Source organism: Anoplopoma fimbria, chromosome 21 (genome assembly GCF_027596085.1).
Source record: "Anoplopoma fimbria isolate UVic2021 breed Golden Eagle Sablefish chromosome 21, Afim_UVic_2022, whole genome shotgun sequence".
Classification (NCBI taxonomy): Eukaryota; Metazoa; Chordata; class Actinopteri; order Perciformes; family Anoplopomatidae; genus Anoplopoma; species Anoplopoma fimbria.
Window position 1 is genome coordinate 11827165 of NC_072469.1, and position 142819 is coordinate 11969983.

Here is a 142819-nt window from a genome sequence, read left to right on the forward strand (position 1 = left end):
TCCCTGGTAGGAGAAAAGTGTCCTGATTATATACCTTGACCTGTCTTAACTATAAAATATACGAAATACCCACAGACATGAACTGAAACTGGCTGCAGTGTCTGCTTTAGGCTCCGTCCTGTTGAACCCAGTTCAGTTAACAGGGACGAAAGTCATCTTCCAACAAAGCCCCTACAGCAAATCTCCATTTGGTGACCTTTGGCATACAGCCACTCCCCTCTGCCTCTGCGGCCAGCTCTGTACTTCCTAGCTGTTTCCTCTCATAGGCCATGTTTACTGCATCCCACTGTGTACCTGATCACAACACAAGATCCTGTATTAGATTAGTGATAGCTATCTCCTGAGGAGCTACATGGACATGGAGAGGTCACCCATCGGTTTGTGGACTATCGTTTTGAAGCCTCAAGTTCAGTATTTCAGCTGTCGCCATCTTGTTTTTGTTTTTTTTGCAATAGGTTGAGCTAAATTCTGCATGAAAATGTAATTTTAACATTTAAGTTAAGGTTCTTTTGCACTTGGTGTTATAGGGATTTTATAGAGAGAGTTGTAGTGAATACACAAGAGGCCAGAGGAGGATTTTTCAGTCCTCAAAGCATTCAGGCGGACACATATATATTTGTTATTCTAGTTCCATGAGTCTAATCTCACTTACTTTTCTATTTATTTTATTTTATCTTTATTTTTTTCAATATTATATATATATTTTTTCAAACTGGATATTCCTGTAACACTGCTATAAAATCGTTACATTTTATTTAGTGTATTGATTTTGCTGGGTGATCGCTCTGTTTTACCGCACTTCACTCATCACTCGAAGGCCGCATTCACCTCAGCCCACCACAGGCTGACCTGAGCCGCGCATGCGTCTTAGCATGCGAAACCCCCGTTCATGCACTCCACCGGGGATCCGGTAATTAAAAACAACGAAGATGCGGAAAAAAGTGTGAAGAGATAAGCAGGAAGCTACCGGTGCCGGTAGTACCCGGATGATGGTGTTGCTGCTAGAACGTTAAACCGGAGCCTTTTTTGTCGCTGTAGTTTAGCTGTGACTCCAGAGAGCCTGCACGAACTCCTGGAGCTGTCCAAGGTAGGAAGCTCTCCCCCGGGTGTCCTTCAGCTGTGTAGCCGCTCGTATCCTTCGGCTCGCGCGAGCAGGAAGTGCAGCAGTGTGTCTATGAAACAGTGTCAAAGAGTTTTAGTAAACCGCTGTCTGCACCAGGTTGGCGATGGAATTAAAAATAACAAGATACAAAAACCACTTATTGATTATCGCAGGGTAATGAACTCACTTTCTACAACTACAGTGAACTGACATTGCAGGTGGCGTTCACGTACAGCACATATGTGCTTACTCAGCAGTAGTTTCGAACCTAGCTCCATCCGGAAGTTGGTTATCCCTGCGGTCAGTGTGTTATCTTGATGCCAGTCACAGAAAAGAGTCGAATATTGCTTTTATTTGTCACATCAGGGTCAGTTAACTCGCCATGAACAGTAGGCCACTGTTCAGCCTGTGAAAACAGTTGTATCATGTCTTCTGGTGTCTCTGGATGTCATGAAGATACACTATAAGTTTCACAAAATTTTCCAAAGTACTCCTTTTAAAAATAAAGATGACGAATGCAGACACGAAATATCAAGTGGCTGTCCGGTCTGATACATATTTTTGAGCTGTGTTACATTAAAGGACATTAAATGATACTGTTAAATACTAATAAATGACACTGTTATTGTCTCACAAGAGCAGAACCTTAAAAAAACCAATGGAGTTTGACTACATGACAGTCTCTTCTGTCCAAGAGTTAGCTGTTACAATATGAGAGTATTGACCTGTCAGTATGGCGGCAGGATGTGTCAGTGGGTAAAGATACTTGTTTATTATAACAGATAATAGGCCTTGGCTATGTGATGTTTACGTCTTGGCAGAAAGTATTTGGCACTTTGGGGCTATAGCAAGATAACCCATCCCCCATTGAGTGAAAGATAACGAGGATGAATCTGCAAAGATTGGGTGGAGACAGGGAGGTGGAGGAGCGATCGTTACAGCAGCATGAACGTACTGAAGGTAGAGAGACAGTCATATTTAAAAAGAGACAGCAGCAAGATGATAGGCTTACGAGGTAATTGTGTCGCTGTGCTATTGGATAGAGGAGACCAGCTGATCAGAACAGCTGATATCATGATTGACACCCCCAAACAATGACAGCGAGGAAATTATGAGTGAGCATGCATGAGGAGAGTGAATGTCAGGAGGAATGTGAAATAAACTGCAGGCCTAATCGTGCTAAAGTGAAGTTATTCTGACTGACCTGCCCGAGCAGGCCTTATCATAAAATATGATACAACTTCTGCACATTAGATCATTGGTGGACAGCTCATTTTCAACACCACCAACAACCTGTGTGGAATATCCATGGCTAGCATTACCTGTTGCCGTACCTGGAAAAAAAGAGTAGACAAAGGAACTGATGGTTGTTGGATGCGGTCCTGATCAGGAGTAAAACTACAAAACCCACCTCCTCTGCCGAGTATACTGCGAGCAGATGACTAGTCACTGGGCATTACACATTATTCCTTTAACTGCAACATTATGGTTGTCATGGAAACTTGGGGAATTCACCGTCAGCATGGTGGAATGGTACATGTTACGGGACAACACATACATAGACATGGTCATTGGCTACGTCGGCAAATGAGTGCTAACGCTGGCTTATCACAAATTATTAACTTTATGCTACCTAATAGTTTAAATCTAAGTTTAACTCCAGGCCTGCTGCTTTAGGTTCACATCATGGTAACTATGGTAACGTGGTAGCTTTGGATATCCAGCAACAGTCACCACAAAAAGGCCCTCCTCACAATTCGTCCGACTGGACCAAGGGAAACTTACGAAGGCCCGCTTTGCTGCTCAGAGTTTAAGTTTTTCAACTTCAGGCGTTCAGGGTGCTCCTGCAAGAACACAAGGCGCTCAGAGCTGAAAAACGAGAGGCGCTCAGAGCCAAAAAACCTGAGGCGCTCAGCAATGCAAAAGCAGCAAGCAAAACAACTCACTCTTATTGTAAACAATTACAAAAAGCCGCCCCAGGCTGCTTATAAAAAGCGCTCACTCTGATCCTGAGCCTAAGGCCTCCACTTTACTACTACCTCTCTGGTTCTACTGTACATTTATAAAGTCAAGTGTTTTTTTTTTTGGTAGAACACAGGTTGCTGACAGGACAGCTGGTTCTTAGGCTAGTGAGCAGTCAGTACTTTCTTAACGCTGCTGACGTCTTACATCTGGTGTGGATTTTAGGGTTAGGGGTTCAGCCTGCTTGAAACATAGTTCAAACATCTTCTGACCACATCTAAAGTCAAAGTGTTTCTACTTGTTGTGCATGGCTACACTCAAAAGGCCTCCTCCAGCCTCCCTCTCTGGGTCTATTGTGTGTCTTTGATGTCTCAGCGCAGTGACTCATTTAAACGGGGCAATGGTACCCACTCTCAGATAGTCTCCTCTTGGAAGAATTCACACATCTGCAACATTATTCACTTGGCTCATCAGAGAGGAAATTTGGCATTTCAAGGAAAGCTCCGGTTGTAAACACTGGTTGTGGCGCTTGAGCTAACTTTCTCGATTTTGTTCCGTGGTCTGACTGCTGATACAACTAATGCATTAAATTAAATTAAGACTGCATCTAAAATTAGGGAGTTTGGTTTAAAACAGAGCTGGTTCACGGAAGTACATCTATTTTGGCTGCCCTACTCATTTTAACATACATTAATTTACTTTATGGCTGTCTTTTTAATCATTTATTTAATTTTGTGATTATTTAATATCTTTAGATTATTTGAATTCTGAATTGAAAACCTCTCACACATTAAGCTAGTTAGCTTATAGCTTTTATCTTCATTGACAATATATCTCTCAATATCATGCTCAGTATTACTTTCTGTTTTCACTTTATTTATTTACCTTACTGCTATTTGTTACTGTATTCTAGTTTGCAATGGTGTCAGTATTAATTCCTCTACACTTAATAATTGTTATTCTATTTGTTCATTTATGTTTATATTTTAATTTTATTTTGCTGTTCTTCTGTTGGGGCTGCACGGTGGTGTAGTGGTTAGCACTGTCGCCTCACAGCAAGAGGGGCCGGGGTTCAATTCCCGGGCTGGACAACCTTCTGTGTGGAGTTTGCATGTTCTCCCCGTGTCAGCGTGGGTTCTCTCCGGGTTCTCCGGCTTCCTCCCACAGTCCAAAGACATGCAGCTTAGGTTAATCGATGACTCTAAATTGCCCGTAGGTGTGGATGTGAGTGTGAGTGGTTGTCTGTCTCTATGTGTCAGCCCTGTGATAGGCTGGCGACCTGTCCAGGGTGTACCCTGCCTTCGCCCATTGACAGCTGGGATCGGCTCCAGCACCCCCGCGACCCTTAACTGGATAAGCGGTTACGGAAGATGGATGGATGGATGTTCTTCTGTTGTAATCTTTGTATTCTAATACTTAGGCACAAGAATTTCCTTCAGGATTAATAAAGTTTTATCTCATCTTATCTTTACTTTCATACCTCCACACACCTGACCAGTTACTGAGTGATTGTTGGATTGTGTGTTTCAGAGAGTTGCTAACATTGTAATATGTAGTTGCAGCTGTTGAATGCCTCTGTTTATAAATTCACCCAGAAGATGACCTCTTAAAAAAAAGGCTTGGAGCAGTCAGGTTTGCCACCAGCATCGGCCCACACTGCGTACGATAAATGTTAAAATAATGTTGATGGCGTCGGTCTGGAATAACAGTTTCCCCGAGCTGGGTTTGCTCTCAGTGATTTGCTGTGGTTGGTGCTGTTAATGAAGGCTGGCAGACTGCTGCTCAGCTTGATAAATGTCACCAGAGTTCAAGCTGGGCGTGCATGCTGTGCTGTGCTGTAAATGCACTGTGTGTGTGTGTGTGTGTGTGTGTGTGTGTGTGTGTGTGTGTGTGTGTGTGTGTGTGTGTGTGTGTGTGTGTGTGTGTGTGTGTGGATAGTCTGGGTGATTTGCAGGACTATGAATGTTGTCTTTACTTCTCCTGGGTATCCAGTGGGGCTTGACCTGAATATTTGACTATTCAGATATTTGTTGGTTTGTTAGTTTATGGTTTTGGGATTTGAGTAAATATCATATTTTCTTTTCCTTTCCCAGATGGAGAGAGAAAAAGGGAAAGAGAGAGAGAGACAGACAAAGAGAGAGAGATAGAGTGGCTGATGGAGGACATCATGTTATTTATTACCTTATTTTCCTCTCCAATACAGTGAAACAGGTCATAATTCCATCTCTCTATCAAACATTTCCTTCAAACAACTGTGTTTATTCAAGTTTCTAAAAAAACAACAGTTTATAAGATATTATTTGAACACATCAGGATAATGTTATAATTCACCTTCACCCAATATTCATTTTTACTGGGAAGAGCTTGAACACATCATAAGAAAACTCAATGCAACCTAAACGTTAGCGTGTTAACGTTAGCTGTTAGCTCCTCTATTTAGCCAAGCAGAAGACAAGACAAGACAAGACAATCCTTCATAAATCCCACAGCGGGGAAATCTGCAGGATTACAGCAGCAAAGTGGATAGAGCAAGAATCAGAATAACACAAAACAAAAAAAAGTACAATAAATTATTAAACAGTAATTGACAATAAATAAGTTAACCATGAAAAATAAAAGGTATAAATACAATATAGTTGGATCGAGTGGTTGGAAACAGGTTATTGCACATATGAGGGAGGAAATATGAAGTGTTTATATTGCACATACTTACATTGATATTGATACTGATATTGCACATAAATTAATGAATGAGTAATTTGACATTTTCTTTTAATTGTACAGTGGATATAAAAAGTCTACACACCCCTGTTAAAATGCCAGGTTTTTGTGATGTAAAAAAATGAGACAAAGATAAATCATGTCTGAACTTTTTCCACCTTTAATGTGACCTATAACGTGAACAATTCAATTGAAAAACAAACTGAAATCTTTTAAGGAAAAAAAATAAATAAATATGCACACCCTTAAACTAATACTTTGTTGAAGCAACTTTTGATTTTATTACAGCACTCAGTCTTTTTGGGTAGGAGTCTATCTTGACTTGGCAATATTTGCCAAAGCGCTCCAAATCTGTCAGATTGCGAGGGCATCTCCTGTGCACAGCCCTCTCTGCAGATCACCCCACAGATGTTCAGTTGGATTCAGGTCTGGGCTCTGGCTGGGCCATTCCAAAACTTTAATCTTCTTCTGGCGAAGCCATGCTTTTGTTGATTAGGGTGTATGCTTTGGGTCGTTGTCGTGCTGAAAGGTGAAATTCCTCTTCATCTTCAGCTTTCTAACGGAAGCCTGAAGGTTTTGTGCCAAAATTGACTGGTATTTGGAACTGTTCATAATTCCCTCCACCCTGACTAAGACCCCGGTTCCAGCTGAAGAAAAACAGCCCCAAAGCATGATGCTGCCACCACCATGCTTCACTGTGGGAATGGCTTCACAGTGCCAAACATACCTTTTGGAATTATGGCCAAAAAGTTCAACCTTGGTTTCATCAGACCATAGCACATTTTCCCACATGCTTTTGGGAGACTTCATGTATGTTTTTGCAAAATTTAGCCGGGCTTGGATGTTTTTCTTGGTAAGAAAAGGCTTCCGTCTTGCCACCCTTCCCCATAGCCCAAACATATGAAGAATACGGGAGATTGTTGTCACATGTAGTACACAGCCAGTACTTGCCAAAAATTCCTGCAGCTCCTTTAATGTTGCTGTAGGCCTCTTGGAAGCCTCCCTGACCAGTTTTCTTCTCGTCTTTTCATCAATTTTGGAGGGACGTCCAGTTCTTGGTAATGTCACTGTTGTGCCATATTTTCTCCACTTGATGATGACTGTCTTCACTGTGTTCCATGGTATATCTAATGCCTTGGAAATTCTTTTGTACCCTTCTCCTGACTGATACCTTTCAACAATGAGATCCCTCTGATGCTTTGGAAGCTCTCTGCGGACCATGGCTTTTGCTGTAAGATGCAACTAAGAAAATGTCAGGAAACTCCTAGTAGAACAGCTGAACTTTATTTGGGATTAATCACTTTAAATTATGGCATGTGTGTACTGACTACTATTTAACATGAGTTTGAATGTGATTGGTTAATTCTGAACACATCCACATCCCCAGTTATAAGAGGGTGTGCACACTTATGCAACCACATTATTTAATTTTTTTATTTTTTATTTTCCCCCCCTAAAAGATTTCGGTTTGTTTTTCAATTGAATTGTTCACGTTATAGGTCACATTAATGGTGGAAAAAGTTCTGACATGATTTACCTTGGTGTCATTTTTTTTACATCACACAAAAACCTGGCATTTTAACAGGGGTGTGTAGACTTTTTATATCCACTGTATGTGCGGTCTATTGGGAGCAGCGTTGGTTGTGCAGTCTGACTGTGTCAGCTTGATGAAGCTCACCTGGACCTTTGTGACTATAAAGCTGGTCCACGTCTCTCTCCCTCCCTACGGCTGACATCCACCCTACACCACCTTCTTTTGGTTTTGCACATGCCACACATACATGCCCTGCTTTCCATCACTGACTTAGCTGATCTGCACTCTACTTTCCATTGTTGGTTTTTCTGTTAACCTTACTTTAATAATTGATGTTTGGTTTGAAGTACAACCTTGCGTGGACTCCCTCCTTGTCACATTCCCCTGAGCCAATTTGTGACAAAGAGCAGCTGTTTTAATGAGTTTTCAGTGTCTTCATGTCGATCATCCCCGTCCGTCACACGCTCTGTCTATTCTTACTCCTCTGTTTTCTTCTTTTTCAGTTCATGCTATCAAGAAAAGGAAGTCAACATGCCTCCAAAACCACTCAGCAGAAAAGAGCGGAGGAGATTGTACACCTCACTGGCAGGCGAGGTAAGATATGATTCATAAAGACGGATAAAAAAAGATGGATGCCCTCATCCTAATCCTTTATTCTGAAGCTTAAGATGCTGCTAAGAAAAGTTCACCACAGTTTTTACAAGATAAAACACTGCACTACAAAGCACCAGGTAAACGAAAACCATATCAGCATAGTTCCTGTGTGTAACCAGTCAATGAACTACGGACGTAGTGCTTTTATTTCACATTTTTAACACAAAACATATGTACATGAATAACAAACATCACAATCTATTTACAGATGACTAAAAGAATAAAATGAATACTAATAAAAGAACAATGAAAGAAATTATTCAAATTTAAAAAGAAAAAAACAAATGTCTTAAAGCGTTGGCAGGTTTTCAGTATTATTATTAGTAGAATGCCAGGTTTTCCAGGGAAAACATTCCAAGTAATGCCTATTGTGCTACCAACATAAGCAGAGTTTTAAAGTCACAATTGTCCTCAGAAATGTCTGTTATACGTCTGTGTACCTGCTTCCAAAAGTCCTGGATCAGCAGGGACTCCCACAGCCTGTGAAATAAAGGGCCCTCTGAGTCTGAGGCCTGACACCTCCAGCACTCCGCTGAGAACAAAGTGCTTTAAACAAAAGTAGCACTCTGCCACCACCTAGTGGAGAGGTGACTGAATCACACGTCTCTGAGATGCAGTTCCTTCACCATATTCCCGAGGCTTTTGAGAAGTGTTTCTCACGGGACCCTTTATCGCTGGGACTTCAAGTGAATTGGAGGAGCTTCCTTGAAATAGGTCTACACTGGAAATGACTCACTTGAGACTCAACTTGAACTGGAATGGAATTATTCCAGTGGAGTAAACCACAACAATGAAAGCATTTGTTTGCTTTAAAATATAAGCTATAATCTTAAATATAAATATGTTTCTATAAATCAGTGCCACTCATTTATTATTATTCTTTTATTTGTCACAGTAAAGCTTCAAAGGAATGGATTGCACGGTATGAAGGGCGTGCCACTTAACAAATATAGATCATCTCACAGAGAATGCTGTCATATTACCTCATAGCGGTCATTACCCTTTCTTACCCACAGTCAACCTATATCTGAGATATTACATTTTATTCAAGCTGTTTGTGTAACGTCAAATCATAATAGAAGTTATCTCAGGGACTTTTCACATTGAGCAGGTCGAGACGTTCCTCCATAATGTACAGATGACTACAGCAAGAAAAAACTCCCTTTACAGATACATACAGACGAATGAGCTCGGTTCCAAAGGCTCATGTTTTGAAGGCATTGACAAATGACCTAGTCGTAGTATAACTTGTACCCATGACATGTATGAGTTGGCTCATTTAAAGTGTAATTGCATCTTGAGGGCAGTGCAGTCCATAAGCGATATGCTCCTGCATATCTGTAACTGACCCCTGGAAGAGGACTTTAGGCTGCATGTTTGCTACTGCTTTGTTGGAGTTAGTAAATGAACAAGCTAGAAAAAAGCTTGGAGAGAAGCATTTCTCTTCAAAATTATAACCAGACTAAAAAACAAAAAACATCATACAACATTTAGATGCTGAATTCAGATTGTAGATTTAAGTGATGCCATAAAAGTATGTGCTTAAATTCTTCCAGAAGTAAGTTTGCAAACGCTGACATTGAGAAAATGAAAGGGAAAGCCTGTGTTTTGAGGACAGCAAATATTGAACTGATACTCTGACTCACCTTTTATTAAAATTCCTCATGTCACCCTGCTTTTTTAAGAGTAAGTAATGCTCTAGAACAGGGGTGTCAAACTCAAATACACAGTGGGCCGAAATAAAGAAATTGATACATAAGTCAAGGGCCAGATGGGTTCAACGTTTATTGAAAACTTATTGAAAGAACCTTAGTGCACATATTGAACCTGGAACTAACAAGGCCTATAGAGTATTGCCTATAACAACATTAATTATGAAATAAATGAAATAAAAATGATAAATAATACATAAATAAATAAAAATAAAAGTAATAAAATCAGTTTCATTAATTGCTTATGGCTCTATCTGCAGTTTTTCCAGAGTAATTTCAAGTGAAAACATTTTCTACAGGCAAACAACAGCCAAAAATAATTTACTTCAAAGAAAAATCAAATGTCCTGTAGTAGCAAGAGAAAGAAAATGCAAAAATGAAACTACATTAAAAACTGAAAATGCGTCAAAGCACCGTTTGCTGCTCTGTGATGCTCACTGGTCTGAGCCAGACACTTGGTGTCTCATCTTGGATACAAGTTCATCAATGTCTGGGGTCAGGCTCTGAGCTGAGGAAATCCTCAGGGTTGAGTGAAGGTGCTCATCAGTAAGACGAGTCCTGTGTGAAGTTTTGTTTATCTTCATCAAAGAGAACAGTTGTTCACAGTATGTGTTGCCAAACATAGAGAGCGTCTGAGCAGCCTGGGAGCGCAGCTGGGGCATTGTGTCGGGGATGAAACGTGGAAACTCTGCAGCGCCCACAGACTCATATTTTGCCTTCAGTGTGTCACTAGTTTGGAGCTCAATCAGCTCCATTTGGAGGTTTGATGGTGCGTTTTCCACGTCAGCTGCAAATGGATTACTGAGCAGTTCAAACCTGCTTTTTTGGGCTTCAAAATCGGCAAATCGCCGTGTGAAGTCAGCACCAAGTATGCCGAGTTTTTCAGCAAACTGTGATGTTGGGAAGGCAGCGACCTGCTCTTTCATTGTTTGGCAGTGCGGAAAATGGCTCAAGTTTTCCTGCAGCATCTGCGTCTCCCACAGGCGCAGCTTGGTTTTAAAAGCCCTCACTGTAGCGTACATGTCAGTGATGACACGGCCCCGCCCCTGAAGCTGCAGGTTGAGCGCATTCAGGTGGCTTGTGATGTCACACAGAAACGCCACTTCACACAGAAACATTTTATTTCGGAGCTCTGTTGTGCCTTTCCCTTTGCTTTCCATGAACTCACAGATCTCCTCACGCAACTGGAAAAATCTTTCCAGCACCTTTCCCTGGCTTAGCCATCGCACCTCTGTGTGATAGGGCAAGTCACCATATTCTGTACTTAACTCCTCCAGAAAAGACTTGAACTGGTGGTGATTTAAACCTTTGGCTCTGATAAAGTTAACCGCTAATGTTATGATGCTCATCACATGTTCCATTTTCAAGGCTTTGCCACACAACGACTCCTGGTGTATGATGCAGTGATAAGCTGTCAACTCACTTGTGACGTTTTCCTCCTTCATCTTTTCTCGGATCCTCCCCACCAATCCACTCTTCTGACCGCACATCGCAGGCGCTCCATCTGTTGTCAGTCCCACAAGTTTATCCCACGGCAGCCCCGTTTTATCTACACATCTGGACACCTCTTCAAAGAGATCTTTCCCCGTAGTTCTGCCATGCATTGGGTGTAATCCCAACAACTCTTCTGTTACGCACAGGCTTGAGTCCACTCCACGGATGAAAATTGACAGCTGGGCAGTATCAGAAGTGTCGGTGCTCTCATCCGCAGCAAGGGAGTATGCGATGAAATCTTTTCCCTTTCCCACAAGCTGTTGTTGGAGATTGGCAGCAAGGTGACGCACACGGTCAGCAATGGTGTTTCGGCTTAGGCTCACATTTAAAAATGCTTGCCTTTTTTCTGGGCACACGGCGTCGCAAACTTTAATCATGCAGTTTTTGACAAATTCCCCCTCGGTAAAGGGCCGGGTTGATTTTGCAATCTCTGCTGCCACAATAAAACTGGCCTTAACAGCAGCCTCGCTTTGTGATGTGGCTTTAGTGACACCAGACTTCTCTTTAACTCCTCTACCTTCTGGAGCCTTTGTGTCGTGTCCAGATGCTTGTATCTGTCTTGGTGCTTCGTTTCATAGTGTCTTCTTATGTTGTATTCTTTCATTACAGCCACACTGTCTCCGCACAGAAGACACACAGCTTTGCCCTTTACATCCGCAAACATATACTGTGCCTCCCACCTGTCTTGAAAACTCCTGTTTTCAAATTCCACCTTTCGTTTAGCCATTTTTTGGGGAGAGGGATAGTTGAAAGTTGACACAAGTGGTATGTAATACAGACTGTGACTGTGAGGGCGCGTTCGCGGGCCCGCGATTGACGTGCCGACACACGGATAGTGCATTGTGGGATTTGTAGTATTTTGGTGGTGCGTGCGATATACCGGCGGGCCAGCTCTAATAGTAAATAGATTTTATCATGCGGGCCAAAGATAATTCATTCATGGGCCGGATGTGGCCCGCGGGCCTTGAGTTTGACACATGTGCTCTAGAATATCATTTTTCCTTTTTTGTTTCTACTTTTGAACACAGCTCATTATTAATGTATATTGCCCAAGACGTGAACTGCTCGGTATTTAAAGAAAACGACATTTAGACAGCAGAGAAAGTCACAGACGAGTACACCCAGTGAGACAAACAGCATCAAATGAAAAGTATTGAGCCAGTAATTAAGAACACGGCCTGTTTCTCAGCTAGTTCCAAGCCCGAGCCAATCAGACTCCATTATCTGCACAAAGGACGTCATCACTCTAATCTTTCTAAATAATCCACAATTGTCCGCACAACAGTGGAAAACAAAAAGTCAGCAATGCAGCCTCTCGCTCTGCAGAAAGTGTCTGAACTCCAGTAACATTGAGTGAATGCTAATGGATCGTGGAGCGAAGGACCTGTTAACAAGCAGCAAAGGGAATATGCAAGGATTATTGCGATTTATAATTATTTTTAATTTATGCTTTAATTTATGTATTGATTTTCTTTAGGAAAAGAATGTTTGGTGTTAGCATCCGGATTTAAACTAACTCTGATGTCAACCAATCAGTGTCAGACATTCTTCGCAGATGACGTAGAATAAAGAATGAAAAGTCATCTTAAAAAGGAGTTAGGGGTGGATGGCTGGGTCAAACAAACGCAGAACTTTCACCCAGGATAATTCTGTTCATGTTCCGCTGTTGACTTTATTTACCCTGACGGACGTACTTATTTTACCCCAAACCATGATCTTTTCCTGAGCCTAACCAAGTACTTCTGTTGCCTCAACCGCACCAAAAAAACTAAGTAAACCTACATTGGAAGTTTAGTTTAAAAATAGCGGAAACTTCCCGTTTCCTGTGAACACAGGACTTTAGTTTGAACAGACACTATACATATAAAGAAGGGAAACTGACACACTGTCCCTGAAGCGTCCAAAACTGAAACTACAAGGGAACCTAGAGCGTCCCAGTTTGAAACGAGGGGTCACTGACCAAGCGTCGATTTTTAATGAGTTTGGGAGAGGGAATGTGTTGTGCGTGCCAACCATAGACTGTTTTAAGAAGAAGAAGTGCTTACCCAAAAGAACAATGTCCCATCTCTGTATTTTTTACTTCCCCTAGCCCATTGGTTCCTCCTGAGGATCTTGTCATTGTGAGCCCTGCTCGATGCATGGCTCTATTGATGACAGTGTCCATCAGTCCACCACTTTGGTACATACTGAATCACTTTTATTTATTGTATGTACACCTCTTATAGTTTTGCGCAGGGAAAAGGGCTTTAAAGTAGTGTGTCCAACTGGTTGACATGTTTCAATCCCTGCCGATCAGAGCAGGAACCGACACAACGTGATCTCAGAGAAGAGCGTGAAATGGCAATGACCTCTTAAAGACACGTAACATGGTGGGGAGGCAGACGATGTGTAAAATTCTGTGCCGCCACTGCGGACACAATTTAGCATTAGGTCGAGGCAGAAATGATAGGTTTATTGAATTGTTGGAGTCATTTCAGATGATGAAGGTTAAAAACTGAAGCCAGTTTTAGCCGCACGGATGTTAAAAACCTACTGCTGCATCATAAAGGGACTTAATGGGGATGTGATGGTGAATCTTTCTCCCGGCCTGTAACTAGACTGACATCACCATACCAAGCATGTACTCGTTCCATGAAGGCACATGTTGCATGTAGGGTGTATATCCTGATGCTGCAGCAGGTTTATTATTCTGTGTTATTAATTGCAGTCAGTTGCATCATTGTGAGAAGCGAGTACAGATGTGGGTGTTCACCAGGATGAATGATTGAAATCCTGCTGCTTGGACATTTTTCCTCGTCTCATTTTCCACCAAAGAAAAACTGTGTTATCTGAAAGAAAGGAAAACGCTCAGGGTTAATTGCGGCATCAGCATGAGAGATTAGTGAGCAATGATCATTGGCGGCCGTCATCACTCAGCTCGTGACATTTGGTAAAGTGATTTCAAGCTTCTGTCTGGATTATATACGACCAGCTGCGAGGGCGAGGGTGAATAATTGTGTTGTCCATTGTGTCTCATTTATTATCACGGATAATATCATCTGGCAAAAGGCCATTTAGAAAACAGATTTGAATTTCATATTTTATTGGGGACTTCCATAAACAGTGTGTCTGTTGTCATGTTTATTGTGTGAGATACTGATTTGGTTACAATGGGACGGAGCTCTTGTTGTTCAGGGAGTCACCACTGGAGGGCCCAGCCTGTACACCCAGTGGAGAGCTGGGAACGAGGGTTCTACACATACAGACCGGTATAGGCCCTCTGCTAAGACTGATACATAATGCTTACACTGAACTACACTATGATAGGTCTAGTAAACTGAATTATTATACAATATGATCTGAAGTGGACTCATTGTAAAAATCCAGGTAAGTTATTTTGACCCCGGAACAAAAAATGTATCACGCCTTTTCAGCTCCCTCGGGAACAAACCCTACTTTAACAGGATGTAAATTATGCAGTAACCTTTTTCAAAAACTGAATTAGTCCAATAATCTCATGCATCCCAAAGTTAAAAAAGAGATACAACCACATCAACACTTTGTACAAAACAAAACAAAAAGTCGATGGAGTGCCCCTTTAACAATGTATATCAGCACACCTGAAACAGTCTTGTAGGTTTATTCACCCTTTAAGGCCTACCTGTACATTAGGCAGCAAGTATCCATAGCAACAATACTACTGCTGCACTTGTTGATGGTTACCTCCATCAATAAGAGCAGCGGGGATTCATGAAGTCAACGCCTCCTGCTCTGTCTCTGCCAGATTAAGTTGATTTCTCAAATGCAAATCTGCACACTGATCCTTCTCTATAAATATACAAATATGTATCAATGTCCAAGGTTGGAGAACAGCCGGGGAAGTTTGCCTCGTTTACTGTCATTTCTCTACCGTCAACTCACCTCCAACCACCTTGGATGAAAGGAAACGTGTTTTTAGCCTCTGTTTGGCTTCAAAGAGATCAACCAGAGGATCTGTTCATGACATTTACTCATTATCAATCAGCATTAATAATGAACAGATGATGTAAATGTTTCTCTTGATGTAAATGTTTCTAAAATTTCTGAAAAAGTGCATCAAATCTATGATTTACACTGAAGTGGTACTGTTCTTTAGTTGACCAATATACAGAGTAAATCAACTCTGTTCCCATACTGTGTCTTTTATTTAGACTTTGTATGTTATGCACAGCCCATCCTGCTCCTGGGATGCTAGTACCTGTATCTAGCATCTGAACCTCACTGTCTGTATGTCCGACTTTCTTGTTTGCTTCATTTGTCCACAAGTAACTTGACATTAAAGCTACTGGGAGAATCAAAGAGATATGTTGACCTATAGGAAGTATACAAGAAGTGGACGTAGTCACCGTGACATCACCCATTGGTTTGCAGACTTCCTTCTTTAGGCCTTGAGTTCGTCATTTTGGCTGTCGATCTTAGTTTTCCCCCATGCCATGACACTCGAGGGTGGAGCTTAGTACTACCAAACACTGAATAAGACGTTTTAAGGCAAATAAAAATATTACAATTAACTTTCATGAACTGAAAACACAATGTGAAAGAGTTTAAGTTGCAAGAAAAAAAACCCTACAACTTCAAGGCCGGACAACAACGTGGTAGAGACATGTCAATCACAAAGTAGCCCCACCCTAAAGAATACTCTGCTTTAAGGTCTATTTGACTCTAAATGGACCATAATTTACTAAATGAACATCCTGCTGTATTGAAGAAGACTTGAAACTAGAGATTAAGACCATAAACTCATGTTTACAATGTTTACTGAGGGAATAAATCAAGAGAGAAGTAGAGTCATTTTCTCATAGACTTCTATACATTCAGAGGAGTCGCCCCCTGATGGACATTAGAGAGAATGCAAGTTTAAGAATGTAAGCAAGCCTGTAGGTGCACAAGCAGATGAAGGAGATGTATCAGTCCACTGAGCAAAGTTGTGTGTGCACAATTATTGATAAATATAAATTGTTTGTAAGGACAGGTCCTAAACAAACTCTTTTAAGTTTATACATGTGCTTCGATAAATAAGTCACCAGGTGGTCTTTTATATGCATCAAGTCAGCAGCAACAACACACTTCATGTAGCAATCCAGTTATTATTTTTTCATGACTTGAAATTAGAGGGATGACAGGATGACAGATAGATGGAGGATGATGTGGAGCAAACATCCCCGGACGGTCTCCGCGCAAAACAAATTTGGATATTTATAGAGAAGGATCAGCGTGCAGATTTGCATGTGAGGAATGAAGTTGATATGAGCTGTGATGGTGCCTGGCAAAGACAGAGCAGGAGGTGTTGACTTCAGAATCTCTGCTGCTCTGATATCACAGTCAAATCCATCACCTCTTCTTCTTCTCTCTGTCTGTTTATGTGTCTGTATTTGTGTACGTCTTTTTCTATAGTTACACTTAAAAGTGAAAGTGCACATTTAAAACATGTTTTGAAGCTGTAAACTGTTATGATTGTAAACATCATTGATACTGCTAATATTGACATTTCTTACCAAATTTATAAAAATTGGCATTGCATGTTTGAAAGTGGCTAAAAACACCATCTAGCTAGCTAGCTAATTCTTGTCTCATCTGTGGTCTGATAAACAGTAAATTGATCAGATTCAGTGCCCAATGCCATATCACTATTTATCCAGCTACAATAGCTGTTATGTAGTTCTTAGTTAATATGAGTATCTTTGCTGTGCCCCAACGGCTAGCTAATAGACGCTGCTCTGTTCTGCTCTCATACGGCGGTAACCGCTGACAACGCCATCTAGACCCACACTGTGCTAATTCTTGTCTCATCTGTGGTCTGATAAACAGTAAATTGATCAGATTCAGTGCCCAATGCCATATCACTGTTATCCAGTGTTGTATCAGAAGGGTAGCCCCAAACCCTCCGGTTCCAACACAGAGCTAACACGGTTAGCCGTTGTTTGCACTGTTTGTGTTGTTTGCACTGTTTGTGTTGTTTGCACCATTAGCTGCTAGCCGCCGGCTCAGCTGTCTCCATGTTGAGAGCCGTGTAGAGCCCGTAGATATTAACTGATTTCTGTTTAAAGAACCTTTAAAAGATAGATTGGAGAGAGTGTGAGAGCATTTATATTTGTGGTTGTTGGGTAGAAGAGACAGAATTGAATAATTTAATTTCCAAACAAATTATGTATGCACCACCCATTCTCCCCAAAATCACCTCAGTCTCCTCAAATACAAAGTGAGGTATGCTTATGTGAGAATGGACTGCACAACACCCCTCCTGTATTATCCACCCCTCCCCCTCCTCCCCATCGTATCCTGTGGGGCCTGTTGGATCCGGTGAATGTGCAACGATCGACTTGTTATTAACAAATGGCTTTGTTTTTTCCTGAGAGGGGCTAGGAATCAATTAGTTTGGATTAGAGAGCTAATGCTTTGATTACATGACAGAGGACAGAGCAAGCTGCCACCTCCTTTCCAGGGAAGGAAAAGCAGACACTCATATGAAGATGTTTGATTCTGTGCTTACATGGTGGATATTTTGACTATATAAGCAAATTGTGGTCATTACAATATCGGGGTATAGTGCCTCTTTTTTGCCAAATGTTAGAGGGGCCATGTGTAATGAAGAGCTCCAGGTTACGAGGATACCTTTTTGGTGAATGTATTTATTTTGAATATTAGATACAATTACAAAGTTACTGAGATCAATTATGAGCATGCAGAGCAAAAATAGAATTACCTGGCAATGAAATGTGCGATATTCATTTTAATAACAGACAGCGTGGACATCTCTTCCCCTCATAAAGGAGGTTTGCTCTTGAATTGATAGAGCATTGCATGCACAACGTGTGATGCCCAATTGTTCCCAAAATAAATATAATTATTAAAAACAAATTGATTTAATTCACCCTGTTCATAAAGGGGAATCCCTGCAGTGAGTGAGTGAAATCCTCAGCCCTAGGCCTATCCAGGGTCGAGATAAGCAGTATGGAAACACCCTACATGAATGGATAGATGACGATGATGGGATTTGGAAAAAATGTATGAGGTGTGGTGATTTTTCTTGCCAGGACAAATAGAAAACCAAATTTCAAATTACATCTCAAAAAAAATCAACCCACCAGGCCGCCCAGAAGTTTCAGATTATGTGTTGAATTCTTAAAGGCCAACAGTTTTCTCTAGCTTCTAACAATTTTCCAGAGATCATTTGCATTTCTGACACGTGAGGGTGGAGCTCAGTACAAACAAGCTCGGAATAGACTTTTCCGGGTAAAACAAAAATGTTACAATTGACTTTCATGAACTGAAAACACAATGTGAAATGGTTAAAGTTCTTAGACGAAAACCCAGACCTCACCCAAACTGGACTATGATAGAGATCTGTAAATCACAGTGTAGCTTCGCCCTAAAACATGACCTTCTTTATCGTCTTCATCCTCAGTGCCCCTCGACGTCTGATACCGATGCACCAAGGCACCCATTAGTCATATGTATGAGTATGAGATGCACAGGGCTTCCAACTAACCCCACTGTGAACCTATTTGCGTCAGTATTAGACATATAAAGAAGACATGTCCAAAACACTCCACTGGAACAAGAAGTACTACCCTGAGCCTTCCTCGTAGCACTTATTGTATTCGTATCAGTTCGCTGCACTTATTGAATTCGTATTCGTTTACTGCACTTATCCTATTCGTAGTAGTTTGTAGCACTTATTATATTCGTATTAGTCTGTTGCAATTATTGTTTTCATAGTAATTTGCCTCTGCACTATACTTTTGCTCTGGTTTATGCTTTTAGATGCTTGTTTAAGAAAGGAGATGCACTTATGACTTCTGGTGACTAGTAGTTCTCTTGAATACCTATGTTGAATACACTTCCTGTAAGTCGCTTTGGATAAAAGCGTCTGCTAAATGACTGTAATGTAATGTAATGTAATGGAACAGACTGTATGGTTCCTGGTATTGAGTGCAGACAGTGAGAACAGTGCATCTGTGTGATAGTGTGAGGAGGTAAACAACTTAGTAGGGCCAGGAGGCATATAGGCTTTATTGGTATGTATCATTGATTGAAACACTAACAGCCCTAGAGAGAGTCTTTGTCTACTTTGTAATTATCTACTCACCAAACGCCAGGAAAGAGGATCCTCCAGTGAGAGGCAAAGAGCCAAGACGTACTATATGAGGTCTTAGATTTGTATGTATTGTTCTCTTTTTCAATTGAGAAGAAAAAAGTTAAAACAAACAGTGTTTACAGCGAACAAACAGTCTCCTATCCATGTCACGTGGCACACACCCTAACCGAGCCTGTAGCTTCTGGGATGAATGGATATCTGAATCGGCCTACCGGACACAGGCTCGGGCCCCCAAACTGTCAGAACCCCCCCTGGCCTTCACCTATAATCACTTCCCCCATGATTACATTACATACATTATTACCTGCTGTCTTGACAAATCCAGGATAGTATCCATGTGCCTACTGCATGATCACAAGTCATACTCACCACTGTGCAGAGGTTCAAATACTGTAATTCTTCACAAACTAGCAGTCGTTCATCTTTGACTTTCTTTATCACTGTCAAGCGACACTTATATAAAGTTATACTGCAAACGTGATTGTTTTATAACTCACCTGTTTAAAGTTCGGCATTATTGGGGGGGGGGTTGTTTTTGTTTGACAGGTGGGTGTGGTCTCGCAGGTTGCAAGCTGCTAGCTGTCTGCTCTGCTTCATCACCTGGGCCCACTGCAGCTCCACTTCTTTGCCTTTTTGTAGAGTTGGACTGTGCTGTCACTGCCAAGATGGCAACGGCCCCCCCTCGTTGGCCCCCCACAGCAGCTCCTCAGAAACCGATAGGTAACTGCTAGGGTCCATATTTTATACAGTCAATGGGTATGACATGACTCTGTTGTTGTTCTTATGGTACTAGTTCTGTGGAGGTGTTGATTATAATGAATTTATTATAAAAGCAATTATAGTACAGGTCATTCCACCATATGTTTTTTGCTCGGCTTTTACCAATATTGGCCCTCTATTCTTTTCTGCTGTAGCTGAGAACAAATAAAGGCTTCCCACCTCTTGAAGGATTAAAACAGTTAACTTGACCTTTTGCAGCTAGAGTCAGAAGGGAGCCATAGCAGTTACAGGGGATTCCAACAGTGACCCTGATTCAAAGATAGAAAGAGAATAAAATAGGCCATTGCAATTTTTAAACAAACAAGAAATTTCCTTTTTGCCAGTTTTTGGGTATAAGCTCTTACCACGTCAAATCCAGTGTTCTGAGCAGGCCTGACTTACCAAAGGACAGTGAGGTTCTACCGGGCCTCCTTTTTCCCCTCCAGCTCGTCAAAATTGGTCACCTCTTGTTCCAAAAAAAACCAAGATGGCGATGACCAAAATTCCAAACTTGATGCTTCAAAAGATAGTTCACAAACCAATGGCAGACACCACTGTGTAATTAATGGTGTTCTGTGTTTTGTTTTATTTTTTCAGATTTGCTCTAACAGGTCAGTAGCGAGTGACATGTCTGTCCTATCCATACCATTTTGAATTGAAGCTGTAGAAATGGTTGTGGGCGTCTTACTTGATATTTTTCATGTTAATGGAAGAAATATACTGATTGAAGGGATATCATTTCTATAGGTTGAATCACAAAAACCATTACAGTTGCGATAATCTCAGCCACACTAGTTTAAATTATTCTGGCTATTTTCCTGTTTATTGCACAAGAATGAAGACGTTATCCCCTTTTCTAATCTCACCTATAAAGCTTTGTTTTGCTCGTTTGTATTAACAACCAGCAGCCACCAATGAGCACACCCACATGTTTTTTGAAAAGGCATGGAACCATGGTAACAAATTTGGTGCACTAGTGAGTATTTGTGGCAACAGGATGGTGAATGTGGGGTTGAGTCAAATAATATACAGTGTGTGTGTTATTGGTGACAAAGGAACATGTCACCCAGTGCTACAGTGTGGCTGCTAGATGTGTCTATAATATTTGTAGGACAACAATGGGGCTCTATGACAAAGAGGAAGAAGATACATAATACTATGATACACACACAAAACTAGTAGATACAATTATTTTCTGGTTAGGTCCGCACATGGGATTGAAAACAAATTAGTTGTCCTTGTGCTTTAATTGTTGTGGAAAAAATGATAGTTAAGCGGTTTATTAATTCAGGGAGTAAAGATTTAGGCTTTTTCAGCCTTTCCCATATTTCCCAACTGTGTACATTTTGAAATTAAATGCATCAATCTGGATCACTTTGGAGAAAAAGTTACTTTATACTCCTAGTCCACTACATCTCGGAGGGAAATATTGTACTTTTAACTTCATATTTGACAATATGAGTAACTGGTTAGGCTATGTTTTATAAAGTAGTTTATATCTTTTAAATATATTAAGTAGTTAAAAATGAGCTCCGTCTTCACAAGCAGCAGCAAAATTGAGTTTGTGAGTTACACGAAAGATAACTGAAAATTAAAATGAAGGACTAAATGCAGTATATTATTTTTGTTCCTTGATGTGACCTGGTGACTCAAGTGTGGAGACCACAGAGCTGAACTGGCTGACCCTGTTCTGCAGAGCTGCCCCAGCCCTCAATCTCAACTTCCTCCCATGCCTGCCACATTTATTTTCATTCAAGAACATGGGCCTGCAGGATCCGTCTTCAAATCGACGGGTCGCGTGAAAGACACTGCATGAATATCTTATGAAGTGTGACATGCCAGATAAGCCTTGGCTGCTTGAAGCATGCTACTTTGAAGTTTCCTCCTCTGCCGCTTTGCCTTTTTATTAAGAGCTGTTTATTCACACACGATGAAATAAATCTTGTGTGCTACACTTGACTTGCATGCTGAATTGGCCCCCCACGTCATTTCACGTCATGTTCCTTGCGTAGCTGCTGCTTGATTATGTGTAAAAAAGTGTCTAAGTGTTCATTTGTTTGGATGGAGAGAGAGATCAATATGCATTTCAAAGTGATGTGCCCGCCTGTTAGCTAAGGTACTCCTGCATGCCTTGTTCTGTGATGTATTGACTGTATCTGGGTCGCACTGCTGCCTGTGGCATAATGGTGTAATAAAACACAATGTAAGCATTCCTCATATCTCAACCAAAACAAGCCTATTAATAGATTCTCAGTCAGTCAGAGTGATGTCGTCTTGGCAGCATATCTGTTTCTCCTGATGCCAGTCTCGTACCCAAGCTGAGGGTATTGATCAGATACTAGAATGGAAATATATTTGGTATTTATGTTGAGTTATGTTTAATTGAAATACATTTAAATAAATACTTTCATTCTGCTTGGTGAGAAAAGAGGCAGTTAGATCAAGCAGCAAGGCTGAGATGTTAGATGGAGTGTGTTTTTGATCCACCGATTCACCAATCCATCCATCATCCATCCAACAATCAATCAATCAATCAATCAATCAATCAATCAATCAATCAATCAATCCATCCATCCATCCAACAAGCAATCCATCCATCCAACAATCAATCCATCCATCCATCCATCCGTCGAACCATCGACCCAAAATTCCTCTATCCGTCCATCCAATCCATCTAACAATCTCTCCATCCATCCGTCCATCCATCGACCCAACATTCATCCATCTGTCCATCCATCCATCCATCTGTTCATCCATCAACCCAAAATTCATCCATCCGTCCAACTATCCATTCATCTATCCATCTAACAATCTCTCCATACATCCATCCATCCGAAAATCCCTCCACTCAACTATCCATTCATCTGTCCATCTAACCATCCATCCATCTTGCCATCCATCCATCCAATCAACACAGGATGCTTCCACTCAAATCTAAGGATGAACTGATTAGATTGTTTTTGCATCAAAAATAAAACGTGGTTGGTTGCATGGTTGCTGTCTGAATGTAGAGACTGTTAAAAGATCATTAAGTGTTACAGCTTTGGTTTTGTTCATCAGTCCTCTCAGTTATAATAACAGTGTACTCTCCCAAGTTAATTGTTAAAATCTGGGGACATAGTGACATCAGCAAAAATGTGCTGTCAGATGATCCCAGTTGGAAACAAATCTTTAGGTTAGTCAAGAAAGTTAAGTTTTGCAGTAAAATTACAACCCGAGCTGCCCATCACAGTTTACAGACCCACTTTGTTAACGTTTCTGATCTTCTAACCCCTTGTTTTCTTTCCCTGTCAGACTTTTTGGGTGCAATGTTGCTGTGTTCCCATAGCTTAGCTATTCAATACGTGATCTCAACAGTATCATAACTGACAGAGAAGCTACAAGAACAACACCAAAACTGTATGAACTATAATAAAACCACTGATCTTACCTCACTTTCTCCCTGTGACTTTGTCAGTTTTAACAGTAAGGAGGTGTTTTTTAAGTTTTTAAAATCTAATTTGCATGCTGTTAACACTCTGATATCGTTACTTGCCCTGGTGTTACTGTGAGATGACACCATTAACACAGGGTACCATGGTAACATTTATTATAGTTGATGCTTAAAGATAGCACATTTATCACACCCACATGATGCTGGAATTATATACTTCTATTCAAGTAGGAAGAGGTATTCAAAGCCTTTTTTTCTGCAGACAATTAACATCCCTTTGTAGTGTACAGTTTAGACAGAGACAATCAAAATATAGCTTTGTTCTGGCTTCAACTAGTTGTAGTCTAAAAGGTGTTCGGTTGTGCTTTATTGTTCTCAACAACTTTGTGTTTTGTGTGTGTGTGTGTGTGTGTGTGTGTGTGTGTGTGTGTGTGTGTGTGTGTGTGTGTGTGTGTGTGTGTGTGTGTGTGTGTGTGTGTGTGTGTGTGTGTGTGTGTGTGTGTGTGTGTGTGTTTGTCAGGCTCTCTCAGAGTCTTTTCATGCTTTAATGCTGCTGCTGTGCAGTGCGACACCTGTATTCCCCAGACAACAAAGCTCATTAGTCACTCCTCAGGGAGGAGAGAGAAGAAGACAAAGAAAAAATGCCTGTCATACTTTGCTCTGATATCATATTTACCTTGGCATCTTTTTGAATCGTATCACGTTGTTTTACTGTGTGTAAGGAAATCTTTAATTCAGTTTCAATTCAATTCAGTTTATTTTGTATAGCCCAGAATCACAAATTATAAATTTGCCTCAGAGGGCTTTACAATCTGTACACATGCGACATCCTCTGTCCTTCCCTCACATCGGCACAGGAAAAACTCCCCTAAAAAACCCCTTTAACAGGGAGAAAAAAGGAAGAATGGAGGGATCCTTCTTCCTCCCAGGATGGACAGAGTGAACAGCATAGCAGAGATACAACACATTCAATGTATATGACATAAATTCATATAATAAGACTACTTATAATAACAGCAGCAATTATTATAGTAGAATTATAATTATGAAAATAGGGATAGTAACTGGCTGGTAACATAATATTATAATGTTATAAGATTGCAATTACCTTTTTCCGCCAGGAGATTATGTATACGATCATATGTATGAATGTGTGCAAGAGTGTGTGTGCAGCTCTGTGTCTGTCCTCGCCTAATCTTGCCTACTATTGGACCTATCAGCCTGATATTTTTTGTGCTCATAAATGACTGTATGCTCAAGGTCCTTTTTCGGGTTGCAGAGAGAACATGGTGTGAAAGCTCCAACAAATGTCCAACAAAATAGGCCGGACATTAGACTCTCCCTAGCACAGTCGGAGTTAAGGCAAGATTTTTGGCGAGAAACTTGAATAAATACAGATGTTTTCACAGTGATATATAATACATATAAAGAGTGAATTATAATCTGTTTAACTTCCTAACACAAGCTCTAAGCAGTTTAGAATACATCATTAAAACTAAAAAAAATTTGTCAAAGCAAGAATTTGAATAAAAACACAATAATGTATTTCCTAATAGTTTGAATTGCATGTTTCCTGCAAATAAACACTATAGATGACTAAAAAAAATTTGTCAAAGCAAGAATTTGAATAAAAACACAATAATGTATTTCCTAATAGTTTGAATTGCATGTTTCCTGCAAATAAACACTATAGATGACAATGTAATAGGATGACATTTAGCGTTTTTAATGATTGACACTGACTGGATTGGTTGGTATTATTTTCGGGACGGTGGTGAAAAAAGCCTTCCTGTCAATTATAGTTCTTAGTAGTAAAATTGGAATTGGCAGGTCAGAACTTTGAAAAAATGAAATTGTAATCCTCAAAGAAAATTACAAGCAGTGCTTATATTGTATGTATGCATGTATTTATTAATGTTTGCGCTGTAAATTATCTATAATGTAATTTAGCAACTGAAATAACGCAGACTACAACGGAGTGCGTCTTATTGCCATTATAGGAGGGGAGCTAGTTAGCTGTTAGCATTCGGTTGGCAGCAGAGTCCTGCCGTTTGATCGGCTAAAGGAGCTAACAGCTAGTGGAACTAAACACACAGCAGGACTCAAAGTTTCTGTTCTGAGGATGGATTAAACAGGCAACATGACGCCTCAGCAGTAGAGCAGTGACTGTGGTTGTCCTCGTAGGCTGAGTGCTAAAGTGACAGATGGACACATAGGTCTACAGAGGGCTGCACTGTGTTCACACACTCACCACTGCTCGCATGAACTGGCCTCTGATTGGCTGGATCCGGAGCCTCCTTTCTGCATGATTGGTCCCGTGTGTGTGTGCGTGAAAATTCTATGTGTGGAAAGTATGTGTGGGCTTGCTGCTATTCACCTTTTGAGTGAATCTATGAATATCATAGAAATGTTATCACCTTTGGTTGCACCCTTACAAAGAAATTAATATATTACATGTTTTCTTTCACATTAAACATAACGTTTGACTCGTGGAAATGTCCAGTAAATGTCATATGCTTGTAGATCAGTGTTCCCACACGTCCAGGAAAAACTGTTTGTCTTTGGAACTTTGCAGCCATAGAAATGATAAATTTGCCCCAAATATCCTAGAAACAATGAGCTGTCGTAGAACCCTGTTCAGTCTGCAGAATGATTACATCAGACTGATGTATGAAGTGTCACAGGCTGCATATGTCTTTTTGTCCAGCTGACTTTAAAGCTCTGTTCAGCAACATTACCACTGAAATTATTTGATTGGCAATGTTAATTTTTTACATATATGACAATAAATAAATAACGATTACAAACTGAAAACAATCTATTTTCTTCGTCTGATCTAAGTTTTTGTGTTCTGTGTTTGTGACTTGAGAACAGGTTAAAAAAAAGCTTTTGCCAGAATTATCTTTATAATTTCCATAATTTTGTTTTCATCTGTGAAAACGGGTGAATTATTATGATGTCTTGTAATACTAATTTTGACCACAAGAGGCTGATTTGCACCACTACCACATGTACGAAATAGGACTAAAAGCATTCATGTTTATCCTCCAGTTAAGTTTTAATTCCTCCATATACTCTGAACACACGGTAACATGACTATCATGCCTTTCTTTTGGCTAGAAATATATTTGAATCAGCGCTAATCTGCTGTTAAAGAAAACATGAGTGCTTTACGTCCTATATAAATCATGGGGAAGTGGAGCACTTCAGCCTCCTGTGGCCAAAATAAGTATCACAAAATCAACATTGCTCGAAACTTACCACACAGAAAGAACTATTGGATGGTTTGGCATTGAAATTCGCTTCTTAAATTCATGTTCCTCTCAGGTAGGGTTGTTACAAAATGTGAATTTGTCCAATACTTTGGTTGAGAACCAAATTCTTGCAGCACCAATGTCAGCTTCTGGTATTAGCATAGTGGTATAGAATGGAAACACATCTAAATTAGCTTTTTCTTTTGCCAATTTTTGTAAATTTGTGCTACATTTGAATGGAAACGTAGCTGCTTTGGACATGTTAGCATGTTTATGTTAGCACTTAAAGAACACACAGTTATGACAACAATGATCCCAGCAAATCTGCAACTAAGAAATGTAGTTATGTGGATCAGTAGACCATTTGTTACTCACTCAATCCCCTGGTGAATACTTATTGAAAGCCCAGTTCATAATGAGCTGTCAGTCTGGTAAGACTGAATTCATAATGTATGCATACAGTGGGTACGGAAAGTATTCAGACCCCTTTAAATTTTTCACCCTTTGTTTCATTGCAGCCATTTGCTAAAATCGAAAAAGTTCATTTTTTTTCGCATTAATGTACACTCAGCAACCCATCTTGACAGAAAAAAACAGAAATGTAGAAATTTTTGCAAATTTATTAAAAAAGAAAAACTGAAATATCACATGGTCAACTTTTTCGATTTTAGCAAATGGCTGCAATGAAACAAAGAGTGAAAAATTTAAAGGGGTCTGAATACTTTCCGTACCCACTGTACTATAGTTATCCACGTTTTAATGATGTTTTATGTAGGAAAATGTAACATTAAACGTCTCTGTGGTGTGTATTTGAGCATGAAGCCAGAAGTATACAGATTTGGCCTATTTAGTATTAAAATGGGGAGCGATGACAGAGTGACACGGTAATGGCAGCCATTACTCAGAGCTGTCAGCTCGTACCCACCTCACTCCATTCACCCTCTGCATCTCCGTCTACATCTCTGTCTTTCTCTCCGTCTCCATCCGTCTCTCCGTGTCCTCCGACAGCCCTCACTTATGGATTTCAGCTTGTCAGTGAAGCACATAAATGCATCTCCAGTGTTGGAGGAAAAGACAGACAGAGTGCGGCGTATGAAATGAGATGAGGCTCCAGTGATCCATGTGGGGAAATGGGGTCGCTGCAGCAACAGAAGAGAAATAGATGAAGAAAAATAGAATATAAACCACTACAGAGCCAGCAGTTGTTATTGAACATAACACAACCATTCCAGCTTGTCAGGAAGCAGAAATGTATGAGGAGTTATGAAAGAGTTATGAAGGAGTGCAAACAGCAGGAGAACACAGTAAGATAAAACCATAGTACTGTTTGAATGTATGGCAAAAAGGTGTATTTTTGATATTGAATGTGGGAAGAATTACAAATATTACTTTTTCCTTAAGTTATTCTAGGGGCTAACAGAGAGCATATAAAATGGTCTCTGTTTGCTCTTCTCTGAAACTCTTTGGCAAGAATATTATTCACAACACCTGCAATTTGTGGGGCAGAGACAGTGCAGGAAAAAATGTTGGTATTGTACATTTCTGCAAAACCAGGATACTTTAAAGGTGGACGCATTTGCATCTGGTCACAGCAAGTGACTTATAACAATGAGTGAAGCACAGAGCAAGTGATCCAGGATCATGTATCACAGTATTGAAAGTTAAATAGATAATAACAAGCCAGAAAGTCTGCTAAAGATGGATGGGAGGAGTGGTCGATTAGTCAGACACACATATAACTTTCACCCAGGAGACCATTGTTTGTGTCCTGTATGAGACCAAAAGCTACGTAAGCTGTTACGCTAAACTGTTACGCTAAACTGTTATGCTAAGCTGTTACGCTTCGTTGATATGCTAATGTTACCCTACTTTGTTACGCTACTTTGTTACGCTACTTTGTTACGCTACTTTGTTACGCTACGTTGTTACGCTACGTTGGTACGCTACGTTGGTATGCTACGTTGTGACGATCAGAAGGTAGAGTGGGCATATTTCAATCAGAAGATTGGCGGTTCAGTCCCGACTCCTCCAGTCCTCCTGAGTTCTTTGGCAAAACACTTAACACCAGCACCCGAAGGCTGTGCCATCGGTGTGTGAATTGATGTGAATGCTTAGATAGTCCTGATGGGCAGGTGGCACTTTGCATGGTAGCCCATGTCAGTGTGTGAATGGGTGAAAAAAGAGGATACAAGTATAGTCCATTTACCATTTACGTTGTTAAGCTGCTCGGTTAAGCTGCTCTGTTAAGCTGCTCTGTTAAACTGCGTTGTAACACTATGTTTTTGAGCTTAGCTTTTACACTTCATTTTTAAACTTCATTTTTACACTTCAATGTAATGCCATATGCTTACACTACATTGTTATATTATTTTAACACATAGCCTAACCTTTTTTTCTGACCTAACCAGCTATATTTGTTGCCTAAACCTGACCATTAAACAATGCTGACCACATGGCATTATGTTCCTGCAAGCGTAACATGATATGAAACTGATATGTGTCAAATTTGGTTCAGAAATGTCGACATTCAATGTTTTCTCCGTGGTTTGCAGGAACAGACAATACAGAAATGTTTTGGGGTGATTGGGATTTGAAGACATCCTCCAGTCTCTCATTCGTCCAGTCTCAAATATGAGGTACTATTGTAGAGCTGTGGGTGTCACGGAAATACAATCATTTCTTCCTCTTCCCTGAGAATCTCAATGATGATAGGCTTTCGCACAAGTTCTGTGTATTTGTGTCGCCCAGCGAGCTGATGTGTCTATTTGAGTCTTTGCATTGATTTTTTTATACAATCATGCTCGCACGGAAAGTTAGCTTCCCGTTTGATGTGAACACACCATGGGTGTTTTAAGGATAATAATAATAAGTAACAAGGATTATAGCCACAACTTAAGTATTCTTACATTGCTGTAAAAGCCATTTTGACTTATGAGTATCTGAGCACTTCACCTCACTGCCTAGGAGCAATAAATTGCAACCTGTTACTCATGCACACCGTGCAGAGCCTTGCTCCACCTTCGTCAGGTTTCTACTTAAATCCAAATCGATGGATGTGACATCACGCCGCTTCTGCCCATTCACTTTTATGTATCGTCTCATTTCTCTGATGAAATATGGGCTGAATTTAGAGCAGAGAGTTTCAGCCTCTGCCGGTGTCGGAGACGCATGTGACGTCACTCCCTCCTCTTCCTCCTCCACTTGTTCATCTCCTTTCATTCCCTCCTGCTGCTTTTTTCTCCGCTCTGCTCCTGAAATTGGTTGAACATGCATGCCTTGGTTCTGTGTCCAGTTGGCACACAAAGATGGAGGAAGCTGTCAATCCTCCCATTTGCTCACCCGTTCCTCTAATCTGTCTCTCTCTCTCTCTCTCTCACTCTCTCGATCTCTAACACTAACACACACACACACACACACACACACACACACACACACACACACACACACACACACACACACACACACACGACACACACAGGGAGGGGGGGGGTTAGCCAAGCCTCTTCATCTCTTTCATGCTTGCACACCCTCACACACCCGCTGGCTCTCCCTCCCTCCCTCCCTCCCGCTCTCTCTCTCTCTCTCTCTCTCTCTCTCTCTCTCTCACACACACACACACACACACACACACACACACACAGTCTGTAGTTGCAGAAGCAGCGAGCGGAGGAAGCCAGGGTGAACGAGCCTCCGCCACGATCACAGAGAGCGGCTCATATCGCGTGCAGCCGAGCCGTCATGAGCGGGTCAACGGGAGTCGGCAGCACCGGGGAGGAAGAGGAGGCTGGGTAGGGGGGGAGAGAGAGGGGAGGGGGAGAGAGAGAGAGAGAGAGAGAGAGAGAGAGAGAGAGAAAGGCTTTCTGTTCTAATTAAATGTCTCTCGCTCTCTGTCTGCATCATGCTGTACTTCCAGCTGGTGATCATGGCCGGGACCGTCATGCTGGCCTACTACTTCGAGTACACCGACACCTTCAGCGTGCACGTGCAGGGCTTTTTCTGCTACGACACGGCGTACACCAAGCCCTACCTGGGACCGGAGGACAGCAGCGCCGTGCCGCCCGTCCTGCTCTACGCCCTGGTGGCCGGGCTGCCCACGCTGCTGGTGAGTGCACTCCTCCATCAGACAACTTCATCCAGTCAGACAGAGGCTGCAGGTTACACCGACGGACCAACATGCATCTCATTTCAATCATAGATGGGGGGGGGGAGAAATGAATTCTGCTATTTTCTTCATCCCTTGTCTTTTATCACATAATGATCATAGTGCTCAGTTGATTTAGTCGATATGTCAAACAGTTTGAATAACTGATTCATTTGTAAGGTCATCGTCATGACATTCTCTGGGTGCAGTGTCTCCAATGCTCTCTCTCTCTCTCTCTCTCTCTCTCTGCTTGATAAACTGTAGACTGAAGATCTTTTGCTTGTGGACTGTTATATATTTATAGATCTCACGTTGGCTTCTGGGATCTCGTGATGACACATTTTTACAATGCTCTGACTTTTGTACAAACCAATTCATTAGCAAAAAATATTAAATATTTGTCAGGTACTACTCAGGATTATAGTATTAATAAAATAAACTCAAACCTGTTTTTCCTCAGGGCACAGACTGCTGACTTTAACTTGATGTCCGCTCCTCAATATCATGCAGCTGTCAAGAACCTAAAATGTCACATAATGTCTTATGTGAAACCTGCCTGAGTTATTTACTGTCATCAGACTAAATATTACCCTGAGTTCTTCTGATATATATTTTCTTCTCATTAGGATAGCATCTTATTTTGGATTTAAAAAAATGACAAGATGAAATTTAAACGGCATATACTTACAGGCAGGCTTCCATTAGAGAAGTGCACGAGATGAAATGTGAAAGCTTCTGTGTGTCTATATTTATTCAAACTCTTCAAAATGCTCCAACAGGGATGATGAATGCTCAATCTGATGACCTATTAGCAGTTTTCTCTGGGGGAATGTTGTACTGAGTAACTCTGCCATGATTCAGCCTCCATACATGTAGATGAGTTGTGACTTTGGTGTCAGTTTTGCCACGTGGTATATTTGCCATTGGTCAGCAGACAGTAACTACCTGTAGCTGCTGTCTCTGAAGGAATATTGATCCTGATTGATTACTGTCATGATGGTTTACATTACATTCATTGATTTTGTTGGCCACTTGGGGGCGTAACAAGCTGTAAAGGTTAACAGGGCTTCCAGACTAACTTTTTCCTATTTCTCAGCCGGTCTCAGCTTTGTTGCACCCTTTTTTTCTTTTTTTTTTTACAGTCCAGAATGGTATTAATCAGTGACACTGGCTCAGTCGGTCTCTCGCTGCCTGCACTTTCATCTTCAGTGGCGTTCGGAATGTTTTATCATCTCTCCCTCCCTCTTCTCTCCTCAATTTGTTTTTTTAAATAATCAGCTATAGAATGTAGTATTAGCTAAACGCATTGTTTGTACAGTGCTACGCTGCTACGAACACGAGAATGACGTTTAATTAATCTCAAATGCTGTGCACGTAAAACCCAGGCACTTGCACGTTATATGAGTCCGTTAATAATGAACCTCATGCACTACTTGAAATTCAATCACTATAAAAAAAAAATCATCACAAATGCAACCATTTTTGTAGCAGTCAGGAGCCGTGGTTTCAAGGTTTCTATATTTGCACCCAATGCTAATGTAAATGTGTTAAACACAACATTAACATGCTAGAAGCCCATTGGTCAAGTTGATGTGGTGAATGCAAACAGTTGCCAATTTATACATGCAGCAGACATGGAGCAACATCAGCATTCAATTGTAGTTGTGTTTGCGTCACCTGATGAATGTTAGTCCGGTATTCACTCTCTTTAAGCTCTGTTTTTGGTCTCCACCACCTCCTGGAGAAGGTGGTGGTGGCTGCTGATGCTCCGCTGTGTTGAGCAGCTAGTCTCTAACTTAGAACAGTGTGCAGTGTCTTTGTCGGAGCTGACTGCTGCTGCTAGAAAATAATGACGATGAGAGCCGAGTCTGAAGCTTAAAGATGAGCCACATCTTTCACAGTTTCCACTCATTCAAGCTTTTTAAAAAATATATAAATGTCGACTAGTGCAGCTCTAAGACAGCGCTTTCCCGTAGATCAAAGCTCACCTTTGCATCATGTTCCATGATGTGTTTCTCAGATCACATTTAAATGGCATAGAGATTTACTTTGCAGTGTCATAGCTCAGTATAAAAAAGATCAAATGTGAAAGCTTTGTCAGTATTGATTTGATCTCTTTAAAGCGGAGCAATCCAACATGACTTGTTTTGAATACTCCCTGATGTGATTGCATAAATATTCCTTTTATTGACCTTTGCATTCTAATCGCAAAACGACAGGTTCAGATTTAACACTTCATCATAAAAACTCCTCGCTGAATTACGATCCTTACGAGATTGTGGGATGAACTTTAAAAAATCCAGTGCACCTTGAATGTTACGAGCAGTGATTTCTCCTGCAGTGGCTGGTCTGAAGCCCGACAGTGCAGGCTGAGCGTTCACACGCAGTGACCCTGCTCCTCTGTGCATGTAGGACTGTCTGTACGCCTCTGTGTCTGGTTCAGCTGCTCGCATGGCTGCCTGTCTACACACACACACACACACACACACACACACACACACACACACACACACACACACACACACACACACACACACACACACACACACAGCACCCTGGCAAGTCTCACTGCACACAGTCTCAAAGCATGCAATATTCCATTTAAGCAGATTTAGCAGCATAAGTTTGCTTCTGTCTCCTCTGCTGCCCCGGGAGTTTCTCTTTGACGGCATTCTGCATTTACACTGCGAACGACTTTTTGATGTAATTAAGTCAAGATGTTCTCATTCAGACTGACAGGGTCTTGGAGCGGCTTCCGTGCAAGCATTAGAGACACCTTTTCTTTTGTTTTCCAGAGAAAAATCAGAAGAAGATAACAGAACATTGTTACATCTTGTTAAAATGTTGTGTCTAATCAGACTGTGTGGATGTCTCTCTGCTGTTTTGGCTCATGCATGTGCACCAGCGTAGAGAGCTAAATTGCCGGCTGAAGTAGAATATAAATCAAAGGACATGCTAATTAATAATTGCCCTGAAACAGCTGAGTACAGGGAAGTATGACAACAACAGCTTGACGCTTCTTCAGGAAATCATATTTGCTGTTTGAATGGTGAAATTGGTGCAGAGCGGCCTGGCATGAACACAGAGCTGCAAAACTGCAGCCAGAGGCAGATGTTTTCTTTATTTCATTTATACAATGATAATGAAAATAAACAATGAGAAATTTTGATGAGCAGTTTACGAGATATAACGGCAGTTTAAAGGTCGAATCATACTGTAAAATGTGACCCAACGTTTCAAGAATAAAACAGGAAATGCCATTTGGTTCGAAAGAAAGTTGTTGAACGCCTTGGTAGCCGAGTGTTTACAGCGCATAACTGGAAATTACCCTGATGGTTTCTGGCCTCAGGGCATTTGTTGTATGTCATATATCCACCTCCCATCCACCTCTCATCCTACTCATTTGTTCTGTGACTGACAGTTGATTGCATTGGAACTCTTCCGGTTGAACAACTGGTTCTTTGATAAAGCCTGTATTCAAACGAACAATAAGGAAGACGTTAACTCTCCGGTCAGCAAGCAATTCTGGGGATTTATTTTGCTCCTGTCACATTTAGCTATCTGTGGCCTTGATTTTCACTGCAATATTGAAGTCCTGCACCTCTATAGAAACAGCACAACCATGGCTAGATAGAGAGAACTCAATCAATGCCATAAATAATAAAAAGGAAAAAAACTGCAAGTTGAATTTCTTTGATAACTTATTTTACAAAAACTAGAAAAAAAAAGTATACTGTTGATCTCAGCCGAGTCAATCATGGCTTCCTAGTTGAACTGAGGAGCTCAGAACTTAACGTTTTTTTAACAGAATCTGGTTATTTCAAATGGTTTATTCGGGGCGAGATTTTCAATGAGACATGTAGGATTAAATGTTTTTGATGAAATATCACAATTTTAAGCTTAGTTTCTGTTACCTTTTCTGAAGGTCACGCATAACGTGTTCAAAGACTAAAGAAGAAAATCTGAAGATTATTATGATTATTATTTCCCCAGCTTCTGGCTATGATAAATGGTGTAGTTTTGGTGATTGTTAGAGGAGACATGCTTTTCCATCCCGCTGGCGGGTTTTGGCATTCAGAGGGTTAACTAAAACTCTCAAGCTACATTTTGGCAAGAAATATCCAATGACCGGTGATTTGCTCCGCTTATGGCGGGTGGTACAGTGTTAAGAAAACAGCTTTGACATTTGTAGTTGGATTCAGTTTTGTGAAACCGTGTTTTGTTCTCATCAATAAATAGCAAAAATGTCCCAGTTCCCTGGTATAAGCCACAGACCTCACTGTCGACAGGTTTCAGTGGGACAGTTCTCTACTAAAGCCATGTGTCTGTCTGTGAACAGAAGGCCCTTGAAAACTCTGGTAGCACTTGTTGTTCTGTCATTCACACCAAGACATCAATTCAATAAGAATGTGATTTGTTGAATTAGCACTGTTGGCCTCTTGGACGGCTCTGTGCCTCTCTCATGGTTTTAGAGACAGTTTTCATGCAGACTCTTGCAGCAGAAACTTACCGGTCTTAAAATGATTTTTCCCAACGATATCCACCAATATTGTCTCCTGATGTCATCAATCCAACTTTATAGCTGTAATCTCTGCTATTTAACAAGCAATGCAGTTCAATTCCGTCTATCTATTGTCTTTCCCAGTAGCCCGAGGAATTACATCTGTATTGGCAATTTCAGTCCTTGTTTAGTGCCAATGCTGGAGGTAGTGTGCCTTTTATGTAGTGAATGGGACTTTCATGCACGTGACGGCAGTTGTCACAGAATGGCTCACTACTTTTTTCTCACTACGATCTTTTTTCAGTCTTTCAAACAGGTCTGTCTGTCAGTGTTGCTGTTTTGGTAACTTTCTAGTTAGATTAAGCAACCTTTGGAGTGAGTGTCACTAGTTACTTTCATTGGAAAAGAGTCGACAACATTGGGCTTCTTATATCTTTTGGAACTGTTTTTTTTACCATGAGTACTTTCACACAGAATGTGAATGTTACGCAGAGAAAAAGCCATTGAATTCTTTCCGAACATTGTCAATTTTCCAGAGCTTTCGCACCGCGAATAAAGGCATCAACCAATCAAGTCGTGTGGAAGGGACATATTCGAACTGCACACTAATCGTACAACAACGGGCAGGCTCCATGGTCCGAACCAAGACGGTTCCGGACCCTGCTCTGGGTCAGCACGGTCCTGGTAGTTGGTCCTCTGGCTGTGCGACTCTATTGGAACCTTTTATTGAAAAAGTGTTGCAACTGTCACAAATTCACATCACTAATAGCTTTGATGCAAAATTCTGAGCCGAGTACAAAACCTGACAAGCCACCTGGTGCAGCAACGATATCTTTTATATGCATCCTCAGATTTTGTACTGTTTCACTACAACTTCACTCTCAACATGGATGTCACCATTTTAGCCCCAAGTGTCATTACAAGCCTTTTTTTTTTTTTTAGAGTTGACTCTTCTTTGTTGCTGCATGTTCCCCTTGGCTCAGAAGGCCCTTATCAGTCTGCGTATTTGCTTTCAGAATCCACATGTAAATGAGTGATACACATGATCGGCAGCTTGAAAATCATTAAATATTCTATGTAAGCAGTAGCATTCCCAACTGAGGTCGAGCTACTTTAGAGAGAAGACATGAAACGACACATTGTGAAGGTTGAGTGGGAAACCCAGTCGACTTGTTAGGAGTCACTCGGCAGTTGTCCTAGCACAGACTGGTTGATTAATTTAAACGTCTGCTGTTTGAAGTCAGGCCAGTCAGTTTATATGGAAGGGTTTCTCCAAGAGAGAATAGAACATTTTGGTTAACACTGCTGTGTGTGATGTAACATGCTCCTGCTTCAAGAGAAATTTTGTTCTGATGACTCGCTCTACACAACATCTCTCCACAACATCTCTGGGTTCTGTTATTCGCTCGCATGACTTCTCTTACCATTGTTATGCCGATGACACCCAGCTGGTCTTGTCATTTCCTCCCGGTGACACCCAAGTGGAGGCACGCATTGCTGCGTGCTTGGCTGACATCTCGAAGTGGATGGCGACACACCACCTGAAGCTCAACCTGGACAAAACCGAGCTACTGTTCCTCCCGGGGAAGGGCTGCCCGCACCGAGACCTGTCCATCACCATTGATGATGCCGTAGTGACGCCAACTCGGACTGTGAGGAATCTGGGTGTGACCCTGGACGACCAACTGTCGTTCTCAGCAAACATTGCATCGGTCACACGCTCCTGCAGATTCCTCCTCTACAACATCAGGAGGATTCGCCCCTTCCTCACTGACGAGACGGCGCAGGTGCTCATCCAGGCTCTGGTCATCTCCCGCCTGGACTACTGCAACTCACTACTTGCAGTCCCATTGAACCTGGGGAGCTTGTCATATCGGAGCCCGGCGTCGGCCATCAGACCCCTGGAGCTTGTCCAGAAAGCTGCAGCACGTCTGGTGTTCAATCGCCCCAAGTTCTCTCACACAACTTCCCTTCTCCGTTCTCTACACTGGCTCCCTGTAAGAGCTCGCATCCAGTTTAAGACTCTGGTGCTAGCCTACAGGGCAGTGAAAGGAACAGCTCCTTCCTATCTCCAGGCCTTGGTCAAGCCCTACACCCCCGCCCGACCACTTCGCTCTGCTGCCTCGGGGCGATTGGTTGCCCCGTCGCTCAGAGGTCCCTGCGGCCGATCCACCCGGTCACAGCTTTTTTCTGTCCTGGCCCCTCAGTGGTGGAATGAACTCCCCACCGACGTCAGGACAGCAGAGTCGCTGCCCATCTTTAGGCGCAGGCTGAAAACTCACCTCTTCAAGAAGTACTACCCTGAGCCTTCCTCGTAGCACTTATTGCATTCGTATTAGTTGTTGCACTTACTGTATTCGTATCAGTTCGCTGCACTTATTGAATTCGTATTTGTTTACTGCACTTATCCTATTCGTAGTAGTTTGTAGCACTTATTATATTCGTATTAGTCTGTTGCAATTATTGTTTTCGTAGTAATTTGCCTCTGCACTATACTTTTGCTCTGGCTTATGCTTTAGGATGCTTGTTTAAGAAAGGAGATGCACTTATGACTTCTGGTGACTAGTAGTTCTCTTGAATACCTATGTTGAATACACTTCCTGTAAGTCGCTTTGGATAAAAGCGTCTGCTAAATGAATGTAATGTAATGTAATGTAATGACTGATGGACTCAACCAGACTTAGTCACACATAAATCATGTCCAGGGTTCTCCAGGATGGGTTTTGTGCTGTAGATAGACTCTTCTCCCTTCCTCCTAGTCTACATAAGACTTTAATGTAAATGTGAATCATTCTTTAGTTTCCAGGAGTTAGTTTCATCCACTATTTTTTAACTCCATACCTATACGCTCTGTTTTCAGAAATAGGGTACAGATGCAAACATAAGCAAAATCTCCAGGCACAAACACAAATTGGCATGACCAGCAAATCTAACTTTAAAGCCAAGAATCTGGCTTCCTTGCTTTATTCCAATTGGCCCCGTTCCAAAAGGCCACGCCCCCTGAAAACACTGCAAGCAGCAATACTGGGAGCTGAGCAATCAACCACAAGTTCCCAACAGTTACGCCCAAAGACAACGCTTTAGGCAGCAATACCAGGAGCCAAGCATGCGGCCAATTCCAAACGACAATACTGCAAACAGCAATACCGGGGACCAAGCAATTACCTTGTTCCAACAGCCTGTGCTCTAAATAGGCGACCTCAAGACAATGCTGTAAGCAGCATACCAGGAGACCCCCATTTAGCCAATTCTGGGCAGCAATCCGCACGCACTCCCAACGGCCGCGCCTTGAAAGGGGCACTGCACTAGCTATTTCAATTTCAGTTACCACAAGCGTTGGAGCAAACCAGGTGCAACTAGGCATCGCTGGGCGCAACATGTAAGTACAGTAGGAGAAACATAGAATCAGCAGGTGGAGTCAAGTTTAACTTCCGGTTAAGACAATGTTACAGGAGGTCATGTGACATTTGCCACCACACCAACCATCGGATTAAAAAGACCCACAGTGTGATTTAGTTTAAGGCTAGTTTACTATGCATTTCAGCAGCTGTTTCCATGGTTTCCAACTTTAGAGAGCCCTGATGCTTATAAATTATGAGCGGGTATTTAAGTTGTTGAAATCATTTACATTCTTCACAAATAATCACTAGATCTGCTGATCTTTGCTGTCAGTCTGGAATATGATTGATCAAAATACATTTTAACACAGCTTTTCACTCAACTGTAGGCCTATAATTTTCTATTCATAATAACATTTGGAATAATCAGCTTGCTATAAAATAATAAACACGTCATAGAAAAATGCTTAATAGCTATATAATAATAAAAGAGCCAGTGCTGCTGGTTTTTTGCCCGTGGCCAGGTTAGGAACAAGCACATTTATGATTAAAACAGGCATCCTGCAGGACGGCTCACAGTTAAAAGATGTAAATAAATGGCGCTCACCTCCGGTGTACTTCACTCTAGCAAATTGTAACATGCATTATTCCCCTGGTGCTCTTAATAACTGAGTCAGCAGCTTCCAGGAAAAATGAGGTAATAAGAGACAAACAAACCGATCCATAAATTCCCAATTACCCGCATCATCCAAGGTGTGAGTGGTGTAGAGGACTACAGGGTGTCCGTATAGTTCCTCAGCTCCACTCTGTGAAGACCAAAAAGCAAAGATTGAAGTGTGCCACAGAACATTGGCTCTCACTGTTCTCACTAAACTATTTTCTTTATAACAATAAAAGTGCCATGAAGATGGATGTGTATCTGCACAACAGAGAGTTTGGCAGAAAGCCTCAGCCTGCTGCATCCAGCTACTGAGAGCTACACCTCTCTGAAAACTCATGATATGGTTTAAAAACACAACCATTGACCGTATAGAGAGACTGAGACAATACGCCTCATACAAGAACCATCATATGAATGTTTCTTTGTACGAGTGATTTAAGAGCACTTGGGTGGTCGTACCTTTCTCCAAATAGCAGGGAAAACTCTTGCATGACTTCAGAATCATAAAGTCTTTATCTGAATGAGTCAAAATATAAGACTGCAATTGTCAAAAAATTCAATAAATAATTGGGATCAGATCATCGTCATCATGGCTGCCAATTTACGAATGTTTTTTATATATATATATTTTTTAATTGGCATATTTTGGCAAAGCAACTAAAACAGTTGAGTATTAACTAGGATAGTTCTCAGGTCTCTTTCCAGGATCATCCTCTGTACCTTTGGTAGGCTTTAATATACTCTGGTCTAATATCTCCTAGGCTGTTACATCCTATTGACCACCTCTCATATATGTCATCAGGCATGTGATTGGCAAAGGTCCAAAAAAAGAAGCAAACACTCTACCTCTCTAGCACCACACATAAGATAAGATAAGATAAAATAAGATTAGATAAGATAATCCTTTATTAGTCATGCAGCGGGGAAATTTACAGGATTTACAGCAGCATAGGGTATAGTACAAACAAGAGACAAACAAAACAAGTATTATAAATAAGCAAATAAGCAATAAAAAACAGTAAAGAATCGACAATAACTGAAATATTATATATACAAACAGAATAACTATTATAACTATAGGGCTCAATAATGGGCTTGTCCATGTTTGTGAAGGGTAACTTTGAGCCCTCCAAACATCTCTTGCGGATCTCTAGTCTTCTTGCCCTCTTTGGACCTCTTTCTCGAGTTGCTACTGTCTCTCTCGTTGAAGTGCCCTGTGTCTTTGCCTACAAATCTTTATGTTGCAATAGTAAAAAGAAATACAAACCCGTCCCACATGCGCAACGCATCCAGGTCAACATCGAACACAGAGAGCCATCTGTGTCACATGTAGCACTCTTGGCCAAGAAAGGTGTTCCGAGGCCCTCGCTCATATCTGCCTACCATTTGTGGTCAGTGTACAGCGAAAACAGCAGATCACGACTCAAAGGGGCAACACAATTACTTGCTGTTATTGTGAAGACCCTCCTTATATCATGGTCCTTTCAGTAGTTTATTTGGTTTCGTTGATGACATTCTGTGTGCTGAGATCGAGAGCCTGACGGATACATCGGCCGCTACGTTGTTGCTGTGTGCGTCAGAAGGTCACCTACACTGCATCTTCACCGCCAAGATAGAATAACTCTGGTTGCTTACTTGTCAAGTTAACAGGTGGGAGCATGACAAAAGAGACAAAATGAAAAAGGACAAGCAGTCAGTTCAACATGTCCAACGTTTGTACAGAAAATGTGTAAAAAAGTGTAAGTTCATCAACTGAATTCAATGCAACAATGCAATTTTCAGTGTTTAATAAATCAGACACTAATGGCACAGCACTGTGTATTACATCTTTTTTTCAACCTAAAATGCTTTGCGCTGGTTAGGGGGTACTTGGCTGAAAACATATTTCACAGGGGGTACATCACTGAAAAGAGGTTGAGAACCACTGCTCTAAACCATCTGTGATACACCTCAGCTTTTGGTGTTAGTCTTTCAGAAAAGAGGCCGACATGAAACAACTAGACAGGAGTAATGTTTAGTAGAAGAGGCAGAGATACTCACCTCTCCACCCACAGATACTGGAATTGCCAAGAATTGAAGGCAGCTGTGAGACAGGTCATGTTGTGACTAAGTGTTTAAGGTCACTGACGAACGCAAAGGAAATCACCCGCTGCAGTATAAATAGACAGGCAAGGCGAGAGAAACCATAAAGCAGAGACAGAGCAAGACTGATTCACACTGCATGGAAATGCACTGAATAAAATCGAATAAAGTCTTTGAGTGGATTTGTTTTTAAACTTCAGATGAAATAGCTGTCTACTATTGGATTGACTATATAATAAATAAATAAAGAAACTCACTTGGAAAGCTTTAACTGAATTGGGACAGTACTCTCCATAATGAGTTGGCTGAATTGATTTGAAAGTGTTTACAGAAGAATATTCCCTTAATAAATAGGCAATTATCACAGCAGATAATATCCCTTGTCCTGAAAAAAACACACAAAAAAACCACTGAGGCCTTATTATGGTATCAGTCACTTGATTACAGTCTGAAATATCTTGTTATTTAATCTGCTGCCTGTGGATTTAGGAACACACAGTTTGCTTTTTGAAGGGTAAAACAGAGAATAAAAGAAATAAGTTTTTACAATTGTTTTACCAAATTAGTTTATTGGTGATTTGTCAGAGTTGCATTAATGTCTCTGGCTGTAATGACAAAAATGAGTTTGAGAAGTGGAAAACCTTGACCCTGGGATTATGAAACAAAGTTTTCGTAACTAAATGAAAAAATACAGTTTGTAACACAACCGAAGGAGAATGGGCATTTACATTGCCTCTCAACGGCTCTCACCATGGCGGCAGCTGAGCTGGTAGCTAGCACTAACATTCAAAGAGCTATGTCTACAAAGCAAGGAGAAGCTCTGATCAGAACACACACATAGAGAGAGCATCCTCATTCTCTGCTCAGCTAGTCATTACTTTAATTCACTATTACTTACAGGTTAAGGCGTAAAAAAGGCTTTGTTAGGTTTAGGGAAAGTTCAGGTTTGGGTTAAAAAAGCACTTATTGTAAAAGTTAGGGGAACTGTATCTGACGCGTTTATCCAAAACAACTTAAATGAGTGCATTCAACCATCTGTGTTAAAAATGTCTAGAGTTTTGCTGTCCTGATATCAAGGGGCAGTCAAGACTTTGTAGAGCAGCAACTTGGTCCTCTAAGTATTGAGGAAGTAGCATTCAGGGCGGCAGTGGTAGAGCAAAGTGGACGCGCTGGGCTGTGGCGTAGTGGAGAGCAAGGTAGTTCTCCAATCAGAGGATTGGTGGTTCGATACCCGGCTTCGGCAGTCGATGTGTCCTTGGGCAAGACACTTAACCCCAAGTTGCTCCCGAAGGCTTGCCATCGGTGTGGACTGGATGTTGCATGAATGTTAGTTAGAGTCTGATGGTGGCACCTTGCATGGTAGCCTGTCATCAGTGTGTGAATGGATGAATGATATGTAATATACTACTGATTGTAAGTCGCTTTGGATAAAAGCGTCTGCTAAATGACTGTAATGTAATGTAATGTAATGTAATGTCTACGGTTTGTCCATGTCCTGGATGAAGAATGGGCCTGAGCCATTCACAGCATGATAGGCAAGTACAAGTCTCTTATATCAGATTTGAGCGACCACTGGGAGCCGGTGCAGAAGAGCAGGGTATTGTGGGAGAACTTTGGTAGGTTGAAGACCAGCCAGGATGCTGCATTCTGAATGAGCTGCAGAGATCGGATTAAAGAGAAAGAGAAAGGGAAAGAGGTTTTTATTGTCATTGTAGTGATACAACGAAATTCCGTTTGGTAGCCCTCAGCCAGCCAGCAGCAGCGAACAACTTGCACGTTCTGGCACACCAGCCAGGAGGAAGATCCAATAACGTAGGCGCGAAGAGCCAACAGCCGGGACCAGAACCAGCACCGCCTCCTGAAAGAGAAACGGACTTACCCTCCTGATGTTATGAAGATGAATCTGTAGTAGCAGGTTGTCGCAGCGATGTTCGCAGCGAATCCTGCGCACACCTAGGGGGCTTGCAGTCTGAGTCGGGGACACCGCAGACTTCAGTGGTGATGGAGGGGAGGGGACCCAGAACCAAATCCTGATGGACCCCAGTGGTGAGGCTATAAGGTTTAGACATAGATCCTCTCCAAGTGACCCATGCAGTCCTTGAGGTTGGCTGTAAACAGGGAGCGTGCAGAACCATGAACATGCTTGGTCAGAGAAAAAAGGAACCAACGGGGTTGGCACAGGGCAAACAAACTTTGTTAAAGTTTGATGTTTTGTTATGGGGGTCAGGGGAAGTGTCTTACTTTGGTTTCAGTTGAGCTACCCTTTAAATAACTTTGATCTGTGGGAGGAAACCAACACTGACAAGGAGAGAAAATGTTTGAAAGAAATTCACTCTTGATAATGACTTGGTCTCGGCTTAGGTGGTCTAAAATACAACACTGTTAGTTCTACCTGTCAGGTTGCAGCCCCAAAAATCAGAGCGGTCGAGCAGCCTTTATTTGATCTGAGACAAACCTTGGAAAAAACTTGGTCCTTTTTTATTACACTCCATGGTATGGACACATTTTGGTTTGTCCTCAAACAGTATCACAGTTTGAGTTACAAATTGCAATTGAAGAAAGAGGATTAAGACATTCTAAGCCAGTATTTCAGGAAACCAGTTCCCTAAGAAGTGTGTCATTGCGTTAAGTCATGACATTCTACAGTCAAAGTTCCTGATTTAAAATGTGTATACCCAGGCCATTTGATGACTATTTGAAACATGGCTTAGACTACCATACCACTTAACTTAAAATGATCTGTCATGGCACATTTGATTAGCATAGCATTCTCGCAATGCTCTCCCATCGGCCCAGATGTGGGGCTGTGGTCAAGTCTTCTGAGCCTTCAATTCCAACTGCCTTTGTTAATTTAAGACCTCACATATTTGAACTGCCCCCTCTCTGTTCACCACTGTAATTAGCAGTCCAGTCCACACATTAGCTGTAGGGGGTTCTACAATACTGCTGCATGGTGCTGTGCTTAAAAAAGCAATGAGGGGTAGAGTGGGAGGCAAGGGGGAGAGATAAATGCTTAGCTGAGAGCTAAGAGAGGCACACGCCACTCTAACATCTGCATTATAATCACGCACTCCGCACATTATCCTCCTTATTTGTAAAAGGCCAGTGAACCTCTCTTAAGAATCCAGCCATGGATCTCAATATGGCAGAGGAGATAGTGGAACATACTAATTAACTTTCCCTCATGACATATTGAGTTGCTTTTGTTCAGGGCAGGTTTAGATGAAGCAACAAGGCATACAACCAAATGTAGTTGAATTTTCCCTATCAATCTAGCAAAAGCATATTATGGAATTAGCCATCAGGCTTTCCAAATAGTCTATTATTATTGTAGAAACTGCATCTTAAGGCACTTTAGACATCGGCTAAACCTTCAACTGTGGTGGTTGCTGCTTGGTTTGCGTTGCTGGTTCATAGCTTTTCCAAAATGACTGTCATGTATCACTTTTGACTGTGGAGAGGTGCTTTCATTCATGGAAATGAAATACTCTGCTCCCCTCCGTCCCCAGAGTCTCTTTGTATCAGCCTGTTTAAAGGTCTCTTCTGCCTTTCAGATGTAAGTCCATGTCTCACTTTCCTTTTGAATCTTGTTGCCACTGCAGGTCCAATTAACTTGTAAATGGAGACATATCGACACAATGAGCGTCAGCGTGAAAACGGCATCTAGAGGCGGGCAATCTCACCGGCAAAGCCTTGCTCAAATATTGGTTCAATGTCAGTGTCTTTTCCTGTTGGCTGCGCTCCGCCTTGCAATGCTGATGGTGATAGATTAGTGTCCTTACATAGATTGGTGTGAAATTAAATTAATAAGAGTCTCGGGAAGAGGGATGGAGTTAGAGGATGAGAGGACCCCTCACCCCTGACCAGAGGAACAGTTGAGTAAATAAGCAGCACGGGTCACCCTGACTGTCATTTTGACTTAGCCACCGGGGAATAGCTACACAATGAGGTAGAGAGAGAGAGAGAGAGAGAGAGAGAGAGAGAGAGAGCTAGTTAAAGGACTAAACAAGCAGCACATTGTCACCATGGCCCTGTCAGCTTGTGTTATAGTCGATGAGAAAGTGGGACGAATGGCCCGTGGCTGTCACAGTGCTGCTCATGCCTTTTGGAAATCAGATGGCCCTTCCGCCATTTTTTGCCATTCTCATTGTCATCACAGGCAATGCTTTGTGGCTTTTAAAGTGCATGACAAACACTAGTATCTGAGGCCAATAATAAAAGCACAGACTAGCATTATCCTATTCTTAGGATAATGGTAACTTTACAGGAACTGCTGTGACCTCAAGTGGCATTTAAATGATGATGGCATATGGAATTTCCCCTTCATTTCCCAAGATTTTCCTGAGATACTTGCTTTACAAATTGCTTTAATTTGTTGTTACTTTTGTGATAAAAGCATTGAAATGTCTCACAGTATGGCATTAATACAGGACGCACAAGAACAACAAGGTGCTGTCAACCTGTGAAGTCAACCTGTAAATGGTAAATGGACTGTACTTGTATAGCGCTTTTCTAGTCTTCCGACCACTCAAAGCGCTTTTACATTACTAATCATTCACCCATTCACACCCATTCATACACCGATGGCACAGCCTTCGGGAGCAACTCAGGGTTAAGTGTCTTGCCCAAGGACACATCGACATGGACTGCCGGAGCCAGGGATCGAACCGCCGATCCTCTGATTGGAGGACGACCCTGCTCTCCACTGAGCCACAGCCGCCCAACTAACCCCCAACTCGCCAAATGTTGACGCCTGGTCAGTGGCCCTTGGCGTCTGATACCGATGCACAGAGATGCGCTTTAGCTTCTCTCTGAGACACAGCAGGCTTCAACTAACTCCAATATAAACTCAGCCGAGTTATTATCAGAAGGTCAGGGCAAATGATGTTGTATTTAGAGAAAGTATGGATAGGAGGTGGAGGTTGGATGGTTCAAATAAACACGGGACTTTCACCCAGGAGACAGCTGTTCGTGTCCTGTGTGAAGTCAACGTTGACTGATTTACCTTACTTTTGTTAAAGTACTTTGCTAATGCCAGTTATTAGTTATTCTAACAAGTGTGCAAAATACCCATGGCAATCCAGGGGTCCACCCAAACTGGTACGTTGGATCAAATTTGTCCAATGGGGTCCGTTAAGGCCCACAAACAGAAGTGAAGACTCTCTTTGCATGTCGTCCCTCTCTCTCTGCCCCTTCCAGTCCATCTATCCTCTCTATACTAAAGGATTTATGGCCAATAAAATAATAGTAAAAGAAGAAAAAAAAGAAATAAAGACCGCCCTTTTCCTAAACCTAACCAAGTACTTTTGTTGCGCAAGTAAACCCCAAAAGAAGATATATTCAATTAACAAGCACAGTACTTTCCTGCATAACCATATAACAGTGTTATCATAGATGTTTCATTTTAGCATTAAATCAAAGGATGAACTAAAAAAATCTATGTGATGACCATGAACTGTAAAAAAATAATTATTCTAAGTGCTCTTGGAAGTATAGATGATATATATATGTCCATGCAAGATCATTTGGTTGCTATGACAACACGTGCACATTGACTCGGGGGAGTTTTTGCCTGATACATTTGAGAGTGGAAAGCAGTAAAAACGGAGATGTGTTGAGCTTGTGTCCTCCTCCGTGTGTTTTATCGATTCCTCATTAAAAAAGAAAGTGAGGGTAACCATAGCAACCACACAGTAAGTTTCCCTTAATATAAAAGCAGAAGATGCCTCTTTTGTTACTTTTCCACCAGTTGTCACTCTTTGTATACAAGGTCTCATTGCAGCCTTGACAAATAATGATCATAAGATCATAAGTTGGAAGAGAAGAAATATAAACACATCAGGCAACCTGAACAGTCAGGAATTGGAATTCCCTCTGCAGCTCCATGTGGCAATGATGATGTCCCTTGACCTGTAGAAGTGTTGTGTGTTTAATTAATATAATAAAGTTGAAGTGATTCAACTGCGTTACCACTTAATTAAACCTTCACTTACATTTAGTCAGTACATTTAAACATTAACTTTAATTAGAAAAAAATAAATAATATAATTTCATTTTTCACTGTAAAAACTTTTACAGCATATACTAAATGTAAAAAATAAGGAAATAGATTATTTTAATTGATATTTATTATTAGAATAATAAATTGTACACCAGGAAATTCTAAATAAAATGTTTTCAATGCAACAGGAAATGGGTCAAACCTTAAACAGGAATTGAAATTCCTGTATGTAATGTATATAGTAGATAAACATGATATCAGATTTCAGTATCGGTAACGGAGCATCCGTAAACCAAGCACAGTCAAAGTCTTTCTTGGGGAAGTTGGCCCCAGACACCAAATATTGTGTGAGCATCTTTGGTTATGATCCTTCATATTTTATGACTGAACCTTTACATCAGAGGAGAATGCTAAAAAAACTCTAACAGATAGAAACCAGATTGCATGTCTACACATACTCACACAGTGCAGAGAGATGATGGACTGCAAGCACCTTGTCATGGCATCACTTTATCACACTGAAGAGACTCAGAGAGGCTGTTCTGGTTTAGAGCTGGCGATCTAGAGCCCTGTTAATATCTAACATCCACATACTTCATGTCCTGATCAGGTCTGTTTATAGCTCAGCTGAATGACAGTTTCAGCTTCCAGTAGCAAGATCTCTGCTGTCTGCATTTAAGGGCAACTGCTTTCTCTCGCTGGCGTAATGCACATCACGTACTCTCCAAATATTAACTACTGTCAGAAATATGCCAAGTGTTGGGGAAATCATGATTCATTGTGCAATTTTATGTAAAAAAACACGAGTGGATGTAGTCTGCACGAGAAGCAGGTAGTTTAAAACAGCCGCTGTCAGTGCCGACAGGTTTGTCAGGCTGAACTGCCAACAGACTTGATCACTTCAGATCACCTGTGTTTTCAAAAAAGATCTCGATTTATTTATTGCTTTTTATCCGGCAAGACGGTTTGTCAAATAGATCCATCTGAGAAGAGGTCTTCGAAAACTGTCCTGATTTCTTGACCAATCAGAGGCTGTGTTTCTGACTGTGTGGCAGCTCCAATCCCAAACACATTGGCCCATTGTACAGAAGCTACCTCACCGTTGTGTTTCAGTCCTTAAAAATGAAACTACAGACCTTTGGAATAACATGAGAATAAAAAAATGACCTGATGCGGTAATAATCTGGAATATTGCAACCGATTAATAGTCTGTCAGACCATTTTTGCAGTCTTAAAGTTAGGTCACCATAAACTAGTTACTGATAACTAACAGTTGCAAACACAGGAAACAGTAAGTGGGTGAAGTGGGGGACTTTCTAGGAAATGAATCTGTCCCTTGATGCCGGGATCTCTAAAGGGCTAATCCATGCAAAAACTACTAAACAAACAAAAAAAACTACTAAACAAACAAAAAAAACTTTGCGAAAACTTTCGTTCTCATGTCTCAGTGTGTCATGTGATGATATAAATGCTGTTGTTCAGACTTTCCTTCAAAAATACACACCCTTTTGGAGGATTCCCCTAAATTGATGCATTTTCTCAACATGAAATTAAAGATATTTGCAAAAAGAAGTAGAAAAAAAACCTGTTTATTTGCAAGTTCAGTCCAGTTTTTTTTGGTTTCAGTTTTCCTCTCCTCTACCTCGTCCGCCCCCCTCACCAGTCGACCCAAATAAATCACCATGGCAGCGTCTGAGTGCGTGGCAGCTCTGTGGGTTTCAGCTCGGGGGGCCTCAGTGCCCATCATCTCCACACACACACAAACACACTGAGTGGCGTGTGTGCACAGTCGCACACAAGACTCAACCCGCTGTACTCAATAACATGACCTCATGCGTCTTGGTGTTCAACCAGGCGGAAACATTCAGACAGGGCAAGGTCAGGAGGTTGTTGGTCCAAATCCCAGTGAGGGCAAACCTGTGAATGAAAGATTAATCCATCAGCGAGTGTGAAATCGGCCAAGCGCTGGAAGCACAACTGTGGGCTCAGGAGACATGTGGGGGGGAGACAAGCAGCCACAGTAGTGTTTATGGTGTCCTATTGTGGGCCTCTGGTCATGGCGGCTTACTGAGAACACCATGAGCTTCAGCCAGCAGTGTCAACCCAGCCCCACAGTCCGGCCATCGCTGCCTCACCGCTGTGAAGAAGGCCTGTGTGGCTCCGCCTCTGCAGAGAGCTGTTAGGAAACGGCCCGCTGACACAGCTTCACTGGGATTATCAACTCTCCCCATGAGCTGATGATATGCTGTCTAACCCTTTATTTCCAAGGCTTGGTAAATGCACCACACCTGCCATTTCATGAGAAAAAAACCCCCCCCCAATGTTTTCAACATGAATGCATATCCTACACACTGGACCAATGACAACTCAAAATTAGACCGTGGTTATGGCACCTAAAGAATTAGTTTGTACTCGCGCTTGGTGCCGTAGCGTTACTGTTCCAACTGCCCATTCTCATTCTTTTACAAAAGTTTAGCCTTTTCCAGTTTAGCATCTTTTTTCTTACTGCATGCCTGTTATTTTGCCTTTGTTTTCTTTCCCACTTATGTAACCATGTTCCAATTTATCTTGGGCACACCAGCGTGTTACATAAGTGAGGATGTTATTATTAAGTTATGTTATTTCATCACTGTCGGAGTGGCAGAAGCTCTGCACACGTGAGGTTGATGCAGCCTCATCCGGCTGCAGTGTGTTTGTCCTCAGAATCAACCCAGACCTCTTTTTAATATTATTTTTTGATTCGGGGCCGCTCTGCTGCTTCAACCCTGCCCCCTCTCGGCACGGTGGCGAAACAAGACCGAAAAAAACAAACAGTCATTCACTCTCGCTGTTCCCCGTCAGTTTATAGATTTTCATTTAGTTTGAAATGAGGCCGTCTGCAGGCCTGCTGCGTTAAGTGCAAATAATATTTGAAGGTTGCTTTCTGTTGGCATTCCAAGGAGTTTTTCTTTTTCTTCTTCTTCCTTTAATGTTGTGCTGCTCTCTCAGCATGTGTGAAAGTCCTCGTTTTCGCTATATGTAATGCAATATTCAGTTGGAACAAATCAGGGTTCCCTGTGGTTGTGCAGTTCCTGGATGGATGTAGTTGTGTTCAGGGATATTCAGTCTGATTCCCTCTTTCAGAAAGTCATTGAATATCAGGTGATTTTATCAAATGGTTCACTCTGCAGGAATACAGTAGAACGTTTTTGGCACTTGTTTTGTGCATTCACCTTATGACATTGTATTAGATTTCACCTTTAAGAAATGGGATTGAATTACAGCATTAACAAATATAGCCAGGATCCAGACCTCAGTGATTTGAGGGAAACAAAAAACAACCAAGCCAATCAGAGCTTGGTTAGCAGAATTTAAAACTTTATAGTGTGTTTTATTTTTTTTGCACACACAAATCACATCAGAGTAGTCTTTAAGTCTATTGAGGTTCTTTTTGTTCGTTTCTTTGTTTTTTGTTTTTTACTGAAGGGAAAAAAATCTTTTTTAGCTAAATTAGAAGATTATATATTAAACACAAAAAAAGTTATATTTAACTCAACTGAAATAATAAATAGCAAAATAATAAACAGCTTCAAGCAGGAATTAGCAGCAACGGATTAATCCATTGGCTCTTCAGGTCCTCAGATGATGGGACTACATGAAGACTTTTCTCTTGGTTCTGGCAGCCAACAACAGAACAAGTAGCGTTCGTTGTCAGCCATAGTGAGGATACAGCAGTAGTGGAAAGCGAGATTGACCCTGCAGTAACTGTGGACGGGGAAGGTCACCTAGCACGAGGTGGTTCTAATGATCCACCCCAGAACCTGTATATGTGGCATACATCCCTGAATTGACTTCAGAGCAGCTTGTTTTTACACATGGTTTCTGATTGTATGACCACCATCATTTTAAATTACTCAAACCAAAGGGTGTTGCATTTGAGGGAGCTAAATTGTATAGCTAGCAGTTTGTTTGGGACATTGACTTTATGTAAGAATGGGAAGTAGTAGTCGTGATGTCACCCATTTGATCGTGGACCACAGTTTAGTAACATCGAGTTCGGTATCTTGGACGACGTCATCTTGGTTTTTTGCAACCAGTGAACAGGAAGTGAACAAATTTTGACTGTGGAGGAGTGATGTAGCATCCTTTTCACTCACAGTGAGCCGCCCTAAAGCATACTCTGCTTTATGGTCTGTTTGACTCTAAATTAACCATAATTTACTAAATGAACATCATGCTGTATTGGAGAAGACTTATTGCGATGATATGGTTGGGAGGCTTAAAGAGGACATTTGTAATTTCCATACGTTTTTTTATTTTGCTTCTCATGTATGTGAACAGTTTATTTCTAAAATGCGTTAACTTTTAGATTTGAGACACTACAGTTGTTTCCTTTTATAACATTGTTTAATATAATTAGGACTAACTTTTTATTAATGTAACATGCACACATATGTAATCCCAGGGCTGCTCCATATAAATATTATAGGTAGTCACTTTGATGAAGGGAACATGTGTGAGTGTTGGTGGCTGTTCTGGAGACACAGGACTTTGGCTGATGTCATGCAGTTTAAATGTACTGGTTGCTATCATGTCTGAGGTCACTGGTGGCTGCAGTGTGATGGAGAACTGTGGCTGGTGCGATGAGGCTGGCAAGCTGTGGAGCTGTTGGCAACAAAGTGCAGCAGCTGTCACATATTGACATTGCAGCGATTTTGGGTACCACAGATGCATACAAAAGATGGTGTAAAAGCTTACACAGATAATAATTCTACTGGACTGAACATGGACATTTGCCAAAGTTTATTTTGCAGAATTTATTCCAACGTAAACTTTAACTTTATAAGTGTTGCACCACGGTAGCAGTTTGGCCAGAAAGACAAAAAAAGAGAAGGGATTGAGTTCTACAGTCATGTGAGACTGTCCTCCAAAGGAACTGTCATAAGTTATTTGTTAAAATGCTTTACCAATGCTTAAACAGTCCATTTCTGTTCCTGTTCAACCGTTCTCTAACCTTTACTGAGTTGTTTCACTGTTGCACTCGGTGAAATGATCCTTCATCACCAAGAAATCAAACACTGTAGTTTACTTTGACTCCACCACATACACACACACTGTCCTGCTGCCAGAAAGCACCTAAAAAAAATAGTCCCCGACAACTGCACACTTTCCACCTGTTTGGTAACTGTTTAAGGATATTGGGTGTGCACGTGAGACCAGATTTATCCTTGAACCAAAGCCCTGATAAACCAGGAAACGGTTTTATTAATTTATTAACTGTGATTTATGATGGCTGTGGCACTTGTTCAAAAAATAAGTTTTACAATATATATGGTCATTTAGTTTACATTACTTGCAAAAATTGTGGACTCTTCTAAATGATGAAGTGTCTTGTCACTTTAAAAAAAAAAAATGCATGTGCAACTCTGTTTTAATTTTTTGGGGTTATTGGCTCATTACATCTTTCCAGCACCAAACACAATCCTTTGTGTGTCAGTTCTAAATCTAGGATAATAACAAAATTAAGAAATAATATCATTGTAAAACATAAATAAAATCCACCACTTGCATCAACTGTACAGTTGCTCTATTGTTTATCAGAATACATGGAACTGCCGACCAGATCCCATTTGAATAAAAAACGTCTGTGTACACCCCCCCCCCCCCCCCCCCCCACACAAACACACTCACACAAACACACCTCTGCTCCTTCTCTCACAGCACTGTGAGCTCACCTCCTCTCTCCCATATGTCCCTGTGTCTTCCACAGCTGTGTCTGTACAGATGGAGCCCACTGAGAGAAAACAGAGTGTGAGGAAACGGCTCTGCCAATGACGGCGACTGTGACTCAGATCAACCTGTTACACGGCTCACCTTAATTATCATTCCTGTCTCTCTCTCTCTCTCTCTCTCTCTCTCTCTCTCTCTCTGTCTCTCTGGCCTTCTTCTCTACCAGATCACAGTAACGGAGACGGTGCTGTTCCTGGTCCAGTACACGTCCAAAGAGTTCGACCGCTCAGAGAAGACAGTGGCCACGGGGGACTGCTGTTACCTCAACCCGCTGGTGCGCAGGACCTTCCGCTTCCTCGGTGAGCCTCCTGCTAATGCAGCTCTTAATTACTCCAAACCTGTGTGGTGTTTTTACCGCCCTGATGCATTTTTGTGATAACTGTGGTGGAGGAAACTGATCCACCTCTCCAAAACTGAAAGGGAGGTGGACTATTTTTCTGTTCTTTTCCGCCTGCAGTGCAGAGAGCCTCTCTAAATGAGCTACAGGCTTTCTTTGTCAGTATGTATCCCGTCCCTTGAATAGAGAAGTATTTACCTCCTGTGTTTCAGCAGAAAAGAAGTGCTCCAACTAGGGATGCCCTGATCAAGTTGATTTACATAGATCGAGCTGCACAGTGCACACTTTAAGCACATTGAAGTTATTAAAACCAATCCGATGTATATAGTTAACAATTCAATAACTCAGCATTGTGTTAAGAAAAAGAATAGCCAGCGTCCAGGCTGTTCCTTTATGAATGTGTATAAAATATAAAACACTTTCTTTAGTCTTATTGGCCTTGTCGCTGTCTCAGGGGAATTGTTCTCTCCCTTTAGAGTTGTTCTTCAGTGTTTGTTGCTTAGGTGCAGTATTTTCCTGAGTTCTCTATAAACAGATTCTGCATGGATATACAGAACCTTTAGGCAGCCGGACAAAATTTGGGTATTTGAGAGTGTTCTGGTATGAGTTGTTTTACTGACAAATCACGTTCGAGCTCGCTGTGGTTGACTCACAGACTGTATATAGGAAGTGGATGTAGTCATCATGATGTCACCCATTGGTTTGTGGACTGTCGTAATGAAGCCTCAAGTTCTGCAGTTAGGCCGACGCCATCTTTGAATAAGGCCGTCGCCATGTTGTTTTCTAGCAGCCAATGAACAGAAGTTACCATCTTTGGAGTGCGGAGGAGTGACGTAGAGATAAAGTATACGTATCTGGTAGAGACCTGTCAATCACAGTAGCCCCGCCCTAAAGCATACTTCACTTCATGGTCTATTTGACTCTAAATTGATCATAATTTACTAAATGAACATCATGCTGTATTTAATAAGACTTGAAACTAGAGATGGAGAACATAAACTCATAGTCACTGTAGACAGTGAGAGCGTCCGAAAAAGGAAGTCTTGTTCCTGACATCCGTCAGCCACACCGGAGGCCCAGAAATAAAGCCAGAGTTACCTGAACAAGCTGTCTTCCATTGAGTATTTACGCACGGATCCATGAATAAAATACTCTTATTGGCTTTTTGCCCACAGGGCACTGGCACTAGTGATGTGGTGAGTGTGGTTGTCTGTCTGTGCTGTCCGCAGTGAAACACCTGCACCGAAGGTGAAAGCAAAACACAAGAGACTCTCCCACCGAGCTGACTGTGTCACATAACTTAGGTAAATAACATTAATAAACATTCTTATACTGGGTTTTGCAGAAGTTTATGGCATGTGGTGTATGGTCAGACAGATTTTATTTCTAGTATCTGAGCAGTCTTATCATCTGACTTGAACGCCTGAAGGAGCAGGAGGATGATTAGAAACGCTCTTTGGCAGAAGTCTGACAAACATCAACCGCTGTTTGGATCAGTCCTCCCACACAGCACCAGGATCTACATGTCATCTTTTTGGTATGGTAGTCATGGTGACTGTGGGTTTTATAACAACAATATGATATCATAAGAGGTTTTCTGAGTGGCCTTTAAAGAGCCACAGTGGAAACTCATGTGGTTAGTTTAGCAGTTACACTCCTTCAACATATTCCATGAGATGGGCATATTAACAATATGATAATATATTATCAAGAACATATGTATCATGTTACATAGTTAAATAAAACGATGTTTTAATTGATGTTGATCCAGACCAACAAAGCATCAATGGTTCTTTGTGTAGTCTGTATTATTTTAAGTGAAACATCAGAGGTCTTAAACGTTTTCAGCTATGGGAACGGCTACTGCAACACAAAGTAATCTAGTGTCAAGCTATCTAGTTTGGAGCTGGAAAAGTTATTTCCACTCATAGACTGTAGAGTGGATTGTTAAAGGGACAGTTCATTCCAAAATCAAAACGACATCCTTTTCCTCTCCCCTAAAGTCCTATTTATCAATCTAGATAGTTTGTAGCACCTTTAGAAATATATTTACTGAGAAAAATGGTGACGTGTTCAATACTTATTTTACCCGCTGTAGTAGGTGTGAGCTGCTGAACGTGTTCCTTCTATCAATATAATGGAACTAGATGGCACTCAAGTTGTGATGCTCAAAGCGCCAAAATAAACTACATTTGAAAAACCCAATGACCCGTTTACTCAAGAAAATACACAGACCTTTGGGGGAGCAGTGTCATGTAGGAACTACGGTTGAAATAAAATAGTTCCCATATAAAATGAGAGACACAAGCTGAGTGGCACCAAGTGCCATTATGTTGGAGAAAGGCAGACATCTCTACGGCCGATATCTTCAACACTCAGCAACACACACCAAAACAATGGAGACTGATGAAAGGCACTACAGGTAAATACAGTGGGGCAAAAAAGTATTTAGTCAGCCACCAATTGTGCAAGTTCTCCCACTTAAAAAGATGAGAGACGCCTGTAATTTTCATCATAGGTACACTTCAACTATGAGAGACAGAATGGGGGGAAAGAATCCAGGAAATCAAAAATAGAATTTTTAATGAATTAATTGGTAAAAACGGTAAGCATGGGGGTGGAAATAAGTATTTGGTGAAAGCCTCCTTCTTGTAGGATTTTTTAATGAATTAATTGGTAAATTCCATCTGTGGAGGGAGTTGAAAGTCCGTGTTGCCCAGCGATAACAGCCCCAAAACATCACTGCTCTAGAGGAGATCTGCATGGAGGAATGGGCCAAAATACCAGCAACAGTGTGTGAAAAGCTTGTGAAGACTTACAGAAAACGTTTGACCTCTGTCATTGCCAACAAAGGGTATATAACAAAGTATTGAGATTAACTTTTGCATTATTGACCAAATACTTATTTTCCACCATAATTTGCAAATATATTCTTTAAAAATCAGACAATGTGATTTTCAGATGAACTTTTTTTTTCTTATTTTCATTTTGTCTCTCATTGTTGAAGTGTACCTATGATGATTACAGGCCTCTCTCATCTTTTTAAGTGGGAGAACTTGCACAATTGGTGGCTGACTAAATACTTTTTTTCCCCACTGTATGTAGGTTTGATTTTGGGATTAACTGTGTCCATAAGGCCTTTAGTCCATTTCAGATCATTTTGCAAGATCCTCAAATCTGTCATTATTTGTTACATTTACATCACATTTATTTATTCTTTCATATTGGATTTACTGAATTCTTTACTTATTACTGCGTCCTGCAACACAAAGGGCATCATGCAAGAACCACTCCCACCAACACTTGTCTTCTTCAATGGCGTTTACCAGGGATAGAAGCCTCACATTCAACATTTTTCTTGTAGCTAGTACGTCCTCATAGTGATGAAGTAAAAACAACGGTCACATTCTTTTGACTACCTCGTGTTGCAGCCGCGGAGCGCTTCATTCCTCTTTGTCTCTGTCATAGTTCAGATCTGTAATGTCTCAGTGTTGACAGCTGTAGTAATATTTTTCTCCTGTTTCCTAATATCACTGCTGTCGCTGTACAATGTTTGATGTTTTCATCTACGGATTTCTAAAGACGATTTTCGTGAAGGAAACCTGCCCACAGATTTACAACAAGTAGCCTTATGAAGATCTTTAGTACCATGTATTATGCTTATGATGCAATCTCACCAATGCACTCATGCACAGGTGGTATTTATCAAGATGACTGATGCTGAAACAAGTGAACTATGACAGCACAATGTGCAGTTCAGAGAAGCTACTGAATAAAACTTGTAAGAGCAAACCCTTTGGGGAAAAAAAGAAAGAGGTTTCAGATAAGAATTTGAATGTTTGGTATCTGAATTTCTTCTGATTTCTTACTTTTACTGTGCTAATTCATGGCAACAATGTGCACTTGTGCACAAGTGTTTATACCGTCGTATCTGCGTTGGTAAGCGTGCAAGTTCCACACAAATTCTACTTAAAGATGCATGCAGACACACACATAAATGTTGGAAGATAAATCTTGACACTTGAAACACACATTCTCTCATTTGCACAAACATGCTTTAAAACTTGCAAACATGCACATAATCGTATAGGTCCATCCATCCATCCATCCATCCATCCATTTCATCCGCTTATCCGGGGCCGGGTCGCGGGGCAGCAAGCTAAGGAGGGTCCTCCAGACGTCCTTCTCCCCAGCAACACTTTCCAGCTCCTCCTGGGGAACCCCGAGGCGTTCCCAGGCCAGACGAGATATATAATCTCTCCAGCGTGTTCTGGGTCTACCCCGGGGCCTCTTACCAGTTGGCCTCAAGGAAGTTCTGGCAAACCGTGAGACGACTCAGAAAGGGGAAATAGGGCTTTTCTCAGGCTGTGCTCAGCAGGGGGGGAGAACTGCAGACCCGGACTGGGGATATTGTCGAGCGGTGGAAAGAACACTTTGAGGAACTCCTGAACCCGACCAACACGTCCTCTGTGGAAGAGGCAGAGTCTGAAGACTCAGGGGAAGACTCGTCCATATGCCTGGCGGAGGTCGTTGAGGTAGTTAAAAAGCTCTTCAGCGGCAAAGCGCCAGGAGTGGATGAGATTCGACCGGAGATGCTAAAGGCTCTGGACATTGTTGGGCTGTCTTGGTTGACACGTCTCTTCACTGTTGCGTGGAAGTCGGGTACAGTGCCTGTGGAGTGGCAGACCGGGGTGGTGGTTCCCATTTTCAAAAAGGGGGACCGGAGAGTGTGCTCCAATTATAGGGGCATCACACTGCTCAGCCTCCCCGGGAAAGTTTACTCCAGGGTGCTGGAAAGGAGGCTCCGTCTGATTGTCGAACCTCGGATTCAGGAGGAGCAATGCGGATTCCGTCCTGGACGTGGAACAGCGGACCAACTCTTTACCCTTGCAGGTCTGTTGTAGGGTGCATGGGAGTTTGCTCATCCAGTCTACATGTGTTTTGTGGACTTGGAGAAGGCCTTCGACCGTGTCCCTCGGGGAGTCCTGTGGGGGGTACTGCGGGAATATGGGGTACCTGGTTCGTTACTACGAGCCATTCGGTCCTTGTATGACCAAAGTGAGAGCTGTGTCCGGATACTCGGCACAAAGTCGAGCTTGTTCCCAGTGCGTGTTGGCCTCCGCCAGGGCTGCCCATTGTCACCAATCCTGTTTGTGATTTTCATGGACAGGATTTCAAGGCGCAGCCGGGGGGAGGAGAGTTTCCGGTTTGAGGACCTCAGAATCACATCCCTGCTTTTTGCAGATGATGTGGTTCTGTTGGCTTCTTCAGAACGTGACCTTCAGCACGCACTGGGGCGGTTCACAGCCGAGTGTGAAGCGGTCAGGATGAGAGTCAGTACCTCCAAGTCTGAGGCCATGGTTCTCTTCCGGAAAACGGTGGATTGCACCCTCTGGGTTGGGAGTGAGTCACTGCCCCAAGCGAGGGAGTTCAAGTATCTCGGGATCTTATTCACGAGTGAGGGTAAAATGGAGCGGGAGATGGACAGGCGGTTCGGTGCAGCGTCAGCAGTGATGCGGGCGTTGTACCGGACCGTTTTGGTGAAGAAGGAGCTGAGCCGTAAAGGAAAAGCTCTCGATTTACCAGTCCATCTACGTTCCAACCCTCACCTTTTCCTGTGCCGATGTGAGGGAAGGACAGAGGATGTCGCATGTGCACAGATTGTAAAGCCCTCTGAGGCAAATTTGTAATTTGTGATTCTGGGCTATACAAAATAAACTGAATTGAATTGAAAATTGAACCTATGGTCATGAGCTTTGGGTAGTGACCGAAAGAATGAGATTGCGAATACAAGCGGCCGAAATGAGCTTCCTTCGTAGGGTGGCTGGGCTCAGCCTTAGAGATAGGGTGAGGAGCTCAGACATCCGGAGGGAGCTCGGAGTAGAGCCGCTGCTCCTTCGCGTCGAAAGGGGCCAGCTGAGGTGGTTCGGGCATCTGATCAGGATGCCTCCTGGACGCCTCCCTTTAGATGTTTTCCAGGCACGTCCAACTGGTAAGAGGCCCCGGGGTATAATCGTATAGGTAAAACAGCTAAATATCCAAGAGACAGCTTCTCTGATGAAACACACACAACACACACACACACACACACACACACACACACACACACACACACACACACACACACACACACACACACACACACACACACACTTTCAGCACAGCATTGGCCTCTCCTTGCCCTCCCTCTATGCTTAAGTGAGAGCAGGAGATAAGGCTGCCGAAGAGGATTATTACCTAGATCCCCGAGGGGGGAATCCACTTTGTGGCCCGGCTTTACCCTCGCACTTACACATCCAGCATGCCATTCACCCTACTCGTTCATGTTAACAGGCCTCTTCTTCCATGGCTAAAGCTCCTTTTTATCCCCGAGAGACTCATTGGAATTAGTTGTCATATATTATACATTGGTACAGTGTTGTATCTGAATACGGCTTATGTCTTAGTGTTAATTGATGCCAGTTTTAAAGAGCGCTGTGCCGTGTACTGTCCCTGCACAGAAGAGAGAGGAAGATTAAGTGCTTCAGCTGCTGATGTCCTCTTTGTATCTTTGCGTTTCGTCAGCAGCAGTGGAGCACCACAGTAAAATCCCACAGTCCCTGCCGGAGGAAGCATTCATTAAAGAAATATATGCTAATCTAGTCTCACTTTACGCTACAACACAAACAGGAACAGGTGTGAAACAGAGAATTATATGGCCACAATGGCCATACTTAAATGCCTTTGATCAGTAATGAAGATGAAATGAGTGTACATTCTCGAAGATGTTTTTATGTAAATATCTGAGAAGTTCGGTTAGTTCTTCTGACTGTTGGAAAGTACTAGGACACTGTTAGATGCTCCGGCAAGCACTTCAGTTGGATCATACTTAGATCCATAGAGACAGGATAAATCACTTAGGGGTAGAATACATGGCTGATATTGGCATCTGATGTGGATGTCTCATGGACGCTCCAGGCACGTCCATATGGAGGGAGATCCTCGGGCAGACTAGGGCTGTCAAAATGATCCAAAAACAACGTTGTTAACAAACACATTCGATCAGTTTGAATAACTACTCTTGCGCACTATGTCACCATGTCCTACTTGCTGTTTGCTATAATGTATTTGGGGTTTCCAGTAAATATCACAATACAAAACATATGTTTTTTTTTTAATAAGTACAAACGTCGGTACATAGCAAGTATAACTAACCCATCTTTGAATTGGTCACATCTCCCACTTGATTGCGAGCGCACAGCTGATGGGTTCATGGTTTCTTTACATGTCGTAGCGTAGGACTTGCTGTTCTGACACGGTGTCAATCTGTCTGTGGCCGAGTTCTCTAACATCAATGCAGTTGTTGTTCATTTGTTCAGCTTCATACCTTCTGTGGCATTGGAATGTCTTAGGATCCCCCATGAAGAACTGGAGGACATATTGAGGAAGAATGACATCTGGGCCACCTTACTAAATACCAGGTCAGACCAGGCATAGAGAAGTTCATCCACTAGTCCTTGGTGGTGCTAAAAGCTTGGTGAACTGTTGCAGCTGGCTTGCTGATTTCCCACGTTTTATTCAGCCAGGAGCGTGCTAGTGTTATTACGTTATAATTGGTATTTACACAGTTTATTCAGGAGACTTAGAGGGATATATATGCAACTGATTCCTGTCTCTCAACTGAGTGTTTGTTTATTCTCTGGCAGAGGAAGGTAAAGTAAAGGAGGGATGATGCACCACTGCTGTTATGTGGTCACGAGGTTTGTGTCATAGAACCTTAGGCCAATGTGACACCCAACATTTACAGAATGTAGACGCCCATAACTTTCTTGGGCAATGAGGGATTATTAGCAACATTTGATGTGGGCTGACTTTCACTTTGACCTCAAAATAAAGTGGTTTCCATAACAATCAGATAAACAACCAGTAGGTTTGTAACCTGTCTGATCATTTGTCTGCTAGTGGTTCTTGACATCTTGAATTTTGTTGTAGTGAGCAATTTATTTGTGGAGCAAAATGTGAAATGGACAAAACTACAAAAATAAGATGCAAGCTTTAAAATTGAAACTTACTTAATAAGTATTTTTAGAGGAAGACGCTGAAGACATGCTGCATCTTTACCATAACTGGCCCTTCAACTCAGAGAAATTGTAGTGAATGCGCTGTTTGAGAGAAGGAGGCGATTGTCTTTTAATGTTATGGTGAGAGGTGCAGAGAAGTTCCTCTGTCCTTTAACTTAATGCTTACGGCTCACTGAAGCAAACTGCATAATAGCTGCAGCACAAAAGCTTCACTTTACCAACATCAACTAATGGGTCTGCAGCGAGGCTGTCAGTGCCTCTTTACAGAAACATTAGCAACAGCAGTTATCCCAAATTACAAAGCATAATTTAGCATACACAATCTGGAAATCCCATTACATATAGCATGTCTGCCCGTGAGTTTTATGGTGCATTTGATCCATGGCTATTGATAACTACTTTTGGCAGGCTTGTTGGCACAGCGACAGAGCACAAATAAATGAATCCAGCAGAGACTCGGCTGCGCTGTGTTGAGCCATTCGGTCTCCCTGCGCTGCCGAGCTCCCGTGTGAGGCTGAGCGCTGACGCTCGCCAGAGTCTCTCTAAGCCTTGGAGGCAAAGGCCTCCTGAGTTGATTAGACTTAAATGTGGAGGGATTTGACCGTAGGAGATCAGGGGCATTAGATTTTAGAGCTGGAGGATGGTACAGTAGCTGGCCAGGCCTGCAGGGCTCAACCTGCACCTGCTGGTAGAGCAACACTGAAGCTGAGTGCTCCTCCTTCACAGCAGACGATTGATAGGCTGAGGCTGTAATCTGTAAACAACTGGGAACCTGCTGTTTGTTTCTTTGGGGATAATCTAAAGATAATAATAAAGTAAGGAATTAAAACCACATATTGCAAAATGATTATGAAAATGAATACTGAGCACCTAAATATGTAGCATAACCACATGAATTGGTTCAAAATTTCAAGTAAATTCAGTTTTATACTGAGTAAAATAATTGAACTTGTACAAATTCACCTCGGGCGCAATCCTTTGAAAAGGGGAATGATAGCCAATTAATGAATTCAGTCTCAATCAGTCTCAACCGTTGATTCCTAAACAGTGACCGTAATACTTCACATACAGGCAAGACTTTAACAACTTCTATTAAAGGTTTAATGAACTATTAACTACACACACAATGACCAACAAAGGAAAATACCAGTGAATTAATAAATGCAATGATGAATGAATCCATGATCACACTGTTTGGCCACCATGAAGATGAAATCTTCAACATCTTTGTCCCGCTCACTCTTATTCTATGCATTAACCCAAATAGCACAGGAAAAAGTAAAGATTCCCCTTGTTTTTTAGGTGGCCAGGGGTACAATTTTGCTTTAGGGTAGGGGAAAGGGGGCTGATCCATGCCAAATCTTCCATGGACCACTCCTTGGACTGCTCAACTTTTCTCAGTTGCGATCGGTCAAAAAGACGGCTTGGACTGAGCTCATCGCTCACTTTTGTAGTGTTTGAACCAGCTGAGTTCCAGGCGAGCAGGAGACAAAGCATGAGAATGAGGGAAGAACAAAAAGTCTTTGGGGCTCCCCTGTTTTTAAAGTCTCTGTAAATGGGGCAGTGTCTGATGCCAATAGTGCAAAACTTACTACACCTTTTTTATTATTTTGGTTTACCAGATGCAAGCTTCATGAATACCATTCAGAGAGATTGGTGGCTACTCAGGAATATATGAAGCAGATCTGTATCTGTCTGAAGTCATGGAGCTTTAGGGTTGCAGTCTCCTGCTGAGGAGGTGTTTATTCTCTTCTTGAAGGCATGAACACTACTTGATGGGATATCTCTGACATCAGCAGGGGTAGGGCGGTTCCATGGTGTTACAGCAGAGTGGAGAAAGCGCCTATCAAGGCGTTAGTTGTTAGGCCTGTGGTGGTCACCACCAGGAGGATACAATTGCTATCAGATCTGCTGGATATGTGGGAGTATACATTTTGAAAAGAACAGTTGTTGCACAATCGCTTGGCTAAATGTTGGTACAATCCTTTAGGACATACCACACCTTTTTCTGGATAAATATCATAAGAGAAGTTTGTGAGATATTCATCCAGGCAAGTTCACTGTAGTTTTCTGTAAATGCATAGGTTTAGAACTCCCATCTGGTCACTGAGCTGGATCTTAGTGATAGTTGCCTAAGAGTAGTTTAGGGCAAGATGCATTTCTCTTTCTTGATAGGATCATTAACTCCAGGCATCCGCCCACATCCCATTTGCTTCCACATTGTTCCACAACATAATCTATGAAGATGGAGAATAATAATGGGCTAAGAATGGATCACTGAGGTACTGATGCATTGATGGGGCATGGTGATGAAGTGTGACTAGAGAGCACAACTATGGATTTTCCTTGGAGGTATTTCTGTAGCCCTACTTGAAGTATCCCATTTTTGTCATTTGACATAAGTTTTACCCAAAGGCCATTGTGCCAGACCTGGTTGATTGGCACTTAAGCGAGCAATGCACGCTTAACCGCCTTTGATAAGGATGTTGTTCCACGCCTGGGACAAAACTGTGAAATTCTCTCTTTCTAAAAGAATGTCGGTTTACCACACGTCTAATTCTGCCATGTTATTGAGCCACAGTCGCCCCAGTCACCTGCCAATGTTGCTGTTTGGAGTGAAATGTCTCAACAACTTGGCTCAGCTGTGCCTTGTGTTTAGGGATAATGAGCAAATATTAGCAGGCAAATACACTTTATTGAACTACCAACATCCCAATAAAAAAAAAAATCAGGACACAGACACGTTTCCACACTTTTCAATGTGATGCATTTTTTTTTTTTACTTTGGACCCTTCTGACCTCCACAACACATATGCTAAAGGGTGTTTTGCCAAAAAAAGGAACAGAATGACAAATAGTGGAAAAAGATATCTACTTGCTAGGATGCATTTAGTGGGAAACTCCAAGTGAAGATGACACATCACATCCAAACAGATGTGATGTGTCAGGCAGATGTGGAAAACAAACAGCTGTGTTGTGCCATCAGTGCCCATCTCAAGCCGAAAGGAGGCCTTTACTCACGAGACATATCCTAACCCTGACCTATGGATGTGATTACTTGATGCCTTTCTTATTATGTGCAATCAAGATTCAAGACTCAATGATTTATTATTCACATTCTCATATAACTCAATATGCGCAGTGAAATGTGCTGTTGCTACTTTTTTAGAGGTGAGTGTGCTGTAATGTTGACAATATAAACTATGACCAGATCATCCCATTGTCACTATACTGGAACGGACTTACAAGACAAATACTTTAGGAACCACCGATTTAATCTATAACAATGCTGCAGGGTTTTTATTAAGCTTATCCTGTTTGTTTTTTTGCATTTCATTTCAAAATCTTAACCTGGAGAGTAACCAGTAAAAACAACTGTCAAATAAATGTAGTGCAGTAATATATACAATGTCCTTCTGCAATGTCATTGAAAGTAGAAGTCTGAAGTAGCATCAGCATTAATGCGAAGCCATTACTTTTCCGCCCAGAATGCTTTGCTGTGTCCTACAGCTGTCATGCAGAAGCTGAATTCTTTCAGCCTAGCTGCTTCCCAGAACCCTCTCTTTGGTGTTTATCTTGCCTCTCTTTGCTAATGTCAAAGTGTGCCAGTGTTCACATGTGACACGTTCCATGTGCATGCCTGGGCTGCGTGTATGCGTTTCTGTGTGTGTGTGTGTGTGTGTGCGCCCAAGTGTGTGCATTCATGCGCATCATGTACTGCATGCTTGCACATGCTCGTTTCCAGCGTTTACATCTGTTGGATGGCAGCGCGGTATCGTGTGAGCCCGACCATCTCGCAGCACTCACAGCTCACTCCCCTTTTCACTCCGGCCTGGCTTTGCTTTGCATAATGACTCACAGGGGCTGCGCTGTTTGGGGAAGATTAAATTTAGAACACAGCCGAGGGTCGTGGCGCTCCCTCACACTCTGTGTGTTTCTCTATTTATTTTTCATGCATTTTAAGGCTTTTTGAACTTTAGATTCAGGAACTTCATACAGAGCCATCTATTCCAGTGGCATTATGTAAAAGAGTCCACATAACATAAATGTTAAAAAAGATGCGAGGCTAGCCCTTTGGGAACACAAAGCACAGTTGGTTTACCCCTTTGTAAAATGTACCAGTACTATTGTTTTGATAAAGAATACCCTCTGTATACGTCTTTATAAAAGTAATTCCCAAGCATTCTGAAGCTACGCATTTTGAAAAAAAACACCCGTTTGGAACGGAATAGTGTAAATTAACACTCAGGGGCAAATTTACAAAAGGATTTTGTGGCACTGCACGAATAAGACAAAAATAAATGATGTGACTCTCAAAGCACCCCTAACGGCTCTGCCAAGCACACAGCGTCTCTGTGCTCCTTTGTTATTTGCACCTATTTAAATGAGGTAATATTTAGTCATTTGTTGCAAAATCAGCAGTCCACAGATCAGCGCTAAAAGCCAAACGCAGTTATAGAAAAATATTTATTTCTTTTGGGATGGAAAATTATTTTAATAAAGCTTTCCTACATGTCAATTTTGAAAAATACATGAGAAAAAAACAACAACAACAAGAATTGAATAATCAATGAGGTCACAGTGCTGTGCCTCATGTGAAAGTAATTCTCATTGGGAGGACACACTTATGGTTTCTGCTAGGATGAGATTGCTGCACTTAAATAATAATCTCAATAAAAAGTCTCAAATGTCTCAAAAGACTCTCATGCTGGAATGGACCCTCACAACCCATGCATTACTTACTTTGCCATATGGATCATTGCAATTGGACACAAAAAAGGGCAAATTGCATTCAGCTGCAAACTTAATGTGGGTGTTATGCTGTAACATCACCAGCGAAATATCTTTGTGAATCAGAAGAATTGAGACGGGGCAGATAATGGATGCACAGTTCAATGCATTCTTTGTGGATTCACCACTCAGACTTTAGTCATTTGAGATGGATTGATCAATAATAATAGAGTCGTGAATTCTTATAGACTTTGCTGAGAGTTACTGACTAAACATTGGACCCCAACCAAGCACAGCTCTCATGACGTAGCAACCAACTCTACTGCTCCTCCTGAAAACATCAGGTTTTCTGAACAACAGAAAAAAAACAGAGCAATTTTGTTTGTAGATTTTCAAGTGCAGTTGTGGTGACCATGGATTGGTAGGTTTTACGAGGATGCCAACGCCATCTCAAATCTTAATTTACATATGAATCACCAGAAGCCCATGTTGTTTGTACGCACAACTTTTTTGTGACAGCAGTTAATTTCACCGCGCTGTCCTCCATAATCAACGGCCAACAGTCCCGCAGAACTGCCCTGCCTCCATCTCCACCTCTCAGCATTAACGTTTAATAATCCATGTCACACTCCTCTGCCAGTAAGAGCAGCGTCTCCAGAGACTGTGGTGTTCAAAGTGTTTATGGTTGCTGAGCGCGGCACAGCTCTGCTCTGACAGAAACATCCCTCCAATGTTCCTCCGGTTGGGTTTGACCTCAACTCCTATGGTTGCTCTGCTCCATGAGCACTCTGTGAACATGTTCTAAACGCTGTCTCTCAGAGTGGGAGTCTTCCATGCTGCACGGTTAGTTGCTGCTGCTGATGTGTTTTTGCATTTAAACTCCAACCATGAGTTTTTCCCTCTCATGTGTTCATCTGCATCTCGCTTCAATTTGTTCCAAACAACTAGACACATTCATCACTTCCTGTGTTACAGCTGCACATTAAAATGTGTTTTGTGAACTTCAAGTTTGAATAGATCCAAGTGTTCAGAAAAGTAATGAATTGATATTATTGCACTTTTTAAAGCTTTTTACAATCAATCATGCTGATGCTCTTTCATCTCTTGTTGTAATTCATCTTCTCTCTTTTTTTTTCTTGTGCTCAACAGCTTGTGTTTTTTCCCAAAATATTTTTAAGTGTTTGTATGTGTTGCTTCATTTGCAGTTGGATGTCCAGAATGTTATTTTGCAGTTATTCATTAGCTGATAGAGACAACTAGGCTAATCCTTGTTCTAATCTAAGGGTTCTTTTAAACATGTAGTTGAGTTTATTTGGTCCAAACATGAAGTTCTACAGACTGATGGGTAACAGTTGTCATCCTGCATCATCAGGACCCACGTTGGGAGATCGTGTTTGCGGCACTATAATACTTCTGATGTGTATATTTATGTTATTTGATTAATAACTGATTATAAGCGTTATTGGTATTATTACACTTCAAATCAAATGCATGTTATGAGGAATAACGGTAGAGACAGGAATGTACAAAAGCACCTTTGAGCGCTTCCAGATGACTGCCGAGAAACCTCAGGCAGAGAACTGACACGTGAATGAGGCTTATTACTGTGTGATCACTGTCACAAGCTTTTTAATGGACCTAATGAACTGACAAAGCACAGAGTTGGATACAAGCACAGCAGTGTTAACAGCTTTTGACCGCTTTATATCCGGGCTGACATGCTCACATACATGGCCTTAAATACATATCAATAGTGTTGCAGGTTTATCAGTGGTTCTTTTGAAATCATGCTTAAATCAAATTTCTGCTATCATAAAATCCTGTGGTTGGTTCGGTTGCTTTCACACCACAAACAAAAAATTTCAGGCGGTCTCACTTCGGTTGTTGCTCACCAGGGGTTTAACTGAACCACCAGCCCAAAAGGATCCGTACTAACCGAGAAAGGAGACCTGAGTTAATTTGAACAGACAATAGCAAGCTATGAAAGCACCCTTATGTTTAAGTGATTGAATTAACACAAATGCAAATCCAGAAGTATTTTCTTTATTCCGTCTTTTGTGAATGAGCCCAGGTCCAAGGCTTCACCGATGGGCTAGGCGGCGGGTTAAAGGAAACGGTAGTCTGTTCATCTAGGGGCCCATATATGTGGTAGATCGTCAGTAGATCCACTTCTCTTTACACATCCATGGGCCGGTGGGGTTCAAGCTCTAAACCCAATGTATCTGTAACTTTTGGTTACATGCAGTGTGTGTCTTTCACCCTCCACACCTCCAGTGTCTTTTCTGTCTGACCCTGGCAAACCAGTAAGGTTTCACTTGAACACTGAAATAATATGAATGACTTCTAATAACTGATTTTATGTGTTTTTAATGCTGACTGAGACATGTTCATCTGATACTGATACTGATGCTTTGTCTGTTCAGTGAGTGGCATATACTTTTTGTTGCCAGTGCAAAAGAATCCTGCTCTGATTCATTCTCATCACTACTGGAAGGCCAACCGCTGCACTGATGCCCAATGGCCAAGCTTATCAGCAGTCTGAATTGTAAAGGGTAAGATGTATGGTCTCACAATGATTGTCAACAGTCAATAAAGAAGAGCCTAAGAACCTTGGAGAGATTTTCGATTGGTGTGCTTTGATTCACAGCTGAGCAAAATATATTTCAACAGGTTATATACTGATTCAAATATGTGTATAATCTGATAATAACTGCAGATGGTATTACTGTGGATTAGAAATACAGACAACAAAGAAACATGGCTCTCTGGCAAGAAACATACTCCGACCTGACCAGACAGCTGCATCACATGGTAATTATGAACATTGTGCCCAAAGCCTCAAATGTTCCTCTTCTACAAAACATAACAAGATACTTTTCTAAAACATATTACTATGGTTTAACCATCCCTTCTTTAGGACTGGCTAGCTGTTAGCACGCATATCTCTGTAACACAGTACACAGACATCTTTTACATAATGTCAGATCTGTGACCTGTCACATTCTGGTAATATTATTAGTACATTTTTTGAATGTTTTAAACAAAAAAACAAATATACCAGATCTTACACATTGCACTGTTAAGTAAAATATCATCTATTATTGTCCATTTAGCCATCATTCTCCTGTCTCCCACCACTTCCACTGGATCTAGTGGACATCCCAGGACACAGCTGGCCTTCCTGACCAGTCTGTTTAGTCTCTTCCCGTCTGCAGTTGATATGCTTCTGCCCCAGCAGACCACTCCATAAAAGTCAAAGAGTCAAAAAAGGTCCTCAGGAGTGCTCCCCTGCACTCCAAAGGACCTCAGTCTCCTCAGCAGATAGATTCTGCTCTGACCCTTTTTATAAAGTGCATTTGTGTGATTAGTCCAGACAAAAACATTTAACAAGACCTGGAAAATCCTGACCAGTCTGTTTAGTCTCTTCCCGTCGCAGTTGACATTGCCCCAGTCCAGTTTATTGTTCAGGTGAACACCCAGATACTTATAAGATCTCACAATCTCAATGTCCTTTCCCTGGATGTTCACTGGTTCCGGAGGAGAGTGTTTACCCCTGAGTAAGTACACCGCCAGCTATTTGGTTTTACCAGAGTTGATCTGGAGGCGGTTCCACCGGCACCATCCTATGAAGTCCTGGTTCAGGTCCTCTGTATTCCCTGTCATCACCGGCCGAAATGAGGCCGACGATTGCAGAGTCATCAGAGAACTTTTGCAGGTGGCAGTTAGCAGAGGTGTGTGTGAAGTCTGAGGTGTAGAAGATGAAGAGGAAGGGAAGCTAGAACGGTTCCTTGTGGGACCCCGTGCTGCAGGACACCAGGTCGGTGTCACTGAAATACGAATACACTCTTTATTTATTTCATCGTGTCTGTGACATTGAGCTTAGTCATGTCTTCATAGTAACCACATGTGTTGTCTCCACCTGTGACTTGTGTGTGTGTGTGTGTGTGTGTGTGTGTGTGTGTGTGTGTGTGTGTGTGTGTGTGTGTGTGTGTGTGTGTGTGTGTGTGTGTGTGTGTGTGTGTGTGTGTGTGTGTGTGTGTTTTGATCACACAGACAGTCTGAGAAACTTTGATAACTTAAAGACTGACTGGGCCGTGCATCACACTGCAGCACTGTGGAGACACTGGCACCGGACCAAAGAAGAGGTGCATTGCCTCAACCCTGATCACCCTTTAAGACACACACACACACACACACACACACACACACACACACACACACACACACACACCCACACCCACACCCCAAGACAGGAGGATGAAATACATCCAACAAGCACGCGAGGCTGCCCTTCTACAGAGCAGCTCTGCAGCAGATCATGGCATGTTTGAAGCAGGCAAACTCGATTAGATTTATGCTCTAATAAGCAAATTTGGTCATCCCTCTCTGTGTTCCTAAAGCCAGACAGGATGGAGGGAGGGCGGTTAGCTAGCGAGTGGAAGTAGCCTGAAATGTGTGAGTGCCCCACGTTCGTGTTGCAGAAAGTGGGACAGCGGTGGAACCGTGCACCGTGCGGCGAGCGAGTTACACCACGCCTAGACAAAACCTATTTGATGCTTGTTAGGAAAATGGACCTGTCAGCATCTGGAGCTTCATCCCCATCCTCCCTTTGGCTGATGAGGAGCCAGCGAGGAGGCCACGACTTAATACAATGACATTAAAAAAACAAGTAAGTCTTGCGAAACAGAAGACGGAAGCTGTGGCGCTTTGCCACCCCGAGTGTCTCCCGGCTTAAAGGCGCTTCAAAGCTCGGGTTAAATTAGTTTGCAGCAGCACAAACACTTGACAGTGATTCGAAAAAGCTGCTTTTGTTGGCCCAGCACAAAATACAGCCTGGAAGCCTATGTGTGTGTGTGTTTGTGGTGAACACCTCTCTCAGTGTGTGTGTGGGTGTTTCTCTGTCTGTGTGTGTGTGTGTGTGTGTGTGTGTGTGTGTGTGTGTGTGTGTGTGTGTGTGTGTGTGTGTGTGTGTGTGTGTGTGTGTGTGTGTGTGTGTGTGTGTGTGTGTGTGAGAGAGTTGTCTGACTAAGCGCCCGTTTGGTAATTTAGTGTGACAGAGGGCCAGGCTCTCGTAGGAGGGAAGCAATTATTCCTGTTAAAGCCCTTCAATCACTGAGATGTGAGGCCTGGTTGGTTTGGTTCAGAGCAGGAAGAATGGACACTGGCACCTGGGTGACTGTGTGTGTGTGTGTGTGTGTGTGTGTGTGTGTGTGTGTGTGTGTGTGTGTGTGTGTGTGTGTGTGAGAGTGTTTGGTATGGGTGAGGAGCAGGGATTGAGTTCCCGGTACCTGTCAGGTTTAAGGATAAAGAGGTCTCCGCTGTGGAATGAACAGGTTTTGTCTGGTGCTGGAGGGAATCGTTTACACTGAAAAGACAAGTCGGTTGAATGATTTATGTCCCGTCCTTGATGTTTTTATGAAGCACTTTGCCAGTGTCTCGACACGATGTGTCTTTTTTGGAGGCTGGGGAGAGGAGGGACGGCATAGTTGTGGACAGAGGATGCACTGACTCCTCTGAATAGTTTTTGTCAGCATAGGAAATGTCATAGAAAACTGACCACAGGGTGTTTTATACAAAGGAAGATGAAGATTCTCAGCCTGTCTAGTTGGATGACTATGGAATAATATCAAAAAAATATAGTAGCTCAACCTAGAAAATAGGCAGCAAGCGAGTTTTGGGCTTTACAAAGATGAGCAAAACCACCTCTGTTGGTTTTAATTCTGTCAATAGAAAGAATTAGATGAATCACACCCTTCAGTGACTAAGTCCATGGTAAATGGAATTGTACCACCACTCAAAGGGCTTTAACACTACATTTCAATCACCATTCACACCGATTCACCTCCATTCACACAATGATGCCCGGGAATCGAACAGCTGATCTTCCTGTTGCAGGATCCCAGCTCTACCTCTGATTGACAGCCACAACATGGAAATGATTGATACTGGTGGAGCCAAGGATGAAGTAGTTTCAGAACAGCTTTACAAATGTGGTTTAACATTATCATAAACATATCCTGCAAGTTTTAACTTTGAAGTGTCGTTTTTATTATAACTTTCAGTCTTTCAAAACCTTTTTTAGACTTTGAATCTGTATTCTTTTATCTCACTTTAGAGACAATCGTACTTGTTTGAAGAATGTTGTAGTCATATAGAGCCGACAACTGCAATACTTTGCAGGAGCTTTTGCAGAATTATATTAAGATAATCGAATAAAAGGTTTCTCTAGCAGCACTATTTTGTTCAGGTAAATTAACATAAGAATAAGGGAAGTCCTTGCCAATACTATATCACAATATGTTAATTATAGAAAGATTAAGCTGTAATATAATGTAACATGTATTTTGTAAAAAAACTTGTTTTGTTTATTTTTATTAGAATTCCAAGAGATTTGGTAACGTGTTTGCAGACAATATCAACCTGAATTGTCAAAAAGAATCCTAGCAGAATAATTAGGAAACATGTTGATGAAACTTAGATTATTTCTTCCTTGTGAATATGGAGTTTGATTTGCTCAATGCAAATGTCTTCATTTAATTGAAACCATATTAAATTATTTTGGAGATCACGATTTAGTTCCCTAAAGAGAGTTTTAATTCCCAAAGAGCAATTTGAACATGAGGAACACCACATTTTATTATATTTCTTTTTCACCCAGGGCCATTAATAAAAACATATTGATTTATTTTAAGAACATAGTTTCTGAGCCCCTTATGAACATTAACTTGGAAATTAACATGGATCATTTTCAATTAAATTAAATTCAGTTTATTTTGTATAGCCCAGAATCACAACTTACAAATTTGCCTCAGAGGGCTTTACAATCTGTACACATGCGACATCCTCTGTCCTTCCCTCACATCGGCACAGGAAAAACTCCCCTAAAAAAAACCTTTAACAGGGAGAAAAAAGGAAGAAACCTATGGGAGAACGACAGAGGAGGGATCCTTCTCCCAGGATGGACAGAATGCAATAGATGTCATGTGTACAGAATGAACAGCATAACAGAGATACAACACATTCAATGTATATGATATAAATTATTCATATAATAAGACTACTTATAATAACAGCAGCAATTATTATAGTAGAATTATAATTATGAAAATAGGGATAGTAATGTGATTAATAATAATAATCGAAGTAGCAGTGGGTGTCAGTCGGCTCACAGCAGGAGGCACGACTACGGTCCAGGTACCACAACGATTCATGGAAACCTGCAGAGCGAGAAAGCAAAAAGGGCTTCAGGGTGGAAGTAAAGCTAAAATGCTTAATGGTACAGGTAATAGTAATAGTAATGTGACTAGTAATAATAATGGTCGGTGTCAGCAGGGCCATAGCAGGATGCACGACCACGGTCCAGGTACAGCCACGATTTATAGAAGCCTGCGAAGCGAGAAAGCACAAAGACTCCAGGGTAGAAGCAAGTCAATAAGCGTAATAGTACAGGCAATAATAATAGTAATGTGACTAATAATGATAGTGGTAGTAGTAGTGGGTGTCAGCAGGGCCTCAGCAGGTGGCAGGATGACAGTCCAAATATAACCCCGATTCCTGGGAACCTGCGAGGCGAGAAAGCACAAGAACTCCGGGGAAGAAGCAAAATCAGTAATGTGCATAAATAGGAGATTAATACATCCTAGGTAGTCCCCCGGCTGTCTAGGCATATAGCAGCATATCTAGGGGCTGGGCCAAGGCGAACCTGAGCCAGCCCTAACTATAAGCGCTATCAAAAAGGAAGGTCTTAAGCCTGCTCTTAAAAGTGGTGAGTGTGTCTGCCCCCCAGACTGAAACTGGAACCTGGTTCCACAGAAGAGGAGCCTGATAACTAAAGGCTCTGGCTCCCATCCTACTTTTATATACTCTAGGAACCACAAGTAACCCTGCATTGATTGAGCGCAGCTTTCTAGTTGGGTAATATGGAACTATAAGTTCCTTAAGATAAGACGGTGCCTGGCCAGTTTTTGTAGGTAAGGTAATTCTATTCTTGATTTAACAGGGAGCCAGTGCAGAGAAGCTAATACTGGAGTAATATGATCTCTTGCTGCAGCATTCTGGATCAACTGTAAAGATTTAAGAGACTTATTAGAGCAGCCTGATAATAAGGAGTTACAGTAATCTAGTCTAGAGGTAACAAATGCATGAACTAGTTTTTCTGCATCTCTTTGAGACAGGATTTGCCTGATTTTCGCAATGTTACGTAAATGAAAAAAGGCTGTCCTTGAGATCTGTTTTATATAAGAGTTAAAAGACAGATCCTGATCAAAGATAACTCCAAGGTTCTTAACGGTAGTGCTGGATGCTAGAGCAATGCCATCTAGAGAAACTATATCGTTAGATAATTGATTTCGAAGGTGATCTGGGCCTAGTAGGATAACTTCTGTTTTTTCGGAGTTTAACATTAAGAAGTTACAGGTCATCCAGGTTTTTATGTCCGTAAGACATGCTTGAAGTTTAGAGAACTGGTTAGTTTCGTCTGGCTTAATTGATAAATATAACTGGGTATCATCTGCATAACAATGAAAGTTTACTGAGTGTTTTCTGATAATATTCCCCAAGGGAAGCATATATAAGGTAAATAAAATAGGTCCAAGAACAGACCCCTGTGGAACTCCGTGACTGACCCTGGTTTTCATCGAGCTTTCATTGTTTACATATACAAACTGAGATCGGTCTGATAAATACGACTTAAACCAGCTAAGTGCGGTTCCTTTAATGCCTATTAGATGCTCCAATCTCTGTAATAGGATTTGATGATCAATAGTATCAAATGCAGCACTAAGGTCTAGCAATACAAGTACAGAGACAAGTCCTTTGTCTGAAGCTATTAGAAGGTCATTGGTAATTTTCACCAGTGCCGTCTCTGTGCTATGATTCACTCTAAAACCTCTGGATCAAGAGTAGGTTTCTTAATAGATAAGAGTGTCAAATGCTTTCAAAAGGTCTAAACTAAAAGTGACATATAAGTGAAATGAATCAATGCTGATGATTAAAGAGAACAATGTATGTGTCTAGGTGTTCTAGGATTGTTTTATATGCTAGTTTTAACCAAGTTTTTGTGTGGGATTAGAAGCAAATTGTTGCTTCGGCATTATTGTTAATGAGCATTAGCATTATTAATCCTATAACTTTTCAAAAATAAACAGAATAAAACAGTATGGCAATAAGAGTTAACTGGCGGAAATGGACGGTAACACCACAGTGATTGCACTAAGTGAAGGGATTCTGATGTGGGTGTGGTGGGGATGTCATACCTACTCTAACAACCCGTTCTCACTTCCAACTCGTCAAACCAATCCCTGGTCAGTGACCCTTAGCATCTCCATCAAATCAGGCTTTCAACTGACTTCAATGTGAACCCATCTACTCATTATTAGACGGTCTGAGTTACTGACGTAGTATAAAGAATGAAATAGTCCACTTAGGGAGGAAGTCAGAGCAGATGGTTGGGTCAAACAAACACAGGACTTTCACCCAGAAGACCGTTGTTCTTGTCATGTGTGAATCCAAGTTAAGGTTGACTTATTTTAATCTTACTTTTGTTCCGTAACTTACAACGTAATATAAGAAAAAGACACTAGGCATGTAAAGATTGGAATCTGAAAAGTCGTCCCTGACACGTCCAAATCTGACACTAGAGGGGTAACTAGAGCATCACAGTTAGAAACGTTGGGCCACCCACCAGTTACTGACCTGTATTTCGGAGGGAGAATGAGTTGACACGTCTTGGTTATAAGAAGCAGCTCTGGGATGCACAGACATGTAGTCTCTATAAAGGTTTGTCAGACACTGAGTGGTAGCTGCATCTGCCTTCAATGTCCCCTTTAAACATGACGGCAGGTGTGGCACTGAGGTCAGAGGCAGCAGCAGGCAGAGAGAGAGAGAGAGAGAGAGGATGGCTGCCGCTCTCATTAACGTCCACGGCTATCTTGACAGCGCTGTCTAAGATGATTATGACTCACCGTGTAACAATGGTAGCCATAGCAACCACAGCAGGAAAACAACTCATGAGCTGATTTTACTGGTATCTGAGTTCACTGGAAGAAACATGTTTTCATCTGCAGAAAACAAAAACGATCAATTATCAAAGAAGCCTTGGAGCAACATCAGCTTCAAAGTTTGATTATCCGGTTAGAACCAATAGTGTTGTTAATTATGATGTTAGTTATATAACCATTCCCTGTGCTTGAAGATTCCATTAAAGTAGGACGATTGCATCAACCTGTTACCCCTTGCTGTCTGAAAGTATCTTAATATGACATCATATCAAAAAAAAGAAATCATTTTGGTACCAAATTTTGGTTTCATTTTAGTCTTTTGACCCCAAAATGTTTTATTTTGTTTCATTTCATTTGATTACGATTAGTTTTTTAACAAATGGGGATTTATTAACTTTTATCATGCATTTTATGTCTTCTAAGTATTTTGAGGCTATGGCTCTGGCCATATTTGTTGTGTTCAGTTACTGGGATACCAAGATCTTGGAGATAGTAAAATAGTGGCGCTGAATTAGTGTTTACTGTCTGAGTTTAGCTTGAGAGGAGAAGCTTAGACCATAGGTAGAGTAGTGATATTTCTTTAGTGAATTTCATGAGGAAGATTTTGAGGTTTTAGAAGATTCTTATTGCTGGAAAAACACGACCAGGAGATGCATAATTATGTACACTGGAATGAAATGCAATAATAATCTTATTCAGGCTAATATCTTCCTTTAGGCTGACGGATCTCAGTAGAGAACTGAAATTTGACGGATATACTTTTGCATGTTCATGATACCTTTAGCTGAGACGGTTGGTGGAGTGACAACCCACGTAGCTCAGTATATTTATTTAGCCCCCCACCATTTCAGTCTTGATATCACAAACGTGGCTGCTTACACTAGCTCCATCCGTCCCATGCGTCCCTCTTAACATCTTTTTTCTTTCCAGGGGTCTACACCTTCGGCCTTTTCACCGTTGACATCTTTGTCAATGCGGGCCAGGTGGTGACAGGAAACCTGGCGCCCTACTTCCTAACGGTCTGTAAGCCCAACTACACGGCACTGGGCTGCCAGCAGGCCCTGCGCTACATCAGCCACCAGGAGGCCTGCACAGGAAACCAGGACGACATCCTGCGTGCACGCAAGACCTTCCCATCCAAGGAGGCTGCCCTCAGTGTCTACGCTGCACTCTACCTGGCTGTGAGTTCCTCTGCTCCTTATGTCTGATTCAAAACACACTCATGCATGGCTAATTACTGAGATCTGGGAAAGTGATGACATCAGGAATCATCTGGGTCAGCTGATCAGACGGCGCGGCCAAATTTCTTTGGAAGAGACAGGGGTTCAGTAAAACTATGACCCAAACTGTCCATTGTAAACATCACAGTTTACAGAACCACTGTCTGCCTCATCGGTTCCAGTTTTTATGCTAAGCTAAGTTGATTGTCTCCTGGGTTTAGCTCCATATTTTGATATGAGTGATATCAACTTGAACATTTCCCTTTCAGAAAAATAAGAGAATAAGTATATTTCACAAAAATGTGGAACTATTCCTTTCAATTGTCGCTAAAAAGGATGGGTATTTTGGGTGAAGCTAAGCTAACATACGTTACGAATGTGACTGTAGATGAATATGTAGACTGTGGATGAATATGTCTCCTCATGCTCAGGTGGCAAACTCTGAAAAGTGAAGCCAATGTTGAAGTGCCTGAAACTTGCATTTTTTTCTAATGACATCAGGGGGCGACTCCTCTGGTTGTATAGAAGTCTATGAGAAAATGACTCTACTTCTCTCGTGATTTATTCCCTCAGTAAACATTGTAAACATGAGTTTATGGTCTCAATCTCTAGTTTCAAGTCTTCTTCAATACAGCATGATGTTCATTTAGTAAATGATGGTCCATTTAGAGTCAAATAGACCATAAATCAGGCAATGCTTTATGACAGATTAGCAGTTCGCTAACAAGGCGGCCAGTTTGGGTAATCTCAATGTTCTCGTTTAAAAAAACGTGAACCCTTTCACAGTGTGTTTTAACTTAAGAAAAAAGTCGTATATAGCGTTTGGTTGTTCTTAGCTCCACCCATTCGTGTCAGTTCTGGTTACAAAAAAATATATGGTAAAGGCCAAAATGCAGGCTTCAAAACAGCAGTGCACAAACCAATGGATGAGGTCCTTGTGACAAGGGCCACTTTTTTACTGCCACTGGCATTCAGAAGGAACTAAAGAAAAACAGAAACTCTTTTTTAAAAAAAGATTGGATTAATGCGAAGAGGAGCAAATTCACAGTATTGAAGGAGTGATAGGGTTAATGTTATTGCTGATGTCACTCAGATAATGGCTTGAGAGATGAGTAAAACAATCCCATCTTGAAGTTATTCTATTTTCTAGTTATTGCATGGCTGCCACAACAGATTATACAGAAATTCAGACCAAGAGAGTTTTGCATTTCCAGTGCTCTCTCCCAAAAGTCTCTTTCCTCTAAGTTTAAGCATGTTAGTGGTTTATTTATGCAAATAATATTCAGCTCATTCTGCTTTTGCACACAGAATGCTGCAGCATCAGTTTTAAAAGCAGCTGGTTCAGCTGTTGACCCTACAGCTACAGATACAGTTATATAGTCATATTAAAGCAGGTAGAATCCCAGGACTCTCAGCTTCTACTCAGTTTTCACTTTATTATCAGTGAGTGTTGCTTTAATAACAATTAAGCCTTTATTAGTCCCACAATGGGGAAATTATTTCTCTGCATTTAACCCATCCTGGAGGAGCAGTGGGCTGCAATGAAGCGCCCGGGGAGCAACTTGGGGTTAGGTGTCTTGCTCAAGGACACCTCGGCATGTTGCCGGTAGAGGGGTTTGAACCACCAACCTTGTGGTTACGGGACAAGCGCTCTACCTCATGTGCCACAGCCGCCCCAAAATTCAAATTTCAAAATCTGCTTAAAAATCTAAGAGGGAGTTAGTAGATGTGTGACTGTATGCATTTCACTGGTAGAAACCAAACCTTGATCTACAGTAGAGTTAGACGTTGGAGTTTTCTGCTATGAGGTATTGCCAAATCGTTCATTTGTTATACATAGATAGAGATGGATCAGCACCCCAAGCAGCTCCTGTTAGGATTGTTTTTGCTGAGTTGCGTTTCGTGCACCAGGTTCTTCCTCTCCATTGAACTATGTCATGTCAAAGTGTTTGCACTGTTCTGTTCCATTAGTGACCTCAGTTTGTGTGACTTTGCATCTAATCTCTCTGATGTCTAATAAGATTATCGCAGTTAACTCCCCGATTCATCTCCCACTCAATTGTCTTACGTAAGGCCCAGTTATAGATCACAGAGAGTGTCATGGCGACAGAGACGCCTCCCAGAATTCATTTAAGGGGAGGACTGTCTCCATAACAGATATCAGATTTGAGTTTATGGAGGAATCTGTCCCGGACCGATGCCTGCTGTCCCCTTACTGAGCTTGAAGACTGATCCAAAAGGTCCTGATATTCTAGTCAGATGTTCCATACTCATATATTTATATTTTATTCCAGACTAGCAGCATCATCTTAAGTATGAATATAAACAATTAAAAAGGCTTTGGATTCATAACTTTTGAAAGACACCCATTTCAGAAATACAACAAAAAAACTGTGTCAACTTATATAACATTCTCCCATTTCCTGTGAAATCAAAACAAGTTGCAGTGACAAGTTTCAGGGAAGTAGGATCTTTGAAAGAAGCTCCATATAGGTCATCTTCACCCAAACTCTCACAGAAGACGTGACATTGAAATGTCGCTTCATTCAATGGACACATGTTAAAGCTGATACAAGCAAGAAAACATTCAGACTGGACGTGCAAATACAAACACAAATGGCTATGTTTTATAATCTTCCCTTCTTTCTAATCAAATTCGTGTAATGTGTTTATGGAGTAGCTATAACTCGACAGGAGTGAATTGGTCAACCAGAGTGGACATAGATCAAAGTCATCTAGTGGCGAGGTAAACCATTGTCATGCAATATATTTCAGTTATTGACACATTCTGATGATGTGTTTGTTAGTTTCTTAGAAATAAAACTTAATATTGATATAATAAACAGCTGTGAAATTCTTGTTTTTACAGCTGCAGGAGTAAAATAAGTATCAGAATATATCATATATATAGTTCTTCCTTCCACCACGACGTCACTTTAAATTCAATGTATGCAGGAAGAACATTTGTATATGCAGCTTGCAGATTGATGTAACAAAGAATAGCTTGCTGGTAAATGAAGCAGCATCACCCTCAGCTCCAGACACATATGGATCAGCAGCGGATCTGTCACCAGCTTCTAGTTATTGAAGATGTGAAACAAGCCGACATTAAAGTAAAGATCTAAACAAGCAAAGAGGAAATTATATTCTTTAATGCTCTCAAAGTTATAGTGGTAGACATTGATCTTACACTGTGTTGAGAAATGAGGATTGAACAGTGCTGAGATTTGATATTGTGCAGACTAAAGCACATTCAGTTTTACAGATTCCAGCAGTTCATTTCTGGTCACCCTTAAGGCCTTTACACACCAGGGTTGTGACAAATAAGGACACGAAAATGTGAAATACTCAGCTGAATAACTATGACATCTTTTCTTACAGTAAGGTACCCTCTGACAATTTAAACTTTGCAGATGCTAAAGCCTAAACCACAGGCAGACCGTCACCGCTGCCACTCACTTGACCAGCTGACCTCAATGATAGAAGCTTAATGACCTGTGCGCCCTCGTGGATGGTCATTTTGATGTTCCACATGATATATGTTTTGGTACCAGGTAGTTAAAAATACTCACAGTACCTTCTTTTTAAGTTCCCACATTGTTTCCCTCTTATTTCCTCTTATTACTCGCAGTGTTTGCTTTTACTTACATGTTTTTATTGATATGTATGGGTAAGTTAGAAAATATATTTATACCAATGATAATATTTAGGACAACAGACGAAAAAAAAAATAGACTAACGAGGCGATAAACACCAAAGAAATGGCAAAAATAATAAGTCATCCTTTGTAGTGTTCCGTCAGCAGAATCAACAGAGAGCAGAGCAGCAGCAGATTTCTGCCCTCACTATAAACTTATCCCTTCCAGAAAGGTTCTGATTCTAGCTGATGGTCTGATTGCTTTTCTCTGTCAGAGAAAAGTGCGCGGCTGCCTGAGTGCCCATGAGCGACGGACATGTGGCTTTGGACCATCAGTGTCTCTGGGCGCGATGGGGAGAGCAGATTGCCTCTGTTATCTAGGTCATTAAACGCAGGCCATTGTTTGTGAACAGCTCAGTGTTTAGGATGTACATGCAGTGTGCACAAAGACACTTATACATGTGGCACAAGGGCACACACACACACACACACACACACACACACACACACACACTGAAGAGATGACACAAACACCACACACACTGCTCTGAGGAGATGATGCTTACTCCTCCTCAAACTCTCATTGTCTCAGTCATTACAACATGCCAGGGCCGAACACAGCCATCCAGCATCCGCCACAGCCGAGGATTTATCGACATGAGACTGTAATTACCCCGATTCAAATGTGACAGCCATGCAGAGACTTAGAATTACACTTGCTAATAGTTTGGCCTGAATCTACGCTGTAATGTTGTGTTATTTTTAGCTGCAATGTATAAATCATTTGGTCCAAAAAAAGTCCCTGCATATTTTTTTTTCAACAACCTAAATTAACTCAAACAGGGTATTCTCTATCGGACGATACAAGGTTGTGGCACCTCGCCCGGAATAGGGAAACCGGGGCACCCTCCTGGAGCCAGACCTGGTAGGGGAGCTCGGGCGTCTGGTGGCCGGGCCTTGGCACATGGGGCCCGGCCGGGCCCAGCCCGAAAAAGCTACATCGTGCCGCCACCCTGTGGGCCCACCACCCGCAGGGATAGGCATTGGGGTCGGGTGCAATGTGAGCTGGGCGGCAGGCTGGGGCGGAAACCTGGGCGTGCTGACCCCCGGCATCACAGACTAGCTCTAGGGACGTGGAATGTCACCTCTCTGGCGGGGAAGGAACCGGAGCTGGTGCGGGAGGTGGAGCGCTACCAACTAGATATAGTTGGGCTCACCTCCACGCATAGCACCGGTTCTGGAACCAAACTCCTGGAGAGGGGCTGGACTTTTTCCTTTTCCGGAGTTGCCCAGGGTGAGAGGCGCCGGGCGGGTGTGGGGATACTCACAAGCCCCCGGCTGAGCGCCGCTGTTCTGGAGTTCTCCCCGGAGAACGAGAGGGTCGCCTCTCTGCGACTGGGAATCTCAGGAGGAAAGTCTCTGACTGTTGTTTGTGCCTATGCACCAAACGGCAGTTCGGAGTACGCGGCCTTCTTGGAGTCCTTGGGTGGTGTTCTGGAAAGGGCGCCGACTGGGGACTCCATAGTTCTTCTGGGACATGGAATCCGAGTGGGCCATGTTCAAATCCTCCATTGTGGAAGCTGCTGCTAGGAGTTGTGGTCGGAAGGCGATCGGTGCCTGTCGTGGCGGCAATCCAAGATCGGTGCCTGTCGTGGCGGCAATCCAAGAACCCGCTGGTGGACACCAGCGGTGAAGGAGGCCGTCAAGCTGAAGAAGGAGGCCTTTCGGGCTTGGTTGGCCGAGGGGTCTCCTGAATCAGCAGGCAGGTACCGGTTGGCCAGAAGGGCTGCAGCTGCGGCGGTTGCTGAGGCAAAAACCCGGGTGTGGGAGGAGTTCGGCGAGGCCATGGAGAAGGACTTTCGAATGGCCTCAAGGAAGTTCTGACAAACCGTGAGACGACTCAGAAAGGGGAAACAGGGCTTTTCTCAGGCTGTGCTCAGCAGGGGGGGAGAACTGCAGACCCGGACTGGGGATATTGTCGAGCGGTGGAAAGAACACTTTGAGGAACTCCTGAACCCGACCAACACGTCCTCTGTGGAAGAGGCAGAGTCTGAAGACTCAGGGAAGTCTCGTCCATATGCCTGGCGGAGGTCGTTGAGGTAGTTAAAAAGCTCTTCAGCGGCAAAGCGCCAGGAGTGGATGAGATTCGACCGGAGATGCTAAAGGCTCTGGACATTGTTGGGCTGTCTTGGTTGACACGTCTCTTCACTGTCGCGTGGAAGTCGGGTACAGTGCCTGTGGAGTGGCAGACCGGGGTGGTGGTTCCCATTTTCAAAAATGGGGACCGGAGAGTGTGCTCCAATTATAGGGGTATCACACTGCTCAGCCTCCCCGGGAAAGTTTACTCCAGGGTGCTGGAAAGGAGGCTCCGTCCGATTGTCGAACCTTGGATTCAGGAGGAGCAATGCGGATTCCGTCCTGGACGTGGAACAGCGGACCAACTCTTTACCCTTGCAGGTCTGTTGGAGGGTGCATGGGAGTTTGCTCATCCAGTCTACATGTGTTTTGTGGACTTGGAGAAGGCCTTCGACCGTGTCCCTCGGGGAGTCCTGTGGGGGGTACTGCGGGAATATGGGGTACCTGGTTCGTTACTACGAGCCATTCGGTCCTTGTATGACCAAAGTGAGAGCTGTGTCCGGATACTCGGCACAAAGTCGAGCTTGTTCCCAGTGCGTGTTGGCCTCCGCCAGGGCTGCCCATTGTCACCAATCCTGTTTGTGATTTTCATGGACAGGATTTCAAGGCGCAGCCAGGGGGAGGAGAGTTTCCGGTTTGGGGACCTCAGAATCACATCCCTGCTTTTTGCAGATGATGTGGTTCTGTTGGCTTCTTCAGAACGTGACCTTCAGCACGCACTGGGGCGGTTCACAGCCGAGTGTGAAGCGGTCGGGATGAGAGTCAGTACCTCCAAGTCTGAGGCCATGGTTCTCTTCCGGAAAACGGTGGATTGCACCCTCTGGGTTGGGAGTGAGTCACTGCCCCAAGCGAGGGAGTTCAAGTATCTCGGGATCTTATTGACGAGTGAGGGTAAAATGGAGCGGGAGATGGACAGGCGGTTCGGTGCAGCGTCAGCAGTGATGCGGGCGTTGTACCGGACCGTTTTGGTGAAGAAGGAGCTGAGCCGTAAGGCAAAGCTCTCGATTTACCAGTCCATCTACGTTCCAACCCTCACCTATGGTCATGAGCTTTGGGTAGTGACCAAAAGAATGAGATTGCGAATACAAGCGGCCGAAATGAGCTTCCTTCGTAGGGTGGCTGGGCTCAGCCTTAGAGATAGGGTGAGGAGCTCAGACATCCGGAGGGAGCTCGGAGTAGAGCCGCTCCAAAGCCACTCCCCCAAAACTATCATAATGAACGAAAACAACAAACATGGCTACTGTCAGTACTCACATCTGTCAAGACTCCTTGACGTGCAATGAAAGGTAGACAGGCAGGTAGCCCGTCCAATCATTACATTATGGACAAATACCATGATAGGATGTTTTTATGCCTGAATTCTAAATTAGCATATTTATGATTGAGGGATTGCCTCCACACAGCTCTCAACATGGTGACAACTGAGCAGGAAGCCAGACACTAACAGTGCTAAAAGCGCAAACAATGGCAACAGTGCTGACAGAGCTAACTGTGTTTATCTCGGGGGAGAGGTTTGTGTTCAGGATTTTCTGCAAGAAATCTATTTAAGTTCAGGCAACAATCTCACTAGGTTAGATTTAGCAAAATATCATAGTTGGAGTTAGAATAAATCCCTTCTGGCAGAAATCTACTAAAGCTTTGTTTAATCCATGAGACTGATATCAAAATCTTCATCCTCCTCGTTTTTCAAAAAGACAGTGAATAAATGTTTTTCTCCAAGTGTTAATGTTGATACTTCTTTAAAGAAGGACTTTTGTGATAAAGAAATTATGACTGTAACGGTCACCTTGGAGGTGGAAATCATATCAAGCAATCTGACAAGCTCGATGCTAAACCACACGTCATTTCATGATGTATGGAGCAGGGGAAAAAAAAGAGAGGATGTTCTTTTATCATATTTTTGTGATCTGTAGACACACCATCCTGGAGTGTATTTTGCATTATAAGTCACCTTTAAACATTGTTGATAGAACTATGGATGCAGTGATTCATTGTCACACATTATAGAAGAAGCTTAGGTTTGCCTGCTACAAATCCCAGATTCTAACTTCACATAATTCCATTTAGCATTGCCACTCTTTCAAATGTCGGCTTCCCCCAAAACATGTGGGCTTAAATGTGGATAGTGTTGGATGCACCATGCAGGGAGAGCGTGCGTGCCCATTGTTGGGTATTGATTATACACTGTGGCATTTATAGACTAACAGAGGCACATAGACCCTGTGTGGACTGTGTTTGTTTGGAGGAGTTCTATCCAGCTGTGAGCCTCAGCTTGTTTTTTAGTCCCCAGCTTTGTTTCGTTTGTTGCAGTGGTATTTTAACTCCGACAGTGTGGGCGGTGCTGCAATCTCTACAATTCCTTCTCAAGTTTAAAATTCTGAAGGCAGTGTTGTTTGATATCTCTGTTCTGCCATGTTGGATATCACTGCTGAGCTATTTCTCTGTTTATTCAAAACAGAGCCCAAAATATGTCTTCCTTTGCACCGGGGGATTTCTCTCAGCGAAGACCAGACAATCACATGTGCACGTGACAGCATGTGTACGTTTTCTCTAAGGGTTGACTGCATGGAAAAGGGTTCCCCATTCATTTCCAATGGAGGCTGATTATATATTCTGGCACCAAACGTCTGCAAATATAGAGAAACAACACATTCACAGGGTCTGTCTCTGCCTGAGTATCATTATGAGCAAAGGGACCAGATGTCTTGCACCAGCCAACTTGATACTAGTTTTTTCTGTACTATTGAAGATAACAACATTATCATAGCAATTGGTTATAGTGTGCACTCAGATTACAGTGTCTCGGTTCAATTCAATTCAGTTTATTTTGTATAGCCCAGAATCACAAATTACAAATTTGCCTCAGAGGGCTTTACAATCTTACAATCGGTTATGTCAGTGTCAGTTTTAGTTAAATTCCTCCTAACAACAGTTAGTGCAGCATTGAACTACAATAAATATTTGACCAGTAAAAATACATTGTGTCCATAATTTCAGTGTTGGACAACTCTGACTGGACCTGATGCCATTGAAATAAAGGAAACATATCTCTCTGATATCGCCCTTTAAATCAGACTGATTGGAGCAGGCATACCAACAGGAGAAACTTTGAACTTGGCAAATCGGAGAGATTGATGTCTTAAGCAGCGTCAAGCGGAGGTTGAATTTGTCATGTCCCCCTCTCGGTTCGGCAGACAAGCCTGTGATATATTGATCGAGCCGACGATAAATGGGAGGTTAGAGCGTGCACGCGCTTGTAAAAGGCTGTTAAGACAAATTAGGTTGACCTGAAGAGTCTCAGGTCAAATGAGTTCCAGCAGAGAAACATTAAAATACTACATATATGTGACTTGTGTTTTATAGAGGTCAACTAGTAGTTCTCCTGTGCATTTAAGTATACAACTGATAGTATGTGACAGCTCACACAAGGCTCACAGGGAGAAAGATACACACACACACACACACATACATTCCTACATTACCCAGAGTGGACTGACATGCTACTCTACCAAGTGTGGACTTATGCTTCTGGTCACTTTGAAAAACAAAAATAAGTGGAATGGAAAATTTACTTTTAAGGTCTTTTCACAGAATAATAATGCAAATGTGCCACGAGGGGACGTACATCTTTGCGTAATGTCTACCTATCAAAGAGTGGACCTCCATACACTGCATTGAAACTGTATGTGCCCGTTCTTTCACCAAATTAGTTTTTGTTTAACACAAAGACGTTCTTTGTTAATATATATTGAGAAAATATTTGATAATATAACTTAAATGTTATCAATGTTGAAACATTTCTCTGTGATAAAATTTTACACTCACACACACATACCATATTCAAGACCGGCCCAACAGTTGTCTATGTATCAATCATGACTGCAGAGCGGGGAGATGCAAATGTGTTTAGGGACACTGGCTGCAGGCCGCACAAAGACACACACTGACCACACAAGCAAACAATAATAAAACCTCTAGTAGTGCACTCTGATCAGAATACATTAACCCAATCAAGAATAAAAGACAACAAGGCCTGTAGTAAACAGTTTGTCCAACCAATGCTTAAAGAATAACCTATAGAGTGTCTAAGGTTAACTCACATCACATTCACAGACACACAAACACAGAAAATAAAGTGCAACAGAGTGCAGAGCTCTTCTTCAACTCGCTCACCGTTAATGTGGTTTTAAATCTACTTACCCAAAGTCGATTTCTACCTAAAAACAAACAAACCGTTTTATTTATTAGAGGTTATCAAATAACAATAAAGATTTAAGTTCTGCCATTACCTATGTTGCCTATGTGATCATGTTTGGTCCAGACGCAGGTTGTTGGCAGCCCTCTCAGCTGCCGTGCAAGTGAGAAGCTTCCGGCTCATCTCGAGGCGCTCTAGTGTGTTCTTTAGAAACATGGTGTGCCTTTGTAAGACAAACTGATTTAGTCGGACATGCACCCAAACTTGCTGTGAACTGTGTGAAACATAGTTGGAGTTTTTGCCCACATTGTCTAACGCAGTGTTTCACAAACTTTTTTTTCTGGGGAATCAATTTCTTTTTAAATGGCCAATTCACAACAAGCCTTAGCTATAAATCGTGAGAAAAGACAATTTGTGTGTAAATGAACATTCCCATTTTCCTCATCACCTATTACGACCTTGAATAGGTAAACCAGCCATTTAGAAGAGATATATGTTTGATAAATTATGACTTTGTTTTATGCATGATATAGAAAACACAATACACATAATAAATACTTAATAAATGAGACCTAATAAATGCATTTAGGTAGGCTATTAACTTTTTTCATTTCCTCTTATCAGTATGAAACAAAATGTACGCTAGCCTCTCAAATTCGATTGATTGTTCTGAGTAGAAAACAACTTTGGAACAATACCAACAGTCAGGCTCTCTGGTGTGGCTAAAAGGTGGACTGCAGTGGTAAATGTTAAATAAAAGACTATGGAAAAGTCTGGCAAATTTATTTGGCGACCCTGATAAATATTTTCTGTGTCCCGACCCAGTCTTTGGGAATTACTGCTCTAACGCCACCCAACTAAAACTCATGATTTCAGTAAAATTTAGATACTCGCTTTGCACTTGAACTTTATCTTTACCTGCCACCAGTCGCTCACGATCGGTACTGTTCATGTGCAACTCTCAACAGACATGGGAAGGAAGTGAGATGACTTACGCCTTAGCTACTTCCATCATCAGCTATGGAGAAATACAACCTTTTTTTCTCAAGTGAATCCTTCTGTACTTACCAGCTGTGTAACCAACTAACAGTAGCCTACACTGAAAGCCTTTCCTGCACTCTGGTGACTCTTTACAGCCATCTGTTAGCCTAACTGGAGTGATGACGTTACCGTCAAGCCACAATTACTCTAACTAAATTGAACATTAACAATAGATTAACAAATTAGATACAAATCCAAAGAACAACATTCTACTTTCATTGCATGTTTGGCAAATTGTCAGTGCATCATGCCCGGGAGTGACCCTATATTCAATGGGAATGAAAGTAACAAATGTGTATCGGCCATTATTGTCACAGCTTCTCGTACTGCTGTATGATTAAGTATTGTTTCTGATCCAAGGGTCCCAAGGGTGCATTAGGCAAGCCTGGCCACCAATTTACTAATGGTGTGTTCACACCAAACCAGGAGCAAACTTTTTGCATGGTACGATTAGATAAATAGTCAATGCAAAGATGCAAATTCATACCAGGTGGCGCGAATGACGAGAAATGTGCCTATCAGCGTTAAGATTTTCCCCCTGTCGTCACTGACAGCCTGATGTAGTTAAATCCGAAATCATTGGAAAAGTTATCTGTGGGCACTGGTGCACCCAGAACTCTATGATACCTCATTTTTGTACAGCACTGCATCCCTTGATCAATGAAAGTAGAGCTCATTCTTTCTCCAATGAGAATGTCTATTGTTATATCAGTTGAACAGAAGTTTACATAAGAACAGAAGTCCGAGGACAGAGAGCTAAGTGTGTCAGGGGACCGCTGGAGGAAATATGGACCATTACTATAGCAACTGGGTCCTTTGAGCAGGATTAATGATCACTGAGGACCTGAACGTGTAAACGGAGGATTAACCTGTTAATGGAGAAGAACTCTATACAACCTCACAGGATGCTCGGTCAAACCACGATATATTTAATTTCTGAATTATAAAAAGAGATGCAGAGGGAATTAAGTACATTACATTACATGTAATGTATTACATCTACATTGCAGAGAGAGAGAGAGAGAGAGAGAGAGAGAGAGAGAGACATGGAAACACTTGATCTGGCCTTGGAAGAGATTGCACACTAATGAAAAACACAATTAGGCCTAATCTCCTTGTCTTCTGCCGCGACACAACAGATTAGTGATTGGAGCCAAACATAGACATGTTTTCTGTGGGCTGTATTTGTCTGTTTCTCTCTCTCTGCCCCTTCTTCTTCGATCTTGTCCAAAACTAAAAACATGGCACCAAATCAAGGCCACATTGGATATTAACATGCGTGTATCAGAAAACACATTGTCTACTTGTGTTTGTCTTCTTGCTAGAAGTTTAAAAAACGTAGCCTGGTCTTGAGTGTGCTTTGTATCTGTTGAGAAATCAGTCCTGTCATGCTGACTCTTAGGGTTACATCTGCGTTACAAAAAATACTTAAAAATCATGAAAAACATATTTTGTGGTGTATTTAAGCAGAAAGTACAGCAACAGAGGCTTCTCTCATCCCTCCTACGCCCAGTTCTGAAAAGGGAAGCCAATGCAGAAGTGTTTTAAAGCTGCATTCTCTCTAGTGACCATCAGGGGGCGACTCCTCTGGTTGTATAGAAGTCTATGAGAAAATGACTCTACTTCTCTCTTGATTTATTCCCTCAGTAAACATTGTAAACATGAGTTTATGGTCTTAATCTCTTTTTTCAAGTCTTCTTCAATACAGCATGATGTTCATTTAGTAAATGATGGTCCATTTAGAGTCAAATAGACCATAAAGCAGGGTATGCTTTAGGGCGGGGCTACTGTTATTGACAGGCTGCCAACACGGCATTGTCCAGTCTGGGAGTTGTCTGTGTTTTCGTATTAGAACTTTAACCCTATCACATTGTGTTTTCACTTCATGAAAGCTAATTGTAACCTTTTGGTTGCTCTGGTTTCATTGTATGACCTCAATATTAGCACATTCCGATACTGAGCATAGTAACAAAAAATATTAAAAACAAGCTATTTCAACTTTCATATGCAAGTCAACCTGACTTCAAGGTTAAAACCAGAAAAAAACAATTCTTAAAAAAAAGTCTAAATAACCATAATAATTTAAGTTTTATCTAAATACTGCAACTAACCATGAAACAATAGTTCAGATAAATATAGAATAAATATGTTGTTATTTTATATTTTCCTTGCTGTTATCAAATTTTATGAAAAGACAAAGCCAGCCATGTGTTAGTTCCTCTCTCAATACTCTCTGACTTCCCTTCTCTGTCTCAGCTCCAGGTCTACTGGAGTCGTAAATCTTAAACATGGCTCACATATAGCTGGTCACTGTAGTTTTTTTCAGAGATTTCTCAAACCCGGTCAAATTTTGTAGAGGGACTATTTTCAACAGCGAATTGATCCACATTTGGCACTCTAGTAAGTATTTAAGCCAGCAGGCCAGTGTGTGTGCGATCGAGTCAAATTAAATGAACACATAAGACTTTTGATAACAAAAAGAGAAATATAGAATATCACCACTCTTATACTTCAAGATTGTTATTGACAAGAGTTACTAGGCTCACTTCTATAGTGAATTAATTAGTAAAAACAAACTATTCCCAAATTGCACCTGGTGATCCCACGACCCTTTGGTCTAGAACCACTGCTCGAGCTTAGGTTTTGCATGTTTTTGCTCATTACCTGCAAACACTGTCTTTTCAAATAAACTTTGATTTTCACAAGAAACAACTTGGTTAGGTTAAGGCAACAAAACTTCTTTGTTAGTTTGAAGAAAGATTGTTTGTTATGCAGTAAAGTAGGCTACACTTTGAGCAAAGCCTAAGTTAAGTAAGTTATGTAACCTTCTTAAGATGACTAACAAACACCTTAGTTCAACGTATATTGACCCATCCATCCACCCTGACCTTCTACCTACGTTGACTTAATCACTCTTTTTACTGCGACTCCTGACTTCCACCTTTAGTCCCACCTTAACTACGACCACGTAGAGCGTCACGGTTTGACGCGTAGGCCACTGACCAGACTAATGGAACTCTCACACTCTGATCATTACAACATTTGCTGTCATGATAGCAACCATGTTCTTATCAGCACTGATTTTTATTTTCATGTGAACTGACTTACTATTGAGGGTGTGTTTGGTTGTTAGCAATGATACAAGTTTTAATCCTAAAACATACAGTATCAGAGACATGAACATAAAACTATCCTAAGAAGGACAACGTCTACGGGCAGCTTCAACCCTAATATTATGCTATGAAGTATTATCTGATGACATTTAACAATATTTTCTTAAGAAACTGGATTCAGTTAATTCTGTTGTTTCGTCTGTGATAAATGTTAAGCCGACATGAACCGAACGTGACAGATTTATCAGATGACGGTGATTAACAATCAAGTGACTTTACAGTGTGCTCTAACTTATGATAATGATGCATTATTTACAGCAGCTCATCTGAGGCCCAGATGGAGAGGAGGAGAGGATGAAGATGCTGCAGGCTCTAACGCTCCACTTCACTCCCTCTAAGAGCATGCATTTTACCCAAAATGCATTTCCTTTTGAAAAACTGTATATTATTATGGAGTAGTGAATAATGTAATTTCAAAAAGATAGAGTTTCTCTCCTCTTTCCTCTCTTCCTCTCCTCCTATCAGCTCTCCTCTCCATCCTCTCTTTTCTCATCTTTTCTCTTCTCATTTCATCTCTTCTCCTCTCCTGTACTATATGCTCCTCCCTCTCATCTCCTCACCTCTTCTCATATCTTCTCTGTTCCGCTCCTCTCCTATGTTCCTCTCCTCTCTTCTGCTCCTCTCCTCTGTTCCTTTCCTCTCTTCTGCTCCTCTCCTCCTCTCCTCTGTCTCTCTCCTCTGTTCCTCTCCTCTCCTTTGTTCCTCTCCTCTGTTCTGCTCCTCTCCTCTGTTCCTCTCCTCTTCTCTGTCCCTCTCCTCTGTTCCTCTCCTCTGTTCCTCTCTTCTGCTCCTCTCCTCCCTCTCTTCTCCTCTCTTCTGCTCCTCTCGTCTCCTCCTCTCCTTTCCCACTCTCTCATCTGCTCTCCAATTTTACCTCCTCAGCTCTGTCCTTCTCCTCCCCTATGTGTTTCTTACCTTCTATTCTTCTCTCTTCACCTCTTATTTCCTACGTCTCTCTCCCTCTGGGTATCATCCTCCACTTTCTCTCTTTCTCTCCTGTCTCCTGTCCTCTCCTCTTCTTTCTATTATTCTCCATCTCCTTCTTTCTCCTTATTTCTTTTCTCAACCCAATGTTTATTTTTTTCATCCTGCAGTTCCAGTGCCAGCACTTCTCTAAACACAGTGGTGAAAAGAAAGATGCCCTGAGGAGAGACTTAACATATCAGCTCATATTTACACACAGTCACAGCTGTCTGGTGGCATTTCACCACAGACTTTTTAATAAAACATTAAGAGCACAGGAAGCAACTTTCACAATAGTTTTGAAAGTCAAACTAAAATAATGTGGATTTTCAGCATTTTCCTACCAAGAGAGCATATTGAGTGAGAGAAAAATATTTCATCCATAAAAACATGCAGTATGAGTTGACTGGTGTTTTTTCTAACATCACATCTCATCTACACACTGACAAGGCTGCTATGAGCCAAACAGCCCAGATCAGCTGTCAAACCAGTAGCACTTTTCTTCTGTTTCATCACAAATTTAAACACACAATTGAACGTTATGTCCAAAAGAAACTGACACACCAGTCTCTTCACACAGCACAGGGAACCTCATGTTTCAGATACTGACTGACAGTCTGACTCAGATCTGACTGTACAGTGGTGAAAAACATCAATGCTGATATTAATATAGACATCCATCCATCCATCCATCCATCCATTCATTTCCTTCCGCTTATCCGGGGCCGGGTCGCGGGGGCAGCAAGCTAAGGAGGGTCCTTCAGACGTCCTTCTCCCCAGCAACACTTTCCAGCTCCTCCTGGGGAACCCCGAGGCGTTCCCAGGCCAGACGAGATATATAATCTCTCCAGCGTGTTCTGGGTCTACCCCGGGGCCTCTTACCAGTTGGACGTGCCTGGAAAACCTCTAAAGGGAGGCGTCCAGGAGGCATCCTGATCAGATGCCCGAGCCACCTCAGCTGGCAACTTTCGACGCGAAGGAGCAGCGGCTCTACTCCGAGCTCCCTCTGGATGTCTGAGCTCCTCACCCTATCTCTAAGGCTGAGCCCAGCCACCCTACGAAGGAAGCTCATTTCGGCCGCTTGTATTCGCGATCTCATTCTTTCGGTCACTACCCAAAGCTCATGACCATAGATGAGGGTTGGAACGTAGATGGACTGGTAAATCGAGAGCTTTTTGCTCAGCTCCTTCTTCACCAAAACGGTCCGGTACAACGCCCGCATCACTGCTGACGCTGCACCGAACCGCCTGTCCATCTCCCGCTCCATTTTACCCTCACTCGTGAATAAGATCCCGAGATACTTGAACTCCCTCGCTTGGGGCAGTGACTCACTCCCAACCCAGAGGGTGCAATCCACCGTTTTCCGGAAGAGAACCATGGCCTCAGACTTGGAGGTACTGACTCTCATCCCGACCGCTTCACACTCGGCTGTGAACCGCCCCAGTGCGTGCTGAAGGTCACGTTCTGAAGAAGCCAACAGAACCACATCATCTGCAAAAAGCAGGGATGCGATTCTGAGGTCCCCAAACCTTAACTCTCCTCCCCCCGGCTGCGCCTTGAAATCCTGTCCATGAAAATCACAAACAGGATTGGTGACAATGGGCAGCCCTGGCGGAGGCCAACACGCACTGGGAACAAGCTCGACTTTGTGCCGAGTATCCGGACACAGCTCTCACTTTGGTCATACAAGGACCGAATGGCTCGTAGTAACGAACCAGGTACCCCATATTCCCGCAGTACCCCCACAGGACTCCCCGAGGGACACGGTCGAAGGCCTTCTCCAAGTCCACAAAACACATGTAGACTGGATGAGCAAACTCCCATGCACCCTCCAACAGACCTGCAAGGGTAAAGAGTTGGTCCGCTGTTCCACGTCCAGGAACGGAATCCGCATTGCTCCTCCTGAATCCGAGGTTCGACAATCAGACGGAGCCTCCTTTCCAGCACCCTGGAGTAAACTTTCCCGGGGAGGCTGAGCAGTGTGATACCCCTATAATTGGAGCACACTCTCCGGTCCCCCTTTTGAAAATGGGAACCACCACCCCGGTCTGCCACTCCACAGGCACTGTACCCGACTTCCACGCGACAGTGAAGAGACGTGTCAACCAAGACAGCCCAACAATGTCCAGAGCCTTTAGCATCTCCGGTCGAATCTCATCCACTCCTGGCGCTTTGCCGCTGAAGAGCTTTTTAACTACCTCAACGACCTCCGCCAGGCATATGGACGAGTCTTCCCCTGAGTCTTCAGACTCTGCCTCTTCCACAGAGGACGTGTTGGTCGGGTTCAGGAGTTCCTCAAAGTGTTCTTTCCACCGCTCGACAATATCCCCAGTCCGGGTCTGCAGTTCTCCCCCTGCTCAGCCTGAGAAAAGCCCTGTTTCCCCTTTCTGAGTCGTCTCACGGTTTGCCAGAACTTCCTTGAGGCCATTCGAAAGTCCTTCTCCATGGCCTCGCCGAACTCCTCCCATAACTCCTAATATAGACATTTCTTCCCAAATTTATAAATTCTGCATTTCATTGGTTGAAAATGGCTCAAAAGCAATCTACTGTTTTAAATCAGCCCTGAACCTTGCAAGGCCAATTCTGGCCCCCACCACTACCGCCACACACACACACACACACACACACACACACACACACACACACACACACACACACACACACACACACACACACACACACACACACACACACACACACACACACACACACACATACACACACATGAAACCTGACATATGTCTCGCTTACTTTATTGACATAGTGAAAGGAAACAATTCAAAATGCCAGTATCCAGCAGACACAATATTAGCAATATTAGCATTTATTTATATTTGTGTTCCGGCCCACGTGATGAGTTGAACATATCCTCTGGTTCCCTGCTGCAGTTGTAAATTAGCGTGATGAACATCATTTGTCCCCGCCTTCCAAAACAGTTTGAATGAGGGTTACAACAATAACTAAAAGGTTTGGTTTTGGTTAGGGAAGGTAAGATGAGGAAATTACTGAGGTTTTAAATATTCAACCCAGGGTCAGGGGTCAGAATTTATTTGTATGACCTTTTATTGGTATATACTATAACTTATTATGACACACTTTACATTAGCCTTTTGAAGATTTTTTACATCCAATTCTATAACTTTTAAGTTTTGTTTAATTACATAATGATGTGTATTTATATGATACAATTTTGAATTATTCATTGTATAGTATCTTTTTAAATACTATACAATGACTTTTATGCCACATTAAAAGGTAGCAGTAAAAAGTTTGATTTAACCTCATTAATGTTAGCAGGTTTTGTAAGTTTGATTCATGTGGATTAAAATGGGTTCTATTAGTGACATAAATACTGGTAAAATGATGGCTTAATGCCCTGCTTTGTATTACATTGCTGCTAATAAAGTTTATATGGAGCCAATGAAGGCTAATAGTGTTGTAATGTGGGATCTACTGTGAGCCTCCCTGCAGGGTTCTGGACTAGTTTTAAGTGCTGACTGTCTGCAGCAGGAAAATAAGCTGTTACAGTGGTGGTAATGTTTCCAAACTGAATAAGTCATGTGATGGAACCAGTGATTTTACACAATGTTTAAACATTCTTGCACATTCTTGCATCTCTCCTCCCCTGCAGATGTATGTGACGTGCACGGTGCAGGCGAAAGGCACCCGTCTGGCCAAACCGGTGCTGTCTCTCGGGCTCATGTGCCTGGCCTTCCTCACCGGTCTGAACCGCGTGGCTGAATACCGCAACCATTGGTCGGACGTCATCGCCGGCTTCATCATCGGCACCTCAATCGCCACTTTCCTGGTGAGACTCGCACCCACAGAGGCCGTATGTGCTTTATGTTTGTGTAGGACAGAGGTATTAAGTGTGTGATGGATACGGTGACATATCCAGCTGTTGGGATCATGTTCATCTCACTAAAAGTTACTACGCACACATACAAACACAGATATGGTCACGTCTTTTCTTATTTTATCTCACATCCATTCATTCCTGAGAAATTGATTCACCCAAGAATCACAACTTTCAAATCATTTGCCAGAAGAAATGTTGGCATTGAAACCTTTCTGCAAACCACAGGACACATTGAATGATCCTGACCCCAAAATATTTCATGAATATGTTTCATATCAGCCTCGTATATCGCTTGCAACATGCACAATGCCCTGTGGTTATCAATCTGAAACGATTTTTTATGTTTAGGCAACAAATTGGTTAAAGCTACTACAAGGATCTTTCATTTTGTGTTGATTTTGGCTGTCCCTGTGGATGAAAGAGATTCGTTTCTGAGCAGCAGATTCAGAAAACCTCTCATTTTACTGAAGCAGGGTCTGACAGTCAGACCCTCTCAGTCCTGGTTCTGTTGTATCTGGGCAGGGACCGTAGGAGCTATCCTCTAAGCTATGAACTATTAAAAAGAAACTAGTATAAATATATAACAATGGCCCTCAGTGGACATTCTTAAGCAACGTTACCTTATAAGCGTATCAACGTTGTGAACAAACATAAAATCGTTGTTAACTTTTGGTTTCACACGAGTCACAAACAGCCTCTGGGATTGTAAGTTGTGAATGAAATAATGTTAGCGGAACAGAAAGTGTAGGGAAGTGGATAAGTCTCATAACAAAACTAAGTGAATTTTCGACTTGGTCTCCTGAGTCTCAAGTCCTGTGTGTTTGTTTGACCGTTGTTTGGTACTCGCAGGTACCTGAACCAGTCTTCCAACCACTCAAAGCGCTTTTAACACTACATACCATCATCTAACCATTCATACACTGATGACAGGGGCTACCATGCAAGGTGTCACCTGCCCATCAGGACTCTAACTAACATTCAAACACATACATACACCGATGGCACGACCTGCAGGAGCAATTTGGGGTTAAGTGTCTTTCCGACATGGACTGCCAGATCAGGGGATCGAACCGCCGATCCTCTGATTGGAGGACGACCCTGCTCTGTGACTGAGCCACAGTCGCCCGAACAATCATTTGTAATGCCTACCTTAAAAAAAGTTAGCCATTACCCAAAGATGAAGAATGAGGTCACATTCACAGCATCTATCAGGGTGAAAGAGTGAAAGAGCATTGCAGCACATTATGATGCCCGTGTCCCTTCATGAAATACTGCATACCAAGGCTTGTCCTCCCCTCACAGCTGTGCTGCACACTATCATGAAACGCACACACAGTGATGATGAGTGGGCCCTAGATACAGCATGTTTCCTAGCAGCAGCAGAAGATAATCCCCCCTCCCCCCATTTTCCCTCCTCTTTTATCCTCTTTCTTGCTCTGGCGTTGGACAGAGAAAGGCCAGCACATTCTTTGCTGTGGCTCTAGGGCTTGGAGAGAGAGAGACAGAGAGAGAGGGTCTGTGATAAGGCCTGGCTCAGCCTCTTCACACAGAGCTCCATTAATGTTGGCCCTGGTTAAAAACATTACAGTGGCGTCAGTGATGGACGGAGATAGGAAAAAATACAAAGACAACCCTTTTTCTTTTAAACCAGAGAAACTCCTCATCCTTCATCTCCTCCTCCCTCTGCTCTTTTATCCTCCTCCTCCTCCACTCAACCTCTCCCCTCTCCTCCTCCCGCTCTCCTCTCCTCTCATGCTAACATGGCCGCCTCAAACAAATAGCTCTCATTATCACAGAGAACAGTAACTCAAGGAGCAGACTGGCCCACTCCTGGTTTGGCAGGGATGTTATTTTATATGTGCAAATTATCTCCACAAGAGACTGCTAATATATTGGGAGCAATAAAGCCTTTAAAGGGCCTGCAGATGGGCTGTGGTGCATCACAACACGGTTTAAGTCCTGGGAATTAAACCCATGAATGGGGCCTTCTAATTTAAAAAAAGGTGGAAATTAGTGATAAAAATGAAGAAATATACCAACGTTTAGGAACGTAATATTCAATTCAATTCAATTCAGTTTATTTTGTATAGCCCAGAATCACAAATTACAAATTTGCCTCAGAGGGCTTTACAATCTGTGCACATGCGACATCCTCTGTCCTTCCCTCACATCGGCACAGGAAAAACTCCCCTAAAAAACCCCTTTAACAGGGAGAAAAAAGGAAGAAACCTATGGGAGAACGACAGAGGAGGGATCCTTCTCCCAGGATGGACAGAATGCAATAGATGTCATGTGTACAGAATGAGCAGCATAACAGTTCTTAGATACAACACATTCAATGTATATGACATAAATGATTCATATAATAAGACTACTTATAATAACAGCAGCAATTATTACAGTAGAATTATAGCCATGAAAATAGGGATAGTAATGTGACTAATAATAATAATCGAAGTAGCAGTGGGTGTCAGTCGGCTCACAGCAGGAGGCACGACTACGGTCCAGGTACCACAACGATTCATGGAAACCTGCAGAACGAGAAAGCAAAAGGGCTTCAGGGTGGAAGTAAAGCTAAAATGCTTAATGGTACAGGTAATAGTAATAGTAATGTGACTAGTAATAATAATAATGGTGGTAGCAGTCGGTGTCAGCAGGGCCGTAGCAGGATGCACATCCACGGTCCAGGTACAGCCACGATTTATAGAAGCCTGCGAAGCGAGAAAGCACAAAGACTCCAGGGTAGAAGCAAGTCAATAAGCGTAATAGTACAGGCAATAATAATAGTAATGTGACTAATAATGATAGTGGTAGTAGTAGTAGTGGGTGTCAGCAGGGCCTCAGTAGGTGGCACGATGACAGTCCAAATATAACCCCGATTCCTGGGAACCTGCGAGGCGAGAAAGCACAAGAACTCCGGGGAAGAAGCAAAATCAGTAATGTGCATAAATAGGAGATTAATACATAAAGAAGGAGGGAGAGAAGAGGAGAGAGGAGCTCAGCGTATCCTAGGTAGTCCCCGGCTGTCTAGGCATATAGCAGCATATCTAGGGGCTGGACCAAGGCGAACCTGAACCAGCCCTAACTATAAGCGCTATCAAAAAGGAAGGTCTTAAGCCTGCTCTTGAAAGTGGTGAGTGTGTCTGCCCCCCGGACTGAAACTGGAACCTGGTTCCACAGAAGAGGAGCCTGATAACTGAAGGCTCTGGCTCCCATCCTACTTTTATATACTCTAGGAACCACAAGTAACCCTGCATTGATTGAGCGCAGCTCTCTAGTTGGGTAATATGGAACTATAAGTTCCTTAAGATAAGACGGTGCCTGACCAGTTAGAGCTTTGTAGGTAAGTAAAAGAATTTTAAATTCTATTCTTGATTTAACAGGGAGCCAGTGCAGAGAAGCTAATACTGGAGTAATATGATCTCTTTTCTTAGTTTTTGTTAGAACACGTGCTGCAGCATTCTGGATCAACTGTAAAGATCTAAGAGACCTATTAGAGCAGCCTGATAATAAGGAGTTACAGTAATCTAGTCTAGAGGTAACAAATGCATGAACTAGTTTTTCTGCATCACTTTGAGACAGGATTTGCCTGATTTTCGCAATGTTACGTAAATGAAAAAAGGCTGTCCTTGAGATCTGTTTTATATAAGAGTTAAAAGACAGATCCTGGTCAAAGATAACTCCAAGGTTCTTAACGGTAGTGCTGGATGCTAGAGCAATGCCATCTAGAGAAACTATATCGTTAGATAATTGAATTCGAAGGTGATCTGGACCTAGTAGGATAACTTCTGTTTTTTCAGAGTTTAACATTAAAAAGTTACAGGTCATCCAGGTTTTTATGTCCGTAAGACATGCTTGAAGTTTAGAGAACTGGTTAGTTTCGTCTGGCTTAATTGATAGATATAACTGGGTATCATCTGCATAACAATGAAAGTTTACTGAGTGTTTTCTGATAATATTCCCCAAGGGAAGCATATATAAGGTAAATAAAATAGGTCCAAGAACAGACCCCTGTGGAACTCCGTGACTAACCCTGGTTTTCATCGAGCTTTCATTGTTTACATATACAAACTGAGATCGGTCTGATAAATACGACTTAAACCAGCTAAGTGCGATTCCTTTAATGCCTATAAGATGCTCCAATCTCTGTAATAGGATTTGGTGATCAATGGTATCAAATGCAGCACTAAGGTCTAGCAATACAAGTACAGAGACAAGTCCTTTGTCTGAAGCTATTAGAAGGTCATTGGTAATTTTCACCAGTGCCGTCTCTGTGCTATGATTCACTCTAAATCCTCAAATAAACTATTGTTATGCATAAAGTCACAGAGCTGATTTGCTACTGCTTTCTCAAGGATCTTAGAGAGGAACGGAAGGTTAGATATAGGTCTATAGTTAGCCAACACCTCTGGATCTAGAGTAGGTTTCTTAAGAAGAGGTTTAATTACAGCTAGTTTGAAGGCCTGTGGTACATGACCCGTCAGTAAAGACAGATTGATAATTTCTAATAAGGAGTTGCTAATTAAAGGTAAAACTTCCTTAAGCAGCCTAGTCGGAATCGGGTCTAAGAGACAGGTGGAAGGTTTAGACTTAGAAATAGTTAAAGTCAATTGTTGAAGGTCGATGGGAGAAAAGCCATCTAAATATATTTCAGGTTCTACAGCTATGGATCGATCGGTACTGGTTGAGGGCAGTAGATTATAAATTTTTTCTCTAATAGTTAGAATCTTATCATTAAAGAAGTTCATGAAGTCACTACTACTGAGGTTTATAGGAATACACGGCTCAACAGAGCTGTGACTCTCTGTCAGCCTGGCTACAGTGCTGAAGAGAACCCTAGGGTTGTTCTTATTTTTCTCTATTAATGCTGAATAATAGGCTACTCTAGCATTACGGAGTGCCTTCTTATATATTTTAAGACTGTCTCGCCAGACTAACCGCGCTTCATCCACATTGGTGGAATGCCATATCCTTTCAAGTTTTCGCGATATTTGCTTTAAATCGCGGGTTTGAGGATTATACCATGGAGCAAACCTCCTTTCTTTTATTAGCTTCTTTTTTAGAGGAGCTATAGAGTCCAGTGTCATTCGCAGTGAGCATGCAGCACTATCAACAAGATGGTCAATCTGAGACGGACTAAAGCTAGCGTAGGAGTCCTCTGTTATATTGAGCAATGGTACTGAATAAAACCCTGAAGAAATCGCTTCTTTAAATTTAGCTACAGCATTATCAGATAGACATCTAGTGTAGAAACTTTTGCCTAATGGCGTACACTCTGGTAGAACAAATTCAAAGGTTATTAGAAAATGGTCCGATAAAAGAGAGTTCTGTTGAGAGACAATTACATTTTCTACTTCAATACCATAAACCAGAACAAGGTCGAGGGTATGGTTAAAAGAGTGAGTCGGTTTATGTACACACTGACAGAAGCCAATAGAATCTAGTAATGAACCAAACGCAGTACTAAGGCTATCATTATACACATCCACATGAATATTAAAATCCCCTACAATAATAACTTTATCTGTCTTAAGGACTAAACTAGATAAAAACTCTGAGAATTCAGATAGGAATTCAGAATACGCACCTGGTGCACGATACACTATAACAAATAAAATTGACTTTAATGCTTTCCCGCTCGGGTTTGAAAGACTAAGAACAAGGCTTTCAAATGAGTTGTAATTTAATTTAGGTTTAGGGTTTATTAATAGGCTTGAGTCAAAGATAGCTGCTACTCCACCTCCTCGGCCTGTGCCTCGAGGAATATGAGTATTAATATAACTTGGAGGAGTTGATTCATTAAGGCTAACGTACTCTTCATGACACAGCCAGGTTTCAGTAAGACAAAATAAATCAATATGATTATCTGATATTAAATCATTTACAAGTACACCCTTAGATGACAGAGATCTAATATTTAAGAGTCCACATTTAACTGTCCTGTTTTGATGCACTGTTGCATCGGTTGCCTTAACTTTTATTAAGTTATTTTGTATAACTCCTCTTCTGTTGACTTTAAATAATTGAAGTGGCCGTGGGGCAGACACAGTCTCTATAGGGTTTTGGGTGGGTAACTGGGTGGGTAACTGCTCCAAAGGAAGCGCAGAGAGGTGTGAAAGACTGCGACTCTGCTTCTGCTTCCTGGTCTGAACTCTGGGTCATGGATTAGGTCCACTAATGAACTGGGTCAGATTTCTAGAGATGAGATCCGCTCCATCCAAAGTAGGATGGATGCCGTCTCTCCTAATCAGACCAGGTTTTCCCCAGAAAGTATGCCAATTGTCTACGAAGCCCACATTGTTTGCAGGACACCACCTCGACAGCCAGCGGCGGAATGATGACATGCGGCTATACATCTCATCATTGACCAGATTAGGGAGAGGGCCAGAGAATACTACGGAGTCCGACATCGTCTTTGCGTACGAACACACCGATTCCACGTTCAATTTAGTGACCTCCGAGCGACGTAATCGGGTGTCATTACCGCCGACGTGAATAACAATCGTACGGTATTTACGTTTAGCCTTAGCCAGCAGTTTCAAATGGGATTCTATGTCGCCCGCTCTGGCCCCGGGGATGCAGTTAACTATGGCCCCTGTCTTCGCTAACTTCACGTTTCTCAGAATGGAGCTGCCGATCACCAGAGTTGGTTTCTCAGCGGGTGTGTCGCTGAGCGGGGAAAACCGGTTAGAAACGTGAAGCGGTTGGTGGTGCCCCGTGTGCTTCGACATAGAACTATGCTTCCTTCGGACAGTCACCCAGCCTCCCGGCTGCTCGGGGGTTGCCGGGGACAGCTAGCAGGAGCTAAGTCTGGTTGGCCCGCACCGACTACGGGGTGGGCTGGCTAACTGCAGTAGCTAACGACTGAGCTTCAATGGTGCGGAACCGGGCCTCTAACTCACTGAGCCTCGCCTCCAACCTAACAAACAAACTACATTTGTTACATGTACCCGTATCAGTAAAGGAGGCAGAGGCATGGCTAAACATGAGACACACTGAGCAGGAGGGAGGAGGAGAGAGGGAAGGAGAGAGAGAAGGAGAGAGGAGAGCCATCGCTAGCTGCTAAGCTAAATGAGGCTAGCTAGCGTTAGCAGAACTGAACAACGTGTAAACTGTTGGTTTAAGCGAAAAGTCGCTGAATTAAGATGTGATATGAGTGTTCAAGTGATTTAAATGTAAAACAGGTAATTAGCCGCTATAATAAAGAATGTCACACAATTCACTAGTTTTCGCTGGAGCTGCGAAAAGTACGCTATCAACTACGCTGAGAACCGGAAGTGAGGCAACACGCTTACCGCAGTACGTCAGCACGTCCACCTTTTTTTGGTTTGTTTGGAGTCTTAGATTCCGTAATAGGAATCTAAGACTCCAAACAAACCAAAAATGTCAATATAGAAGTTAGTGCTGAATGGTTCTTCAGTCACTTCAACAAATTAGTCTCGTCAAAATCCATTAAATGTTACTAGCTTTATCTTTTTGTCCCTTTTTATTTCAGCAGCAGTCAGCTCGTAACAGAGAAAAAGCTCTTAGAACAAACTGTACGCTACCTGCTCAGGACGAAACAGCAGGCAGACCCAGTTAGAGACTAGCTGCTGAAGACAGTGAAGCATTCAGCAGCTAAAGAGACAGATTTTTCCCTCAGGAGTTGGTGGAGACAAAGAGCTAAAAGAGAGAGAATATTGGGCTTAAATCATGTCTACACAGGAGGCGTTTCTGGTGTATCTTCAGTAATGTGCCTAACGCTGTTATGACGGAACATATACGCTTTTTATTTAATTAAGTCCAGTTGTCTATGTAAGCCGGGTACATGCTATGTGCTATACCCGTGTAAACGCATCCCCAAAAAGTTTTTACGCTTCAAGTCCATTACCAAAACTTCTGCGATTTTGTGGTGGGCTCTGAGCCCATGTAATGAGGAGGTGGGATGGATGGGTGGGTCAGACAAACACCGGCCTTGTACCTGGGATACTGCTTTTTGTTACCTCTGTGAGGAAAGGTCCACATTGACATATTTCTTTATACGTTACTATATTAAATAGCGTGACAAACATTCCTATTTTAAGCCGAACCATGATGTTCTTACTAAACCTAAGCAATTAGTTTTGTTGGAGAGACATAACCAACTAGTTTTGTTATTAAAAAAAACCCAACATTGTTTATATTCATTATTTTAACCACACGCTCACAGCTGCGACAGTCATCAGAATAGAATTGAGTTTTGTTGCATGGGAATATAATTTTGTAGGATACAGGGTTGGCCAATCTTATACCTCCACAGTAACTGTCAGTGAAGTAGAAGGAACAAAGATTTCCATCTGTTCATCATGTTGAAAGGTACATTTCTATCTGCTCTAATTTGAGTTTGTGGCCTGGTGGCAGGTGTTGCCTGGTAGCAACAAGAATCTTGGTGATGCTCTTGATAAGCATCGTTAAGGATAGTAGCGGAATAATATTTTGTGTTCACTTCCTGCTTTGTAAAATGTGCATATATTGGAATAATTTCCTAATAAGTATTTAAAAAAGCATTTGAAAAACTGTTTGTTGCAAATACTGTACCGGAAGCAGCAGCAGCAAGCCTCGGTTCCAGGTCCAACATGTTTCACCCTCGGCTCATGAAACAAAACACCAGAATGGAAACCTGATTGGTTCTCTGTGGTTCAAGAGTTTTCTCAAGTTTTGCTGGCAAGCTTCATGACCTGCCATACAAAGTTCCCAGGTTGCACTGCTCTGCAGGATATAATGGACTGCAGCCCTCAAGAGTTTCTGTATCTCTTCTCTGCTCAGCAAACTTGTAATTGGTTATTTCATTTTGAACCTCAAAGCCACGTTTTGCTCCTTATTCGAGGGAGCCCATGCAACACCCACATCAATCATGTAGCTACAGCAATGCCCCAAGGAAAAACTATACACACATATGTGACCTACATTCTTGGGTTACTCTCTTAATCAGGAACCTCTATCAGTACTTGGAATTCAGTTATACACCCATCTCTGTCCTCTGCTGTGTGTGTGTGTGTGTGTGTGTGTGTGTGTGTGTGTGTGTGTGTGTGTGTGTGTGTGTGTGTGTGTGTGTGTGTGTGTGTGTGTGTGTGTGTGTGTGTGTGTGTGTGTGTGTGTTATAGGTGGTGTGTGTGGTCCATAACTTCAAAGGCAAGTTGCTGCTGAGCGAGGACTCACCAGAGGAGCAGTCCAACACGGCCATGCTGAACATGGGCCGGATGGAGAGTCCTCTGGAGAAGTACATCGCCTCACAGGTCAGCAGAGCACCACACACCTGCACGCAGAATACACACCTTCTTATGCCCTGAATACCTGACCATCTTTTTATGCTGGAATACTGTATGTCTGTATGAAGCAAACTGAATATCAGCTTTAGACCAATATGGTTCTTTGAACACTCATAAGGCTACTAATGGTTTGAGGATTATGGGAGCTGATATGGGAGTTTCTCAGATTGGGGAAAAACTGGGACAAGCAGAGCTTTCTAGAAGTTGGGAGGTCATATTCCTGGGAAAATGGATTTGTTGAGGGATACTGCAGTTTCCTGGGATCTCAAGTTAATTTAAAAGCTGCTCTGAACACATACACACAGACATGTTTCTACATTGACGGTCAGTGCGTCCGTTGCTAGCTAGCTTACTGCTAACAAACAGTGGGCATGTTGGCTGTTTGACGCAAATAAACATATGCAACATCAAATTTACGCAGATGAAGGAATACTTGGTATACTTTGTTGTCATTCCAAACATTTGGTTACCTACTCAACAACTAGCACCACAGCTTTTGTGTCGACTAAAAAATGACATAAACTGGGCAGATATATCACTCACTATTGCAGGCAGCTCTCATACAGTGTTCTTAACTTTGTCATTTGTAGATATCCCACAAAATGAATTTGTAATCCATATAATCATGAAGGAGGAATAAATTGCAAAAACCTACACGCTATGTGGATGAGCCAGCAGTCACTCAGGAGACTTCTTTTTGTCTCCTGTGCGAAACAAGAAGTCAACATGAATCATTAATCGTGTAAGCTTGTGTACTTAAGTAGCACAGCCTCCGTAGCCAATTTACCCAAACCACAATCTTTTCCTTAACCTAATTATTTCATGATCTTTCCCTAAACCCAACTAAGTATTTCACAATCTTGCCCTCAACCAAAGTATTACAAGATTTTTATCTAAACCTTACTTAGTATTTCACAATATTTTCATAACCTAACTAAGTGTTTCATAATATTTTCATAAACCTAACTATGTATTTCATGATCTTTTCCTAAACCTAACTAAATAATTCATGATTATTTTCTAAACCTAACTATGTATTTCACGGTCAGTTCATAAACCTCACAAGTAGTTTACGATCTTTTCCAGAACCTAATGAAGTATTTCACAATCTGTTCATGAACCTAACTGAGTATTTCACGACAGAAGAAGTTTTATTTTGAAAACTCTGTTATGCATGTAAGGAGCACAAATATTTTGCTAGCCTTTTGTAGGAAAACGCAAAAATTGTCGGAGTTACTTTTCATCATAAGATAGCATACGAAGCGATGTATGAGTATACATTGACTCATGTTTGGTTAGGGTAAAATAACCCCTAGGTCGACATGTCACCGATATTTGGAGCTTCAGCCTCATCAACAGTAGGTCATATCACCAAGTGAGTGATGTTCCATAGTTTCGTCACAACACCTGAGTCATTCATTCGCAGGTGTGACGAATGACGTGACCCCAACTTCCAGTGTCACAGACATATAATGCAGATTGGGTGGATATAGTCCTTTTAGTTACAAAATAAATGATACACTCAAACCAAAAGTCCTGACATTTGATTTGGTAGCACAACTGGAGAGGTTATCGCAAGGTAAATTTGAAGTGACAGATGTCCCCTACAATCACTCAGCAGTATATGACACATGATGCTGGTGTCAGTGTTCTCAGCACAATATATTGTAGGTAGTTTCACCTGCCAAGTATGATCATACCACTGTATTTGTATACTTCCATTTAGTCTTCAAATAATTGGTCACATTGATTTACTCGTGGCATTGTTAATATTAAAAATATGTCAGCAAGTGCAATGAATCAGTGAAAATATTTGATACAATTAACACATTAATATGGTTAACATATGCGCCTTCCAGCTTCACAAATGTGGGAATTGGTTGCTCTTCTTTAAAATTAAATACCTTTGAGTTTTATACCTTCTGTCCAAAAAAATGTAGCGCATTTGACATATCATCAAAAAATCTAATCAATAATTTATCATCACATCAAAGAATCACAATGTTTGTGAGTTGTAACTTTGTTCCCATCTTATCATAAATGAAAGCCATTGACTCACTAATATGAGACTTATTTTATTGCTTAGATATACAGTATGTTGATATTCCATATTGGTCTAACGCTGGTTTATTTCTGTTTGCATTTAAGTAATGTGTGGATAAACGGCTAGTTGGTATGTCTCGTAATGTTGGCCTTTGCTAATGGTTCTTTTTGGGCTTAATACCAACCATTAGCTCTAATAAAGGGTACAGGTAGCAGTGTCTGACTTTTAACGACACACCTACAAACACACACTGCTGTAGGAGACGGATGATGAAGATGAAGAGTCCTGCTACATTAAGGAGCGCCTCCTGGACTTCCTGCACTGGCTGCAGGGTCTCGACTGGTTCCAGCGTCTCAGGAACAAAAGGCAACAAACTGTGAAGTTGTTTCAAACCTGAGCTCTTTCAAATCTCTGGACACATCTATACCTTTCTTTGTATTCCTTATTTGAATTAGACAGACTTATATTGTTCTTGTAGACCTGGTACAGCCTCTGTGCTGTTCGGTCTAAGAGATACTACAGCGAGGTAACTAGGGGATACAATCATACGTTAGTAAACCTTCTATGAGTTTAAAATAAATCAAATACACTCACCAGTTCTGCACCTCTCAAACGTGTCCCTCAATGTCCTGAAATCAACAGTTGGCTCTATATGAAATATTGCAATTAAGTAAAAGCAGTCAAATCAATGGACTGCCTTTATATAACACTTTTCTTTTGTTGGCGACAGCTCAAAGCGCTTTTCAACCCAAGTCAGCATTCATACACATACATTCATACACTGCAGAGGTTTCCATACAGGGCGCCACGTGTTCATCAGGAGAGGTGAACATTCACACGCACACTCACACTCACAGCAATATTCGTTTCAGTATCTTGCCCCAGGACACCCTGATCAGGGATTGAACCTCCGACCTTCCGATAAGTGGACGACCACTCTGACTTTTGAATCTTGATTTCTTTTGCATCAGAGCACTCTTTTTGCTCCCATATAATTACGTTTTGACCTGCCGTAACAGGAAAAGCACTTTCATGTATGGCAATGTAATGCCAAAACGAATTATGTGATTGGCAACACATAATTCCCAGGTCAAAATGTCTGCTATGAAAAAGTCTATTCAACCTTAGCATCACTCCAATCCTGTTCAACGGCTGGAGGTGGGGGTCAAATTGCTTTTCAAAAGGACCCATTTTCACATTTTATGATTTAAGCACCATATCAGTACGTTGTTTGTCACTGCTATGGTTACAGTTTGATTATAGTTTGATTTAAACTAACTACACAACTACGGTTGAAACAGTGATCTGCCATTTCATCTCACATTTTGTTAACCCATGCAACCACTTCTCCATTCTCTCTGGAAAGTATAGTTAGGAATTTCAAGCAAATGACAGAATGATGCCTGCACACACCAATGAGGTACTGCAGTATGCTGTGTTTGAATAGATGAGATACTTTCAGCGTACCAGGGGCTGGCGGGTGATGAAGCTACCCCTATGATAGCCATAGCACCCCCAAAGAATTCCAGTGTTTTATTCATAATCTTACATTTTTAATGCCTTAGAAATACCTTTATTTTATTTAGTGTGTTTGTGAGGCACATGAGTTTCTGTTGGGTGATTTCTGGCGGGGTCAAGGGGGGGGGAAAAGTCACAGAGAGCATCAAACATCCACAGTGCCTGGAGCGCGTTGGACCAGGACAAGTGAGCGGAGTGTAATTTCCGCTCATCGCTCATGAAGCTGCTCACTTCCTCCGCTCTCCTGCTCAAAGCTGCTCCAAGCCGCTCTGCTCTATATCGCTCCGCCCTTAACTCAGATATCATGCGTCTGCACTCAAAGCGCTCAATGCTCGCTCAGAAAAAAGAAACAAGCAGTGTTGTATTTTTACTAAGGGCTGTAATGGACTTGTTTGGGGGCTCAAATTATAAAAAGTGCAGGATTAAACGAGAAGATGTATTTGTTCTTCTTCTTGGACTGCATCCCACTGAGACAAATGCCGTCATTAGAGGGACTTATGGTGATTTGTCTTAGAGTCTTAGAACAGTATGAGGCCACAGACATGCAGGATTAAGTACCACATGGTTGAAGATAATACACACATGCAAGAAGTGTTCATTCTAAATGCCCTCAAAAGCTATGTTCTTCAAGAAATAATACCAGGATTACACAAGTTTGTTAACATTCCCACGGGCTGGCTGAATACCAGATCATCATCAGAGCCAAAGTGTTTAAATTTTTAAAACAGACAACAGTGGACATGAATTAGTGAACAACAACATCAACAGTGACAACACCGGTAGTTTTAGTATTCAATATTTATGTGTCTCTGAGGTGATGGGATTCAGAAATAGCCATATGTCTGTTTTTGTGAATTTCTGTGCGAATCACTTTCAGCATAATTATGAAGAAACAGAGCAGGAACTCTGATCTGGATAGTTGCCTCACGTTGGTTAATGCCAAACTGAAACTGGACCCCAAATGTAGACACCTGATCACTGCCCCTTGGGGTCTTATACCAATGCAAAGAGGCACCTTTACTGTCTGTATGAGACACACCAGGCTCTCAAGTATCTCCAATATAAACCCATCCATGTCATTATTAGACACTCAGAGCAACTGACGCATAAAGAGCGAGAAAGATTTCGAACAAACACAGGACTTTCACCCAGGAGACCGCTGTTCATGTCTCGTGTGAAACGTTGACTTAGTTTTCCTTACTTTTGTTATGTAACTTATGTACTTAACTAATTTGCATACATAAGTAATGTAACAAGCGTGCTTATTTCACTTAACAAACATGCTTTTTTAACAACAATCATTTCCTAAGCCTATCCCAGTACCTTTGTTGACTAAACTTAACCGGGTAAACCTGAAAACTAAGTAAACCCACATTGGAAGTTTATTCCAAGTTTATTTTGAAAAGACTCTTTCCATGTAACAAGCGGAAACTGTACATTTCCTGTGACCTTATAAGTTTATTTTGAAAAGAAGAGTGGAAACGGTAATTCCATCCCAGACAACTAATGCTAGAGGGGAACCAGGAGTGTCAAAGTTTGAAGCTTAGGGCCAAGCAGCGGCAATACTAAAAGTCGCCGAACTCAATGCCTCAAAACAACAGTCCCGAACCTCCGGGTGGTGTTAAGATGACTACGTTCACTTCTTATATACAAGCTGGATACAACTGATGGATCCTTCACGGCCCAACATATCCTAAGATTATTTGCGTGCCGGTGAAGTTGATTTTGATTTTAATCGACATGGCGACTAGTGGACCAGCAGCGGGAGAATTCACATTTAAATGTAATTATTGGGACCTGATCAGATCACACTTATGTTAAAATGATCGGTTAACTTACATGACGCTATTAACTAACCAGCTAACGCTTCCGGTAGCCACTGTGCTATTTACAGCAGCTCGTCCACTTTTAACTTAGCTTTACCTCTTTCATACTCTTTTATGACAACCGCAGCTGGTTGCTAGGAGACGGGAGCGGCAAAAGGGTGGGGGCGCGAAAAGCTGGTGACGCAAACAAGAAAGACCAGACCGTCTCATCCAAGGATGTGAAGGCTGGGTCCTCCGAAGGCCGAAGCCACTGGATTGGGACACAGCTACAGTCTATGGTCCAGACCTTTCGATCAATACGCCCACTCCACCAAGTACCATCCTGAATCGTCTGGCATCATGCCAAGAAACAGCTGCTTCTTGGTTAAAAAGTAATTGTGCAATGAGCGTGGCCACGAAAGTAACAATTAACCAATCAGCAACATGGGGGGGGGACTCTGTTGTCAAGCTAATGTGCAGCGTTTTCAACCTGTGACTCCAGGACAGCATGTCTTTTCAATACCATTGACATCAAAATTGTTTTCTACACTCCGCTCCACTCTTAAAACACCCATGAATCAGTAACGACTTAAAGTGCCACGAGAATCAGGCGTATACGTTCGCCTACTGGAAGTTATGTGACTGAAGATTCTGTGTGCTATCAGGCAAGTGATTTCCTGTTCTTACTTGGTAAGTTTGTAGTATGTAGTTATTAATGCTGCAGTCTTGCTTTCAGTAAATGACAGAGACATTTAATACTAACAACAGCACACAATATTCTAGAGTGGTTTCACATCCACGAGTATTTCTGCTTTATTACAACGTGGGTCTTATTTTTCAGATTGTATTCATCAGTTGAACAGCTGAGATAGATACCATACCAGAAAAATTAACAATATAGTATCTATTTCAATTTTAAATAGCAGTATATATTAAGTAGCAATATTTCGTAGTTTTGCCCATCAATCCAATGAAATAATATTCACCAAGTTAATTGGCGAGACCTGAAACAGGATGACCACTAAATATGAGCAGTCAGAGGAACAGACAGGTTGGGAACCAATGGCCACTTGACTACCCGACTACTTAAAAAATATATGTGAAATTAAGGCTTAAGAGTTTCGCTGGATCCGCTCTCAGATCTAACGATTGCAAGTTTAGGAAAAAAATATTCTGCTTTGAATTTGGCAGCCAACAGTCACCCGGTATGAATCTCACAGCAAATTAAATAATATCACCCCTGTCCAGTACAGACAATAATATATACTGAACTAACTTTACAATGAGGTTTTCCCAATTTAAGGTGTTCAGCTTTTAAGTTTGAGCTCCAAATATGGTGGTTTAGATAATCTGGATAAGGTGGATAAAGTGGTTATTGTTTACCGCGGCTGACCTATTTATTGTGATGTCACCGTGTTCCCAGATCTCAGCAATTGCTTTGGTGAGTACAGCGTTTTAATGACTGATAGAAATGATGGACAAAACTACAAAAACAAGAGCCAACGTGGAATTTCCTTTGAATAAATCAATGATTATTGATCCAACCATGTTCCTTTGGCCCACTGACTACCCATCTGTTGGACTGGTAGCCATCTTGGTCCACAGTGATCAAACCAGTTTGTATCCCTTAAGAGGAAAGAGAGGACGAGGCAGATCCGGCCAAACTCAACACTGTCCAGAGTATTTGGCATGTGAGGTTGAAGTGCTTTTCTTAATTTTTTATTTGCATCTGAGTGAAATCTCTGTTTTTACATCTTCAGAATTCATGAAGCCAGATGTAACAGTGGCATGCTTCTATTTACTCTAGCATGCTGTGTTGTCTTCTCACTTCCTCTAACACGATACACATTTAGCATCTGAAGATAGAAAATACACAAATCCTATCTAATGATTCAATTCACAGCTTCCTGCTGAGAGAGCCTGCGCTCAGTTGCTTGTAAGGAATAGAAAATCTCACACTCTCGCCTCGGATACGACAGGCTCGGTGGAAAATTGCCTGCTCTAAAAATAGCTCAGCATAAAGATGCCTGAAAGCTAAACAAGCCACAGTGAACAAACTGTCAGGGCAGGAAGGAACCTTTGAGCAGAAAAAAAATGAATCCCACGCTTTTATTCTATTTTTTTCTTCTTTGGTGGAGTGGAATGCTGAACCCAGCTGAGAGCTGCATAGCCATACATTTATAAGTATGATTACCAGAAAAAGATAAATGAAACAAGTTAATGATTTGATCAGATTTTGCAGCAAATTTGCTTTGTAGAAAATTTAACAGATTTAAGGAAACTTTCTCGTTCGGAGGGTGAGCTATTTCTTTTTACCAGAAACACAACAGAAGAAAACTGCCACGTGAAAGATGTTGTCTCCAATATAAATGCTAATATCTCTCCTTAGTCAAATGAAAACTAAACTAAACTAAAGAAGCAACCGTGAGGAAAACAACGTCAGTTGTGTTTCATAACAGGAGGGGAGGTCAGTTATTTGATTTTGATGTAACCTTCAGTCGAGAATCAGATGTACAGATTAAGAAGTAGGGAAGAGTGACATGTCAGGAGCTGATTCTGAGTGGTATGTCACTTTTGATCACTTATGTTTTGCTACTGTTTTACTGTCTTATGGCACTTATGGTATGATACTCATGTCTACTGTCATATCAGTGGTATGACCAATTGTTTTTGTATCGTTGCTGTGTCTAGGTTTATACAGTGACGCTAAGTGGTACGCCACTTTGACTTGTGCTTTTATTAAGTGATTTATTGTTGAAAATGAAAAAATAAAACATTTCAGATTTCAAACTGACTCCACGGATATAACAAAAATCTATGATGTTGTCTTCGACAACATTGTAGATTTCTGTTATATTTTTGTTATATGATGCCGCTATTATACAAATTAAATCAGCATGCCCCTGGTGATCTACTGGTACACACCAATTTCCACCAGTATATTATGAACACCAGTGAGATACCCCTGTATTGTGGTATGCATACGCCAGTAGACACACATCAACATACTACCAATCAAAGTGGAAATACACTTACAATCAGCATATGACACTAAAACAAGACTGGCACCATAATGGTGCTGGTGGGAAGTTGTATCTGTCAGTTGAATGTGAGTTTCATACCATTTGTCACTGCAGAGATGGATAGTTGTCGTACCCTGATCGCTGGTCGCTACACTGTAATTGGCCAGTCTGTGTACGAGGGGCGGGACTTAGTGAAAGGTCAATTTGGGAAATTACTCGTCACTTGAAATCAAAACTAAAAGGGGGATAGTGGTTTAAATTGTTTTAGAACAATTATGAGTGACACTTCCTGACAATCATGAAATCTATAATTAGAAGTCAGCTAGCCTCCCTGCAGATGTCCCCTAGGCGGCCTATTATCAGCTGACGTATTTGTACAACTTGGCAGAATACTTATTATACGGTAAAAACAATACAAATAAACTACAGTACAAGTCCCTGTACCAATAAGATACAGTTGTGTTCAACAGTAGCATGAAACCGTAAACAGAGTTTGTTAGAATAAACAATCAGTGCTGTTATGTTTCATGAAAAGAACAGTCTCAATAGGACTTCCTCTCCTGAGCTCTCCAGGCTTGCGTCTTTACCACCTCCCTCCCCCTCCTCTCGCTCCACAGCCAAACGCACTCTGATGTTGGATTAGAAAATCAAAGCCTCTAGTCTCCATGAACAACCATCCCCTGCTGCTGCTGCGTCTTACTGGCATTGTTCTGCCAGTCTTGCATGCTTTGATGGTTGCTTCTCGGGCCTAGGTCTATTTCTGTTTGAACTGCTTTGAGATATGTTTGGAATGTGCACTGATGTTGTGTTTTGGACATATAAAGGGTCTTGGCTTAAAGGGAAAGTTGGTATATTCCAACCTGGTGTATTTCCATTCTTAAGTACATCTTCTGATGCACCACTTGGACACATCATCAGTGTTGTATCCTGGAGTTTTTGGGTGTTTAGAGGCCGACCGAGTGGCTTCGTCCAAATAAACGGGTCCGAAATAGAACAACCAGAATACCTTGTCCCCATTGTCCTGATTTTATTCTTATTTTTTTTCATTCCTCCCTACAGAATCACATCGCCTTCGCTGAGGTCACATGACGTGGAGTCGGCCGTCTGGCAGACCCATTGGACGTCCACGCTCTTCACCGTCCAATCCAATTAACCGGAGCGCAGCGCTAAACCCGTTCTCTGTGTGTGTCTGGTCTGCTGGTATGTTGTTCTATGTTGTCTTTATCAGGCCCCTGTTGTCATTTGCAGCTTCTCGTATTCAAGGACAAAACAAAAAAAGAAAGAAGAGTCAATGACCCAGACGAGGACAGGTTGCTTCTGCTTTCTCCATCTATGCACTTCTTCTGAATTATGTTTGACTTTGGCCTCTCAAATGAAGCCTATTGTGAGGCAAATCGGTGGTACTGGTTGAACATTGTGGAACACTGAACAACAACTGAAGAACTGGATTGCACCATCTCAACTCTGCCAAGGTCAAAAACGTTGTCATGGTTTGATTATGGAAGCGTAGTTCCATTAAGATGGCTGTAAGTCTTAAGTTTAAGAGTGTCACAACATAGAGAAATACGTTGTTCTGTCTCTGTTCTAAGTTCTGTTTTTGATGTTATAACATCACCTTCATAATTTTCAGAGGACCACTCTGAATAACAGAATATGACATTGACTGCTGGGCCCATATTTATCAAACTGATTGATGTGAACTTTTGGACTTCAGTGAAAGATAACACTAAAGATCACTTACTCACACGCATAAGAATGAAAGCCATCTGTTAAATGTAATTTGTCTTCAAATACTCTTCAATTTAGGAGAGCTCCAGATTGAAGCAATAGGTATACTTCAGACTTATTGGTAGGTCACCTGTTAGCTTCTTCTGTCCTATAAAATGTTTCTGAGAGTGTGTTGAGCCCCATTTTTTGCATTCCTAAGAAGTGCAAATGACGAGGATAATGAGGTCTAGCCAGCTTAATGTTGGATTGAAACTTACTTTTACTTGTGGAGGCAAAACAACGCATTGACCCTGAGATGCTTTTGACACTTGGTCCCAAGGTCTCACGGCTCAAATTCTATTTCTTAACCAACAAATGTATAACTGATAACTTCAACATGCATGCGGCATCGCGCGTTTCAATGTTTTGAATATACAGCTGACAAATATGAAACTGGAAATGATATGACAGCAGGATAAAAAATTTGATTGGAGGTATTTGAACCCGTAACAAGCCCAGCGGCTGCTTGTCCTGATGGAGTAACACATGGAGCGAGACAGTTTAAGTGATTCCCAACTCTTCTTTGAGCTGTGTGAACTCTATTTAATGAGTCAAGAAACTTTGTAGAATAAATGATCAAAACAACATGTTTGATTTTCACATAGTGCAGAGGGGTTGTGAGGTTATTTTACAACAGTCCAATACTGTTTGCACAAAATGTAACCAGTGTAACGGCAGTGTGTAATTGTGGCTTGACGGTGACCTCATCTCTCCAGTTAGAGTTTGCAAGGAACAAATAGAATAAAGTAATTGCTGCTCTCCCAAGAACTGACTAAATGACCCATAATACCAAACTAATTCATGTTTGCTCATTCATGTTTCTGTTCATGCGGCTATAACAAGTTGATTCATCTCAGGAATCCATTTCATCAAGCAGAAATTGGCTGTTTTCACATTTAGCCAGTTTCAATCTTTTAAGTGCACTCAGGCTGATTAATCAGCTCCACGCAGGCTATGATGCCTGGAGGTTGGCAAATATATAGAGCAGCCATACTGATTCATCATCAACATGGCATCCATCTATGCTTTCAAACTGTGAATTAGACTGGGCCTTTACAACAACATTCTCGAGGGTTTAGGGGTTATGACCTCTGACCCCTGCAGTGCATGATGTCACCTAAGCCTGCTGATAAAATGACTTCACTGATATGGAATCTTGCTCCAATTCTGTCTCTATTTCATACAAACCTGATCTGCTAGACTATAAAGTGTTCCACTTAAGAAGTATATTTTGTCAGTCAGTCATGACACAGGAATTTGTGTCTCTGATAAGTCTTATGAATCATTTTTAGAGTGCTTTTGGTCTCGTTAGCGACTGAGCTAACTTGCTAACGGTAGTTAGGCGGGTTATTTGGGCTGGCTGGTTGTGAGCAGTTATTAGTGAGCTCGCCAGCTACAGGACAAAGATAGTTTGGTTTCCATTTAAAACTATTTCCTATAATTACATCCCGTTATAGTTTGTTGGAGGATGATTGTTGTTCAGACGGCAATTTTATTTATACATGTATGCTTTTGACGATGATGTTAACATGATTTCTAACTTTTTTTAACATTTTTGAACGAGCCAACCAAATAATTAAGTAGACTCAATGTTTTTGGACTAACACAGATCCATACATGCCAGTGTAAAACTGCTGTGTTGTGGTGATGCAGTTTTGGAGGAGTTTTGTCAAGTGCGAAAAAGTTATTCTGAATAACTTGCTTCGTAAAGATGGGTTGTAAAGAAAGACAACCCGAAAAAAAGAAAGACAGCAAGAACCTTTTGCAGTGTGTCTCTTGCAAGTCCGGAAGTGCAATACTTTATATCAATTGACCGATCCTTAGTCCCGCCCCCCGTTGTTACTGTTGCTAGGTCGGACAAGCTTGACAAAAAGAAACATGTTGTGTGTATTAGATAATCCCTGGATAGCCTCAAGAAGCTGACAGCAAGGACTACGGTACGCGGTGGAAGGATATGTTCACAATGTATGTATATAATGTGTCCGTGAAGATAACTACGCCTTTGTAATGTGATTTACATAGTAGCTTCAAACAGACGTAGCATACCTAAGTATTACAGGAAAGGGGAGAGTTGACCGAGGTTCCACCAGGTTCTAAGCTTGCTGGATTGTTATTGGATCACTGAGTGAATAGGGCGGGACTTAGGAAGGGTCAAATGGGTACAACATCAGGCATAATCTTGGAACTTTGATAAATATGGGCTCAGGTCAAAGTAGCAAATTAGGAAGACTGCAAAACTGTTTGTCTTTGTATTCATATGTCATTTACCACTTCTGACATCTCTATGAGGGTTTAGGGTGTGTGTACAAGAGTGTATATACGTGTGTGTGTGTGTGTGTGTACGTGTGTGCGTGTGTGCATTATACAGTGTATGCAGTCAACTCCACCAATGAAAATACTATACACTCTTTATTCTAACAAAAACGTCAAGCCGCATCAGACAATCACCACCTCCCTCTCTTTCCTTTTTATCTTCTCTTTCTTGTAGTTTAGAACAGGCTTTGGGTTAGAGGTAGCAGGTCTAGTGATCCAACACTGTATGAGGAATGGACTTGGTGAAAAGAGCACACAGTGTCTGCAACCCGTTGTCAAACCAATGCAGTTTGCTTCTTTGATTCATGTGAAAGCTAAAAAATACACAGGTCAGCTTGACTCACAGGCCAAAACTGAGATTTTTTATGGTATGCATTTATTAGTGGGACATATTTAGTTCTCCTCTCATCTAATTTCTGATGGTTTACAGTGATGTCAGAACATCTACAGTCTTGTCTCGGAGAAAAGATTTTTTCCGTGGCCCTAGCCTTCAGTATCAAACAGATGCGGAGTCATGCAGGGAGGCAGTCTCTGTAGTTCCATCTCACAGCCAATCAGGACAGGAACCTTTTTGATCATCGGCTGGGCTACAAGTCTTGTTGCACTATTTTTTCCTCTAAAATTTGTAGTGTAGTGCACTAAACATGAGCGGATCATTTAATTAAATCTGGTTCCCTGTTTTGGTTACATTTAATCATCACTTACTGTCCCTCATATAGATATAATGCCAATTGTTTTAATGTATACATGTGTTGTATAATTGAGTCATATTCTTAATGTATTAGTTGTCTTTTAGAAGGCCCAAATCTTTTACAGTCTGGAGTGACTTTTTCAACTTCACACAAAACACTTGGGCATGAAACTGTCACATTTAATGGAACCTTTTAATATTTTAGTAATTCTTCTTGTTTATGGTCTTCCTCAGATTCACATGAGAAGTTATATTTCAGTTTTATCTCTGTGTGTACAGCACAGAATGAAAATAGCCTGGCTAAGTACAAAGTCCTGACGCAGGACTTTGTACTTTTTAAATATTGGCCACATATTTTTGTATGTTCAGTACAAAATAAAAGGATGTGTAATAGAGCTTAAGAGTTGTTTGAATGTGTTTGTTTCCCTATTTTGATGTAGCTATCTCTATGCTAGACACACAGATATGCTACCAATATATTCTCATGTTATTCTGGGTATTTCAACAATTTTCCCAAGATGTGGGAGCACATAACAAAAATATGAAGAAAGAGAAGCTACGAATATTCACATTGGACTCACTCAAACAGTTAACATTTCACAAATGACTTGCATTAATTCATATTTTTGGCCAGAAATCGCAGTTTGTGACAATTAATCTACGTTTGCAATGTCACTCTATATATATATTTATATATATGTGTGTGTGCGTGTGTGTGTGTGCGTGTTTTCCATTAATTTATATTTTCATTAAAGTCATGTATATTTATGAATTTCTTTTTCTTTTCTTATCCAGATGGTTAGACGAGAATTTGAGCATTCTGGAAAAAAGCTGTCCTGATAAATTACGATGAACTGGTGGGGAGCTTTGTTGCATGTTGTACCTAATCTCTCTCCATTAATTTCATGTTATCTCTTTACGGCCCCCTACAGGCCCAAAATTGATAAATGCAGCTTTAAATTGTTCAACAATTAATTAAATCACTGTCAATTAACTGACTGACTGTTTGAAGCAAAACTAACACTAATGCTAGTGACAAATGGACACGTCCATACTGTATATTGTATATTTGCATTGTATCAAAGTCCCATCCCTCTTTTGTGTTGGTCGCTCTTCTTTGTAGCAATAACATGTCAGGCTTTCTTTCCCATCAGGAGGTAGGAAAAAGAACACATTGAAGGTTTAATTCTGTTTCCCCTTCAAATATCTATTTTTGTAAGAATCATTGAAGCACTTATAAATAAGGACTCCAGACGGAAACATGCAAAAAGCAGCACTTTAAATCAAGCTGTAACTCATTGCTAATGAAATTGCCACTCATCTCAATGCTGCTTGAAAACAAACATCACAAAGAATATTCAAATTCTGAAAAAATTTAAATTCAGATTAAAAAAACATTTAATCTTCTTATATGTGCACCACAAGAGCTACTACAATTTAAAAGAGAACATATATAATGAACTATATATATATATATGAATAATGAACTTATATATATATATATAATGAATTATATATATATATATATATATATATATATATATATATATATATATATATATATATAAATCCTTTTGGTCATATCCTATATTCTAATTTACTTCTGTCTATTTTCTTATGACTGTGCACTGTGTGAGTGTTCACGATAAATGTCCCCTTTATTCCTCAGATAGCTGTTATTGCTTCTCAATGTCATTTAACTGAAATGAGGTCATGTTATTGTTCAGAATTACAGTTACATTTTTATACGCTGTTTTGTGAATAGTGTTATGTTGATATTTCTGTTCCTGACCCTGCTGTGTATTACACATCCTTCCTCAACTGAGTTTTTTTGTGACATACGTAACAAATCTTTATTTTTCCTTCTCCTTTTTTTCCCCCCCACACAGTCGTGTGATTTCTTTGCTTAGTGGAACATACTGTATGGATGTTGTTGCTCTTATTATATTACAATTCTTTTGATATTATTCATATTTCTTTTTTCAGATTTCCCTTTTTTGACTTAAGTTCCAATTGTGACCTTTTACACTGTAGAAAAAAGAAATTTACAGCATTTGAATAAAAAAAACAATGAAAGGGATTTACCATTTGCCTGGAGAAATTGTCTCATTCCTCTGATTAAAGCAATGTACCATGTATGATGTTGGATCTGTACGACATCAGATTCATTTAGCTGACGCCTTTAAGTGTATTCAACCATGTGGGTAAAACCAAAGGAATCATGCAAGTACATTAACTTTAAACGCTGCATTCAGACACAATGATAGATAAAAAAAAGTTGTTGTTTTTAATATTTTTTAGTTATTATCAATGATATTTTTTTTAACACAGCCATACTTATAAACATGATGTTACAATGGTAGTTTTTTAACCTTTTTAGCACTCTTTTCTTCCAACATCCACCCATCACTTCATTTTACCAGTGGACAATTTAGAGCACTGGTAAAGAGGCCTAAATGACCCTCTTAGAAGAGCATGTTCTGAAGGTTCATAAAGGTACGATTTCACCAGCAATCTGGGTTTTAGACAACAAGTCATCTAAATCCGGCAAGAATATGCGTGGTCTGCCTATGCCCTATGGAAAGACACTTACTGTTTGATGACATAATTTATCTGTCCCTTCAAAAACTGTTACTATTGTGGTTTGGATTGAAATTAATTCTTTGTTAAGACTAGGGTTATTCTTCCGACTGGCAGTCAAAGTACATGGAAATGTATGGGGTCACAGAAGACAATGTGGTGGTCACTTGTCATATATTGCATTGGGCCATTTGGCCACTTTCCTGCCAATGTAGGCACACATGCACCTAAGGGAATATTCCTGAGGAACTGTCCCCTATAGGTCCCAAGAGGGCCAAAGTTTCTGAAAATGAGTTAAGGTAAAATAAAAAAAGACATATATTCAATTCAATTCAATTTATTTAGTATAGACCAAAATCACAAACTACAAATCTGCCTCAGAGGTTTTTACAATCTGTACACATGCGACATCCTCTGTCCCGGCACCCTCACATCAGCACAGGAAAAACTCCCCTAAAAAACTCTTATTTTACTTACTTTTATCAGGGATAAAAAAGGAAGAAACCTCTGGGAGAGCGACAGAGGAGGGATCCTTCTACCAGGATGGACAGAATGCAATAGATGTCATGTGTACAGAATGAACAGCATAACAGAGATACAACACATTCAATGTATATGACATAAATGATTCATATAATCACAGTAGTAAGCAGAGTAACGAAAGGAGAAAATTAAGACTACTTATAATAAAAGCAGCAATGACTATGGTAGAATTGAAATAATGATATAGGGAATAGTATTAGTAAAGTGACTAATAATAATAATCAAGGTAGCAGTGGGTGTCAGCAGGGCCACAGCACGAGGCATGACCACAGTCCAGGTAAAGCCACGATTTATGGAAACTTGCGAGGGGAGAAAGCACAAAGACTCCAGGTTAGAATCAAAGCTAATAAGCGTAATAGTACAGGGAATAATAATAGTAATGTGACTAATAATAATAGTGGTAGTAGCAGTGGGTGTCAGCAGGGCCACATCTGGGATATTTAATAACAATACACCTTTTTTCTAGATGCCACAGAGGGCAGATGGTGATTTTGGCTGTATGTGCAAAATACGTGATCTCTGGGACCATCCTCTAAAAAGTCGCCATTCTCAAAACCCTTAAAAACAGAATCTGCCATTTTGAATGCCTCTGATTGGGGCGAAATTCTGTATTTCGTTCATGCCCACAAAGTCCTGAGAAGAGGTGTAATCATTGTGAGTACAATATAGTGTAGGGCCTTCAAACGTCCTAAATGTTCCCAGGAAGAGTCCACAGCTCAACGAGAACACTGCTGAAGATGAAGAGACATTAGTATGTGACCTTTTCTACTGAGTCATTACAAGTGAAATGAAGCAGGGCATCATGGTTAACGAGATTGCCTCCAGCTGACCGACACTGACCCCGATAAACCCTCAGACTGCTAGAGGGTGAGCAATCAGTTGTCGGGAGGACTTTTGAATGTGTTTTGATACTGCATGTTAAAATATCCGCTCCAGAGCCTTTTCAATATGAATATGATTATTGGGGACCATCTCTGCTAATGACTGGGTAAATTTCTGGGCAACAAGACTAATGCTATCTTCGGGTCATGCCATATTAGAGTTATAGTAATTAACATTTTCTGACTTCCAAAAAGTGGTGATGAAAACATCCACATTGCAACTACTACTGGAAAACTGGAATATATATCCTTGGGTGTTGATGGTGATAAAGTGGATGAGGACCAAACCTACACGAATGGCTCATATCCGCCACACAATCACCTCTGTATTCATCCAACTATCTGCATGGGTCATATTTGGTCTTAAACAACAATACTGGAAAAATTAGGATTCTGATCTGAAGAGGCCACATGGAAAATTGAGGGATCATCAATGTTTATGTCAGAATTCATCTCATTAACATATGTATCATAATAATTATTGAGATATTTCATTCTGGCCCAAAGAGAAGGATCGACTGACAAACATTGTCACACAAAGACAAAGGAGGGAACAATCTTACAAAAATAATGAGAGGTGTAATGTTTTGTATATCTTGACACTTTTTGATTCAAAGCTGGTAGATCTGATTCAGAGCTGGTAAAAGGACAGAGTCCGGGGATTTATTGTGGTCAAGTGGTCATAAGACCCTTTTCCTGAGAATCTCTGCTGCAGAACTGTCAAACTGGAAAAGGGGTCTGTGTTGATCCTTGGAGTGCTGTAGAAGGGTCGCCTGCTCATCGTCATCCTAATGTGCATGCACAATGATATTAAGGGACTTCTCAGTGCGAGTGACTGGATGCTGCTTGCTGGCAGAGACAACGGGCCTGAGCTCAGTAAAGCCTATAAAGGAGAGCAATGGCATGGGCATACTTGGGGATGTGCCTCGCCTCAGCAACCACACACTCCCAGTACGGGTTGAGGGAGGCCTGGCAGAGGCTGCACCTTCAGGAGAGGAATGGCATCTCTTCCCGTATAGCAGATGAAGCATGGCCACCACGCTACCATAATCCTTAATTCCAAACATCCACATTTTGGATTTGAGATCCCGTCTCAGCAAGTGGTGTGTGTGAAATGTATTATCGCCATGTGTGAGGATATCAGAGAGGGAGAGAGAGCAGGGGAGAAAGAGAAAGAATGCATTCATATATAAAGTGTGAAATGAATGACTTTAATCTGGTCCTGCTACTTATCTGTTGGTTGTGAGCGTTGGAATCGCTGCAGATGAAATCGCTTCACTGCATATCCAAAGGCACAGAAGATGAAGTGGATCATTTACCCAGAGAAAATGCTGTCATTATGAAGTTAATGACTTGAAGAGTACATTGTGATGCTTATAACCACAATGTAGGAAAGCACCCTTTATGTGTGCCAGCAGTTGTAGTGGAAGCTCTGTTAGTGTATATGAACATACAACTGACACACATTTCAAATGTATATCAGTTAACTGCATGTGAAATTAATCAGAGCACACAAGGTCAAATTGTCTCCTGAGTTACCATAAAACCAGGTGTTACAAAGCAACGTACCATTTAAAAGGCTTTGTTTTAAACGAAGACCAGTGCGGTGCTGCTCACTACATTACATTACTTCCAGCAGGCTTCACAGAGAACAATGAGGGAAACACAGCGTCACGATCAGTTCGAACTGTCATGTTAGTCATGTTAGCATGTCGTTCACCACTGACCCTTTTTGTCATCAGCATGTTATCTCTACGTCACTTGTTCAACTGACTTAAGCACTTTAGATAACAGAAATTTGCTGTCCGTCTATAATTATTATTTATTATTGATATAGTTACTGCCTAACTTACCACAGACACCTCTTTTTCACTGACTCACAGCATTATGCTGTTTCAGTTTGCAGCGTTTTGCCACTGCAGAATGAATAAAGGGGAAACACGGAATGATATTTGATGTTATTTTTGGCATTATAAAAAATGGCCCACAAAAAGTGTTATGGTTATGATCAGGGCGTGGTTGTATTTTGTGAGTGGCATAGGTGTAGGCGGACAATCCAGATGTTTTCCTGCTTGTTAGACCTCTGCTAATCCCCAAAAATCATAACTTAAAAACTAAATAAAAGAGTTAATACATCTATGTTTATCTTTTGTCATATTGACAAAAGAGAGGGCAATATAGTCTGCATGAGTACATTTTCCCCGTATTCTGATAATACACATTTCCTGCCCGACTATGTTGATAAGTGCTAAACAGTTGTGGGCATTAATGTGATTTGGAAACCATTTTGAGAAGGGATAGATAATGTATAACTGAGATTGTTGTATGCCATATTAATAACACAGTAAAGTATTCCATAAAATAATAATATAGTATGTCATATAAAATGTAATTGTCTGTCATGAAAAGAGTCTAACTATATATCATAGTGTAGTTTGATATAAGAATATAAAAAAAAGGTTAGTATGCCATTAAGAAAATGTCCTAAGAAATGGCATAGTATAGTATTCCATAAAGATGTTGCTATAAAGTATGCCATTAGGATTTCATAGTATAGTATACATGATTAAAATCTAATATAGTATGTTTTATAAAACAACATAATATAATGTGTCTTAAAATATGTCATAACATGTACATGTACATAATCATCAAATGAATGGGTGAATGACATGGAGTGTTAAAGTGATTTCAGTAGTCGTAGTACTAGAAAAGCGCTATACAAGTACAGCATTAACCATTTATTATGATATGGCATACTTTGCTATGACAATTTAATGTAATTTCCATGTCATACTTTACAACATTCATTTTTATGACATTTCATAATGAAATAGTATGCCACAGCATTTTAAAATGTAAACACACTTCGACCAGCCTGTGTTGAATAATGTAGTGATCCAGAGAGGGTCCTGTAGACCAGGTTAGGCACACACGCTCAAACATTCAGTTTGACTTTTTGACCATGGGAATCCAAGAATTGGAGAAGCCAAACATGCAGGGTAAAACTTTCTGGCCTCTTGTATCACATTAAGAATATAGAAAGTAACAGATATGCTGACAACAGTTGTAGCCTATGAATTGTCTCAGGAAGAAAGGCCCACAACCAAAAAATGACTCAAAAAATGACTGTAATAACAACCCCTCCTTTTTTTCCAGCTATGTTTCTGCCAGATACAGATTCAATATCTGACTCCCACTATCTTTCTTCTTAATAGCAAAAACTACTTAAAGCAGCCCAAACTCATGACCCCCGAGAGTTTCCTCGACAGTTTGGGAATCCTGAGAGGCAACTTATTGCTGTCTTGGACTTTATTATTATTGTAAAACCTCTATTTTTTAACAAAAACATTCTATTTCACATCATGTTGCTCACCACGGTCACTCATCTACCTGTCTAGCTGTAATCAAAATTGTTGAGCTCCAATTTTAAATAAGATAAGAGATAAGATAAGATAAGATAATCCTTTATTAGTCCCGCAGCGGGGAAATTTGCAGGCTTGGAGCCTTGTGAACTCTTTTCAATGTGTCATTCTTCAACACGCCTGTCAATGCGCAGTATAAGCTGTGCAGAATAATGAATCAAAACAATACCATTGATTTGCACATGAGCACAGAAGGCTTTGTGGTTATTTACAACAGTCTGATGCTGGCTGCACAAAATGTAACCAGCACTTCTGCCGCCTGTTATTGTGGCGTATCAGCAAGCAACATCTTTCCAGTTAGAGACTGCAGCTTTCAAAACCTTTGTAAACCTTGACCCCTTTAAGGAAACTGTCTTTTGATAGAAGACACAACACATAAGGCTTTCTGATGTACCTGCCTGGAAGGACATAGGCCCAGCAGACAACCAAGCTAGTCAACTTAAAATACAAAAGTATCAAGTATATCTAAATAAACAAGATCTGTGTTTTGAAATCTGCTGAACACTCATGATCATTATCTATTTCGTTATCTTGGTCCGCTAGGCTTTAATTGTATTTATTCAATTTAATTGTATAGAAAACTGGATTATTGAACGAGCGCAACGTAAAAATAGATTGTTTCTGCCCTAAATACACTCATGTGTGCCGGCCTGGGAAGGACCACGCACCTGCTTCCAGTTAATTTAGTCTGTCTGCAGCACAATGGGATTCAGACAGACATGCTTCAGAGCCTGGGTGCCGTGTCAGGCATGTGGTGCTTGGTCTGGGAGCGAGCTTCTCCACCAGGGCCCAGAAGGCATCCACCTCCCTGCATCATACACTCTTCACAGCTGAGGCCATGGGCTTTACTTTTCCCACACAAGCACCTATCAAAAAAATTGTTTATCAGGAAACCGTCCTTCCTCTCTCCCCCCTCTCTCTCCCCCCTGTGGTAAAGCACTGTAGAGACGTATTGTGGAACTACATTTGGCAAGCTGATACTTGTACATAAGTTTCTGTTATAAATCAGTTTAGTTATAGATATATGATAGCAAGCTTTACCATGTTGTGATGATGTGAGGGATGCTAGTTGTGATTTCGCCAAATTCTTGACTTATCCTGGCTGATTTTTAGGTTCTGATAATACATTTTGTGTCAAAACTAGCATTGTTATTCATATTTATTAATGATAAACTTCCCACGCTAACCCTTGCTACATCACGTGTGATTGGTCTTTTTTTGATGCAGAAGTAAGACTCAACATTTCACTGTAGTGTAATATATATATATACAGTACCAGTCAAAAGTTTGGACACACGTTCTCATTCAATGGTTTTTCTTTATTATTATTTTTTTTTTTCTACATTGTAGATTAATATTGAAGACATCCAAACTATAAAGGAACACATATGGAATTATGTGGCAAACAAACAAATGCTCAGCAAACCAGAATATGTTTTATAATTTTAGATTCTTCAAAGTAGTTGAATGAGAAGGTGTGTCCAAACTTTTGACTGGTACTGTACACATGTATTATTTTAATCAAGTGCCTACATCATCTTCCTACATATTGATTCACTGGGGGCTCCACCTGGAAGCTGCTCTTTGTCTGCTCTCATCAGCAGAAGGTGGTGTTGGAGGGTGCTCTCTCTTCCTCTTCTCCTCTCAGAGCACAGGGCGCTCTCTCACCATATTTCTCAGTTATATAAACTTGTCTATGGGCCGGGGCTCCTGAGAGCCAGAGCGCTCCATCTTAGCCAGATCTATAAACATCGGCTCAGAGTCTACCTTGACCCAGACCCTGACGGATGTCTGTACTCAGCCTCTTCTCTCACACTGTGGTGATTTACACTGGCTTTTTGAGGTGTTACTGAAAGAAGTAATAATTTGGACTTGAAGTGGACTGATTCTGACTGATACTAAACTACTGGAACGTCCAGACTTTTTAAATGTTGGGTTATTTAGGTGTGGAATGAAGTACGCACACACACACACACACACACACACACACACACACACACACACACACACACACACACACACACACACACACACACACACACACACACACACACACACACACACACACACACACACACACACACATGTTGGAATATCATTTATTTATCCTCTCTGTCTCAATTACTCATACTACTCACTTTTATTACCACCATTCCATTATCTTACAGTTTCTTAGATCTCTGTGGTAAAATTCAATTCAATGAATTCAAAATATAAATACACAACTACCAATCACAACACAGAGTGGCACCATATACAAATGTCATATATAAGGCTCCATATGTTATTCAACAGGTCCTTAAAATGAAATTGTACCTCTAGTAGTCGGCTGCATACTAAAGAAAACAATCCTCTTTCAAAAATACAGTCACAATATACCAAAGATAGTTAGGTATATTAAATTTAGTCCCGCCTCTAACTGGGCAGATAGCCAATCATAGTTGGGACAACTAGCCCTGTACTCAACGTCAATCATTTTGTTGTCCAGCTAGTTGATCTATTATGAAAATATTGCTGTTTGTTTGAATATATTTTAATAAGTAGGAGACTTGCTGTCAATTGTAAGTCCTTAAAAAGCCGGTAAACCTGGTAAACAGCACACTCTCATGTAGTCTACAGTATGTCTTCAGTCTGACCACCATACTCACCACACTGTGCCGTTTCTGTTTCAGAAACATCCCAGAACAACATCTCTGCTTTGCTAAGCTGAAAGCAAGAGTTTGGGTATGTTGAATATGCGATGAGGACAGTGTGTCTGCGATCTTAATGGAAACACATCCAACATGCTAACACATATTCAACAGCATCATCAAGATGTGCCGATCACCGAAACATGACAAAACTTACCAGAGCCCAAGTCCTTTTTCATAACAGGATAAAACAACAAGTGATCTATTTCATTAACATCGGCATACAGCCAAGGTAGAACGAACTTAAAGTGGCCCTATTGTGCTTTTCCACTTTTTCCCTCTCCTTTAGTTTGTTATATATATTTTTGTACATGTAAAAGGTCCGTAGAGTGTCAAACCTGAAGTCCACGCCTAAAAGGAGTTACCCTCCCCCTCAGAATCACTGCTCCTGAAACGGCTCCATTGAATTCTCTCCTTCACTTCTGTAACTTTATGAGGTCACAATGTTACGGAAGTGAAGTAAAACTCTCCGGCTAGTTTGGCCCTCAAACAAGAAAAGAGAGAGACGGAGCTGAAGCTCCGGAGGAAGATTATAATTTTTTTTGTGGCAGTCATGTCGAGACGGGCAATGTCCTTTGTTTGGACTTCTGAAGGCAGATAAAATTAAGAAAAAGTGGCTACATTTCATTTTTAACACTTTGCCAGAGAAATGTTGACCAATCACAACAGAGCGGGCTAGTTGACCAATCAGGGCAGACTTTGCTTTCTGGAGGGAGGAGCAAGCGCTACAACGGAGTATTTCAGAGAGAGGGTGAGAAGAGGTGCAGCAGGACAGCCAGGATGAGAAAAACAAGGCGGATTATGAGCATTAACGCATGTAAACATGTTGTAACTGTAACTTGAGATAAAAATATGCACCCGGAAAATAGCATAATAGGGCCTGTTTAAACAAAAAGCTTTATAGCCGCTTTTCAGTGTTCATACAGTGTACTGTAACTGGGTTATTAGTAAAGATTGTAAGTGTGCAGTCAAAGGTTAATATGAAAGTGACATTTTTCTTATTTAACTGATCCTATAAAAGGTTACAGATATTTGTGTTTTTCAATTTTTTTTGTTCAATAAGGAGAAGAATAGTACTCACTAGTAGCTTACTTTTTTAAAGGAACATTTTTTATTTTAATCTATTTATGCATAAATTGTAGCCAGGGTTTGCCTCTTTGACACCTTTTTAAAAATACCACTGTTTAAAGACCCGCACTGCACTACCTCTTAATTACAATGTAACCTTTACAAAAGTAAATGCAGACCTGAGTGATGGATTAAACAACTTAGACACGTGTCCATTAGTTTGATTTTCATGCCATATGGAAATGAACTGAAACTTATTGTTGCACGTTAAAGCAGAAAAATATGCACTGCGAGCATTATTTTCCCTGCTATAGTGAAAACGGCTCTAGATGTAACCACAAAGCCGTGATAATATGAATGCACTTGTCATTTTTTGTTCCATTACCGCTGTGGTTCTAGAAGAGGAAGCAACATTACTAAAAGCAAAATACTACTGAAAAAACATATGTTTTTAATTATTTGATGTTATGATCATGACCACCAAGTAACACAAATAACCAGCTGTTTGTGTTTCAATCAAAAATCCACTGTCACTGGTTTTTAAATAAGCAGCAGTAGGAATCCACCTTTAGTCAGAACAGCAGCACTTTGTTGGAACAGTAAATCTAGCAGAAGGACTGTCACTGTACCTGCTGTAAATGCCCCCAAGATACAGCCTTATTCTAAGTGCCATGTTTCTATGAAACAGCTTGAGTGCCAAACACAAAGACGAATGCTGGCACAAGATGAAAACCCCTGCAAACAGAAACCATCTGTGCTTCTAATATGCAAACACCCTGGCCAACAGAAACATGCCCTGATTAGTAAAAAATGTTTAATCTGCTATGAATGAACCAAACCTGCTGCCAACAGCACGTTCAGCTTAACTTTTGCAACTTTGTGTGCGTTCCTCCTAAAGGGCAGGTACAACAAATGTTCTTTCTTCACAGCAAGTAGACATTCAGGTTATTCATATTTAAACTTTGTAATACAATTAAAGATAATTGAATAACCCAATTATAAAAGTAAATTGGTTTTAACAATGATATTATAATATCAAGGAATATTCAAAAGCAGATACACAACAAGAAGAAAATACAGACAGGGACAATTAAACAAAACACAGGGAAAACAAAAGAACAAAAACCGAAGATTAGCTTGAACAGTTACACATTGATATAGAGTGATTTGTGATCATGGTTTTGAACTGTGCATGGTTTTGATTATCAATCTTTACGCTGTGTTGAAGGTCGATCCATGAATCAGGAACACTAAAGGAATAGGCAGAAATTCTAATATCACAGTGATAAGAGATAAGACCATACAGATATCGTTTATGTTGTAACTCTTGTATTGTGGCTTTTTCCATCATCAACAATACAAGCCAATAGACATAGCAGCAGCTGTTACTGTCAAACAACATGCTGCTCAGCGCCTTCCTGTCCTCCTAGCTCACATAATGGAAGGTCTCTGGACCCATTAGCATCAGTTAGCCATGTGGCAGCTCTCTCACTCGCTGTACAGCTACACCCTGTTCTGCCCAGGCTGGATAAGGACCAAGACAAGTAAACAAACACACACACAACACACACACACACACACACACACACACACACACACACACACACACACACACACACACACACACACACACACACACACACTTTATAAGTAAACCTTATATGGATTATTGTGCATTTTAAAATCTATTCAAAATAAACAATTGTAAACATATTAATTATTTGATGGACAGCGCCGCACGATGAAATGATACCATGATTTAAGGCTTATTCTCACCAGTGTGATAGAAGACTGTGGTGGGGGGGTGCAATCCATCACCCCGAAAAACAAACTGCCATTGCTCCGAGGGTGCAATGAACAGGAGCCCATGGCTAATTATTATGCAGAATGACGGTATTATTATTTGGAACAAAGGAATTGAAACAAAGGAATTCAATACTCAAATATGCATAAATGTTCCACAGGGTTATGCAAGCATTCATAGGAACCCACAAAATATTTTTTTATAAATTTCTATGCATATTATTTGGATGGATTTCACACACCCTTTAGCCTCTTTATAAGACGCACCAGGCTTAAACTAACTCTAATGTAACCCAACCTGTGTCAGCAAACAGCGATGTATAAAGTGTGCAATAGTCCACTTAGGGGAGGTGTATGGGTCAAACAAATGCAGGATTTTCACCCAGGAGACCACTGTTCGTGTCCTGTGTTAAATAAAAAGTCACCATTGTTTTCCAATTAATTTTTTAGCTGTTCAATTTGGGTCTAAATATAGTAATGCTTATACCTGTAGCGTCTTTATTTTGGAGGAACATAAAAGTAGAAGCCCCACTTCTTGGCTAGCTTCTTTTTCACTAGCCTGTATTCCACAGCATAGTTTTGTAGATTAAATATCACTGGTTAAACTAAATAATCCAGATGATAAAACGTTGTTTTAAATATTAACACGTATTAAAGTGAATGTATAGCTTGCATACAAGGCTGTATCATTAGAGAGCATATAAAACACTTTCAATGGAACAAGACGTCTGTATTACAATTTTTTCTTCAAAATAATTAGCATTTGACTTTTAGGCATCATATGTCAAGGTAAGGGATGTAATCATATTTAAATTATTTCCTTTCCTAGAATTTTTTTCCCACCATTCTTTCATTCAGCAGACATCAGCAGCGCTGTGTTCTTCCCCTTCAACAAAGCCGAGGCAGCTTTCCTCACGTCCGTACCACAGTGCATATGAATGAAACGGCTGCCGGGCTGAATGGGATGTTGATTACTTACTGCTGTGTCAGTAATCTACCTCCTGAGACTTCCCGGCTCCCACCAGGTTCACTACTTTCATCCCTTTTTCTTCCCCGAGAAGAAGGGGAGAGGGAATGAGAAAGAGAGAGGCAGAGGATGGATTGGCGGCTAGGTGGGCGAGAGGGAGTTGGGGTTTAGAAGTGTGCGTTCCACATTACCATAGGCTAAATCCCCTGCACTGTCAATTACACTGAAAGCACCGTCTGCAGGGGTTTCGGATGAATGTAACAGGTGGAGATGACTGACAATCAGCCCTGAGGAACCACTTTTAATGAGGCAAATGTGTTTCTCTTGTCAGATTATGACGGCGAGAATTGGGATGCGATACATAGAGAATCAAGTACTCCTATCAAAAGCCCCTCTTCTCAGAGGACAAGTGTTGACAACACAGGCACTGGCATTATCTGAAGACTTACACAGCTGGCTAAATCCACTTTATATCTTCCATTGTTCAATTGTTGACTTAAATGAATGCCAGTGTAATAAACACAATTCGTGTGTAAGGGGAATTTACAAAAAATATGATTTTCTTTGTCAAGATTCACCCGTGGTTGTAAATGAATGTGGTTGATGACAGTGTACAAAGCCCTTTAAAAAAATAAAATAATGTAGCCCCGTCATTTTCTCTATGACTACAGTTTAGTCATTGCCTAAATCAATAAAGGAATACTTCAACAGTTTATGAATGAATTCATGATGTCAATTAATTAATTAATTTTCTTTGCTTTCTTTCAAAGAGTTGAATAGAATATGGTAATTAGTCTTCTGAAAAGTGATGCCAATGGGGAAGTGCCTTTAAAGGATAGTTTGGGTGTTTTGAAGTGGGGTTGTTTTCGGTACTTATCCATAGTCAGTGTATTACGTACAGTAGGTGGAGGTCGGCACGCCCCACTTTTGAGACACTGGCAGAAGTACCGACAACAGAGCATAACAATGTATGGCTGTGGACTGGGCCATCATCAAAATGTATCTCAGCCACCAAAAAGAAAGGCCCACCTAAATAAATCATATAGTTCAAGTGTACGCTATATGTATCAATTAAGTTTTTATCAAGTCTTGTGGCTTTGAAATGAGCATAGATAAGTTTCACTTTCAGTTCAGGTCCCCTCCGGAAAGGGTAGTCTGGCGGCAAGATAAAGCTGTGACAATATTCTAAAAATTTTTTTTTGAAATTGATGTCGATTTTTTTAGTTGGGCCTTTCCTTTAGGAGGCCACAGTTGGTTTTGCTGCCTGCCCTATCTACAGTAGTACATTGGTCTCCTGCCAGCGAGTTTACACCACTTCATACCGCTGGTCTCTCCCACCTGCTCCTGTTTCCTGACAGGTGTTTCATTGTAAACACATCCATTCATTTAATAGCAGGGTGTCTGCATTAGATGCTGCTTTCGTCACAAAAACACATAAACCAACTGAGGGACACTGAAGAATCATGTTTCTTTGTTTAGGTCATGGTTTGTGCTGTATGTTTTTTCAGACTTATAGTGCTGAAACTCTTTTAAGGATCCCAAAGGTGTTCTATTTTTCAAATTATTGTGTATAGGGAAAAGTAAATGGTAAATAGACTTTACACTGCATGTCATTCAACCATTTGCACACTTATGCAAGGTTCAAGGCTACCATGCCCATAAGGACTTTCTAATCATTCATACTCCGTGTTGAAGTATTATATATGTCTATCATAAATGGGGCTACATCTACGATAAACATGGTTAAAGAAACCTAAAAATACAATGATATATATAGCTCTGTTTATTAAAATAATCTAGCTTTGCTTTATGGTTTTGCCATGGCGTTGCTTATTTAAATCATCTTCTGAACCCAATTAAGGATAAGGGCAAATTATGTTTAAATATCAGTGCTGCAACAGGGCCATAAATTGTGCAATATAATTATGAGGAGGATTGAACTCTTTTCTGTGCGCTCATCAGGATTTGGCCCCCTGAGCTGTGTGGTTGATGAGTCATTGCACATTAACATGACGGCTGTATATCGATCTCAATGAGCAGCTATTGCAATCATCCACGTCCAATTTACACACACTCAAGGATTTCAGACTTGATTTTGTGCCGTCAAAGGAAGACATAAAACTACAAAATGGATGTAGGACTTCCTCTCAGTGCCCCCAAAGTCCAGGCCGAGGACAGAGGGCTCCTTTTAGCTGCTGGAGTGTCAGACTCCACATACCGATCACCCTAACACATGAGCAGCATTCATCTCGGGGTCAGGGTTAGGGTCAGGGCAGGCCTATGAAAGTAAAACCGAAAGATAACGCAGTGAAGCGGCGATGCCTGCGCAGCATCGGCAGTGGGTGGCGGCCATTAAGTCCTATTATGTCACGCTGACTGTGGGTCTGGCTCTCCGTCAGCCTCGGGGCTCACTGCGTGGGACGCAGGGCTCGCATGATGTCAGAAATAGAAAAAGCAAGCCGGGCCATCAGTGTTCGCAGGATGAGATATTGCAGAAATATGCGGTGATTCATTTTTAAGAACACGTTGTGTGGTTCAGAGGAGGACAAGATGGCTGCACAAGGATTACACAATGTTCCCTCCATTAATTTCAGATGGCCTGGGAGCAGCTGTGTTGTTTCACTGTCTCAGTGCCTATGCATAATAATATATCATATTATAATATATATATAATTTGATTCATCACCATAGCTTTAAAAAAATCTAAAAGTTTTTTGTGAGAAGTTTTCCCTTATATAAAATAAAAAAGCAAAACAATGGTTTACGACATAATATGATGAAAATAAGAACATGAAAAACTGTTTCTCACAGCTTTGGCCTTTTCCATTTCATTTTATAATTGTTTTACTATCATTGCTATCCGTTATGACATTATATGATGAGGACACAGTGACGTTTGTACATTTCAAAGAGGTAGTCGACAAACGGACAGTTAATTCAGAATTTTGCGTACTGGGGTGTTTGGTGGTCAAACTGAAAGTGGGCACTCTAGATTATAATCCTACATAATAATCCTACATTATACGGAAAAAACATGTTGAAACACCTAACCTACAGTATAAGTAACGTGGGCCAAAGTTGAGGTAGAAAGTCAGTGCACTTTGACGGATATCAGTTTAAATCTGACTGTCTGTGTATTTTGATCGGCCTGATCTCTTCTTAGGTCTCTTTCAAACGTGTAGCTTGGTTGATTTTATCCAGACAAAGGAAATATTCATCCACTGTCGACCTTTAGTCCTGATCTTCTTTGTCATGATCTCAGTGGTTTATTACAAACAGACAGAGAGCAGTTGACATGAAGTCTTATGGACTGACAGCTAACTGGTTTATTGGAGTTCATTAGCACACTATGAACCCTCATGAGCTCAAGTGTCCGGTCACATTACTGTTCACTAAGAGCTCACAAAGAAATAACTGATAACTAGCAATATTAGTTGGAAAATCTCTAAGAGGTGTTAACAGGTTGAAATAGGCTTATATTGTAATATTTCGAGGATGAAAGTAACTGTGGGATGTATTAGCAAAGTAACTGTGGTATCCACAGCACATCCGTGCTATATATACACATATATATGCTGCCAGCATATAAAGATTGCTTACTTGACACAATCAGCAGAGGGACTTTAAAGTCATCACTGCTTTGCTATTAGTCAATTTTACAACTTCACAAGGCAAAACAAATGGAGCCAAATGGACAATCACACCAAAGTCCCTTTGACCCAAACCAAAAGAGTAATGCCTAGTTCCCAATACAGAACCTTGCCCTGATTTCCCATTCACAGATATTATCTGTAGTCAAGTTTCCTGGACAAAATCACAAGATCAGAGGCAAATCAGTGTTGGCTCGGCTCTCACACATCATCAAAGGTCCAACAAACAGCGACCTTTCAGCCAGGATACCGCAGTCAGGTTATTATGTGAAACGAGAAGTCAACACTCATTTATTTTTACCCAAACGGTATCTTTTCTTAAAACTAACTAATTAAAGAGACACGTTCATGCCAGGAAGTTTTGACCACAAAGACACATAAAATGACAACACCATCGACACAAAACAACCATAAAAATATCTTAAATGAAACAAAGAGACTACAAAAACAACCCCACGCCAAAAACAAGACCAAAACAATCACACAGCGACACAAACAACTAAAAAGAGACTCATCATGACCACAAAGAGACACAAAACAGCAGCATTTAGAGGCTAAACAACTATATTGTAGTGTGTCTTGCTACTATTCAGAGATTGTGGGTTATTTTGCATCCCTGTGCTCATAATCTGCCTGCGATCGAGACATAAGCAAGTAGTGTGAAATCCACACTGAAGTCCGTCTCCTGTAAATGAAGAAATGAAGAAATCAACAGTAGTATTGATTCATTGACTTTGAAATATTCCAACATGGATATATCAGGCCAGAAGGGTTCTGGTAGGGAACACTGGCACACAGTTCTGTTTATACTACAAAAGTTGTAAAGCAATCATCACCTTGTGCATAAACAGGCGCAACCCAACATTAACCCATTTTTCTGCCATGAGTGTGATTCAGCAAACAAAAGCAAAAATAATAAATACATCAGAATACGGAAATGTGGTCCATGCATACTGGTCTGTGCATTCCTTCATTTTAGGCTGCAGATGTTCATCTGCACGGAGTCCATGCTGGGCCCTTGTAGACATGGCATGAATATTTAAAAATGTACCTGACATTTATTCAAAACATTTTCTTATTATGTTGTTCAAGAAAAAGGAGCAAACTTTTGCCCAGTAGGTCAACAGGTGAATAGGGGAAATAATATGGTCCACGATAGAGAACAAAAAAACTCATCACGTTGGTAAACCCACGTCAAGGCATATACATATTCATATTGTGATGACTATGATTCCTGATTGATTGAGTGATGTCACTTTGTAGTGTGACCTGAATGGTCCATGTGGGTTTATCAACCTTTTCAATTTAAGACATGTTCTCTAATTGTCTTGTAAAGTAACCTGATGAAGGTCTATGTACCAAAAACGTTATCACTAAATATCTCTGAATGCAAGTGAAGGTGATAGTGCGCAGGAGTTTTTTGTTCTTTTTATATTGATAAAAACATACTGTGGACAGCATACATTTCTACCCCAACAACACATTGCTCTCGCATGTTAGAAGTATATCAACATAATTTCTAGGCGACAGGATTGGAATGAAATATAAAACCATATTGTCACAGCACCTTGCTTGAGTTGGCATCATACAGAGAAGAAGTAGGGCATGCATGGTTAAATGCATTAATAATGTGAGTGTGTGTGTGTCAGGGACACATGCAGACATGTTCACATTCACACACAGAGAGAACCACTCAGTGCTGCCATACTTGGATTGACTCCATCACACTCAGCATGTCATACGGTACCAGCATGCTTGATTTCATCTATGCTAATAGAACATTCATTCTCTGCCAGGTCAACACTGTAGCCTTGAAGATTATTCTTTTTCATGAATCTTCTCTCCACCTGAGGGACACTCCATTAGTCCATATGTGCTGCCTGAAGGCTCCGAGAAATGAGGCAAGAGAAGGAGATGCCAGCCGCGTTTCTTGTAGAAGAACCTGCTTTTTAATGGAAAGGGTACATTATTCAGCTGCTTGTACAGTGAGGGAGTTTCCTACAGAGTGCAGTTTAAAATATGTGAGCTGCCGAAGGAGTCAGATGTTGTGAACAAACACTGTTCTGGTAATTTGTATCTTCACTGTTGTTGTTTTGTAATAGTAATATTGCAATGTTTCATTGGAGCATTAAATGCTATAATGAGTCCTCAGGCCCACCCCTCCAGGAAAAATAATCTGTATTATTGTTATTATATTCACTTCTTGGGTTTAGATTTATTTTGCCCAAATGTTTCTTTTGTATTCGACTATCTTGAACATTAGCTTGTGGAATATCATGTTTTTATTGGGGGAGTACTGCCAACTTGGAGACCTTCTCCCTGGACTTAAAGACTTTTCAGACCCTTTAAGTGACTCACTGCTCAGAGTAAATTCAGTCCTCTCTCTCCCTGTGTGAACACTGGCAGGAGTGAGTTACTATGGTAACGGGCATCGGTGTCACCTGGTTAGTTTGTCGAGGCTTAGTCCTGAACGTTTGTATGTAGCCTGAATATAATTTAAACTGTAAGCACCAGAAAACAGCTGCGTTTCATTTCCTAGGCTGCAGTCCACAAAGGCATTTTCACTTACTGAAATTTAACTGTTAATGACTTCACTGTCGTTTCCACATCAGCAAAAATACAGACGTGCATATGCAACATATAGATAGGGTATGGGTTGATAGTTGTATAATCAGCCTTATCAATACACTCATATGTGCCTTCAACAATGTAACATGGACAGGAAACGTGCAGAAAGGCCCTTCATAAAGGATGCCCAGTGCAGCTAAAGCTAACATTAAATGATAATGCACAAATTGAAATTCATGGACCTCATTCACAGGGCCTGTGAAAGAGTATAGTCAAACTTGCAGGTAATTGTGCCTACATAACTTATAAATTTAAAACCTACAATTAAATCTTTAAAAAAAATATCATGTTTTGGTTCTCAAATAATAAATAGATTGAGGTGTGAAACATGTATGCCAAACATTTCTATTAGCAAAACATTGTAAAGTATTTACATTCATTACTGTTTTAAGTGTGTATTATTGGTGAATCGCTGTGGTGTATTAAATTAGATCTTTTTATGAAAGTCAAACATTTTCAATTGTTTTACAGGTCATACTATACTCTGTGACTGCAAAATACTCTGAAAATGACTCAATAAACATGCACCAATGCCCTCTTATGCTTGTCGTCTTAGTGCAAGCTTACTATGACCTTAAACAATGTTTTATAAAACCTGGAACTGTTTAACTGCTTCATAGTGTTTAATATGAAGCTTCATGTCACTGCTGTGGAAACATGCATACCAATTTACATATCTTGTCTGGCCTAGGAACGCCTCGGGGTTCCCCAGGAGGAGCTGGGAAGTGTTGCTGGGGAGAAGGACGTCTGGAGGACCCTCCTTAGCTTGCTACCCCCGCAACCCGGCCCCGGATAAGCGGAAGACGATGGATGGATAGATGGTCCTAGAGCGAAGAAAATTCCATAAACGTGGGCAAATGCACATTTTTATCAAGAAAGGTTTGTCAGTATTTTCTTACTGACTCCTTGGGGCCTTGGGCTACAATTTTGAACAGAATAAATCCTTACTTTTAGTTAAAATAGACATTTTGTGAGGGATGAAACATCGAAACACTAAACAGCCATTAATGTGTTAATTCATTTGTTTGCTTAAACTTAAACTCATGCAGCTTCAAATCACATAGTTTGTGCTGAAATGAATGATATGAATAATTTCCTAAAACCGCTGGAATATTACTCAAGTAGACATAATGTACACACTCTGTACTATAGAGGGATTGATCCAAAATAAACTGTGTTCATTGTAATGGGGGAACATGTATCAGTGCTACAGTAGCTCATTGCAACAACAAATACGTTCTATGGTACAACGGAATAATATATATATTAGGCCTGACTTTTGAGTCTACACACACAAAAAGGATACACACAATATTTGTCAGTAGATACATTCATGTTGGTTTGGGTCTGCAAGAACTTGATGACATTATGAATCATTTAGAAATCACAAGACTGTATGTGCCTTTACATTTTCATTAATAACAAGGAAAAGCATGCATGAAAACATCTAGTGCAATCAATTTAACTATATACCAAGAAAATGATTCCTCTATCTACAGTGACCTCCATGCAGGGCACAGTGAATAGATAACCCAGCAGTCATCAGCACACTTAACATCAGTGTAAAACTCTACTGTATGTACATGTAGAAACACGTGTTCTCTCCCTCCCCCACTCCATCTCTTTCTTCGTTGCTTGTATTCCCTGCTGCATTAGGAACAAGCGCTTTTGGAGGGCCTAATTTTCAAGGCATGCTTTATTTAGACAGCCCTCTTTAATATGTAATGTGATTAAGTGTGTAGGGTAACCTACTTAGTGGTAGCATGTACAGCTGCACAGTCTTTGTTTCACAGTTTTTGTGTAATGCTAAAAGCTTTCTTGCCTCAACCCTGTTTTTCTGAGGCATCCAGGAATGCCCCCTATTGTCAATTCAACTGTTGTTTTAGGCTACTTTCAGGTCTCTTAATAGTTTACTTCATGTACACAAAGACCATGTATTTTTATGTTAAGGAACTGTACAGAGGCCCTGAGGTTGGAATATGATTTCACCATTTTTCATAGGTAACTGCCACAAGTAATAAAACACAGAAAAGTCATACATGATGTTCTTTAGTTGTTATTATCAGAACGATCAACTAAATATTGCCATTTAATTGGGGCACATTGTGTAATTGAGTCCTGATGCAAAACTAGTCAAGAACCACAGCTTTAAATGGTGAGTGCTTTTCATCCCAATACCATATGTGCTGCCCAAAGGAAAATTCTATTTTTCCTTGAATTGAGTTTGAGTCATCCTTGAACATGTTGTCCAACCGAGATTTGTCGCCAGTGTTGTGGCTGTCCTCATGAAGGAAGTCTATGGTAGACTGAGGAGAGAAGCCAATCAGTGGGACCACACTGGCTTCCGTTAAGAGGGTCAGGATCTTCTCTAGTTTAGATGATCCTTCTGAATCTTGAAAAAGCGACCTGATCAAAATCTCTGTTCCTCTCCTCACTTGTTAGTGGGTAGTTAGGCTTGGCTTCTCTAGCCAATGTACTGTATTGTTGTATCCCCTATGAAATGACTGTCCTGACCTGATCTGTCCAGAATGTGGGCTTGCTTTATGTTTCGTGCCACCTGGAATGAAGCTATGTCCGTTTGCTTGCATGCTGGCCATTGACTTCTCCTTGATGTACCATCTCGTTTTTGAGGGGGTCCTAACATAAATTAATTGTTAAAGTGAATTTTTCTTCTTACTTTAGAGATGACCAGTGAAGTTCATTATATATTGTACAGTGATTAGTGAGAAAGATACATTCAAGAACAAATCTGCAAAGTCTATTATCATCTGTGTTAAGTGAGATCTTATTCAAAAGAACAATAGTCAAGAAAATGAAGTATAAGTTGAGAGGTTAAAGTTTATTTACAAATATTGCATGTAAACCAATTTTGAGATCGATGGAATACACTGATTCCAAAGTTGAGTTTAACTAAGACGAGTCAATGTGTGATCTGAATGAGAATTTGGAGTCAAGCCATACACCAAAATATTTAAAATTATCAACTATATGCAGAGGACTGACATCATTACAGGTACACAAGAACCAGGTTTGGTTTTGAGTTTCAGTGTGGAACCAAAAATCCTAACATGCGACTTTGTTTTTTCAACATTAGTTTATTATGTGAAAGGCAATCTGTAAATGCTGTAGATGATCAGACAAATGAGAAGTTTGAATTGGTGGTTGATCAGGTTTGTATGTATAGATGAAAGTGTCATCAGCATAAAGTTGAACACACAGTATACATAAATATAGAAGAGATGTGGTCCCACTGTTGAACCCTGGGGGCACACCAATTTGTTGATTGATTGAGAGAGGAGACTGTTCTTAACAACAATGGCGGCTCCTGAAGTGGTTAGCAATGGAAAAATCCGGATATTCTTTGCTCCTTTCTGGCTTTAAAAAGAGTTTGATTGACAGATGGTGAATCCAATCACCTGCTAAGTATATTTTTGTGCCAGCCCTTTTCCACCTGTTTCCAATGAAAGCTTCTTAAATTGTTCTGTGTACCAAACCACCACAACTATTGTTGCTGTTTCCATACAGCTTTACTTATGCAATACTGCACAATGT

The 142819-nt window shown here is 41.2% G+C and overlaps 2 protein-coding genes across 2 annotated transcripts; one reads left to right on the plus strand and one right to left on the minus strand.

The window, feature by feature from the left end:
• Nucleotides 1-10119: 10119 nt before the first annotated feature.
• On the minus strand, nucleotides 10120-11906 carry LOC129111109 (general transcription factor II-I repeat domain-containing protein 2-like). The gene is given in 2 exon segments (XM_054623402.1): nucleotides 10120-11666; nucleotides 11669-11906. Coding segments are annotated over 2 exon segments (1785 nt in total).
• Nucleotides 11907-30633: 18727 nt separating this feature from the next.
• LOC129111102 (phospholipid phosphatase-related protein type 5-like) lies at nucleotides 30634-115408 on the plus strand. Its single transcript, XM_054623398.1, has 6 exons — nucleotides 30634-30843; nucleotides 53401-53533; nucleotides 77291-77541; nucleotides 96357-96533; nucleotides 105707-105838; nucleotides 115321-115408. The coding sequence occupies exons 1-6, from the start codon at nucleotides 30640-30642 to the stop codon at nucleotides 115348-115350; spliced, it is 927 nt and encodes a 308-aa protein (XP_054479373.1). The 5' UTR covers nucleotides 30634-30639; the 3' UTR covers nucleotides 115351-115408.
• Nucleotides 115409-142819: the final 27411 nt, after the last annotated feature.

Bases quoted from the DNA above. Each gene is read 5' to 3' on its own strand.
- LOC129111102 (XM_054623398.1), top strand. From the start codon at position 30,640: ATGCTGTACTTCCAGCTGGTGATCATGGCCGGGACCGTCATGCTGGCC. The intron at 53,534-77,290 runs GTGAGCCTCCTG...TTTTCTTTCCAG, and splicing joins CAGGACCTTCCGCTTCCTCG to GGGTCTACACCTTCGGCCTT. The intron at 77,542-96,356 runs GTGAGTTCCTCT...CCTCCCCTGCAG, and splicing joins ACGCTGCACTCTACCTGGCT to ATGTATGTGACGTGCACGGT.